The sequence below is a fragment of the Sphaeramia orbicularis genome, chromosome 6, assembly GCF_902148855.1.
Source record: "Sphaeramia orbicularis chromosome 6, fSphaOr1.1, whole genome shotgun sequence".
Taxonomy (NCBI): domain Eukaryota; kingdom Metazoa; phylum Chordata; class Actinopteri; order Kurtiformes; family Apogonidae; genus Sphaeramia; species Sphaeramia orbicularis.
In genome coordinates this window covers 15,388,659-15,532,837 of record NC_043962.1, presented here as the reverse complement: position 1 = coordinate 15,532,837, position 144,179 = coordinate 15,388,659, and the positions used below count along the sequence as shown (strand labels likewise).

Sequence of the window (144,179 nt, the reverse complement as noted above, 5' to 3'; positions counted from 1 at the left end):
TCTTGAAAAATTTCAGTTTTTTCAGGTTATTCACATCTTTTTTATTTGGATAGTTTATAAAAGTAAGTATTTTCACAGTTTAATGAGTTTTTTTCTGCACTAAAACAAAGACAAAAATTTGGATTCGTCATTATTTATAGGTTATTATGCTATTATTATACTGGTGTGGCCCACCGAAGATCAAATCAGGCTGAATGTGGCCCCTGAAAGAAAATGAGTTTGAGACCCCTCGTATAAGGCAACAAAAATATTGATCTCATCACACTAATATTGATCCAATACCGATACGCACCTTAGTATCAATTGTATCAATTTTTAGATCAATTCACGCAGCCCTAGTTGCGACACATTCCCACTACCCATAATTAGGGATGTCCGTTTTTGGCTTTTTTGCCAAAAACCGACATACCGATATTGTCCAACGCTTAATTTCCGATTCCAATATCTACCAACACTGCTGCTGATATTTGTGGGATATTAAACTAATTGTAGGTAACATCACATATCTCCTGTCATGGAATTAACACATCATGCCTAATTGTATTGTGATGCCCCATTGGATGCATTCTCAAATGCAACAAGGCTTTCAAAATGTAAACACTGTCTGTGCAAAGAATACATACTTCAACTTAAGTTGTGGAAAAAATGCCATATTTATCTATTTTCTCTCCCTCCCTCCATGAGTCTATTACAGTGTGGCAACTCTACTGTACAATTTTGAAAACTGCACATTTCTTTCAGCTACAAACAATGCTTCATGTGCGCATCGATAAATGCCGGCAAAATCAAGGCATTATTTTATCGGTTTTAATGATAGGCAGAAAAAACGATAACGATATTCACCGATATTACATTTTTATGCCAATATCGGGCCGATAATATCAGTGGGCCGATATTATCGGACATCCCTACCCATAATGCATTGTGAAGGTCTGCGTTAACATGAGCAGACACTGAACTCACCATGCGCCTTCTGCTCCTTTTTTTCTACCTCTTCTTGTTTCTTCTTTTCCTTCACCTGCATGTCAAGGGCTTCCTTATCAATCTGTAAAACAACCCAACATGGTGTCAGCACATGTTTAAGAGGGTTTCATCCACACAGGATCATTTTCTTTGTACTAATATTAACCCTTTCATGCATACTGGTCACTACAGTGGACAGTTATTCTACATCTGTTCTCTTGTTTATTCATGGGTTTTGTTGTTTTAGTTCTATATCAGCCAACACAGTGGACACTTATGTATCATCTCATACACTGACATTCATACAATTACAGTAACTTTGCTGTTCTTGATAAGGCAAATTTATTCGTATAGTACAATTCATACGCATGCTTTACAAAAATGGAAAAAAGACAGGTTAAAAACACACAATTACAATTAAAATAAAATCAATAAACATAAATAATAATCAATTAAAATAAAAGGGAAGAGTGCAGATAGGACACTTACAGTTGTGATATAAATCTGACCTGCAGTAACATGCTGAGTGTATATCAATTGCAAGTTGTTATTAGACTTTAACTAAACGTTTTCTTAAACAAAAAGTTTTGTTGTTTTTTTTTTGCATATTATTTCCATGAAGTGAGTAATAACTAGTATTAGAGTGTCATCAAATGTGAGCAAACATTAGATTAACTGCATTAAAAACACTTTTTATTTCATAGTTTTCACACAGTTTATCACTTTCTGTTGTTGCATTTTAACCCTTTCACGCATAGTGGTCACTACAGTGGATATCTATTCTACAGCTGTTCTCTTATATATTCATGGATTTTGTCGTTTTAGTTTTACATCAGCCAACACAATACACTGATGACATTACTGTAACTTTACTGTTCTTGATGAACCTGATCTTATTTGTTTGAGTATAAATCAATTCCTTGCCATTGTTATTAAACTGTAATTAACTTTTTTTTTTTTTTTTTTTGGCATGAAGTGAGTAATAACTAGTATTAGAGTACACTACAAACAAAAAGTTAAGAATATTTCTTTTTTTGGTCTTTTTTTTTTTTTTTTGTCATTTTTGCCATTTGTAAATATAACTATGTCTGGTAATTTTAAAAAATGTGTTTCAATTCAATTCACACACAAAAAAGTAAAAAGCATTGTGCAAAAAACTGAAAAAATAGCCCCAAAATTTTAAAATATCCATAACTTTTTGTTTGTAGTATATGTTAAAATGTGAGAAAACATCAAATTAGCAGCATTTAAGGTTTTTATTGCATAGTTTACACACAGTATATCAGTAGATATATGTTTCTTTGCTTCAAAAATTAAACACATGGTGTCCAGCTGAGTAACTCCATGAAAAATAGCTTTGTAAAAAAAATTAAAAAAAATTAAATTAAAACAATCGCATTGTTTTTTTTAATGCCCAAAGAGGAATAAAGAAAAAAATCTTGATTAATGTTCTCATAATTCATACATGAAAGAGTTAAATGCATGTTTCTTTGCTTCAAAAATTACATGTATGATGTCCAGATGAGCGGACATTTTTGTAACTCCATAAAAAATAGGTTCATTAAAAAATTTCAGTCACACTGATTTTTTTTTTTTTTTTTTTTTTTGCATATTATCTCCATGAATTGAGTAATAACTAGCATTAGAGTACACTACAAACAAAAAGTTAAGGATATTTCTTTTTTTGGTCTTTTTTTTTTTTTTTTTTTTGTCATTTTTGCCATTTGATAATAAAACTATGTCTGGTAATAAAAAAAAAAAAAAAGTTTTTCAATTCAATTCACACAAAAAAAGTAAAAAGCATTGTGCAAAAAACTGGAAAAATAGCCCCAAAATTTTAAAATATCCATAACTTTTTGTTTGTAGTGTATGTTAAAATGTGAGAAAACATCAAATTAGCAGCATTTAATGTTTTTATTTCATAGTTTACACACAGTATATCAGTAAATACATGTTTCTTTGCTCCAAAGCTTGGTAAAAATAAATAAATAAAATAAAATAAAACAAAATAAAAATAATCGCATTTTTTTTTAATGCCCAAAGAGGAATAAAGAAAAAAAATCTTGATTAATGTTCTCATAATTCATACATGAAAAGGTTAAATACATGTTTCTTTGCTTCAAAAATTAAATGAATGGTGTCCAGATTAACGGACATTTTTGTAACTCCATAAAAAATAGGTTCATTAAAAAATGTCAATCACACTGTTTTTTTTTTTTGTTTTTTTTTTGCATATTAGCTCCATGAAGTGAGTAATAACTAGTATTAGAGTACACTACAAACAAAAAGTTAAGGATATTTCTTTTTTTGGTCTTTTTTTTTTGTCATTTTTGCCATTTGTAAATAAAACTATGTCTGGTAATTAAAAAAAAAAAAAAAAAAAAAAAAAAAAAAGTGTTAATTCAATTCACACACACACACACACAAAAAAGTAAAAAGCATTGTGCAAAAAACTGAAAAAATAGCCCCAAAATTTTAAAATATCCATAACTTTTTGTTTGTAGTGTATGTTAAAATGTGAGAAAACATCAAATTAGCAGCATTTAATGTTTTTATTTCATAGTTTACACACAGTATATAAGTAAATACATGTTTCTTTGCTTCAAAAATTAAACTCATGGTGTCCAGCTGAGTAACTCCATGAAAAATAGCTTTGTAAAAAAAAAAAAAAAAAAAAAAAAAAAAAATATATATATATAATAATAATAATAATAATAATAATAATAATAATAGTATTGTTTTTTAATGCCCAAAGAGGAAAAAAGAAAAAAAAATCTTGATTAATGTTCTCATAATTCATACATGAAAGAGTTAAATACATGTTTCTTTGCTTCAAAAATTAAATGAATGCTGTCCAGATGAGCGGACATTTTTGTAACTCCATAAAAAATAGGTTCATTTAAAAATTTCAATCACATTGTTTTTGTTTTTTTTGTTTTTTTTAATTTATTATTTATTTATTTATTTATTTATTTATTTATTTATTTATTTATTTTCATGCCTAAAGAGGAATAAAAACACTCAGGAAAAAAAATCTTGACTAAGGTTTACATAATTCATGCATGAAAGGCTTCAACTCTCACCCCAATAGTCCTGTGTTTGTCGTTAAATATCCGCTCCTGTCTCTCCGCCTCTCGGTTCCGGCTTCTCTGTTGTTTGGCAGCAGCTGCCCGGTCCAACAATAATTCACTCTTAAACATTTTCACTTGCTTTAAATGTACTTTTCTAAGTATATTAAAAAGGGCTAAAAGTAAAAGGAGCTCTACTTTCCGACCCACAGGGCACGGTTTATTTACACAGCGGTTGCTAAGAAACCACAGTTTCCGGCAGCCTTCGTATATTCGGATTGGCTGCAGCAAATTGGGTCACAAAAGACACTTGAGTAAAACGAATAAAAGCAGCGATACTTAATTTTAATTTATCCAAAACAAATCGATAAGTTAATTAAAATGATCACATTTGAGATGACATTTGCTTTATGTTTTTTTTTTTTTTCTCGTTGTATTTATTTGTATGAGCAACTGTAACATTAACAACATTTTAATAAGAATATTTTTAAGGAATAAAAAACAATGTGTTAGTGAAATTTGGTTAGATCAGGTAATGTGGGAGTCCTTCAGGTGGATCACTGAGATAACTCGCTAAAATCCCCAAGAAGGCTGTAAGTGTTCTTTTTTTCCCCCTTTATTTTTCTTTTGCAGATGAACAAAGAAATAACATTACCCCAGTGTTGGCAGAAAAATATAAATCCACACATACAGAAAATACATACTTAAAAGTAATTACTATAAAGCTGAAGATTTTCTAGATAAATAGAAATAGCAAATAAAATAAATAAAACTAAATAAATGAAATAAAAGAAAATGACAAAACAATTATAAAATCATAAAATCAGACCACATTATTATTATAACCTTTATTTAAATAGGGGGAAAAAAACTAATTGAGATTTAAATATCTTTTTTAAGAGTGTCCTGGCCAAGACAGCAGCAGCAGAAGTTACACAAAAGGGAAATCCCAACCATACATCCACACTAATATAGATAGATAACAGCAGTAAAAACACACTGCCCATTCCAACAGACAACCAACAATGGAGACACAAGGTAAGTGATAAAAAAAACAATAAAAGATATAGGAAATATATATGTGCAGTAAAAGCAAGGTCAAATAATATGCTACCTTTAGATCAAACTTGTTTTGACATTTTCTGCCACGTTGTCGATCTAAAAGTGGTTAAATGCCTCCCTCTGTTGGCATAAATACAACAGATGAGATCCATCAAAACGGAGCTGAGGTCAATTTGCACCCAGCTCACTAAAACAGTGGCATAAGGGGTTATTCTCAATGAATGTTATTAGGCCCTTCAGCAATAAATGAACAAATGATTATGTGCACCTGATAAAAAGATCAAGAACTACAACTCATAATTCACCTATAGATGTGGATTATTTACAGAGAGGAAGTTTCAGACCTAACAAATATTGCATAAATCTGTTGTTTTCAAGTGAAAGAGGTACATTTCTCAATGACAATGTGCTGTAAAATCCAGTTACTAGCCGTCATAACCCGGCTCTAGGCCATGACAAAAAGATGGGAGAAATACACAGTGCTAACTTGATGCAAAAATATTTATTAAAGCATAACGCAAGATAACCAAAATATACAATACATATGAGGTGTGTAAGTCAGTGACATCAGTGGTGTGCATGTGGATGTGTGGGTAGTATGAGTGTAAGGTTGTGTGGCTGAAAAAAACAAAAGGTAAATCAAACAAAAGGTGCTGGTAGGGAGGAGAGAGAGGAGAACGCGCACCACGTGGCGCCATCTGGCACTTTTATGGTCCTTAGGAACACCGGGCCCAGGTGCTCCAATCACTGTGATGTCTCAGCTGATCACCTCAGGAGAGAACACAGAATGACGTCACAGCCAAGCACATAGACACCTAAGCAGGGGCCGTCACACTGGCCACGTACCAACTTCTGAGTTTTTTCCACTGTGACAAACAGCCGTTTGTCACTTAAGTATGAATACAGGCACCTTTTTTCACTTAAGCACTTCAACTTGCACATGTAGTTTACAGCACAGCACTTTCAACAAACATATTTGCACAAACAAAATAATTGCACGTGATTGGTTTTAAAAGTAGTTTACTGATTTTTGTCTTTCCTTTTCAGTTTTTACATCCAGTGGTATTTGTATTTTAATTGATGATTGCTTGGCCCTGGAGAAAAGGAGACAAATTAGGTCACAAACAGAAGCAGTGCGATGTAAATGCTAGTGATGGGTCCGGCAACACCGATGCGTCGGCACAGGCGTCGAGCTCATGGAGCAAACCCCGTGTCGGTGCGCGTATCGCTTTAAGAAAGTCACGTGACCGATACAGTTGCTGTGTCGCTGTGTCACTGTGTCGCCAAACTGTGTTTAAAGGGAAGCGCATCTGTCACCGGGATGTATCCCAAACGACTGCCAACATTTGTAGTAGCGCTTTTTTCCCCCCCTCTATCTTGTCACTATGGAGCCCAGCAGGAAAAGAAAGGTTTCGGCCAGGTGGGATCACTTTGATCATATTTCGCCAACGAAGGTATTTTTTTCTATTTACTTGTTTCATCCTGATCCTCAGTTTCCACTGGATCTGTCAGAGTTAAAATCCATTTCAAAGTTAACATTAATTCAGTGAATTAAAGTAAGTTTTATTCATTCATTTAATTTTACTGCAGGTTAAATGTCCCATCTGTCAAACAGAACTGTCATACACAAACAAAAGCACATCTTCAATGCTCAGGCACTACAGAGCACTTCATGAAAATGAGGACACAAACCGGCCTGCACCAGGAATGAACACAGGTAGGCCTATACAGGCATTTTACAACTTCTCTGCGGTCGCTGTATTGGTAATTTATGCACAGCACACACTCTTAATTTATTTGTAAAAAAGTCATGTGATCAAATACCAACACTTACAGCAATAAGAAACAAATCCAGGCAAATTGTTTCCTACTTTAGATCAAGCACTACAGCAAAAGAGAAGCTTGCTCAAGTGCAGCAACAGATGGGACGGCCAACCCTAAAACTCATCAATGAGGTACCAACACGCTGGAACAACACATATCAGATGCTATCAAGGCTACATGATGAGAAGGAACCAGTGTGGGTACCTCTTGCCTCGCTCAGCACTAACATTACTCCACTGACGGCAGACGAGTGCACAGTCAGAGCAGAGACACTGCTTGTGCTTGCTCCTTTCTATCAGGCCACAGTGGAGTTGTCAGAAGAGAAGAGAGTTTCTGGGTCCAAGGTCATCCCGATGATGAAAATGCTTTATCATGCAGTTGAGCATAATGCTTCAAATTTGCACACACCTGACGCAATACAACTACATGAACACCTTAGGCGTGGTGTCACTGACACTGCTTCCAATCTGGAGTCACTGACTGTGTTGACACTATCAACACTTCTTGACCCAAGATTTAAATCACTCGGTTTCCGAAGTTCCAACAAATGTAGCGAAGCAATAAGTAGACTGAGAGCTGAATGTGCTGCTTTAATGGGCCACACATCAGCCCAGCCACAGCCTGGACCTTCCTCGGCAACAGCTTCAGGCATGTTATTCAGCCTTATCTGTTTATTTGTGCATTTAATTGTTTGCAAATCATGTACTAAAATACCCATCTGTTGTTTCTTAGACAACCTGTGGCAATATCTGGACAATGAAGTCGGCAGGCAAACCACCAACACTAGAGCAGATACAATAATTGAGGTCCAGAGATACATGTCAGAAGGCAACATCCCCCGTTCCAGTGATCCACTGAAATACTGGGACAGTCAAAGAAGAAATTACCCTCACCTGTTTCAGCTCTCTTTACAGTTTCTTTGCACACCAGCCTCCTCGGTGCCATGTGAACGATTATTTTCTAAAGCCGGAGAAATTGCATCAAAAAAGCGAAATCGGCTGAAGGCCAAAACTTTGGAAAGGCTTATTTTTTTGAATAAAAATTTGTAAAAAAAAAAAAAAAAAAAAAAAAAAAAATCCCAGTCCACAAGCATCCTCATTCACAACACGTTCACTTAGATTTTCATGTTATGATACATGTTCACATTATTTATTAACTGTATCTAAAAATATCAAAGATATTTTAAATTTAAATGAAGATATGAAATAATACAATATAAAATACAATGACTTAAATTATATTATTGTATATACTAGGTCATTAAATCAGTGTCAGTTGAGTCTGTACACTAGGTTGCCTGTAGGGATTTTTAAGGTCCAGCAGGTGTCAGTATTCAGTGACACAGTATCAACACAGTATCAACACAGTGTGTCATTGTGTCGACACGCTTCATGAGGCCTCATCGACCCATCACTAGTAAATGCGCAACATTTAAGTTTAGTTTTGTTTAGTGTCTGTGTGAGTGGATTTTAAAGTGTTTAGTGAATGCTGTTTTAGAGTATTCGTTCTTACCCTGTCCTTCTGTCCAGGTCCATCAACAAAGTGCGTCCCTGCAGGAACAACACCCTTAAGAAGGTTTTGGCCTGGACCAAGGCAGGAAAATGTGGGGGGGAACCAGGAGGTGTATTTTATTGGTTTATGGGTTTTTATTTAACTTGGGTGTTTGGATTTAGAATTTTTAGATATATAGCTTGGGTTTTAGATAGGTTATGGTTGTGGGTTTTAGTTATGGAGGTTTTAGATTAGTTTTAATAATTTATGTAGATTTGTAATGCCCCTGTGGAGCTGTAGTGGTTTTATCCAATTAGTAGAACCGTATAAAAGGCGCCCATTTTCATCACTTGAGGTTCGGCTGCTGGAGAAGACACTGCTGCTGCAATCTCCATTTGCACTTTTTTTTTTGGCGTTTGCACTTTGTCTGGAAAAAGGATTATTGAAAATATATTTTTTTTAAAATTGTGGCCCACGCCATCTCCTGCCTCTGCCTCACCTCCTTCCTAGTTTCACTGACCTCCAACCGCTAAACGGCCAGCCTACGTCACATCCACTTACATTATTTTAAGATGATACAGTGAGTTCATGTCAGTAACAACATTTCACAGCTTTAATTTGCTCGAGTTAACACAGACCAGGATGTGTGCTTTTTGTATGCTTGGAATACATGTGCTGTCTCTGTATGATTGCACTAACATTTCACTGTTCTCTTTTATCATTTTATTTTTATTGATTTATCTTGTCTCTTAGCGGTCTTAACTCTCTTTTTAATTAATGTGCTGTAATATATTATTTTTTTAGGGTGCCTATTGTCACCAGGCTGGGGACTACAGCAGGATACTAACCATGTTAACTAAAGATGGCCCTTTTTACTGTTATTGATATAGTTAATTAATTGGAATTGTCCACAATACAATTAACTACTAAACTAAAAAACTAAACTTTGATGGTTAGTAAAATGGGACAAACTAAATTACATAAGACTTTGGATGTTTACATATCTGTTATGAAATATTTTATTGAACTATTACCAAAGTATACTTTCCAGAAAAGTAAATAGGATGGGTAAAACGCACATCCTGGTCTGTGTTAACGTGAGCAAATTAAAGTTGTGAAATGTTGTTACTGACATGAACTCACTGCATCATCTTAAAATAATAGAAGTGGAAAAACTCAGAGAAGTTGGTACGTGGCTAGTAACTGGATTTTACAGCACTTTGTCATTTAGAAATGTACCTCTTTCACTTGAAAACATCAGATTTATGCAATAATTATGTTACGTCTGAAACTTCCTCTCTGTAAATGATCCACATCTATAGGTGAATTATGAGTTGTAGTTCTTGAGCTTTTTATAAGGTGCACACAATCATTCCTTCATTTATTGCTAAAGGGCCAGGTAGCATATTATTTTTACCTTACTTTTACTGTACATATTATATATTTCCTATATCTTTTATTCTTTTTTATCACTTCTTACCTTGTGTCTCCATTGTTGGTTGTCTGTTGGGATGGGCAGTGTGTTTTTACTGCTGTTATAATCTATCTATCTCTCTCTCTCTCTCTCTATCTATCTAGACACAATAATGATACTCTACTGTTTCGACAATGAGACAAAAACCAGGTTTCATTAAATCATTTTTATTCCTCAACAAATATGAAGCAATGTGAAATATTTGACACCATTCACGCCTCTTCATCCCACACATGCAAAGTCAAGTTTCTCCCCATGACATTACACTGAACTAAAAATACCTGGTCAAACACGTTGACTCCCATTAAATAATTACAAGAGTTTTAGTTATTCTTATCTTGACAATTGTATCTTCATAAGAGTTTAAACAATAGCATGGATGAAAACATAAGGATACTTTACACTCAAATATTAAATTAAAAACAGTATGTCAAGTTCAAAATAAATAAAGCATTGTCTTTAAATTCCCTTAAACCTTGTGCACCCAATTCACCGGTTTAACCCAATAATTGTTTAAATTCTCAATAGATAACACATAAGCCTTTGTAGATACTTCAGAGAATTTTTTGTAAACATAAACTAAAAATTTTCAAGTACACTTTGTTAAAAAAACAAAACAAAAAACAATTGTCAATATTTAAGCTTCATATTTCATGCTAATGTGACTGATCCTCACCGCACCTCAAGGATTCAAGATTTGCTTATGTCTTAAAATCACACTTAGATCTTGAATTGTCACGAACACTTGTACATGCAGGAAGCTTATTGACAGATGACTCATGAAGTAAACACTGTTTTCATCACGTTTTCATCTGATATACCTTTCCATAATTATCCACCCTCAGTTTTAATTGAACACCTTCATCTTGTTTTCTCTGGCGTGAGAATGTTTATGCTGATGACTGTCATGCACAAAGGTAAATGTGAAGCAGATGAAAAGAGCAAATGAGGTTACAGTTTCAACAAAACACATTGATAAAGTCTAGATACTTAAAAAATGTGTTTTGAGTTTAAAGTGTTTGTACAAAAGTCTTATGAAAGGTTGTTTATACTAGTTATACTCATTGGTTTATGACCTTTCTGGCAGGCCTCATTTAACTAAGTGTTAACATTGAAACACGTTGACATTTAAAAAAAAAAAAAAAACAGCAGACAAAGCAGCTCATTGAAAAAACAAGTGGTGTCAGGCACAACAAACCCCGCCCTTTGCACATATTTCACTCATTATGAGTAAATTGGAAAATTTTAAAAATTCATTAAAAATTTAAACGTTGACCTACTTTTCCCAAAATGTAATGAGATCTATTCTGGATCACTGGCAGTCTATAAAGTCCATTTGGTCTGAATTCACCCAACAGTTTTGCTGCTACAGACATTTGAAATTTTGCCCATTATAAGTAAATAGGGAATTTTTTTTATTTTTAATTCATAAAAAATTGAAACTTTGACCTACTTTTCCCAAAATATAATGACATATGTTCTGGTTCACTGGCAAACTATAAACCAAATTTGGTATGAATTCACCCAATAGTTTTGCTGCTGTAGATATTTGAAATTTCGCCCATTATAAGTGAATGGGGAAAAAAAAGATTTAAAAAATTTATAAAAAATTGCAACTTCGACCTACTGTTCCCAAAATATAATGAGATATATTCTGGATCACTGGCAATCTATAAACCAAATCTGATATGAATTCAACCAATGGTTTTGCTGTTAGAATGTTAACAAACAAACAAAGAAACAAACTGAACCAAAAACAATACCCCTTGCCTCCCCTTCGGGGGGTGGGGTACTAACAGATTCATTCTGAGCTAAAATAAATCCTTAACCTCCTAAGAGCCAGGAAATGTCAGAAAAGTACAAGCTTTTTTTTGTTTTTTATTAACTAAGTGCCTAAATTGGAAACATCATAGTGCAACAGTTTTTTCAGATGCAGTTTTTAAATTTTTTATGTTTATGTTTATGCATTTGGCAGATGCTTTTTTCCAAAGCAACTTACAGGGGAAAACCAATCAAATCACTCAATCAATCAAATTTTATTTATATAGCACCAGATCACAACAAAAAAGTTATCTCATGACACTTTATATATAGAGTTGGTCAAAACCAGACTCTAAGCCAATTTACAGAAACCCAACAGAATCCTCCAGGAGCAAACACTTGTGACTGGTGACAGTGGCGAGGAAAAACTTCCCTTTAACAGCAGAAATCTCGAGCAGACCCAGACTCCTGGAGGATGGCCATCTGCCTTGACCAGTTGGGGTTAAAGAGAGAGCGATAGAGATAGAGAATGGGGGAGAGGGGGAGTAGGGGGGAAATTTATGGAATGTCCTTTGTGGTGGACAATTTTCTAATTTTTAAAAAAAAAAAAAATTTATATAAAGTTGTGAAACTCTTGTCCACAAATGTGGACAGAAAACCCATAGCTGGGTCTTAGGAGGTTAAAGCATTGAAGGTGCATCATGTAAGATTTAGTGACATCTAGTGGTGAGGTTACAACTCACTGTATATAAGCCTTCTCATCCACGCATTAAGTTGAAACCAATATCAGTCTTGTGTATTTTCAGGTAATTTTACATTAATCTGGAATTCAGTTTCAGAGTAATAGTTAGATTTTACTGACCTGAAATTTTAAAGGTACATTGGTCATCAATCACAGACCTCTGAGCATTTGTTTGTCTGACACATTCGCATTTTAAAAGTCTTTGATTACATTTTGGATTTCCCATTTTTGACCAGTACATTCCTGTATTAGAAGTTTACTATTGTGGATTTCCAGGCATCGCTTCGTCTGTCTGTTCTTCAGTTCTTTACCCTGGAAAAAAGAACAAAATGTCAAATTGTTAAATTCCTTTTGGCACTGTATATTTTTTCAACTTTTATTCTATTGGACTTGTTTAAGTTTAGAAAGTCTTAAGTCTTACCTGAGTGAAATCCCAGTATATGCCCATCCTTTTCTGCATGGCCTCTTTGCAGTTGAAAAGGCCCGGCTCAGTTTCTTTGTTTCCCATGTCAGTTAAACACCGGTTGTCGTTGTACTTGTGGGACTTAATGCCGCCAACATAGAGCTCACCACTTGAACGATAATATGTGTACTGAGAAGATGAAACATTTTGCAGTTACACTGGGCTCCAAAAGCGGTCAGGTACAGCTTTCCTGGTACTATGTAAACCTTTTCACAGACTATAGTGAGTACATGTTAACTACTGTTTAACTGTTTCATTTACCTGAGGTCCGTAGTAGAAGCACTGGTAGGCAATGGGTGTGTGACCAGGCACAGGGCCTTGATCTATGCACATTTTGGTATCAAGATTCGTCATCTGTAGGGTGGAAAAGTAATCAATCTGTCAAATGCAGTGGAAGAAACAAACACTACCACTGTTGTGTTTCATACAAACACACTCAGCTATAGTAGTGGATAAGATATTTTCTCAAATAAAAACCAGAATACTGTTTTAATTGTTTTAATTGATTATTATTTATGTTTCAGTTGTAATTGTGTGTTTTTAACCTGTCTCTTTTCCATTTTTGTAAACCACTGTGAATTGTCCTGTGTATGAATTGTGCTATACAAATAAACCTGCCTTGCCTTGCCTGGCCTTGCCTACTGGGTAAAAAAAAATGATATGGATAAATTTCTGGTTTGGTGGTGCAGCAGTTCTGAATTTGATTCCTGTTGCATTTGTGTTGAAGTTCCTTGTTCTGTCTGCATTGCATGGGTACTCCAGTTTCCTTCATTATTAAAAACAAGTAGTACCAGGAACAATAAACCCCACCCCTTGCATGTATTGTTTGCTTATTTTGGCATCAGTCCAGCTGATCATCATGTCTGTGCATGTGTTGATATCAGCACATCAACTGCCTCTAAATATGTGCTAAGTTTGAAGTAAATTGAAGCAAAATTTATGTTTTTATAAATATGTGAAATTTCACCCATGATAAGTAAATGGGGAAAAAAAAAGAGATTTTAAAAATTCATAAAAAATTTTAATTTTGACCTACTTTTCCCAAAATGTAATCACATTCTGGGTCACTGGCAATTTATAAACCCAATGTGGTATGAATTCAACCAATAGTTTTGCTGCTAAACAAACAAACAACAAACCAAACCAAAAACTATACCCCTTGCCTCCCCTTCAGAGGGTGGGGTACCAGACCACAACACTGATAATGATCTGGATCCAGAAGCCCCTTCAATCCCCTCAGTAGCAGCTCATTGCTCCTAATGTGCTAATGCTAATGCTATGTGTTAAGTGTGTAGTTGGATAAGTAAAACTGCAAATGTGAGTGGATCAAAACAGGGTTGTGTACTGAATACCAACATTTCTGCTTATTCAACAGAGGTAATTAAAAATAAAGGCGATATCTGTTGTGATAGTGGTGTCTGCAATTCAAGCCTCATTCATATAAAACCCTGGTTCCGTCTGCAAGGCCCCGGCCATTACGTGAGGAAATAAGGTGTTTTCAAAATGCTACAATTCTAACTCTACCATATCCACAAAGCCAAAGAAAAACCTAAACTTACTCCTCCGTAAGCAAGCAGGTTGTCCCAAGGGTCCAGCTTGGGATACACATTTTCAATGTACCATTTAAAAGGTTTGCAGTTCAGCCTCTCTCTGAGCTTCTTCCTCTCGGTCACGTCTCCGATGTCAATTCCATGGTTCTGCAGAATTTGTCATTATCATTAGTTGGTGACCACAAAAATGTACAAGATTTCAATGCATTTAAAAAAATAAAATAAATAAAATAAAATAAAAAAAAATAATAATAATAATAATAGCTTTGTTTATATAGCACCTTTGAAAATGAAGTTTACAAAGTGCTTTGACAGACAAAACAGAAGGGCACAACAGCAGAATACAAGATGCAAGTAAAGACACTAAAACAGAAACAACACAATAAAAGAGATATGTACAGCAAATGCAAAAAACATGACACTCCGAATAAATTAAGTGAATCGGAGTAAAGAGGGCGGAGATAACGTAACATGATGCTGTAAAATCAATGCAAAAATGAAAGAGTGAGATTAAACAACATCATGTATGAGAATATAAATTAATAACCAAACAAGATGACATTAAAAATTTGAAAAAAAGACATCAAATAGAGGCAAGTCTATAGAAATGTGTTTAAAGAAGTGATTTAAAAGATGTCACTGATTCTGCAAGCCTTATCTCCTGGGGCAGGATGTTCCAAAGTCGAGGGGCCCTGATGGAAAAGGTGCGGTCACCTTTAGATTTAAGCCTCGACTTTGGAACAGCCAGGAGCCCTCTGCCCCCCCTGAGGATCTAAGGCTACGTACTGGCTCATAATCAACTAGCATGTCAGCTATAAAGTGATCAGTAAAATCTTAAAATCAATTCTGAAATACACAGGAAGCCAATGGAGGAAAGCCAGGATAGGGGTGATGTGACGTCGTCTGTTAAAACCAGTGAGAAGCCTAGCTGCTGCGTTCTGGACCAGTTGGAGGTGGGACAGTCATTTTTGGCTGATGTCGGACAGGAGTGAGTAACAGTAATCAAGTCTGGTGAATATGAATGAGTGGATAACTGTTTTTTGGATTGTTTTGTGAAATATATTTGACTTTAGATATTGAAGTTTTAGGATGAATTGTTTTAGTATTAAGTAGTTATTGTTTTAACATAGGATTCTTTTGTTTAATCTGTTGTACTTCAGTAATGTTAATAGTGAGTTCTTTGTGACCAGGATTCATGTAGTACTCTGTTGTAGTATGTTATCACGAGGTTAAGCTTAGGATAAGATAGGAAACATTTTTCTGCACAAGAGTTAAGTAGGTTCTGTTCTTCTAGATACACGTCTGAACACACACATTCACACCAAGGTTATAATAGTTTTGAATTTTTCATTATGGTTTAGTTTTATTTCGTTTCGACTTTTTTTTTCTCTAATTCAGTTCATTTTAATTAGTTTTTTAGAGCAGGTTTGCTAGTTTGTATTAGTTTTTCTTATTTTCTAAATGCTTAGTTTTAGTTTAGTTTAGTTTTTTTTTATATCTTTTCTCTTCTTCTCCGTCGTATTCAAATAAATCCCAGACAGGACTCTGCTGCTTTCTCCCAACCTCAGTCTCCATGTTTTGTTTGCAGTGATGGACCATTAAATATCATATGGTGCCATCAGCTAAAATTGCTTGAGGGAAATAAATCGATTTCGTATCAATCCGACATTGACAAAAGATAAAAACGAAGGGAATTTTATCCATAACTTTTCTAAGTTTTAGTTAGTTTTGTAAACACACAATACAGTTTCAGTTTGATACCGTTTTTTTTTCTTTTAATTATAGTTTTTATTTATTTCAGTTAACGAAAATGTTTTTACAATTCTAGTTTTCATCAGCTCGAGGGTTCATGGGAGTTCGCCCAACCAGTCCACATGTGTTTTGTGGATTTGGAGAAGGCGTTCGACCGTGTCCCTCGTGATATCCTGTCGGGGGTGCTTCGGGAGTATGGGGTCCGGGGCCCTTTGCTAAGGGCAGTCTGGTCCTTGTATGACCGAAGCAGGAGCCTGGTTCGCATTGCTGGCAGTAAGTCAGACCTGTTCCAGGTGCATGTTGGACTCCGGCAGGACTGCCCTTTGTCACCGGTTCTGTTCATAATTTTATGGACAGAATTTCTAGGCGCAGCCAGGGGCCGGAGGGGGTCCGGTTTGGGGACCACAGGATTTCGTCTCTGCTTTTTGCAGATGACGTTGTCCTGTTGGCCTCATCGAACCTGGACCTTCAGCGTGCACTGGGGCGGTTTGCAGCCGAGTATGAAGTGAGCGGGATGAGGATCAGCACCTCCAAATCCGAGGCCATGGTTCTCGACCGGAAAAAGGTGGTCTGCCCTCTCCGGGTCGGTGGGGAGTCTTTGCCCCAAGTGGAGGAGTTTAAGTATCTTGGGGTCTTGTTCACGAGTGAGGGAAGAATGGAGCGAGAGATTGACAGACGGATTGGTGCAGCGTCTGCAGTGATGCGGTCGCTGTACCGGTCTGTCGTGGTGAAGAAGGAGCTGAGCCAAGAGGCGAAGCTCTCGATTTACTGGTCAGTCTACATTCCTACCCTCACCTATGGTCATGAGCTTTGGGTCATGACTGAAAGGACAAGATCCCGGATACAAGCGGTCGAAATGAGCTTCCTCCGTCGGGTGGCTGGGCGCACCCTTAGGGATAGGGGGAGGAGCTCAGTCACCAGGGAGGAGCTCGGAGTAGAGCCGCTGCTCCTCCGTGTCGAGAGGGGCCAGCTGAGGTGACTCGGGCATCTGTTTCGGATGCCTCCTGGACGCCTCCCTGGGGAGGTGTTCCAGGCATGTCCCACCGGGAGGAGACCTCGGGGAAGACCCAGGACATGTTGGAGAGACTATGGGAACGCCTCGGGGTCCCCCCGGAAGAGCTGGAGGAGGTGTCTGGGGAGAGGGAAGTCTGGGCATCCCTGCTTAGACTGTTACCCCCGCGACCCGGCCCCGGATAAAGCGGTGGATAATGGATGGATGGGTGGATAGTTTTCATCATTTTGTTATTAAGGATAATAACCTTGATTCACACACATAGTGTTGTCAAATATAGGTGAGAAAGGTAAACTTATTGCTGGCATAAATTTACTCCACATCTGTTTGATCTTTTTAGATAACGCTAAGTTAAAGACCAACCCATTTGTACGAGTGAGCCCTCCCATAGTGTCAATAAATGTAGATTTCATGTAATGTTCGGGGCTCATTGTCTTTGAGTCCTCAGCGCTGAGTGTCCACCTTGTTGAGCCGCATTATGTAATAAATTCTCATTATGTAATAAAAGTTAAAAATGTAATAAGAATGTAATGTCATCTCTTAATAAAGCCGGATTATGTAATGAACTGACACATTTTGTAATAAACTACGTCAACGCCTTATGTAGTACATTTTTTTGTATTATGTAGTAAGTTATTACAATTTGAGAAATTTATTACAAAATGCACTTGACACATTTTTATTTTCAGGAAAATGTAATAACATGGTTCATTTCCAAGATCATAAGATACTGTATCAGACACAACTGACACGGCAATATAATAATAGTGTGCTAAATTATTCTTTAAACTGTGTGGTTAAAGTTCTGATTCCATTACCTGTAGCTCCTGTGACTAATTTCTTCTAAATTGCTCTGAAATTATATTAATTTGGATGGTTATTACACAATGAACCATGTTATTGCTTTTTTTTTTTAATTAATAAAAATGTGTCAAGTGCATTTTGTAATAAATTTTTCAAATTGTAATAACTAACTACATAATGTGAAAAAATTTACTACATAATGCGTTGATGTAGTTTATTACAAAATGCGTCAGTTTATTACATAATGCGGCTTTATTACAACATGACGTGACATTCTTATTACATTTTGAACTTTTATTACATAATGGGAATTTATTACATAATGCGGCTCAACACAACCTTATTTGTGATCTGAATAAATTTGGTCAACTTTGAGACCGATCTGAATCCAGACTCGTCGTTAGAGCTTCCAATAAAAGAACACATTAACATTTGCTAAGGTACTTGTCATATTCTAAAATGCAATGCATGTCCAAGTTCTCTGTGATCATGAATACTCTGGTGTACCTCAAATGGTATGTTCCAAGCCAAGTTGACGTTGTGCTTATATTCATCCATCCACACCTCTGCAACCCTCAGGGCATTTCTCTTCATGGCAGGGCCAAGGTCTGGCATGTAGGGCTTATGATATCTTTCAATGTGGGCGATCTTTGAGCATGGAACTACTTCAATACTTCCTCCGCATGTCCACACCTGTGTTATAATGATAAATTAACCAAAAAAGAAAAAAGAAGTCACACACTTTCTCGCTGACTCTATTTGCATCTACTATAAAAGTTCTCATCATTATCTATGAATATTTTGCATGACATGTGCCATCCATACACAGAGTGCCTTGAAAAAATAGAACATTCTTTCGTTTTGTTCTTTTCATTTCAGGAAGATCACAAAATGGGAACCGCTTTCAACTTTGCAACTATGCATGGAAAGTAACATCTCTATTACTAAATTCCATTTCTGTTTTACACGTTCAACAAGCTTAGCGCCCTCAGCCCTCATTCCACTGGTATGTCCAAGACAATGCTGAGCAATGTCTTGAACTGAACTGACCTTGTGGAATTCTAGTTCCCATCACATAAAAGGAGATGCTACAGTTGAACGAGTATGTTTTGTTTCCTGCTCTTCATCAACAGGTTATGACCCCATCAAAATAAAAGTTCATGTCTAACTGAAACTGGAAAGAGAAGATGGCGTAGCATTGTTCTTGCACAGTTGCAAAATGGAATTCAGTTGAAACAAAATCACCTTAAAGACTTTGGGTCAGATTAGTGGTTTTACTCACTCGTATTCCCAGCTCAACATTTTCTCCCCCGTACACCTTCATTCCTTCATCAAGAACCCCGATTTCTCCAAGAAACTTTCTCTCGGCGACTAGGATCCCCATGACAGACGGACTCCTGAATGAAAGATAAGATCCGTTACTGATTTTCTAACTAAAACTTTAAAGGGGCTATATGTAGGATTTTGTCTTTAAAATGTTCAAATATGACCTGACTGTGTTTAGAATAAAGAGCTCTGAAGTTCTGTTTAAGGTGTCAGTGTATTAATTAGACCAGTGGTTTTCAAATGAGGGTACGCGTACCCCTGGGGGTACGTAAAGGCACTCCAGGGGGTACGAGAGATTTTAAAATATATTTAAAAAGTAGCATCCATGCAAAAATCCTTTAAAAATAAAGAGCTTTGATCACAGCAGTTGCCTCCCTGCCACCAAGAATGACATAGATCTTCAGCAAAGCACAAACCCATGCGTCTCACTAAAATGTCTCACTAAATACAAAAACACTCAGCTCAGTGCAACAATGCAATATTCAGTGTTGACAGTTGGTAATGTCGTCAGTCTTCTTTGAAGTTATTCAATAGATATTTTAATTTATTTTTTTTAGCAGTTTCTGCTTTTATTTAAATTTTTTTTTTTTGTATTTATTTATTTCGAACATGCAAAAATAAATAAATAAATAAATAAATAAATAAATAAATAAATAAATAAATAAATAAACAAAATAAAAACAAAATAAAACATTCAAATGGACAGAATCTATCTCCAAGCACATACAAGTCTGAATTTTGCATGGTCGAAAAGGAGTAGGAAGAAGTATGAACTTATTTAATCCTACCCCTCAGTGCTTTTACACCTTTATCGCTAACTTGATACAAGAGTCAAACAATAATATTTTCCTAATTTTAACATCAAACCACGACAAATACATAATGCAGTAACTGAATTGCACCCAACAATATGATCATGGCAGTCCAGTCATACAAGCAGACTCAACAATTCAACCATTTTCTTCAATAATTACAGCATATTCATCAGTACAACATCATCCATAAACAAACAGTCCTTATTGTCATTATTAAATACTGTACCTCTCAAGAATCTTTTTTTTTTTTAATCATTAAGTTAATGATTTCTTTTTGAGAACAGATCTTTACTATTATCCCAAAGGAGGACACTTTATGTTGATAATTATTTTTATGTGCACTAATCTTTATTTATAATTAAGTTAATTCTTTCTTTCTTTTTTTAGTTATATCTTTTTATTTCCAAATAGTTTAAGAGAGACCACTATAACTGGAGTTCCAAAGTTAAATAAATCAGACACTGATGGCACAGCACGCTGTTTTAAGTCATTTTTTTCAACCAAAAATGCTTTGTGCTGTTTAAGGGGTACTTGGCTGAAAAAATATTTCACAGGGGGTACATCACTGAAAAAAGGTTGAAAACCACTGTATTAGACCATAGACATACGAATTGAATGTAGCTACATAGATGGGCGGGAGGATTTCTGTGACCACTAGAGGGAGTAGTGAGTCACTCTGCCGGTCTCCCATGGTGAGGAAAACAAAGACAGTGGAGCCTTTGACCAAAGTGTTAGTGTACTTTAACACTGCGTACCCAAGTCCGTACTGTACTTGGATATGTTCACACCTTTCATGCCAATGTTACATTCACAAGCACGTACTGCAGCCCGTGCCCGAGTACGAGTGGGTGTCACAGGGCCGAAACAGTAGGTGGCGGTGTGGAAGGAATTCTGTCACTATCCAACAAATGTGGAAGTCAGAAGAAGACAAACCCTTATGTCACCAACTGAGCAACTGTTCTGTTCATTTGTCTACAGTGGCGGCAATACTTGTCTATCTGTTAGCCTGTTTGAGGCAAAGTGAAGAAAAGTGACCTTCATTGTGATATATCACCGAGTGATTTGGTCGGTAAGGCGAGCTCGTGCCGTGCAGATCCAAGGTTTTTTCAGGAGACAACAGGAGCACCATCTATGGTCTTCTGGTGATTAAGTTATTTCCATTGTCGGAGTGGTGATTAGGTCACATCCATTCTCGGGCATGGATCACTTTCACACTGCAACGCACCACACTGGAGTCCACACAGTCTGTACCCTGGACTACCTTCTCAGCTGGACTTGGGTACGGTACTCAAGCACGGAACATTTGCATTCACATTGATAAACTAGAAACACTTGGAGAGCGCAGACCTCCGTCAAGGCAGATCAGTGCCCCGGATTTGGATGAAAATTTCAGGAAATGTTGATACTGGCACAAGGAACAAGTGATTCAATTTTGATGGTGATGGGGGGGGGGGGGGGGGGGGGCACAGATCTGTCTTGGCGGAGGTCTGTGCTGTCTTTTCTAGAAAAGCACTCGTAGAGCACAGACCTCTGCCAAGGCAGATCAGTGGCCCCCCCCACCCCCAATCACCACCAAAATTGAATCATTTGTTCCTTGTGCCAGTATCAACATGTCCTGAAATTTTCGTCCAAATCCGTCCATAACTTTTTGAGTTATCTTGCACACAGACAGACAGACAGACAGACCAACGCCAACAAAAACATAACCTCCTTGGCGGAGGTAATTAAGTGGACTTTAATTGGGGTCAAACGTACTCTGATACAGACTCCGTATGTCATGTGAAAGCGCCTTTAGAAAGTGACAAGATGGGATGAGAACCATCAAGAAACAACTTACAGAGTGATAAAAGCTAGAAGGATTGTTGTTGTTTTCACCACTGGACACAGCTCTAAATGAAAATAATGGAGTTTGATGCAGTAAATGCAGTGTTTCTTCCACATGGGTGAGTTTGATTATGAGGATTATGAAGATGTAAAGTTATTCTGAGATGTTCTTATGTCCACTAACTTCCTGGTTTGTCGGTTGTGACAATTAGAAACAGATCTTCAATTGAAGTTATTAACAACACAAACTGTATGGAAACTGGAGGTGATTTGTGAGTTTACTGTGGCTGTTTTCTGTCTAAAAACAGAGCTATGCTAGTAGAAGTAGGATGTCAAAATATAGGCCAGTGCAGCAACATACATGAAGATAACAAACACAGAGTTATTTTGACTGACTGAGTTATTTCATTTGAAGAAGAGAACTTGATAACACTATAGTACAGATGTGTGCAGTGTTAAACAAAGAGCTTATGATAAATGATACAGTTTGTGGATTCATAGCATTGATCAGTTGGTGGTTTAGGCAGACGGAGGTGCATTCTGGAATGTGCCATCCCTCCACTGTTGATAGTTTGGAGCGTTAATACTACACACTACCCCTTTAACGTTAAACACAATTGAATCATTATCCAAAATGTTTTATAATCTAAAATACAACTGATAACTCTTTAACACCTGATTTTTGTACAATATATAGATAAGTCTGACTTTAACTTACTTTCCAGGCAGTGAGGCATCATTGAGTTTGTAATACTCAGGTGTGAAGCCCTCGTACATGCACCACAATGCCCAGTCAAAGGCATGAGCAGCAGGGAGGTACTGAATAACCTTAAGGTCATCAAAGTTGACTCTGTCAAACACAGGAGACACCACCACAGTTCGATCTTTTTTGATCTGTGTCAGAAGGGGCTCAGCCCTGCATGATGGGAAGGGAAGAAAAAAAGACATCTTTAAAAAGAATTTAACACAGGACGGTTGTTTTGTGTCAGTCACATGCCCTTGAAAAAAAGAAAAACAGGACAGCTCAGACTGCTAGGTTTGCAGAAAAACCTTTACAATTAACATAATCATCCACTATTGCTACTTAATATTTACATTCTCCATTAAAGCTACGATTTATTTGAGTGTTTTTTTGTTGTTGTTTTTTTATTATTAGACCTTTATTTAACAAGATACAGTCCCATTGAGATTGAGATCTTTTTTACAAGGGCGATGTGGCCAAGAGGTTAGCAGCACACGTCATGAAAGAATACAGGTTTTACAGACAGGTAATAACAATAAATTAAAACAAACATTAATATAGTAATAACAGAAAAGTTAGACAGTTTTTTTAAAGTGCAAAATTTAGTTGAGGTCACAGCTATTTAAAACACAGGCACTGTCCAGTTGACCCTCACTGTTTATAATATTATTAGCCTCTATCCTCAGGGTGTTTGCTCTTTATCCAAATAAAAATTCCAGACATTTTCAAAACTGCTATTTTTCCCCCTAGACCTTGACTTTATGTTCTTCTATACTTGTGTGCCTACTTTTTTGGTTGTGATTGTACCTGTTGTGTGTAGTAGAAAGTTCATTTGAATAAACGGAAATCACAAAATTGGATGTCACACAAACACGAGAATGATTTCAGTACCACCCGATGAGTGAAATCATACCAAGTGTTGTATATGCTTTCCTCATGTACTGCTTGTCTTACAAGATTAAGTGCCATTAAGCATACTCTAAAATTTGGCTAAGCAGGCACCCTCTTCCACAAAATACCTTGTGTGGGTGGAATGTCTGCCAGTCCTTTGATGCCTTGACAGTAAGTAGATTTCTAAACAGGCGAGACAGACCACAACAGTCTCAAAATAAATCCACGCCTTTAGTTTCATAAAACACAAGATCATTGTCCATAATACTTCCCATAAAAGGTGGGGGTGAATGTAGGACTGAACTAGAATACTGCCTCTAGGTTGTATCCATCCAACAAACCAAGTTTTCATCTGTGCCAATCCAGACTCATTTAACATAAAAATATGTTATAAAACAGATATTCCATTCACAAAGGCTTTTTTTTTTTTTTTTTTTTTAATTCTTGAACTATCAGTTCTACTCTACGTAAATGTGCTCAAGAATTTACACTAAATAAAACACACTGAAAGGCAGTGAATTAAAGGAGTGATATGTAGCTTTTTTTCTCTTTTTTTTAAAAAATGAAATTATGCATTTTAAAACATTTCCCTGTGGTCTACATAAACTGTAAATGCTCTGCTTGGGTCTGAATTCTTCATTAATTCAACTCCACAGGTCCATCTTCAACCCTATTTCTGAGTAATGACACCAGAAAGGTCGTTTTGAACGCTGGCCCTTTAAATGCACATGAGCCACTTCAGGCCCCGCCCCCTCCAGGTTATTGGCTGTGTCCTGTTCAACCATCAACTGAACATTTTAGGAAATCGGCGCAAAGTTTGGACATATTTTCAGTTTTTACTACAACCGCTGCTGCTGATAAACAATTATGTCGTACTCAGAAATTTTCATTGGAAGTCTTGACCTTATATGTGCAAATGTTGTGTCGTAACTAGTTATAGACGTAACAAATTAAGCAGGAACTGAAACGGGTTGTAGAAATCCACTTGATTTTTGCTAAAATGAATATTAAGATAGCTTTGCAGCACCTGGAGGGTTCAAATTCAAACTTTATGAACTAATTAGGGTCCAAATTCACAAATAAATGAACCAAAGACTAATAAAAGTGGGTTTAGCAAAATATGACCCCTTTAAAATATACTATTTTGATTCACCAATCACATTTAGAGGCAAAGTATGTGACACTGGGTTTAAAAATTCTCCCAAACATGATTTGTGAGCCTCTGTCAGTGTGTCTTGGTGGATTTACTGCAGACACCCTGCCTTCTGCTGATACTTTTCCTGTTTTTCTGTTGTTTCACTGGATTTCTGACATAGTTTGGTGCTAATATTCTCTGTGTTGCCACATAACCCAGACTGGTTCTTCCTTTGTTTTTTTTCCACTCATTTCTTCCTTTTGCACACATTTAACACATACAGTTCCACTCATGCAACACCTCACATTCACACTGATAATACACATGGATCACTCACAACTTTTGTTGATTTGCTGCATTATTTATGATTTTGATTATTTAAAATAAAATGAGGTTAATTATTCTTGGTGTGTTTGGTCCTCTTTTGTTGTGGTCTTGTGACTCTGATTACATGGCTCCCTCTTCTTTTCTACACTTTTTAAGGAATCCAGGAGACCAGCGTTTACACACTAATCTATCTATTTAGTTTTAACTGGTTTTTATCTGCTGAAAACTTGGATTTTATTTTGACTGGCAAAAGCAGTGTAGCATTTTAAGAAAAGCATAATGAAAATGGAAACAGATCGAAATGAGGATTTTTTTTTTCTTTTTTTTTAACGAAACTTATAAATGTCAGCAAAGTACAAGCGTTTTTTGTTTTTTATTAAATAAGAGCCTATATTGGAAACATCATGATGCAACAGTTTTTTCAGATGCAGTTTTTTAAATTTTTATGGAATGTCCTTCATGGTGGACAGTTTTCTTTTCTTTTTTTTTGGGTATAAAGTTGTGAAACTCTTGTCCACAAATGTGGACAGAAAACCCATAGCTGAGTCTTAGAAGGTTAATGTCACGCCTTCATTTCTTATTTCCTTTGATCAAAAAGCAAAAATTACCCTTTTTAGTACTTTTATCATGGTTCTGTTAAGGTTTAAGTGTAGACGAATGATTTTGGAATTTTGAATTTGCATGTATTCTGTAAATGCTCGAAATAAACAAACGAATGAATGAATGAAAGAAATCTCTCAAGAAAGGTTAAAAATACAAATTAAAGTATTTGGGAACTGCTACAAAAGTAACACTGGGTCTTTGTGGGTTAAAGCAAACCTTACCACATCTCATGGACTTCGATATGGGCGTCTAATATGGCCACCACATCAGCTGTAGCAGCCCTCCACCCAGAAGCCCTTGCAAAAGCGAGCCCTCGCTGCTCATTGTGCCGCACTCTGGTAATTTTAAGGGTTGGGTTCTGCTGCTCAAGTGTCTTCAAGTACATTTCAAGGTCCCCCTTCAAATCCTCTGTTTTGACAATAACATATTTTGAATCAGAGAAGAGGTAAAAATCAGTTTCCACACTGACTAAACAGAATGTAACAATAACAGGGGAATTAAACTATGTAGCATGTTATCTAACAGAATAAAACCAAATGAATTTGTGACTTTTCTTGTAATATTAAGATGATTTCAAGTTGAAAATTGGAAAGGTGTTTCATTTTATAAACCAATGTATGCATATTAGATATCACAAATCAAATCACAAACACCTTTTTCCAATCCTCCTGTACACCACACAACTGTGATTGAAGCAGTTTTACAGGTTTATAACCTGGTCAAGGAAAGTTGCCACATCAAACATACCATAGATCATGGCATTCCAGTGCGTATTGTTTTTCCTTCTTGATAAACTGGTTTTTCCATCATGTATTTAGAAGCAAAATATGATTGTTGTTGTGCTGTACAGCTGTCGTAAAACTTAATATGATGAGTGATATTTGAGTGAAATTTATAAAAGCCATACTCTAAGTTCCATTTTGGGCTGACTGTCATAGTTTGTTTAGAAAAGAATCAGATAAACTGGCCACATGATAGGGATGTTATTTCAGCCAGTACTGCTTTTCATCAATCTTTGCTGTCAGTGAATATGAGAAGTGAGTTTGTTAAATATGTTTACACAATTTCCTCCTTTTGTAACCAACCAACCAACCGTTTGAGCTGTTGTCATCCACCATTATTATCTCCTTCAGTAGGTATTTAGGGGTGCGGTCTATGATGCTGCGCAGAGCTCTTTTCAGGACAGATAGGGCTTCGTTCAGGTAGATCAGCACCACTCCAATAGTCGGTAGCTCCTTCGGGTATGTCTTTTTTAAGCACCTGCTCAGAATTATTCTTGTTAAAAACCATTGCCTTTTGCCTCAGAAAGTGGATTAAAAAAATGAATCACAAAGCATATATGCACTTCAGTATATAATTAAGTCAAAAATACCCTTTGTCCCTGGTATCTGGAAGAACTCGATCAAGAGGAAGACGGTCACTGAGGAACACATTGTATCCATATTTTTCAAACAATCCCTGGGCTTCTCTTTGCTCGTCTTCTGACAGATTCGCCCCCCACTCCTTAAACAAAGCTGATGTAGGGAACAATTTTTGCCCTTTTGCTGCTACTTTTCCTTCTCTAGCTTCCCTTCAGGTTGGTTCTTCTTCCCTTCTTCTGCTTTCCTCTGTCTGTCTCTGTTCTCTTCTAGTATTTTATTCATGATATCCTGCTTTTTGTCAAAAGCTATGAGGAAAGTGTCTGGATATAAGTGAGAAAACAGAGAGAAAGAGGAAAATAAAATAGAGGCATCATAAATCAAAATTCTACTTTTCAGTGAAGAACGAAAAAGGCAAACTAAAATGATCTTGAACATCTTCTCTACAGTAAAAGGTTATTTATTGTCTCAACTTACTCAGTCTGTTGATGCTTTCCTCTAGGTCAGAAAAACTCTTGGTGAGACGAGAGGTTGACAGCTCTTTGTTACTGTCCAAGTGTTGCTCATATCCAGGTTTCAGAAACATCCAAGAGCAAAAAAACAGTCCAAAGCCCCCCAATATCAGGGCAGGCTTTTTTAACCCTGCAGCCCTCATGCTGAAAATGGAAAATAAGTGTAGCAGTGTGAAATAAACTGCAGTTCACTTACTTAGCAAGTTTACCCAGATAGATCTGATAATAGCTGTGGGAGGTGTTCAAGCAATGCATGCTCTTCACTCATAAAAAAAAAGAGGGAGAGAGCGAGAGAGACAGAGAGAGAGAGAGAGAAAGAGAGAGAGAGAGAGAGAGAAATAATAATAATAATAATAATAATAATAATAATAATAAATAAAATAAAATGAAATAAAAATTTAAATGACTGAAAGAAAAGGTTTTGGTCTCTATAATTCATAACCATATACCATTGCCCACAAATATGGACTAAAATGTTTTTAGGGAAGGCAAGGCAAGTTTATTTGTATAGCACATTTCAGCAACAAGGCAATTCAAGGTGCTTCACACAGGACATTGAAATAAAAGAAACAAAAAGAAACACATTTAAAACATTATAAAAGAAACATGTAATATAAAATAAAAAAATAAATAAAATAGAATAAAATAAAATAAAAATAAAAACACACACATATTAAAGTAAGAGTTGCAGTGCAGAGTTTCAAAGAGAATATAAAATTTAAAAACTCAAAAGCCTTTTAGTCAAAGGCAGCAGTGAACAGGTGAGTCTTTAACCTGGACTTAAAAGAACTCAGACTCTCAGCAGACCTGATATTTTCTGGTAGTTTGTTCCAGATATATGGAGCATAGAAACTGAACGCTGATTCTCCATGTTTAGTTCTGACTTTGGGAACACAGAGCAGACCTGTACCAGATGACCTGAGTGGTCTGGATGGTTCATACTGGACTAGAAGGTCTCTGATGTATTTTGGGCCTGAACCATTCAATGCTTTATATGCTAGTAAGAGAATTTTGAAGTCTATTCTCTGAGAGACAGGGAGCCAGTGTAGAGACCTCAGAACTGGACTGATGTGGTCCACTCTCTTGGTCTTAGTGAGGACTCGAGCAGCTGCATTCTGGATCAGTTGCAGTCGTCGAATAGACTTTTTAGGCAGACCAGAGAAGATACTGTTACAGTAGTCAACTCGACTAAAGATAAATGCATGGATAAGTTTTTCAAGGTCCTGCTGCGACATCAGTCCTTTAATCCTAGAAATGTTCTTGAGGTGATAGTAAGCTGACTTTGTAATTGTTTGTATGTGGTTTTTAAAATTCAGGTCTGAATCCATGACAACACCCAAATTCCTGGCCTGGTCTGAGGTTTTTAACTGAAGTGACTGGAGCTGCATGCTGATTTTAAGACGCTCCTCCTTGGGTCCAAAAACGACTACCTCGGTTTTTTCTCTGTTTAACTGAAGAAAGTTATGGCCCATCCATTCAGATATTTGTGCCATGCATTTACCCAGTGCTTGTATGGGGCTATGGTCACCGGGGGACATTGAAATGTAGAGCTGTGTGTCATCTGCATAGTTATGATAATCTATTTTGTTTTTTTCTATGATCTGAGCCAGTGGAAGCATGTAGATGTTGAACAGAAGGGGCCCCAGGATGGATCCTTGGGGGACTCCACATGTAATTTTGGTCTGCTCAGATTTAAAGTTACCTATTGACACAAAATAATCCCTGCCCTTTAAGTAGGATGCAAACCAATCAAGAACTGTGCCAGATAGTCCCACCCAATTTTCCAGTCGATCAAGTAATATATCATGGTCGACTGTATCAAATGCAGCACTGAGGTCCAGTAACACTAAAACTGAAGATCTGCCATGATCTGTGTTTAAGCGAATGTCATTAAATACTTTGAGCAGAGCTGTCTCAGTGCTGTGATGTGGTCTAAAACCTGACCGAAAGACGTTAAAGCAGCTGTTGACTGTTAAGAAGTAATTTAGCTGTTGGGACACAGCCTTTTCAATGATTTTACCTAAAAAAGGAAGATTTGATATCGGCCTGTAGTTGTTCATTGAGGTCTTTTCTAGAGTGTTCTTTTTTAAGGAACGGCTTAATAACAGCTGTTTTCAGGGTCTGTGGGAAGACTCCTGAGCTTAGAGACATGTTTGCAATCTCTAACAGGTCAGATGCCATGACGTGTGAAACTTTTTTGAAAAAATCTGTGGGTAAAACATCTAGGCAGCAGTAGGAAGAGCTCAGTTGGTGTAGAATGTCCTCCAGATTTTTGTCATTGATTGGATTAAAGTGCATCAGGGTGTTTAAATGGTTTTCAGACAGCACAGATCCTGAACCTGGTGTTGAGGAGTTCACAGCCTGTCTAATATGCTGAATTTTCTCTGTAAAGAACAAAGCAAAGTCACTGCAGGCCCTGGCAGAGTGAAGTTCAGGTGCTATTAACACAGGGGGGTTTGTTAGTCTGTCAACAGTAGAAAACAGTGCTCGAGCATTATTTTTGTTTCTGGTGATAATGTTTGAGAAGAAAGACTGCCTTGCGTTCCTCAGCTGTTAATTTTAAGTGTGAAGTTTCTCTTTGTAGATGTCAAAATGAATCTGGAGATTTGATTTTCGCCACCTGCGTTCAGCTTTCCGACACTCTCTTTTTTCATTTTTCACTGCCATGGCATTTCTCCATGGAGAACTTTTCTTGCTAGAGACTTAATGGGAGCAATGGCGTCTATCACATTTAACATTTTAGAATTAAAGTTATTCACTAGCTCATTGACTGAACCACAAGGCAGGGTTGCTGTAGAAGAAAAAAGTACATTAAACATTTCACTGGTGTTTTCAGTAATGCATCGCTTCTTGATAACTTCTCTCTGATTACTTGTGTGCACAGAGATAGAGCTCTCAAAGAAAACACAACAGTGATCAGACAGGGCCACATCGCTCACAACAACCTTGTGTATTTTTAAACCCTTGGAGATAAGCAGGTCCAGAGTGTGCCCCCTGTTATGTGTGGGTTTGGACACATGCTGACTTAGCCCACAGCTGTCCAGAGTACAGTACAGTTCTTTCGCCCCTCTGTCCTGGGGGTTGTCAACATGGATGTTAAAAACACCAACAATGATTATACAGTCATATTTAGTACAGATTATGGACAGCAGTTCATTAAAATCATCGAAAAAGTCTGCACAGTATTTAGGTGGCCTGTTAGACATTTACTAATATGACTCGAGGGGAGGATTTCAGCTGAACAGCCACATATTCAAAAGTAGAAAAATTACTGAAAGATAATTTTTTAAATTGGAAAGAGTTTTTGAATAAAACTGCTACTCCCCCTCCTTTTTGATTCACTCTGGCCTCACTAATAAAACTATAGTTGTTGTTTTGATCCAACCAAGTCTCAGTTAAAAACATAAAATCAAGGTTGTGTTCCGTGATAAAATCATTGATTAAAAATGTTTTTCCAGCCAACGATCTGATGTTCAGTAAAGCAAGTCTTAATGTCATAGGAACATCCTCTATAATTGTTGGGACAGACTGTGATTCACAGGGAATGTTTTTTAAGTTTAACAATCTAGTGCCATCACTTTTGTGCCCCCAGTTTCTCAGCACATTCACCTTTGTTCTTCTGTGACCAATCAAAACAGGAATTTTGTAAACTGAAAGCATACAGGGCCCCGGCTTGGCCTGGGATGACTCATGACTGCTGGTAATCCTGCAGCCTGGACCCAGGGCACATCAGTTGGTACGAGTCTTTGGAGTCTGTGTTGGAGGTGGTGGAGGGGCGGGGGGGGGGGCTGGGCGGTGGGTCTTTGGAGCCTGTGTTGGAGGCGGTGGAGGGGCGGGGGGGGCAGGGCGACAAGTCTTTGGAGCCTGTATTGGAGGTGGTGGCGGTCGACGTGGAGTGCTTATAGGGGAGAAGATAGGAGAGGGATGGGGGGTGCATCTTAGTCCAGCATTGACCAGCTCCTTCATCTAGTCAGTGAACTCCAAGTGGGGTGAGGAGGGAGAGAGGGAGGGTAAGGAGGAGAGAGACCTGGTGGGGGTTTCAGGGGGTGAGGCAGGTGGACCATCAAAGGTGCTGTGGTTGTTGAGGGGGATGGAGGCCTGTGGAGACCCCTCCGCTTCTAGACTCTGACACCTCTTTGGCTCAGAGCACTCCTTGGGTGGGGGTGAATGTTGCTCTTCCTCTGGATTTTTAATCAGTCGTGTTTTGTCTTTCCCTCTGGATGGTGCCTGTTGTTTAAAGTCCTTGGCAGAGGCGACTGATTGGTGACGCAGGAAGTAAAATAGATTAGATGCCAACAATTTTACTCCTGGCTTGTTCAGGAAAAGTCTGTTCCCTTTGAAAAGGTGTCTTCGCTCCCAAAAGATATGGAAATGTTCAATAAAATTCACTGGGTAGGCAGTACAAGCAGTGGCAAGCCACTTATTTAGAGCCCACAGCCTGCTGAATCTCTCCCCTGCATATCTGACTGGTGGTGTAGGTCCGCTGATAAACACACCCGCTTTCACAGAGCTCACTGTATTCAGCAACTCGGTGAAGTCCTGTTTTAACACTTCAGACTGTTGTTTAGCAGCATCATTCCACCCTACATGTATTATGATGTTCCTCACAGTTGGGTGTTCAGCCATGATACTCAGAATCTTTTCAGTCATGTTGGAGACCACATCCTTGGGGAAGCAGATCACTTTGGTGTTTTTACTGCACACCCTCTGTACGTCTCTAATAGTATTGTCACCCACAATCAAAGTTTGAGGCCCAGGCTTTAGCTTTCCCTGTAGCCTTTTACTGTTCGACATGCTATCAGTCCTTACCCCGCTGTCTGAGGATGGATGGTCTGACGGAAATTCAGGGTCCTTCATCAGTGGAGAATATCTGTTCTGCAGTTCAATGCTTGATTGTTTTGGAGGTTTGTTGTTCATCCTCCCTTGTACAGTTTTCCATGGCTGTGTCCTTCCAGGTACGGGGGTTGAAGAGGCACTTTGTCTGGGAGGGAGTGCAGGCCAGCCGGTCTCATCTCATTTTACCTCTTCTTGTACAGCAAGTTTACCCAGATAGATCTGACAATAGCTGTGGGTAGTGTTCAAGCAATGCATGCTCTTCACTCATCAAAAAATAAATAAATAAATATATATATATATATATATATATATATATATATATATATATATATATATATATATATATATATATATATATATATGGGATGTCTGATATTGGCTTTTTTGCCAAAAACCGATATGCCGATATTGTCCAACGCTTAATTTCCGATTCCGATATCTACCAATATCGCTGCCGCTATATGTGGGATATTAAACTAATTTTAGGTAACATCACATATCTCCTGTCATGGAATTAACACATCATGCCTAATTTTATTGTGATGCCCCATTGGATGCATTCTCAAATGCAACAAGGCTTTCAAAATGTAAACACTGTCTGTGCAAAGAATACATACTTCAACTTAAGTTGTGGAAAAAATGCCATATTTATTTATTTTCTCTCCCTCCTTCCATGAGTCTATCACAGTGTGGCAACTCTACTGTACAATTTTGAAAACTGCACATTTCTTTCAGGTACAAATAATGCTTCATTTACGCGTCGGTAAATGCCGGTGAAATCAAAGCATTATTTTATCGGTTTTAATGATAGGCAAAAAAACCAATACCGATATTCACCGATATTACATTTTTATGCCAATATCGGGCTGATAATATTGGTGGGCCGATATTATCGGACATCCCTAATATATATATATATATATATGTGTATATATATATATATATATATATATATATATATATATATATATATATATATATATATATATATATATATATATATATACAGAGAGAGAGAGAGAGAGAGAGAGAGAAATAATAATAATAATAATAACAATAATAATAATAATAATAATAATAATAATAATAAATTAAATTAAATTAAATTAAATTAAAAAATTAAAATTACAGAAAGAAAAGGTTTTGGTCTCCATAATTCATAACCATATACTGCTGGCAATAAGTGCTTGTCATAGAGACTTTTGAGCCCTTGGTTGCTGTGTGACCTCTTATCTGTGCATAAATAAAAAGTCCCAAAAGTGACGGCACTAGATTGTTAAACTTAAAAAACATTCCCTAAATGATCTGTGTTGATTTTGGTGTTGCTACAACCTATAAGACTCATTTAAAATTTTCTGTAGTCCCACTTTTTGTAGAATAGAATACAATACCATACAATACAATAGAGTAGAATAGAATAGATCTTTGTTGTCACTGTCACAGGGACAATGAAAATCAGTTCAGCAGCTCGGTTCAATTTATCAGCAAAACACTTCACTTTCATCGTTGCACACACACAGTTTCCCATAAAGTTGGAATAACGCTCCTTTTATTTATAAACATCAGTAACTACCTTTAACCAGGTATTATGATTACATACCGAGTCCTAGTTTCACAGGGTCCACAATTTATCTATCAACAATAAATCACATTTGTCACAATCATTGCATGAGAAGAGGGAAAAAATATTTTAGTCCATATTTATGATGTGCATTGGACACATGCTAATGGTAATAGTTAATACACAGAATAGCATTTAGCATACAGGATGACATTGTAGATAACAATATCATCTTCTTGAAACAAAATACAACTACATTACAAGAGATACAAAGACCATAACAGATTAGGACATTTAATAAAAACTAATCAGTTATAAGAACATAACAGGGGTGCACTGGAATTTTTCTATTACAGTACACAGCTGCCAAATACAAATTTAACATTTGTCATCAACACCAGATATTTTATCAGCTGCAATTAGACCAGACTAACAAGGAAGCAGCATGGGACTGACTTTGTAATTCCTAATTTTTTTTTCATTCCTAAACAGTTAATGTAATATTTTTGTTGACCAGTTCAAGCTGAAAGTTACGGAGCCTGGTAGGGGACATTGAGGAAAAAAAAGTAATAATAAATAAATAAATAAATAAAAATAAAAATCGGGTCAAGTTTTGCGAGATCTCGTGATACTTTTGCGAGATCTCAAAACTTGACCCGATTTTTTTTTTTTTTTGTAATTAATTTTGTTTCTCAATGTCCCCTACCGGACTCCGTAGAAGGTCCACTCTTCAATCACATTATAATTGTTTCCTTTCATATCCGCTGTAGTTATTTATTTATTGTATTATTATTTTTTATATCCATTGTAGTTCTGTACTGACGCAGCTGCTCTGGCTACGTCACCACCCGCAGGGACCGCGCGCACACACACACGCGCGCGCACGTGCAAGACCGTGAACACACGATGACGCACACTTTCACTCACTTTCAGACTTTTGTTGTTGTTGTTGTTGTTGTTTTGTACACCTTTTCCCACCCTTCCGCCGTCACTGTGATTGTGGGTACGTACTCGGTCACAGTTGCCGTCCCCATGCGCATACACACATTCACATTTAGCATTGCTTTCAGTGACAGCAGGTGGACACAGATACCAAAACAGTAGTAATTGGACTTCCGGGTTTAACATTTGTGGCGGTTACATGTGAAGGCAACAGTAAGTTTCAAGAACATTGCAGAGAAGACTGCGACTTTTTTCCCCTTTGTTGATTGTCCTGTAAACAGTGTATATACTTCTAAACAGTGTTGTCCACTTTTTTTTTGGCTAGGTTTTGTTGGACACATGTTTGCACTGGGAGGCCAAATAAATCAACATCACCACAGCTTCACAACTACACCATCATTTTTTCCAGCCATGTTTGGTGAGTTTTTAAAGAACCCCACAACAATAGCCGCAATTACATTTGTTTTTGTTGTCCAAATACTTATAGACCCTACTATAGCCTATGTAGGCTAATCTGCAGCTGAAACATGTCAGTCACTGTAGTAATTATCCAGTGGAAGGACCCATGACAGACAATTAAGTAATCCTTCATATGCATTTTTTTTAATCCTCAGAAGTGCTAGAAGATGAATGCTACCTTAAATACTAGCAGGAAGGCTGTGGAAGTCTTTTCCCACATGTTGATACAGAAAAATGCTCTGTGTGTCCATAACTAAGGCAGGACAAGTTTTCATGTGCATGCGTACATTATATGCCCCATTGTTAATCACTGAATGTCTGCTCCCTGGCCCACCCATGGTAATAAATGGTTGTAGAAGGTAGACTTATTGACTAAACAGGCAGTGTGGGATAATTACTCCTGTGTTGAAGTTCTTTGTGACAGTACCTTTTGCCTGTGGGTGTGCTGTTGATAACAGCTTTGTTTGACACAGTGCTGTCGGCTCATTGTAGGTCTAGTCTATGGTTTATTGCATCAGAGAAGGCAAAGAAATGACATGACACTGTCTGAAAAGCAAGGACATTCATATAGCAACACGTAACCTATAGACTATAGGGGATGTGACATGAAAATATTCCACAAGATATTACAGTGAATACTGTCGAGATTGTAGTATGAACAGTTAGATGCTATTATTAATGTAAATTAATATAAAACAACACTATCCAGACTAGACAGCTGCTTAAAGTAGCTTAAGGCCTCTGACCACAGTGTGCTGAATATGACATAACCTAGTGATTCATGAAGGCATTGCTAAATAACTAAAACCAAAACATTCTCACCACAAAGTACAATCAGGGTGTCATGAATGCAGTTGTGTTACTATATTTTGTTTTGGTAAATCACAAATAGAAATTTATCTTCATCATTATTCCCCATGCATGATCACTCAGCAGCGGCGGATCCATATATATATATATATATATATATATATATATATATATATATATATATATATATATATATATATATACACACATAGACACACACACACACACTACCAGTCAAAAGTTCGGACTGACTTTCTCATTTAAATGACATGAGATGGACCACAGATGGCCAACAAGTGCTCAGCATCACTGGGAACTCCTTCAAGACTTTTGGAAAACATTTCAGGTGACTACCTCATGAAGCCCATCAAGAGAATGCCAAGAATGTGCAAAGCAATAAAAAAAGCAAAATGTGGCTATTTTGAAGAATCTAAAATATAAAACATGCTTTGAGTTATGTCACACTTTTTGAACTACATAATTCCATATGAGTTCATTTATAGTTTTGATGCCTTCAGTGAGAATCTACAATGTAAAGAGTCATGAAAATGAACAAAAAACTGGTGAGTCCAAACTTTTGACTGGTAGTGTGTGTGTATGTGTGTGTGTGTGTGTGTGTGTGTGTGTGTGTGTGTGTGCGTGTGCGTGCGTGCGTGCGTGCGTGTGTGTGTGTATATACAGGGGTTGGACAAAATAATGGAAACACCTAACATTGTGGCATCATAGAAGGTGTTTCCATTATTTTGTCCAACCCCTGTATATATATGCTGCTTGAATAGACAATTGTCTCTTCATGATTATTAGACTTTCGTCCAGTTCAGATTTTCCTCCCTTTACCATATAAACACTAGTTATAAATGGCAAAATACACAGTTGACCCCCCCCCCTTCCAATACAAGAAATAGGAGAGGCTCAGGGTGCAAAAATTTGTGCACAAGCACCACCCACAGGAGTAAAAGTCACATCCTAAAAAGAATGAACAATGAATGAAGGGGGGGCACGGTAGGTAGGGTGCTGGTAGGTAAATCCACTATTGCTCAGGGTTATTGAAGAAAGTCTTTCCAAGTGTTACTTACTTTAACATTATGGGCTTTTAATGCACCGCAAAGTAAACTAAAAAGTTGTGATCACATTGTCAATCTTCCAAGCCTGTCCAGTGCACTTCTGAATGATGAGTTCATAGTAGCCGTTTAGCCCCCAGGCGATTTCTAGACATCTGTTTGTTGCTTTGTTTCTAATTGCTTCACCCTGAAAAGTTTGTGTGAAAGATAATGTGTGAAACAAGCTCAAAATTCTGTATGCAAGAGATTAAAGTATTTCACATTTCAGAGGTCTAAACAAAATATGATGACTGCCCGTCAGGGGTCTTACTTGTCTGAAATCCCAGTGCATGTGCAGTTCCTTTTGCCTTGCCACCTTGCAGTCCTGCAGGGTTGGTGTGCTGCCACTGCCTGAATCTACCAGGCATTGGTTGCTGTTGACTTTGTGTGATCTAAGCCCCCCAATGATGATTTCACTTTCTGTGTTATAGTAGCAAAGCTAATGGAAAAGATGATAGAGAGGTAAAAGATATGCCATTATCACATCAGTATCACAGATTTTTTTCTTTGTTTTGTTTTGCTTGTCTTTATCAGATTACCTGTGGCTGTTGAGAATGACACTCATACAGAATGGGGATATTTCCTGGGACAGCACCTTGGTCCACACAGTACCTGCTATAGATGGTGTTCTTCAGCTGTCGGTCAGTCAATAATGTCAATACTCTTAAATCTATTCAATGGAATGTTTAATTTCAGGAAGTCATACATCTATACTGGTTATGCAGTAGGATGTCTTATTGTCTCTTTAATAGACAGTTCAGTAAGTGAATGTATACTCAAAAATGTCACTTACTGTCCCATAACCCAGAAGGTTATCCCAAGTCTCCAGATTTGTATACACATTCTCCAAGTACCACTTGAAAGGCTTACATTTCAGCTTTTCTCTGAGCTGCTTTCTCTCAGACACATTTCCAATATCAAGCCCATGATTCTGTAAATCAAATGTAATGTCAGAAGGTCTCTAGTGTGTAAAACATCATTCAAAAAAGTATGATGATATCCTCTAAATGCATTGTTTCATTGGGCCTATTTGAATATAAAAGAAGTATGAACAAACATTAGCCCTTACATTTCTTTTTTGTTAAAGACGGAGGCAAAGAGGGACAAAATTCAGTGCTGGCTGTCAAAAACAGCTTACTGTTTCAAAGTTATACTAAAAAAAAATCCATTTTGAAAATAAATGAATGAATTAATATCTGCCTCAAAGATTAAATTTGCTAAATCTTGCATACTTTAATAAGATGAATTGGAAAACAAATGACAAAAGTGCTGGTTAGCTGATGTTTTCAGTGTATATAATAAATAATAGTGTTATTACACACACACACACACACACACACACACACACACACACATATATATATATATATATATATATATATATATATACAATATATTTCTAAATCTTCTATTAGAAAGAACCTGAAAAGTTAATGTGTTGTAATGGCAGTGTTTCGAAATTAATGTGGTAGCTTTGAGACAGACATTCCTTTTAAGTAAAACCCATTCTCATTACTTCTCAGAATTTCACATTTTGACCCAAGACTTTATTTTGGGAACTACAGCCTACCAGTATTTTTCACTTAATTTTTCTTCACTAGTGACTCCATGTTGCTAAAGTGGTAATACACAAACTGTTTTGCACTTGAAGGTATCTTGTCAGCAAAAAAAATTTCTTGGGCAACATAAACTTCTTTTTGCTGCGGTTCCATGTGATGCAACATTGGCCTAGACAACATAGCTAATGGTGTATAGTCAACATTATTCTATATGAATTTAAAAAAAAAAACAGCCATAGCTAGCTTGTTTGCCAGTTTTCCCAGCTTGGTAGTGCATGAGCAGCAATAGAATGCCAAAGTACCTCTCTTTCCGGTCTGGCCCCTTTTTTTCCAGGAAAAACATTGCATTGTCATGGGCTATCATTTACACATATGATGTTTGTCATTTTAAAAGACACTGTACATCATATTGTAATAATACAAAGACGACACACCAGAGAGTCACGACCTGTTCAGAGTCGCTTAAGATGTCTCTGCAGCTTCAGCTTGATCAGAATGTAATGATTTAAAACTTGCTCTTGAAGATGTTTGTAAAATGTACCAAGGCAGCATCTGTTTTGTTGTTCATGACATGTATCACCTGTGATGAATGATGCAGTCCATTTATGCATTTTAACACAAAATTAGATATCTCCTCGATATCTTTGCCACAAACTGTGACTTTTTTGGCTCGTAAAATTATCTTCTAAATTAACAAACATCATATATGTGAATGGGAACATTACTCAAACAGGATAAAGAAGACTGCCATCGAATGTTGTAATGAGTTCTTGGCCACATCTTTTGACAATTAGGACCCCCTGTACCTATACCTTGTTGCTCCCTGCTGTCCTACCAGTATCACTATCCCCTCACCTCATCTGTGTTAGCTTCTCGTATTTGCCCCCATGACCATGCACTGACCCCAAAAGACCTGAAAAATTTTGGTAAGTATCACCATCCAAATTAGATGCACCAACCCCGATTTGACCTTGAAAATCAACGTCAAGATTGACACCCAAAGAAATTGTTCAAGGGCTTCTCAAATTGCACCGAAAGACCTGAACATGAAGAACATTGTGTGATTTGGTGGAGAATAATTACGTTGACCCTGATGGATTTATACACAGATGGAGGATACAACAATAGCTGAGGGGTAAAAATGATTAGCCTCTTGCCATTGAATACCATCCATATTTTACAGAAGCTAGGTCTCATGTATCACACAGAAAGGGACGGGACTCTCCTCTCTTCAGAAAGCTGTGGGACTGTAAAACATTTAGTTATTTCTTGTTAAATGTCACAAACCTGAAGAGGAAGATTCCATGCAATCAGTACATTTTTCTTGAAGTCGTCAAGCCAGACATCGGCAACCCGCAAAGCATTCCTCTTCATGAGAGGGCTGAGATCAAGTGCATATGGTTTGTGCATCCGTTCAATGTGAGCTATCCTGGAGCAAGGTACAACCTCTATACTACCTCCACAAAGCCACACCTGAATGGTAAAACAGGATAGATGACATGAAATAGTTTAGGAACCTGTGTTTGTTTAGTATACTTCTAAGGTAGGAAGGTATAAGGTAGTGAAGGTCCCTGCAAGGACATATCATTTGTAAATAATTACGGCTGCTCACACGAATGCCAAGTTCAACATTTTCTCCCCCATAAATTGTCATTCCACCATCAAGCCCGCCGATTTCTCCAAGAAAGCGTCTGTCTGCTGCAAAGATTCCCATGATAGAGGGACTCCTGTCCAAAACAAACAAGAGAAAATTTGTGTGACTTAACCATGTGCTTGCTTTGCAATATGAAGAACACAGCTAAATAAATGTGGATTGATTTATAGCCTGATGAAATTACTTGTTCATTTTAATGCAGTCATTTGAACTGTAGAAGAAGAGTTATATAGTCTTTTTCTCTAATATGTTTTGTCATTTAAAAAGAAATATGAAAGCAAAAGAATTCATATACAGTAGATAATAGGGGCACACTAAAAATGAACAGCAACCAAAGTTACATGTCCACGTACTTTCCAGGCTGAGACTCATCCCCCTTGTTTATCCAATCCTGGCTAAAGGACTCGTATAAACACCACAGAGCCCAGTCGAAGCCATGTCCAAATGAGAGATATTTTTCCACATGTAGGTCATCAAAGTGGACTTTATCAAACACAGGGGACACCACGACTGTCCTGTCAGCTTTAATCCTGGCCAGCAAAGGCTCAGCCCTGTAGAGGACACCGATAAATGACACTAATCTCAAGATGAGGACGCAGATTGAATCATTAGTCACCAAGTTAGACAGTGGAATTAAGTCAGTTCTTGAGATCACACCCAGATCTTGACAGTTCTTTATTTAAAGATTAATTAACTTTTTTTCCTTTTTTTTTTTTTAATTTTTATTTTTTTTTAAGCATCATGCATTTATTGGATTTATAATGTATACTTACCATCCCTCTATGACTTCAATATGGGCATCCAAGATGGCCACAACATCCGCTGTGGCAACCTGCCAACCTGAGTTCCGGGACTGGGACAAACCCATTTGTCGTTTATGCCGTACTTTCCTTATGAGGCCAGGCCTTTCTGAGTGAATATGATGTATGTAGTCTTGTAACCGTTGTCCAAGGTCATCTGAAAATGTAGTCTACAGTCAAATCTATAAATAAAGGAGTACAGATGACTACAGCATTTATGTGCTGGTTGTCACATTACTTAGATTCCATTGAGGTGCTGTGTAATTATGATATAGATGCTGTGATATACTCACTGTTTTTGCTATAGTCATCCACTAGAATGATTTCTCTCAGTAAGTGCTTTGGAGTGCGGGCAATGATACTTCGTATTGCTCTTTGAATGACAGAAAGAGCCTCGTCTAAGTAGATCAGCACCACACTGATGGTTGGCAGGTCTTCAGGGTAGTAAACATTCCGACATCTAAAGGTTAGTAGTGAGAGATGGAAACATGATGAGTTCACAAACAGTTTAGGATTTTTAAAATTTTTTTAAAGGTACAATGTGAAGAAAGGTACATGTGGTGATGGCTTTTTATTTTCAATGTAAAATGGTCATAACATTGACAACTTTAAATTATAAGCATTTTCACTGACTTCCTCCGCTGCCTACATCCATGACAATACCCCGTGGACAGATTTCTATATAGAGGGTATGCATGTGACGTCACTGCTAGCAGACCCTACTGCTAGCGGAAGTCAAGTCTTGGTCAAAGACAAAGAACAGAGAAGTAGATGGATCCACAAATCCAGGAAACCAAACCTAGATCTGTGGATCCTGTTTCGTGTCAGGTAACATTAATTTATGCTGTATTTTTGGGTCAAATCAGACCTTAAATGATGTATTGTTTTGGCTAACGTTACTTCTCAGTAAAGCTCTTGGTTTCATGATCAGGTCTTTCATGGTTTTTGTCTTCATTTTGTGATTCTGAACCTTGTGCTCCTACATGATTAGTAAACTAACTTAAACTGAGGCTAACCCAGTTTTTCAAATATGGGGGAACTGGAGAATAAAGCTACGATGGAGTATTAGAGCAACATAAGAAAATAAAAACACTTGTCACTACGAGTATAAAGTCATAAAATATTGATATAAAACCTGTAATTTTATGAGAATAAAATCGAATACAAAAAGAATCACAATGCTATGAGAATAAAGACATAGATATAAAAAACCCCTCATAATTCAACAAAAATGTCATGCGTTTATGAGATTAAAGTCATCATATTCTGACAACAAAGCCATAATATTACCAGAATAATGTGGTAATTTAAAAACAGGTGGTACAAATCTCCCAATTTCCCAGAATCCAGTGGTCCCCTGCTGGTCCACAGCAGTAGTATCTGTGTTGTATAAAGTACATATGAACTAGACGTAAATCTCCTCAGTACCAGTAGATCATGCATATATTCACTGGGGTCAGTCCACAGTCTACTGTAAATGCACTTTGGATCAGCTGGTTCTGGGCTCTAGTTTTGGACCCTGGTTGTCAGTGATGATGAAACCATGTATATTTGTTTCAGGTAAAAATAGCGATGATCCCCTCCACCCTGGATGTCAGCATACTCCATTTCTGTCCACATGTCAGTGTTCATGGACCACTTGTTCTTTGGTAGCTCGTACGGATCCATGTCCAGTCCAATTGTCCTTAATTTAATTTCATATTTCACATTTTCCCGCTCTGGCTGTGTTTACTGCTATACTCCGTCATGTTGAGCAGGTTGGTTTTTGCCACTCAGTCTGACTCAGAGGGGTGTGGCCTGGGGGGGGGGAGTGACGTATGTGCATACCCTCTATAGCAGTTAGATCTTTGAAAATCCAAACGTGCCATTTGAGCTTGCTTAAACTTCAACATGGAAACGGTGGCATACTAGCTACTGTGAGCTTAGAAATGGAGTCCAAACAACAGAGTGTAAGGTCACAGGCACATGCAACCATGCGACAGGGTGTTCAATGCAGTTTATTGAATACCTAGTGTTGTTTCTAATAAGAAGGCTCTGTAAATGTTACAAATTGTACCTTTAAATCAGCTGATCCCTTTAAATAGATAGGCTTATATGTTTTGTTCTGAAAGATGCTAAACAAAGGGACAGGTTTTTTCTGTTTTGTTTTGTCATTCTTTCAGTGTGATGAGTGACAACTATAAATAAGGTGTGTTGTTCACTAACATGAAAGCATTAATCACAATTTCAATTGATGACTGAACGCTCATTAATGAATCCACCTTTTCCTCCACTCCCTGATTTGCACATAGCCCATAACCCATCCAGTTTTGTCAGTGTATTCAGTACTAAGAAAACGGTCTGGAATTGGGCCAGTCGCTGTGAAAGATGCATGATCTATTCTATACTGAACCAATAAAAGTCTGGGGGGTGGGTTTTTCACAATGCGTCATACTTGTAAATGGAGAAAAAAAACAAACAAACTGTATCTGAAACAGCTGTTGCATTATGGCGTTTCAAATCAGGACAAGTATTTAATGTAAAAAAGTCAAAACATTTACTTTCCTGAGTCTAAGGAGGATAAAGTTAATAATGCACTAGTATCAGCTGGGGTTCTGAGTAGGATTCGTATAAACAGTGTTACCTGCTGTCTCTTGTGTCTGGAAGTGCTCTGTCTAGTGGCGTCCTGTTACTCAGGAAGGCGTTGTATCCATACATACGAAACAGAGCTTCTGCTTCCTTTTGCTCGTCCTCTGTCAGGTCATCACCCCACTTCGTAAACAGCGCTGAGTTTGGATATAGCTTTGGCTTTGGGATCTTCTTCTTTTGTTGAACCACTTTTGGTAAATGTTTGATGTCGGAGCTCTGGGCAGATGTTTCGATTAACATTGCTTATGGAGGTTAGAGATGAAAATGAGAGAGCTGTGAGGTTTACCTGTCTCAGATGAGTTCAGTAAACAGTACAGAATTAAGAAAATAATGCGTGTGATTAATATAATGTTAATACTGATTTTAATGCTTAATGATGACTATAAGTTTTCTTTTCCTGGCTCCTCACAACTGTTAGTTTGTCAGACACCTGTGTCCTTCAAAACATGAATGTTTCTCTCAGTCAGCTTCTCAATTCTGCATATTGTAAGCTACTTTATCTCTAAAGATAGCACAACTTACAGTTTGACCTTTTAGCCCATAGCAGAGCATGAGCTCTCTCAGTTCTGGAATTCATCAAAGAGTTACTTTCCCTAACTTCCCAGAGTGACTCCAAGGTCTTACATTCTGTCCTGTGTCCATCTGACATTCTTTCTTTTACTTAGCAACAGCATCATACGTCATATTTTATATTAACCAATCCCATGTAAGCTTAGCACAGCCTCTATAAGTTAGACTGATTTTCTGTATTAGGTAGAACTGACTTCTGACAGAGGGCGAAGCTTCTTTTGTGAGTTTCTCACTTGTGCACAATAAAGGAAGGCCTGACTGACAGCCAATCCATTCTCCACAAATTTCTTTGTCGTTTACGCCTCCACGACAATAATTACATCTGAATTTGCATTGAAATTACTGTCGAATATGTCTTTAATTAATCTTGAATTTTCTTCACTTGTATATAACCAGATACTGTATTTATTTATTTGTAATGTATGAAAGTTTTTTGCTTATTTTTTCTCGACATATTGATTTGACAAGCTCTATGCTGCTCTCTTGGCCAGGTTACTCTTGAAAATACTTTTTTTAATGTCAGTGAGGATTTCACCTGGTTAAAGGCTATGCATACAAGTAGAACATGACAGTAGCTATATGCATGTCATCCACAATCTATTCTGTTATTGCTAAGTTTGATGAAAATAAATTTTTTGTCTCAATTTTAAATGACAAAATAAGTTTCATTCTGTTAAATTAACTAGTTTGTTGCATAGAAAAAAATCTGTGCATGCATGTCTCTCAAAAGCTATAAAAGGCAAAGCATTTCCAAACTTTTTATAGGCAGTGTTATCAGTACAGTAAAAGATACATGTATTTATAAAGTCATAAAAATATAAAAATGTGTCTATGCCGTACAGCAGGGGTGTCAAACTCATGTCAGCCCAATCAGCCCAATATGATCTGTCAGACCAGTAAAATAATAACATAATACCCATTAAATAATGGAATCTCCAAACTTTTCTGTATGTTTTAGAGTGAAAAAAGTAAAATAAGATGAAAATGTTTACATCTACAAATTGTCCTTTAAAAAAATGTGAATAGCATGAACAACCATGAAGAACCTGAAATTTCTTGAGGAAAATAAGTGCAATTTTTTTTTACAATATTGTGTCTCAGTTTATCATTTACATAGATGCATTACAACGTATGGAGCGCAGTGGATCTGCAAAGGCACAAAACATTTGGTAACAGACATAATATTTTAAGTTCAAACTGTACTTCTTTTAAGACATTTCACATTGGTCACATTTGTTCAGGTTATTCGCTTTTTTTGGTGAAAAGGCAGTTTGAAAATGAGAACATTTTCTTGCAATTTTACTTTTTTACAGTAATACAAAGAAAAAAGATGGAGTTGTCATTATTTATAGGTTATTATGATCACATGTGGCCCCTGAAGTAAAATGATTTTGACACACTTGACAGTTAGTGTTTTCAGTGTAATTTTTGTAATTTACACATTCATCCCACGGGACGAAGTGGACCCTTTGGTGGGCTACTTTTAGCCCACGGGCTGTATGTTTGACACCCCTGCTCTACAGTGAAGTGAAATTCAAAGTCTCATATTAGATATTTTACAATGTGATTACTTGCAGATATTTCTGATCAGAATAATTAAAACTTAGTGTAAAATCCAGCTGTTGAAGTTCTTGTTAAAGGCAAACTTACTCAGCTTGTTTAGGGTTTCTTCAATCCTGTCCAGTCTCCAGCTCACACGCTGCTCATCTGTGGACCTGACTGGACCAGACTGGCTCCAATTCCCAGACATGTAGTTAATAATATACAACAGTAGTAAAGAAAAAATTCCAATTATTCCAGCTTTTTTCAGATGCGTCCTCATTGTGGTTCCTCTTGGACCAGCTCGACAGATGAGTCGCTCTTCTTCCCATAAACTTTCCTGCTAATAAGTAATATGAATCATGTCTTATCTTACTGATAACATGTTCAACCACACCATCTCAAGCTAAGTCGTTTCAGTCCACTTGCTCAGTTTGTAGTTTTTTAGTTGATATAAGTTACAGAATATAATTTAGAGGCTGATAAGAAGAAACATGGGTTGATATACTGAAATCAAACCTTCAAGTGATAGTAATCAGGGGTTGTAAAGTATATGTGGACAAACCCTGCATTATCAAGGTTGCAGTATAATAAAGGCTTCAAAGTACAGCAAGGCTTTTATTGTGCACACATCACCTCCTAGTTCCCTTTCACATTAATTATTGTCTTCATGAGAACAGTTTTACATGTAGTACTTATAGAAAGGATATTTTACTATTAGTGGCATAGTTGTAAATGGGTCTGTTTCTGCCCTGTGTTTACTTTGAGTGACATTCTCAGGCTTTGTCAACATTTGTGTAACACCTTTACAACCAGATTTAGCCTTGAACTCAACTGCACCACTTTAGAAAATTATCTTCTCAAAAAATTGCGGAGTAACCAAATGTTTTTCCTCCTACCTCACATTGTGCCCGTTTGCACACTCGCTAAAAGTCTGATCATGTAAACAGCAGTAATCTGATAGTGAAAAATCTAATTAACACACCTGGATTTCTGCCCAATACTCCGACGGCATATATGTTTACATGTATAGTTGTCAATTTGACTTGTTTCATTTTTACATCTGAGAATGTGCAAAAACAATTATGTCATTGAAAAGTGACATAGTCAAACGTGAGCAGATGACGGTAACAGGAAGTAAGTCTATCATCACATACTGAAAGAAATTTTATTATGGTCTGAAACAGAGGTCTCAAACTCATTTCCTTTCAGGGGCCACATTCAGCCCCATTTGATCTCAAGTGGGCCAGAGCAGTATAATGATAGCATAATAACCTACTAATAATGACAGCTCAAAATTTTTGTCTTTGTTTTAGTGCAAAAAAACCCCATTAAATTAAGAAAATACTTACTTTTATAAACTATCCAAACAAAAAAGATGTGAATAACCTGAAAAAACTGAAATTTCCTAAGAAAAATAAGTGCAGTTTTAACAATATTCTGCCTCAACTTATCATTTCTAATGTGTATTATGGATCGGATCTACAAAGACACTAACACTTAATAACAGGCAGAAAATTGTTAAAATTAAGCTTCTTTTTCTGTAGACATTTCAGGTTGTTCATATTTGTTCAGGTTATTCACATTTTATTGTTACAGGATACTTTGTAAATGTAAATATTTTCATTATGTTATTTTCTGCACTAAAACAAAGACAAGAATTTGAAGTTGTCAGTATTTATAGGCATAATGTAATATTTTTTTTCACATCAAACCAAGAAGAAAATATGGAGTCATTATTTTTTGTAGGTTATTATGCTATTATTTTACTGCAGATCATATTTGTCTGTATGTGGAACCTGAACTAAAATGAGTTTGACACCCTTGACTGTGGAATTTTTACACTTTGCAAATTTGTCCCTCAGGCTGGATTGGAACCTTTGGCATGTTTGAGATCCCTGGTCTGAAACTTGTAAATCAGAGTTTTTCAGTTTTCACATTTCTGAAGTGCATGTGATCATGTCATATCTGATATTACAGTTATCAGATTACTCGCAGTTATCAGATTTCTATGGTCCTATAAATGGGCTCATTGTTACAGCTCATCATGGTGGCACCAGTACTGAAGTCAAAACAGGTTGAACTTATTTAACAAGGAAAGTTAGTTGAGAACTGACTGTCATTTACAGTGACGACCTGTCAAAATGTGATGTAATAATTATTTCCGCATAGAGGCACTGGAATGTTCATAAAAACAAAGTCAAAACAAGAAACACCTTGGAGATAGTTCTTTATTTATGTACACAATATAGTTAAAGACAAAGCATTCAGATGCACTCCCATCCTCTGGCTGCTCTAATCGGGGTGGTTTAATAGTTGACGGTCTTGGCCGGCTTGGTCTCATCCAGCTGAGTCTCCAGGTAACGGAATCTGCGATGGCGGCGCAGAATCTCAATTGCTCTTTGTTCTATTGTGGAAGGTGTGATACCAAGATCCTCCAGCCCGGGAAGCCCTGGGTACTTCATGTCTGTTATGTGAAACTGAAAAATAAAAGCGAGATATAGAATTATGTGATCAGAGCAGAGTTTACAGTGATACCTGCAGAGTAGTGACATGAGTGAAATTCTTACCCTGTCCACTTTGTCTGGACTCGTCCAGGGATCAAATGGGCTCATGGAGAAAGCCCGAGCTGCGAGACTGAAATGAAAACACCAGAAATGTTACACATCAGCACAGTAAATAAATGTCCTCATGGGTGCATGCTCATTAATACAATGGGTGCCAGCTTCTGTGATGTTTGTTCCACTAATAGCAATACTTAATGCTGTTAGTTTTTACAGGCTTTTATCTTGAAAGGCTCATGTGTATATTCCAGTGAGAAAATTAAACAAAATTAGTCTCATACTAAATGCAATGTGGTACCTGTGAATGAGTAACAGGCAGGGCTCATACACATTTTTCAAGGTCAAAATCAAGCACTTTTAAGGGTCATTTTACCCCCCCCCCCAGCATAGCACCTTAAAATAAAATACATACCTACAGGAATACACACACTCATGATTATTTTTTTCTCTTTTTACCCCAATGATGTACATTGTATTATGCTATAAGCATCTAAAATTACGTTTCATTATAGCAAAAAGTTTAGAAATTAAAGAAGAACACAAAGTTTTATCCAAAAAAAGGGAAGCTACTTGGTGTTCTTCAGACACACTTGCACCAAGACAAAGATTAAGATAAAAATGTACCTGGAGTTGACCTGAGAGCACCCGCTAATTTTCTTTTTTGGCATCAAGTTTTATTTTTCAAACCTCTCTGTAAGAAGCTTTGGTTAAAATTCCAAGCACTTCAACTAAAATTCAAGCACTTTTCAGACCTTGAAAACACAACACTGAAATTTAAGTATTTTCAAGGATTACAAGCACCTGTATGAACCCTGAACAGGATAAAACATGTAACCAGTCCCAGGAAACAAGTTGAACAGACCATGGATATTTTTTCCAGTTTAACAAAGGTTGTCAAACAAAGCAGTGTCATGAGGACTTCTTATTGACACAACAGTATTTCTAACAAGATGAACAAAACATCCATCATGGACAACACCTCTCACCCACTACATCAGACCGTGTAGGCTTTGAGCAGCTCCTTCAGTGGCAGACTGATATGCCCACAGTGTAGGAAAGGGCGCTATCACAGATCATTCATCCCCACCACTGTCAGACTGTACAACACAACAGTATAACCCTGTCCTATCTGTGTTTCATCTGTACTGTCTTACATATTGCAGTTCTACTCTTTTGTAAATATGTATATAGTCTATAGTATGTATTGCTTTTGGTTCATTTTGTTTGTTTAACACTCTAGCAGCAAAACTATTGGTTGAATTCATACCAAATTAGGTTTATAGATTGCCAGTGACCCAGAATAGATGTGATTACATATTGGGAAAAGTAGGTCAAAGTTGAATTTTTTTATGCATTAAAAATTATTTTTTTCTATTTACTTATAATGGGTGAAATTTCAAATGTCTGTAAAAACATCAATTTTGTTTCAATTTACTTCAAACTTGGCACACACACACACACACGATGACATCAGCTGGATCAATGCCAAAATGAGCTACAGAATGGGCAACGGGTGGGGTTTGTTGTGCTTGGCACCACTTCTTATTTTTTACTGTTATTACTATTTTTATATGGGTTGTCTTTTGCACTATGTCCATGCATGCACATTTTTTCTTGCACTTTATTCTGTTGCTGCCTTGACCGGTCAATTTCCTTGTTGTGGGATCAATAAAATCTAATCTAATATAATTCACATACAAAATACTACAAACAACAGCTGCTGCCAGGAAGAAAAGTTGGCTAAAAACTGATCACTGTGAAAAGTCTAATATCGCATAAACAAGGCATAAGCAAATTTATTTACTTTGTTTTGCATCAAATTACTGCGTTGCTTTAAAATATTTTGCGTATGATAATTAGACCCTTGTGTTTTCAGGACAACTGTGAGGTCATGTCTGGGTTTGATTCCAGCCCAAGGTCATTTGTCATTCCCATATACTTTTTCTGTCGTGCTCCACTTCAAAACCCAACACAAGTCCTACAAACATAAAACATTCATGTGTCCTGGATGTGGTTGTCTAATCATATGTCTATAGCCTCGTAGGTTGTTAAAACCACCAGACAAACTAATGTGATGACAGACTTACTGATAGAGTACACGTGGCATTGGATAGGCCACAAAAGGTCTGTGTGCCACACCGTAGATATACTCCACCAGGTCATGAAGGAGGTAACGATTGGGACTAGATAAGTGGAAAAACAGAACAAAAAGCTTACATTATTACAAAGCCAGGATCCGAAACAAAAGCCATCATATCTTTACAAACTTATGATGTATGAGTCGCTGGGTGTGTGTCACCTACCCAACTAGAGCATACGTCTTCCCATTAGCATCAGGATCTCTGATAGCATTAATAATGGCCTTGGCCACATCCACCACCTGAGGAAGAAGACAGTTAAGTGAGGTTTATGTCGATGAGCTGAAAGATACTGGGACCCTGTCAACTTTTTATTTTGGCAGTCCCTTAGATTAAACAATGTTTACTTTTAACAATAACGTAAATGTGGAAATTTATGAGATTGTTGTTTTACCATCTAATTAATCAAAAACTGGTTGCAGATCAAGAGAAGGATGACAGATGTACTTCCTATGTATTTAAAAAAATATATAAACTGCCCCGTTTTAAATAACTTTCCTGGTCATTCCACTATATATTTGTTTGTTTTTTAAGTTGATGCCCCTGAATATGCAATAACGTCACAGCTGCAACAACTACAACTACTACTACTACTACTACTACTACTACTACAACTAATAGATTGCAAACGCTCACATTTGGTGGTTTGAGGCTCTCAGCAGAAACCAAAATGGTCATTGTCATAGGATATAAAATAGTTTTAAGGTAACACATAAAAACTGCCCCAAACATGTACTCACACACACTGATTTTGCTCCAGATCAAATGTAATGCTCAGACTTATGTTAAGGCCTTGAGAATCAAAAACTAAAGAGAGCCATTTTTAATTATCGGCCAGGATCTGCATTTTTTTTTTTTTTTTTAAATACTGTGATAATCTGTCATATACTTTGAGAAATTTCAGACGGTTAGGGTTTTATTCAGAAAGTGATATAGTCTGTGAGTTATAGTATTAAGTCATGGTTTGGTGGTTTTGGTTGACTTCCCCCTATTGTTAGTAGTTTGGAGTATCCGTACTATGTATAACCCCTTTAATGTGTTACCTGTTAGGTTCTTCAATCATATAATTATTAGAATTCTTAAATATGTTGGTCTACATCTTAAGCCAGTTGAAGACACAGTACACATAATCAGAATGGTATCAATGCCATCCTATTTTGAGTCACAAAAAACCCTGACAATTACACGACTACAAAGCTGTTTAAATACTACATCTATGGTTTACACAAACAGCTGCTTTAGGCTGTAGAATATTTCCTTAATGTCAAAAATACTTACATAAACAGGTTGCTTCACTGTGTTTTTCCCCATACCCATGAGTGGAATAGCATTGCCAAACCAGCGCATATCTGAAACACAATTTAAGTCACATTACTCATGCATAGTGAACACACATCAGAAAATGCACCAAAAAACCGCCTTTTTTCTCCTAGTGTAAACCTAAAGTTGATATTTCTCTGGATTCATTTTAAAGCCTGAGCAAAGAAATCCACAAACATGAGGTTATATTTTACATATCACATATCAACACAGTTCTCTTTTACACACAAAAACTATTGTCTTACTTGCGTAATAGTTCAAGAACTTGTCTTCCCTCCCAAAGATCTCAGCAGGTTTCATGATTATGGCATCAGGAAACTCATCCCTCACAGCTGTTTCGCCCACAGCCTGTGGCACAAGAAAATTGTACATAATAATTAACAATATTTGCGCTGATTACCCTGAGCTTTGTTAAAATGTTCAAAACAGTTTACAACATGTATGCACATGAAGCATCATGAATAGGTGGAACAGAGCTGAAGTGTGAGAAAACAGCACTCTACCTTGTTCCTTAGGTACTTGGACTGACTGCGAATATCAGCGTTGAGGTGAGACATGTGCACCAACTTTGTGATCCCAGCCTCTCTTGTGGCCTTGGCGATCTGCTGGGGGATGGTCACAAAGGTATCCTCAAAGGGGTAGTTCCTTTTAATGAAAAGGAGAAAAGATAAATATTTTTGTGCACCTTTAAATTAGACGTGATGAACATTTGTTAACAAACAAGTATACCTTGTCTCCCACTCTCTGCCCACCAGATTGATGACAACATTAGAGTGCTCCAAAGCCCGTTTAATGGAGTCTTTGTTTCTTGGATCCCACTCCTATGACAGCGATCAGAAAGAAAACAGACATCAGCATATTGTGCAATGTATAATCTTACACATGCAGATAACTAAGGATACATCTTCTTGGTAATACAGATGTGCCTGGTCATTTCTAGATATCTTACCATGAATATAATTTGTCCCAGATCACCCATGGGCCTCAAGTACATGACATCATACTGATCACAGCGGTGAGGGACAATAATCTGAGAACCGATCCGACCTGTAAATTATCAGAAAATAAACACATATCATCACCTCTTGGTGTCATCTTTCAAGCCATGCTGGTAAACTGACAGGAATAATTAATAAGAGTATTAACGTTTACCATGGCAAACTTTGGACTAACTCACACTGCAGTATTTGATGCATGTATTGATAAAAATAGATCCCTCACTTAACAACATAAAAACACTGGTGTACATAGAGCAACCATACTTAATGTTTATTTATTAACTCACCCAGCCTGTTGACCACATATCGGCCCACAAAACCCGTGGCGCCAAACACCGTGGCAGCTATCCCACTAGACGAGGAGCGCCCTCCTTTCCCCTTTGGGACGACAGCATGGTGCAGCTTCCTCTGCTGAACTGTGGTGACAGTGGCAGCTGACAGTACAGCAGGGGAACAGCTGCCTGGTAAAAACACAACAAACACGCAATGTTAGGAACAAACGTTTTTCGATTCCAATAACAACAGACAACAACAAATCCTACTGTAATCAATAATAACCTGGTTACGATGGTCAGTTATTATCAGAACACTACTAAGGTGTTTCTGAGCTCAAGGCAAGGCAAGGCAAGTTTATTTGTATAGCACATTTCAGCAACAAGGCAATTCAAGGTGCTTCACACAGGACATTGAAATAAAAGAAACAAAAAGAAACACATTTAAAACATTATAAAAGAAACATATAAAAGGTGATTAAAAACAGCGAGTAAGAAAACAACACATAAAATCAAAATAAAATAAAATAAAATAAAATAAAAATAAAAACACACACATATTAAAGTAAAAGTTGCAGTGCAGAGTTTCAAAGAGAATATAAAATGTAAAAAGTCAAAAGCCTTTTAGTCAAAGGCAGCAGTGAACAGGTGAGTCTTTAACCTGGACTTAAAAGAACTCAGACTCTCAGCAGACCTGATATTTTCTGGTAGTTTGTTCCAGATATACGGAGCATAGAAACTGAACGCTGATTCTCCATGTTTAGTTCTGACTTTGGGAACACAGAGCAGACCTGTACCAGATGACCTGAGTGGTCTGGATGGTTCATACTGGACTAGAAGGTCTCTAATGTATTAGCTAAAGGGATAATACATTTACTTTTAATCCAACAGCACCCACATACAGTACAGTGCAAAAGTCCTTGGTCACCATCAGATTGGTTAGTTTAGTAAAGTTATAATAACCCTGCATGCATTTCTCAGTCTCTGTATTAAGATCCAATCTGGATATATGGGACGTAGGTACAGGAGTAATAACAAAAGTTTCACTGAAATAATAGCCTCTATAAACTAAAGCAGCAGTATTTTCTATGACCTCCCTTTGCACTTAACACGTCTTTAACCCTTTTGTTCAGACAATACATTAATTGCATTCATTTTCCGTTTTACAGCAGGTTTCATTCAACAAATGTCACATTCCTCTAGTTGTTTTTGCTGTTTCTTCTCAAGTCACACTACATAGTGACTTAAACCTTTACAACCTATGTAGCTCAGTTTTTGTATGTCTTTTAAGGCTATGTATATATATTTTTTTCTGTATTTTGATTTATCTGAAGAAAAGAGAATGAGAAACAAATATGTACAGTAAATATGTAAAACCAAAAAGCTGAATGTGACCAAAGACCTATAAACAGTGCTGTACATCTACTCCCTTTACAATAAATAAGATTCTTACAGTGAGGGCTACACGAAATGTTTCCAATCCTTCACAAGTCAGTCTGTTAACTATCAATAAGATACATTAATTGATGCAAAACTAAGCAGATGTAGATCAAAAACACGTCTTTCGCATGTAAGACTGCGTCACACTGCTTATAGACAAATACTGCATGCTTCTGCGACTGTACCACGGCGTAAACATAATTATCAATCACACATAATGTAAGGCAAAGCATGCAAGTAATACTTCCAGTCAATACGTTAATTTAAGTGAATATAGCTCCATAAACACAAAACGTATTGAATTACAGTAATAACATAGCGCTATTCGCTATTGGTGCATATCCCTACGGGTCATTAGAAATAATTATATTCGGTAATGTATAGATTTACACAGTGCTCCGGGGAAGAAATTAGGGATATTTTAGGAGTGCAAAATGAAGTGCTAGCTAAGCCGTGTGCTAGCAGGCAACTAGCTGAAGCTGTTAGCAAGGTCACCGTAGCAGAGTGAGGGGTCAAAATATAAGCTTGAGTTGAGACAACATATATGTAAAGATCTGCAATCAACATGTTACACTCTAAGATGTTCATATTCTTCTTCAATGCCCACTTATTTATGGTACTCACTTGATATTTTTGGAAGGACACTCGCAGGACGGCTAACCAACACTACGGCCGCCATCTTTCAGACTACGGCAAACCGTCTGGGCCAAAATTATTTGACAACGGAGTAGTAGGAAAGCGGTAGAATAACGCACTGGAGAGGAGAAATATACATGGGTTTAAGCAATTTACGCGATTTTATTATTTGTTTTCGTTAATTTAGGCTGTGTCATTGCATAATAGAGAATTTACTGTAGTCTAAAATACTGTGTACAAACAAGTATAAACAAACAAGTCCAATTCAAACCCATTCAAGTCAATATGTAAATAGAAAGCACAGGTTTGAGTGTATTTGACACTGCTCCAAAAATTACAATGCGTAAAAAATGTTCCTGCTAATCACTGACATATAAACAGGCTGTAATATTTCAACACAAAAAACAATTTGTAGAGCTGCAACCGATTAATCGACTCAAAGTGATCCCAAAAAAATCATTCAACCACAATTCTCTTGAATCAAAGCTTTGTTTCCTTCATTTCTCTGCTGTTAAACATCGGTTCCACTGTTGTGTTTCACACAGACGCTTATTGTGGCGCACAAAAAAGCTTCAGTTCAGGAAAACTGCAATAGAATATCTCCCTTCAATCAATTCGAGTCGATTAATCGAATAGGGACTTTTTGCATTGACTTCAAGCACCTAGTCGATTAATCAGTTGCAGCTCTAACAATTTGTATGTAGTATACTGAAAATAATCCATATTAGTGTTTTCACCTAAAACATGGTGGCATCATGATAAAAACCTGGCATTCTTACAATAAAAAAAAAAAAAAATACTGGAATTTGATATCAGTAATTAGGTCAAATATTGGGGGAAAAAATAGACAAATGAAAAAAGAATATAATATTAACATATAATATTTTTCATGTTTTTGTGACTAATATTAGAACAGATAAGGGTTAACAAACACAACCAAGAAGTGTCTGATTTTATAACATAATATCTGACTAATTCAAAAGTAATTATTCAACAGTACCACCAGATTAAGCAAAGATATTTTCAGGATCTGTAATAAATCAAGAAATTGTGTATTGGCTAAGCTTTTAATTTGGTTAGAAACATGAATTAAAATGTATTTACTGTATATATAATGCCTATGAATGAGTGGGATGGATGTGTAACCCTGTCTTTTTTTTTTTCTTACTTCTATACTATTCTTGTACACAGCAGAAGGTGGCAGCACTGGCTCATGAATCTCTGGTCACAGCTCCACTGTGACATATACCACTGTACACAAACTCTATACATAAAATCAAGTGGAAATTTATATATGTTGCATATGATCTCACAGCAGAATATCAAATATGTATAGAAATATACTCAGTATAATTGTGTGTGTTTAATTTAATCTTAGCTTAATTGGTGTCTCAATAAACGAACACATCACTATGAGGATAAAACAGATCAACTCAAAAACACTTTTTTGTTGAAACAAATTTTTATTTCATAAAAGACATAATAAAATTCCTTTTTTTTTTTTTTTTTTTTTAGCTACAATCAATCCTCTCAGGATGTCTGGTTACTTAGCTAATAGGTGGTGAGGGCACAAGTCTATATTTAACAAAGTTGGGTCTGCGTTGGCGACTAAAAACATACTTCAGTTGTAAAAAGATGAATTGTGTCTTAAAGCTCTGTAACATTAGATGAAACAGAATTTTGTCTAAATGAAAGAGAACCTGGCAGTGCAGTCTAATATGATATTGCACAACTCATTTTCGTTTGACAAGAAAATCAAATCCAAAGGTTTCTACACCAGGGTTCACACACAATAATAAAGTGCAAGATTTCTAATACTGCAAGGCACAGACTATCGATATTAGGATTGTCCTCTTTTTCTAATATAAAAAATATTCTGGATAACACAGGCTTACAAAATGTTTTCGTACAGTAACAACACAACAAGTAAAACCTTGTCTAAACTCCTCAACAACTGTCTGTAATATTTTGTAAAATATCTTCTGTGTTACACATACATAGGAAATTACAGCTGATATATATATACAATGGATTCTGTTACAAATACATATTTAATTAGAGTTGAACAGAAAATTTTAAACAAATATGAAACATATGATCAAATATACTCCATAATATGGGAAATAATCTACAATCAACTGCATTCTACATTAAAGGTACACAACATTTATGTGTTTGACATTAAAAAAAAAAAAATTTGGCTCAGCCTTTATTGCACACAATAGTTAAACATTGTGAATTTATGATGAGGCTAAAATGACAAAAAAAAAAAGTAAAAACCAAAAACATTTCTATCCATGCACTTTCTAAGCTCAGCTACTTAGTTTAACATGATGGTGAAAGTTTGAAAATTTATAAAAGATTTCAATGCACAGCAAAGACTGGGTTCAACAAATAATACAGCAGAGAGCAAAAAGTAAATGATGCACTATATTTTAGATTTCCAACCATTAGACAGCCTGATATTTCAACTGCAGTGTGTTTGAATGTGGACTACAACTGCATCTAGACTGTAAAACAAGAACAGCTTGATTCAATGTCATATATCATAAAGTACCACAGAAGGTAATAGCTAAAGCAGTCACTAGAGGGTCTATTTCTTTGCTGATGACTGATATTTCCCACCTCCTCCCTATAAATCTTCCTCAGTATTTAATAACTAAAAAAAGTTCACCATGTAGGAAGTAGTTAGTTTCCTCCTGGTAGTAAAAAAAAACCTCCATTGAAGACATTTCTCTGGCTTTTATTTCTTGTGATTTTATGCGGGTAAGTCTTCAACATAAAATATTTGATAGAAGCTAATAAATAAAGTAAAACGCGACTGTTTTTCTGTGCCCAACTGTCTTTAAAAACACCTAATACAGTGTGTTTGTTGATATTTGTGCTTACTGTTTGTGCCCTTAAGTCCTGGCGTCATTTTAACACATTGGCGAATGTGATGTTTGGTGTTAATAAAGCCCAAAACTGCACCTTTCTCTCAGGCATCATTTTAAATCCACTTCAGCATCTGGATGATCTTAGGTGGGAGGTGGGATGTCTGATTGTCTCCATGAATGCAGCAGGATGTAGACTGTTACATGATAGGGGGTAAACACTGAGACGGTTCCTCACTATCTTTTCTCTCTGTGCCCACTTCTTCTTGAGGCTTGATGATGATGTGAACAGGCCTCTCTCCACCTTCTTCTTGCTGATTCTCACACACTTCCTCTTCCGCTGAGGCTCCGATGGGCCGCAAACGCTCAGCGGGCTCCATCTTTGCTCCTGATGATGAAGTGTCTCTCTTCAGCTTGTCATTAGCATGGCTTTCTGAGGTGACCTTTTCTGCTGTACCATGAAAACAAAGGGTATTAAATGTCAGAAGAAGTAGGTGTCATTACTGATACAGATTGGTCTTAAACAGTGTTGGGAGTAACATGCTACAAAAGTAATGCATTACAGTAACAGATTACTTTTTGCTGTTACGCAGTAGTGTAAGGCATTACTAATCAACTTTCAGTAATATTTTACTCGGTACATGTTCAGTAGCACTTGCGTTACAACACACTTTTTACCCTTAATTGAATTACTCAAATGACCCCCTCCAAAAAAACAAACAAACAAACAAACAAAAAACAGCAGGACTGTGAGACCTTAAGGAATCAAAAATGCATCAGTAAAGTTCTATTTCCTGTTGGTGTTCAGCCAATGGGTGAAGACAGTGGAAGACAGTCCACTGTCCACATGGACGTATGCTCATTACTAACCCTAACCCTGCTTTACAGAAGCTAGTTAGCATTAGCATGATTCCTGTGATCAGCAATGACGAGGTAAGCTAGCGTTTCTATGACTAGTTAGAATTCTTTATCAACTGCAGACTTATTATTATTAGTTAGTCACCATTTATGACGAGAGTCTCTATGTAACTCAAAAGTAACACAGGAGTCATGTAACGCATTACAATTCTAATATTGTAAGGTAAGGAATTACTTTTAAATAACAGTAACAAGTAATCTGTAATGAATTACAGTTAGGAAGTAACTTGCAGAACATTGGTTTTGACTGACAGAAGGTATCGTTTAACAGGTACTAATCCTGCCTTCACGCACCATGGGAGTTATAGTAAATATAAGTTACAAACTGAAAAATTGGACAAGAACGCCCCCTCATGTCGTATTTTCCACTGGAGAACTAGGAAAAAATTTTGATACATGAGCTGCCTTTGAACTTTTCAACATGGCAGAGAGCAACAAGGGATTCATCGTGGGACTCCTATTTTTTGGGGCATTTTGCACGGGAGCAGGGTTACGTCCTGCGTAACTGATGTGTTTGATGTGGGCTCTTGTGTCAACGTGGTGTCACAATCTGGTTATCCTCTAACCCTAACATGTAGAACGCAAATGACAAAAAATGCTTTTAATGTTCTGCTGCTGTTAGCTGACGATTTTGCACATTTTTAGTATACACAAGTTGCAAAAAAATAAAATTAAAAAATGCCGTAGCAGATGAATTAACACGTCCAAAATGTAGCAGGTCACCATAAATAGTGTGTCAGCCATTTCTCATTTCACGACAACAAAAAACACTAGAACACAATGTACTCTTATTTCAAATTCACAAGTGGAAAGGATCATCTTCCCAACAGCAAGTGAAGGCAGCATTGGTCCCAAATTTATAACCAACATATGAACTGCGCTGTGTTGCTTACCAGGCTTATTGTGAACTTGTTTACGGTGATGGTGCTCGTTGCTGTTTTCTGTGTTGGTTGAACTGTCTGAGACCTTCTTCACCGTTGGCTTGGTTTTTGGACGGACTCTGTTGAAATTTCCTTCGAGGATCCAGTCGTGTTGTAAACCTTCATCTGGAGTCATCCGCTTTGTCGGATCCCAACTAAAAATAAGAAATCCACAGGAAAATAAGGTGTCAATTGAGCAATAAAAACAGGTTTACCTTTTACACAAAGGTAAAGAATTACACAGGTATACTGTGAGATATGGCTCTGGTTTTTAAGGGATAGTTTCAGATAACTTAACCGAAAAGTATCTTATTTTTCTACATATTTGGACAATATCCTATAGAACAGATACCCTCTATCTGATCTGTAAAAACAATGGACATGTAACAGATGAAGAAAACTGAATGCTATACTAGTGTATCTTTACCCATAGTCTAGAGACTCCTTTGTTCACTTAGAGTTACAGGCCCTTGTAGTCTAACAAATAAATTATACACTGTGCAATGCAGGGATCTGTGTCGCACCCTATAACCCTTTATAGGGAAAGGCCTGTCAACCCAGTATTACAGACCAGAGAAAATCTGAATTCAGTGTTCTGCTGGACATTTTACAGGCATCACATCTAGATGATAACATGAAGGATCTGTGACGGAGCAGATTTTCTTATATTCTGAAAGTGTGACACATCCATAAACTATTGGATCTTTCTGGATATTGATACGGACTAAGGTTACGTTCAGACAGCAGGTCTTAATGCACAATTTGGATTTCTTTGTGAAACCTGATTTTATGTGTGCTCGTTAATATTACATATTAAATGCGACTTCTATCAGTTTTGAGTATGAACTGAATATGACCCTGAAGTGACCCGCATGCGCAAAAGAGGTCCTGATGTAATACATGACCACGCAGGCACGAACTGTGTTTACAAAAGTAAATATGTTTTTCCCAGCGCTCCTCCTCCTGGAATGCAAAATTGTGACGTTTGTCGCATTTCAGTGACGTATAGGTCAGATAAATGTGACCTGGTCATTCAAACTGAAGTCGCACTGCGAAATATCGGATACATATCCTCCTGAGACCCAGGAAAGTGAAATTTTTTTTACATTAAACAATCGTCTTAATTGGAAACTGCATAATGCAACAGTTTTTTCAGATACATTTTAAAAATTATTCTTATTTGTTTTTTTTGTTTTTTTTAAAATGGAATGTCCTTTGCAATGGACAGGATTTTTTAAGTAAAACTGTCGAACTTTTGTCCCCGACAGAGGACAAAAATGCATTGCTGGGTCTCAGGAGGATATTGGATTTAGGACCACATATGAAAGTGGCCTGGGTTGGATTTGAAAAAATCAGATTTGTGCTGTTCAAACTGTTTTTAACAGGTCGGGTACAGGGCAAAAAAAAATCGGATTTGGGCCACATTTACCTATAGTCTGAACGTAGCCTAAAGGACCAGTCACACACTCAGTACAAAATAAACTATCATCATGTACAAATGCAAGGATGTACTCAATAAGACAGAGTGAACATACGTGAGGCAGCGTTGGATGAAGTCTAAGAACAAAGCATCGTTTGTTTTCAGTGCAAGTGACAGCTCTTTGGAGCTGGGTCTCCGCTTCTTTCCTTTGCTGTTAGTGATGTTCCTGGGGTTCCCCTTTGAGTCTGAAAAGAATTGAAAATACAGCAATGACTTCTCAATTTCTCACATCCTTCAATTCACAATCAAAATAAGAGAAACAGTAAGAGCTGAACTGAGAAAGCCCCACTGACTGAACAACCCCCCATTTCTATTCTATTCTATTCTATTCTATTCTATTCTATTCTATTCTATTCTATTCTATTCTATTCGTATTGTATTATATAGTATTGGTGTGCCTTAGCAGTTTTGATTTATCATTACTACTATTATTAATATTTATTGATTTTTTTGGTAACATTTACAGTGGGAATTTTGTACTTCTATTTTGTATTTATTTACTGTTTATTTTGTCTTTCTTGTAATCTGGAGGGGATGTGTGCTAGGGGAGGGGGATTTGTTCTGCATGTTGTTTGTTTATTTGTTTGACTTTGGGATCAAACGGAATGATATTCTTTGTTTTTATATGTGAAAAAAAAAAAAAACAATAACGAGAAGGTTTAAAAAAAAAAAAAAGAAAAGAAAAAAAGAAACTCACCAAAGAATAATCTCCTTCTTGATGCTGACTGAACAAAATCATTTGGAGGCATTCCAAGAACCTGTTGGTGACAATATCAGGATGATTTAATGAATCGAAACAACTTCCCAACTCAAATGCAGACAGGCAATTTTACATTCACACACAAATGATTCCCAATCCTACCATACCAACTTTATTTATAAAGCACTGTACAAATTTTACAGCTGGCCAAAGTGACGCACATGAATCATAAAACAAGGAAATAAATAAGTAAATGCAAAGTGGGCTAAGGACAACAAAATACAACCATCTTAAAAACAAAGACAAATTAAAATCTGATAAAAACAGCATAGGAATATATATATATATATATATATATATATATATATAAAAAGAAACATCTCATTCATTGATTAAAAGCCAACGAGAAAAAGTGCATTTTTAGACCTGATTTCAATACAGGCAGACTGAGCCTGTCGAACATCTAGTCCTACCTCCATTATGCAGGCTATCTGTTCCACTTCGCTCTCTCCTGGGAAGAGAGGATATCCTGTGTAGAGTTCAGCTAGGATGCAGCCCAGACTCCACATGTCAATGGCCATGCTGTAGGGGTGTCCCAGGATGACCTCAGGAGAGCGGTAGAAGCGGCTCTGGATGTAGGTGTACACTAAAGGATGAGATGATGGGATGTTTGATATGTACTGGACCAAGCTTATTCATAGTTTTGTGACACATATGATAGATGAAGTTATGATCCCACCTCTTTGTTGTTCATAACAGCTTGATCCAAAATCAACCACCTTGATGTTCCCCGGCCCCCTCTGGGACAAAAGGATGTTCTCCTGTTCAGAAAAAAAATTAAAAATCACCAGGGTGCATGGGTGCAGTTTTAAAATATCCCACAAGATGGAGCTCCACACCATCACAGACCTCCTCAGCGATTCAGTTCTGAGCTCCATTCTACATCATATTTTGTAGATTTGACTATTTTTAGGTAGATAATATCAAAAATAGACTCAGATGCTATGGATGTTAGTACCGGTTTGAGATCGCAGTGAATGATCTTCTCTCTGTGCAGCATCTGCAGGCATCTGAGGAGAGCATGGGCGAAGCGACGGATCAGAGCGAGACTGAAGCCCTGGAAGTTGTTTTTTTTGATGAGTTCATACAGGTTCACCCTGTTGAGAGATGGAAAACACAATGCATAGTAAGTTTGTAAAGCAATGAAAAATAGGAAGATGGCAAAAAAAACAAAAAAACCTCAACTTCTTTATTTTTTTGTTTTTATTCTGGACTTAGAAATCAAATACAGGCACGGAAAAAATTATAAGACCACCCCTTGTTTTCTTCAGTTTCTTGTTCATTTTAATGCCTGTATATTTGTTTGGACAAATATAATAATAACAACAAAAATAGCGCATAAGAGTTTAATTTCAGAGCTGATATCTATCCATTTTCCATGGTTTTCTTGATAACAACCAAAATCACTTCAGTTCTTACATCAGTAGCTATAACATTGTACTGCCAAAAACAGTGCTTTTAGACATTCCATGTTTTCTTTTCTGCCTGTTTTAGTCACATGACACACACAGGAGTTAGTACTAGATTGCATAACCATTGTTTTTGATGAGTTTTGATGGTCTAATAATTTTTTCCGCGACTATATGTAACAGGGGCCGCTCAATAAAGACACCAAAAAAAATAAAATAAATAAAGATGAGCCATGTTCCTCAAATAAACGTTCAAAAAAGAAGCATCTTAACATAGACTGCTCTTCATATTTCCGATAATAAAACATCCGCTGCTCATCTCATACTTAGAAAATAGTCTATTATTGTGCTTACCTTCAGAGGAAGACAGACACAGACAATTTTGCCCTGCTATTTCTTGCTACTTGTGATAAGCACTAACTTCTTTAGACTGTGTAACCAGAGCCTTCACACCATGAAGCAAGAAGGGGAAAGAGATAGGGCCCTAATCAAGGCCTTAACTAAAGGATTCGGTGACTGTAATGTAAGACAAGGTAGCGGTCCAAGGTGTCCTCTAAAGGTCATTCAGCCAGGGTGACACACAAAACTATCTATACTCAAATAGATATCATTGGCAATTCATGATGAAACCCAGATGGATTAAGGTACACAGGTAGTCACTTACCCCTGATTGATTGTAACATGTAGTGATAGAAGTAACGACGAGACAAAAGTGAGAAGAAACTATAGAGTGTTGCTTTTGACTTGGTGAAAGGTGACTAACCTTGAATACCTTTGACAAACAGATCAATTATTCAGTATTTTCTTTAAAGTCTCTTGTATTGTTTTGGATGCTTTTGCAAATATTTGTGAGTGTGAGTATCCAGGTGAGTTTTTTTGTTACTTGTGAGCGGAATGTTTGAGTGCGTACACGTAAGGTTATAATAGTTTTTGGATTTTTCATTATAGTTTAGTTTTATTTAGTTTTGACGTTTTTTTTTCTCCAAGTCAGTTAGTTTTATTTAGTTTTTAGTGCAGGTTTGCTAGTTTTTACTAGTTTTTGTTTTGTCTAAATGATTAGTTTGAGTTTAGTTTTTGTTTTTTCATATCTTTTATCTTCCTCGCTGTTGTATTTAAGTAAATCCCATACAGGACTCTGCTGCTTTTTCCAAACTTTAGTCTCCATGTTGCCAGGTAGAGTGGAGATGAGAAGCAACTCTAAACCACAAGTGATGACAAGTGATGGACCGTGAAGTGCCGCCAGCTAAAATTGCTCGAGTGAAATAAATCAATTTCCTATCATTCCGACAAGATGAAAACGAAGGGAATTTTATCCATAATTTTTATACGTTTTAGTTTTGTAAGCACACAATACAGGGTGGGGAAGCAAAATTTACAATATTTTGAGGCAGGGATTGAAAGACAGTGTATGACCAATTAGTTTATTGAAAGTCATGAGAATTTATTTGCCACAAGAAAATTGACAGAATAGAAAATGTTTTTATTCTATGTGTCCTCCTTCTTTCTCAATAACTGCCTTCACACGCTTCCTGAAACTTGCGCAAGTGTTCCTCAAATATTCGGGTGACAACTTCTCCCATTCTTCTCTAATAGTATCTTTAAGAAAGTCGACATTGCTGTGTGATGTTCTATTGGTAGCATGTTCTAAAACGCCCCAAACAGCATAATCCAGAGGGTTTAGATCTGGGCTAGAAGGCGGCCATAAACATGATTCCCAAAAATTGCTAAAGTTGGATTTGTTGCTGTTGTCAATAAATGTTTTGGTGTTCTTGTGCAAGATTTTAACTTCAAATCATATTTTACTGCATTTCTAACGGTCTTGTTGTCTACCTCAAGTTCAATTGCCATTTTTCTCATGGATTTGGTTGGATCCTTTAGGATTTTGGATTTGAGAGCTTTAGTAAAAGCTTTGGTACGTTTTTTTGTTGCTTCCTCCACTTCCAGACTTTCTCATAATAGTTTTGCTCATAGTCATTCTCTTCTTTCCATTATAAACAGTCTTTATGGACACTCCAACTATTTTTGAAATCTCCTTTGGTGTGACGAGCGCATTCAGCAAATCACACACTCTTTGACGTTTGCTTTCCTGATTACTCATATGGGCAAAAGTTTCTGAAAAGGTATGGATAATAGTGTTAGGTATGATTATGACATCAATATATGTTTGGTTTCAAAACAATTGACGTAGTGCCTGCTGAGAAAAAACAACTAAATGTTCATTGTAAATTTTGCTTCCCCACCCTGTACAGTTTTAGTTAGTTGTAGTTTTTTCTTTTAATTATAGTTTTTATTTATTTCAGTTAACAAAAATGTTTTTTCAACTCTAGTTTTCGTCATTTCGTTAGTTTTCATTAACGATAATAACCTTGGTACTTACCCGAGGAGCTCAAAGGAGATGCAAAGGTGATTTCTGAAGTAAAAGTACTCCTTCATGTGGATGACGTTGTGGAGGTTGTCTTTATCTTTTCTCTTGATCACATCCAGGATCTTCAGTTCAACCAGAGCTTGATGATGAAACCTGCAGTCATTAAATACAGGTGGATCAGTTTGATACCTAGGTCTAAATAGTGCATCTGTGTGTTTAGATTTAACTTCTGCTTTCCTTGCAAACTAACAGGTGTTGACTGACATGTATACGCAATGCTATTTTCCGCAAAGTTATTTTCTATTTACACAAAGTATAGCTCCGTCTCTGTCTATATATACACTCTATCACATACAGTTCACCAGAAGAAATCAGATCTTTGGTGTTGTGGCTACGAGGTGGTGAGTTTGCACCCATTTTGTTTTCTACATTATTCAAGTAGCGGTAAGGCCCAGTGTCCCCTACATTTAACCAGCAAGTCTGGGGCAGTCTCAACCACTGTGATACACAGTAAGGAAGGACAGGTAATGTAACACCATGGCTTCCCGACTTTTATCATTCTAAATCAGGATCTCAACGATTTGGCAGACGCCTAAATGTAAGAGGATATCTTGTCTCAAATGAGGGGCAAGAGTTGACTCTTTGAATGTGACAAATAACTCATTCTATTTAGTATCTAAAGTATGGTGAACTTTAACTGTGTAAAGTAGGACCGTTTAAATTAACGATTGTGTTTTTTTAGTTAGGAAAAAAAGAGGTTGAGTAAGGTAATTCAAACATAAACGTACCTTTTCTTGTTGCGAATCATCTTAATGGCTACAAGCTCATTGTTCTTGTGGTCCAGACATTTTAAAACCTGCCCGAAAGAGCCTTTTCCAATGACTTCCAGCACTTCAAACCTGTAGGCAATGTGGTCATGTAGCACCTGTACAAAAAAAAAAAACAAAAAACAAAGATCATATTACTTGTGAGCATCTGAGGAGAATTCACTGACATGCATGATTGTGTGGAAATAAAAACGTCCATCAGCGTAGAGCTCAAATGCAAACATATCAAAACTACTACAGCTTTATGACATTTTTATGTTTCAACTAAACGCGGAATAAGATGAACACTGTTGATGTTTTATCTTAACAGTAAAAAAAAACAAAAAAACTCTACTTCAGCAATCATCCCTAAATCATGGGAGTATATTCCCAGTTTGAGCCTCTTTGGTTTTATATGAGATTTTTCTTGTCCACACACAGAATAGACAATTACCAGGCTGCAGGGAGGTATTTACTGAATCTGGCAAAAAGCAGAATATATTAGAATAGTTTACACTGCCTTTAAGACATAAACACTCACACCCACACAGAGTTTTAACACGTACCACTCCATTTTACTAGAATTAGCAGTAATAACATTCCTTTGGTTAATTTACTTAATTAGCTCCCACTGCATGCTATTAACGGAATAAGTCTTTGATGCTTAATTGTACCCCTCTGTTTATCAAACTGCAGTTACACCATTAAATGCACGATGGCTTTGCTGTAACTGTCAATCAAAGCTGTGACAGTGAGATGAGCCTTTATAAACATATAAAAGTCTAAACAATGGTCAGCTACTCAGCGTTTAACAGCTCATTCATTATAAAATGACACAAGACACCCGTGCCTGCCTGCACTGGTTGATCTTAACAAGACAGTAAACTACACTAAGGCATGGGTGACCTTAGTACAGTGTACCAAACAATGTAGTCAGCAATCAAGTCAGTTAAAGAGAATGGAACTGGCAGGATAAGGTCAAAGGAAGGCATCTGTTCATGCTTAGTTTGGTTTAGACAGCTTAATCGGCTTAATAGGCTCTAGAATATGCTAAATTATAACCAAAGCAATCTACATTCGTGTCCTCCCCCCTTTTCATTTTATGTTAAAAGAATTTATAAATGTAACTTAAACATGAGGCACATTTTCTGCTTGAAGTTGACTTCAGCAGCTGTTGGCAGTTTGTGCTAAACTTTAATCCTTTCATTCATACTGGTCACTACATTTGACAGGTATTCAAAGCTGTTCTCTTATGCATTCATGGATGCTCTCTTATATATTCCCATTGGACACTTATGCATCATCCCATACACTGCAATTCATACCATTACTGTAGCTTTGCTGGTCTTGATAAACCTGATCTAGAGTAACATGTTTGCGTGTTAATCAATTGCTTGTTTTTGTTATTAGTCTGTAATTTACAAATTTTTTTTTCAACAATTTTTTTTTTTTTGCATTTTATCTCCATGAAGTGAGTAATGACTAGTATTAGAGTATGTTAAAATGTGAGAAAACATCAGATAAACAGCATTCAAAATGTTTTTATTTCATAGTTTTCTCACAATATATCAGTAAATAATGTTTCTTTGCTTGAAGAATAAAGTGCATGGTGTCCAGCTGAATGAACATTTTTGCAACTCCATGAAAAATAGATTCATAAAAAAGTTTTCAATCGGAATAAAAGAGGAAGAAAAACACTCAGGAAAAACAAAACTTGATTAAGGTTCTCATAATTCATGCATGGAGGGTTAAGTACTTCTTATTATGCAAGACTTTAATGTTGGCCACTAAATTACCTTTATTTAATACTATTATTGTGTGTTTAATGATTACATGCCAGTTTGTGAATGCAGCACTTTTTTGCAGCAGCACTTCACATAAGTAACACTAATTATTTTCTTATGGCATTTAATAATAACAGCCTAGGAGTGATATAAAAATGAATAATCAATCTCAAACATTTTCCATCTTTGCAAACTGGTTTCACACAAGATCTGTGAACTGAAACTATTAAATTTTCTACAGCAATCGCAAATGTCTTCTCCAACAATAAGTAAAATTCACTTTAAAAAAAACCCTGTCTATAAATTCTAAAATTCAACCTCTGCATTTTTAACCCATCCTTGTTATTGTTGTGCAAGTTACTTCCAAACTGTAATCCATTACAGATTACTTGTTACTCTGATTTAAAAGTAATTCCTTGCCTTACAATATTACTGTCTCAGAACTGTAATGCGTTACATGACTCCTGTATTACTTTTGAGTTACATACAGACTCTAGTCATAAATGGCACATGCGCAGTAGAACCCCCCCACAGTCAAATAATAACCCCACCCCCACCTTAGATTCCTTAAGGTTTTGCTGTTTTTGTTTTTCACTTGAGCAATTAAATTATGGGTGAAAAGTGTGCTGTAATGCAAGCACTACTGAACATGTACCAAGTAAAATATTACTGAAAATTGATTACTAATGGCTTACACTACTGCGTTGCAGCAAAAAGTAATCTATTACTGTAATACATTACTTTTGTTACGCATTACTCCCAACACTGATCCTTGTGTTTTTCCACGGTGTTTTGGTTGAAGGCACTGAGAGGAGGATTAACCCTACATGTCTTTAACACTACTGGGTTGGTCCTTTAGCCTTCCCTCCTACTCCCTCTTACTCCCTCTTACCCTGACGTAGCTCCCATGCTCGTCATCATATCCGGAATTCTGCGGAGAACTTTGGGAGCCCTCAATCTTCTGAGAGCCCAGACCCAGGAACCAGATTTCAGAATAGTCCATGATTTCCTCCTGCTCAAACTCCGTCAGCCGATCTTGGAAGTTCTTCAGCGCCTCTGCAAACAGGGCGGAAGAGGAGGAGGACAGCATGAGTCACTTTTATCACTTTCATATTGTTAGCACCTCTGCCAAGAGCTGGGGATGGTGAACAATCAAATTCAGCGGCAGCATGCTATTTTCAATTCATCAGCAAAGTAAAAATAAATAGTTACATGTTTGTGTTGAATCACTGATAAAAAAGAATAAATATGAAATAAAACATAGGCCGTTGTAATGCTGATGTGTTCAATGCAGTTGAATAACACACCAGTGGGAGTCATGGGTAGCCTTTGTCCCTCGTATGCTTTCTCCTTCTCCAGTTTGTTGCTGAAAATCTTGCTGTTGCGGGAGACAGACACTTTATCCATGGTTGCGCCAAACCGCATGGTGAACTGCTGGGTGGGCTTTGGCCTTTCATCCTGACACATAGACAAACATAGAGAAATTCAAGACTTATTGCAATCTGCACAGTGTGAACTTTATTATGTGCTTGTCATAACAGCCACATTTGAGATACATTCATCTTCTCTTATCGTCTTATTCGTTGTAGACTTGAATGTTTCACACTACAAAACAAAAACATCTCATATAGGCTGTTACAGGACACTAAAAGTTCTAAATTAAAGAGCCTCACCGGGTGTGTCTGATAGTTGTTGTGGCCTCCCTTGTTGGCAATCTGGGGCAGGATGTTCTCCGACTGTTGGTGTTGATTTTTGGCATTGCTGACCACCACCTGGACCACAGGTGGCTCAAGCTGAGGCAAAGTTCCTACACCAGGGCCAAACTTCTGCAAGACAAAAGGATTACTTCAATGACATTACCCTAGAGCCTTTGGGCCCACTGACAGAGATAAGAACGAATTAACAATACAGAACAGATCAATCCTTATATAGACAAAAACAAAGAAAAGAACAAAACAGCCAGAAGCCTTTAACAGTATTTTGTTCTTTAGGGAATAAACTACTTTACATTTCAGAAAAAAACAAAAACAAATATGGAGTCTATGTGTATTCTAATCTTTTTGTATATAATTATATCCTTTTTGTAGCTAACACCTCTCAGGAGTTCTATATATGTTTATATCTGCATGCAGCTCATCAGGTTTGGTTTGTATTCTCAGCTAACTAGCTACAAGTCTTCCATGTCTGTTTGGTCTATGGAGGCTCAGGTGACCAGGACCCCCCACAGGTGGTGGTTGGAATTACTGACCGCGGTGAGAGTGAAATGGGGACAAAGCCCATGAGCCTCGGATTTGACAGAGTCTGTCTCTGGAGGCTCTGTGGGGGAGGTGAAGAGCTGTATCCTGCTTTTCTCTGCCTGCCATTCTACTTGCTCTAAGAGCATGATTACATGTGTCACAACCTTGCAAGGCTCATCCCTGGCAGTGATGGGCAAAATTAGACCTCTGTCCTATGCCAGGCTGCTGGGAAAAAAATAAAATATACTAAAGGAGTAGCCCTTTGTCTCAGTGCTTTATTTAAATGGCACTGTTTCTACACACTGCATGACTTACCCTTTAACAATGTACGATATTGACAAAATAATGAATTCATCACTTATCAGCAGGGTTCCAGGAAAAAAGGCTTTCCCCTCTATACAGTAGAGAATCTTGATATTTCACCTCACGTGTTAAGAGCTACTGCAGGATTTGCCAACTTGGTTAGGATGCATAGAGATAGGGCTAAATATAGTTACAAGCACCTGCCACAACAGGCAAAGGAAGTAAACACAGTTGCGTGCCTGTACATAACTGGGAGACATGCTGCTTTTAGACATGCTTGAATCAGTCGGTCTCATGGTGTGGAAAACTGCATTACAGCACAATACCACATACATGGAGACAGATGTGCATAGTCACGCTGGTGTTTATCAAAGATCTCAGGAGAAAATGTGATAATTGGCTGCACAGAGGAACTGAATCATGACTGACAGCAATAGGCAGAGGGAGGTTTCTCTTTCCAGCATGTACCAAAACTAAAAGCCTTGGGTTTTTAGTTAAATTAGATGCATACTGATAGATACTGAAAACAGATACTAACTGACTAATTAAGTATTAATATAATATAAGTATCTATATTACTATATATAGGGATATATTTTCTTAAGACCTATCTTCAGGGGTTGAAAAAACCACACCTTATGTAATTCATACACTTCCATTCACATTGTTGAAAGAACATTCTGTTACAACATCTTGCAGAGGCGCTAACCTGCGAGCAAGGTCGGTTTGTACTGAGGCGGTTGCCTTCTGTAGCGAGTCTGTGAGGATGAGGGAAAGCCTCTGGTCGTGACGTCTGTGGGTGGAAAGAGATTAATTCAAACAAAATACACAATTGAAAATGGGAAAAAATAGCATCTTTTCACATTTTTTATATCACTCTGTCAACATGCTGAAAATAGGAGATCATATTAATCATATTTGTGGTGGAACAACTTTGTATTGTGCACAGGAATATAAAAATAATGATGACATTTTTGTCTGGTTTTGTTCTGGCTGGATTCTCTTGTCTCCACAGAAACACACATCTATGGACAGTTAAAACAGCCAGAGTTTCCAACATTAGACTCTATGATCTTAAAATAGATTACTCCTGCAAAAACCCAGCAACAGTTATTGTCTCACAGTCCAGTATTCTCTCTCTCTCTCTCAGTATGTGCTGGTTTGAGCAGGTTTATGCACATGTGCACATGTATCTGTCTGTACACTTGCCTCCGACCCTGTACCACTTGCTAAAAATGTATTATAAGACAACAGGGAATTGTTAAAAGCAATAGACATTCATAAAAAAAAGAAAAAAGAAAAAAACTCTGTGGCTCATGCATTTGGGATGATTCTGCACGCCTCTGTCAAACACCAAGCCAGCTTACACGTGCTTTATTAATCAGAGGGTGAGCGTGCAACATATGGGTGAAATAAAGCTTAGCTCCATATGGGGATACAGGCTAAACTCACTCTGCCAGACGGGCAAAGAGGGAAGGAGGAGGAGGGGGGGGGGGGGTTAAACAGGTTGATTTGGGTGTGTCCAATAAGGAGGACGTGGTTCCTTATAATAATCTTAAGATTTACCACAAGTTCAACATCAGATCAGTGTCATAGCAAGATGGGAGGAAGGATAGGAACTGATCCATCCAGGTTGGGCTCAACAGAACTACATGGGAAACAGAGCTGATGCATGAACACTGCGCTTCACAATAAACCTCTATGGAGCATATCTCACTGGGTACGAGTACAAAGTACACAGATCTTATGAACACTCATTAACTTTGCTCTTTACATTGAATTTGAAAGTCAGTCATTCAATAAAACCGGTCTAAGGCAGGAAGAATAAAGATAATGTAGTCATGTTACAATCTCAGGGGGGTGGGAAGGGGAGGCATGTAGGTCACCGTGGCAGGTTGGTTTCTAAATCATCACCTGTAGAAGTCAGCTGTAAGCCTGACTAATGAGCACCGTGCCCGTGGAAACCCGCTGATGACACAACGCAAAACCAAGTGCTGATACAAACAGTGACTGTTTCATTATTGCCTCCGCCATGGAGGTTGTGTTTTTGCTGGTGTTGGTTTGTCTGTCTGTCTGCCCGTGTGCAAGATAACTCAAAAAGTTATGGATGGATTTGGATGAAAATTTCAGGAAATGTTGATACTGACACAAGGAAGAAATGATTAAATTTTGGTGGTGAATGGGGGGGCACTGATCTGCCTTGGGAAAGGTCTGCTTTCCTAGTATTCAGTATAATATAATAATCAAATAAAAATCACACTGCATTAAATGATATGAGGAACTTGAATTTATAGCACTCTACAGTCACGGAAAAAATTATTAGACCATCAAAAGTCATCAAAAACAGTTTTTATGCATTCAAGTACTAACTCCTACGTGTGTCATGTGACTAAAACAGACAGAAAAGAAAACATGGAATGCCTAAAAGCACTGTTTTTGGCAGTACAATGCCATAGATATTGATAAAAGACCTGAAGTGATTTTGGTTATTATCAAGAAAACATGGAAAATGGATAGATATCAGCTCTGAAATTAAACTCTTATGAGCTACTTTTGTTGTTTTGTTGTTTGTTGTTGTCCAAACAAATGTACCTTTAGTTGTACCAGGCATTAAAATGAACAAGAAACTGAAGAAAACAAGGGTGGTCTAATAATTTTTTCCGCAACTATATTTAACAGTTGATTAAAAATTTTAAATTATTATGATGAATAGTTTTGTTGATCTAAACTGTGTTCTTTTTTTGCCAGCATATAAATAATGTGAACACAGTGAAAGACCTACAACTGGAGCATTAGTGACCAGCTCTCTGTCTTTGTAAGTAGGGGTCTTTGCTGGAAAGGAGATCATCCCAGGGTAGCATGTGAGAAAAGCTTTGGCTCATTACAGTCCTCCAGGGTCAGTTGGTCAGAAGGTCATCAAAGCAATAAAACTATAAGTGAGGGTAAACATCAACAAACTGTAAAACTGCCCTCACTGACATAGGTGGCTGTCACATGTCATTTTTCAGCGCAAAATCATGCCACTTCTCAAATCAAACTAAAATGTGGAATTCCCATTTATGATCCAAAAACAGCAAGGGGATAAATTTATATCAGTTTCCATGTAAGGTGTGAAAAATACACCAGAACGCATATAGACTTACAGAATCTGTCAGCGCACAAACAGTGAAGTAAGTAGGCTAAACAACGACTGAAATAGAAATGGATCAGATTTTTCATCAGAACTTGGCATGCGATCAGGAGAAAGGGGGTGGACGACGAAATAAGCATTGAAGTGGGATAACTTGTGGGGGAGAAGTGGAAATACATCCAAAAGCGACTATAACTTTACATTCCTGCCATAGATCAAAACAGGTAGATCATGTGTGTAAAAAGATACCTGTGAAGGGGTTTCTCCCAAAATAGAGTTAACCTGGAAGTAAGCCCTGTATCTGGGCAAAAGAGTCTTACTTTACATGAAATCCAAAGTTATAAAAGGAAATTGTGCTCCAGCTCTGTGGAAGATACAGCAACGTGCAATATGTGCAAGAAAAACAAATCAAAACATCCCTCTAATTCACAGGTGTCAAACATGTGGCCCGGGGGCCAAAACTGGCCCGCCAAAGGTTCCAATCTGGCCCGCAAGATGAATTTACAAAGTGCAAAATGCAAAAATTACCCTGAAGATATTAACAGTCAAGGGCATCAAACTCAAAAATAATAGCATAATAACCTAGAAATAATGACTCCAAATTTTCTTCTTGGTTTAATGTAAGAAAAATAATATGACATTATGCCTATAAGTAATGGCAACACCATTTTTTTCTCTTTGATTTATTGCAAAGAACATTAAATTTTGATATCCTTTAACAATAAAATGTCAAAAACATGAACAAATATGAACAACCTGGAATGTCTAAAGAAAAATAAGTGCAATTTGAACAATATTCTGCCTGTTTTGTGCCTTGGTAGACCTGATCTGTAATGCACATGTATAAATCATAAGTTGAGGCATAATATCGATAAAATTTTACTTATTTTTCTTCTGAAATGTCTTTTTTTTTCAGGGTTTTCACCTCTTTTTTTGTTTTGGATAGAAATAGTTTCATCATTTAATGTTATTTTTTTGCACTAAAAATTTGGAGTTGTCATTATTTATAGGCTATTCTGTTATTATTATACTGGTCCGGCCCACTGGAGATCAAATTGGGCTGAATGTGTTCCCTGAAAGAAAATAAGTTTGACATCCCAAACACATACATTTGAGCAGATAATAAATCAATACATCTTAACTGCCTCACCTTGTTATTTATTTCTGGCAGCATCCTGTGTTATCAATATCAATCTTTACAGTTGCTGGAACATCAAAAAAACAAAAAACAAAAACCAAAACAGAAATCCAAAAATGATGATTATAAAATCCAATAGACAGCCATCACATCCACTCTGACAGTCCAGCCTCAAGACCAAAAATACACTTTCCACCAGTCCAACTTCGTGATGCACAGTGAATCAGTAAAGGGTGATGTAAATTCCGACGGCTGATCAGCTTCACAGACCCAAACCTGGCCAGTGCTGCCGGTTTTACACTGACAGAGTAAATGCGCTGTCGTCAGAGGGAAGATTAGTGAGCGACACAAGCTGTTGAGGGTCTCTGCGCCTTGACGCGTCCTGCTAAGACACCGAGGCAGCCACCTGTTCAGGTTTCTGCTGCTGACAGCTGGGGCTTTCCCGATATAGATTTGTTTTTTTTAATCGTTTTGCTGTCGTCCACCTACAGCTCCTGCTATGACTGATGCGCTCTCCAACACCGACGCCGTGGACAGGGTTTACACCGACGCACGCACGGACGCACGGACGGACGCACGCACTGGCCTCAGCCGAGCGCGCACAAGACACCGACCACACACAGTCCGCACAGTCCATGCCATCGGTGAGAACTACAACAAGTACCTCTGTGGTGCCAAAAAGCGTGGATGTTATTACGCAGTCTCAACACACTTCAGTCCAACAGAATGATTTGAGAGTTCCACTTGTTTCCAGTTGAAGCGTTTGCAGCGCTTTTAACGATTCACTATAAAAAGACTCTGACCTCGGTGCTGATTTTCAAATGATTTATACTGGAAACCAATGAAATTCTAGCAGCGCATGTCAGAGACACCTCTTTAAGTCATGGGAAATAGTAAAGCCTTCCTTGTCAACAGGTTCAACTAATAGTCCCCGAACTAACTAATGTAATAAACATCTACAGCACAGGTGTCAAACATGCGGCCCGGGGGCCAAATCCGGCCCGCCAATGGGTCCAGTCCGGCCCTTGGGATGAATTTGTGAAATGCAAAAATTACACTGAAGATATTAACAGTCCTTTTAGTTCAGGTTCCACATTCAGACCAATTCAATCTCAAGTGGGTCAGAACCAGTCAAATACTATCAGAATAACCTATAAATAATGACAACCCCAAATGTTTCTCTTTGTAAATGTAAATCCAGGAAAAGTTTGTGTGTGTCAGTGTGTGGGGTCAAGCTTTGGAATGGGTTGGGGATAGACCCCAAGCAGTGTCCAAATATTCAAAAATTCAAGAAAATGTACAAAGAAATGTTATTTTCACAATATCTGGCTCAAGGAAGGGTATGATCATTATTTGGATTGTCAGGTTGTTCTATTGTATGGTGTGTGTATATAAACATGGGGGTGCAGACGTGTGTGTACAGCGGTAGACATAAACTGGTGTGTATGTAGATGTGTATGTGTGTATGTAGATGTGTATGTGACTGTATGTGTGTATGTATATGTGTATGTGACTGTATGGGGGTACAGGTTGGTAGGGGTGTGTTTATAGATAATCACAATCTTATGTTGTATATCAAGTGATTAAGCACTAACGGTCTGAGGACTGGAATCAGAAGGTAGGACTGGATAAGCAGTCGCTTCTTTCTACTCCCTTTCAGGCACAACAGTTGTTATTTTTTTTCTATTATTTGATTTTTTGTGTATTGTTTATCATTATTATTATTATTTTTCTATTGTTTGATTTTTTTTATTTGTGTATTGTTTATTGTTATTATTATTATTTTTGTTCCATATGTTTTGTATTATGTCTGTGTCTGAAATAAAGTAACCTAAACCTAAATATTTTCATGTATTTACACTAAAACAAAATATAATTTCACAAAAAATGTTAATAACCAGAAAAAATATGAACAACCTGAAGTGTCTTTGGAGAAGTAAGTGTAATTTTAACAATATTCTGCCTGTTATTAAATGTTTTGTGTGTTTGTAGATCCACTGTGATCTGTAAGTTATAATGAACATGTGTAAATGAGGCATAATATTGTCAAAATTATACTTATTTTTTCAGTTTGTTCATGTTATTCACATCTTTTGAAAAAATAGTTTGCAGATGTAAACCTTTTCCTAATGTAAATCAACTTTTTTCGCTCTAAAACATAGAGAAAAGTTTGGAGTTGACATTATTTATATATAATTATGTTATTATTTTACTGGTTCGGCCCGCTTCAGATCATATTTAGCTGAATGTGGCCCCTGAACTACAATGAGTTTGACACCCCTGATCTACAGCTTTGGAAATCTATCGACCATCTGTGATCAAGGCCATTCAATATTAATTCTATTATGTTCTGCTCTTGTGATATTAATACTTTTCCACCTAAGATGGTCTTCATTCATGTGTAACTTGTTATTGAGAAAATTGTAGCTCTGGTGCCACTCATTTAACCCATAAAGACCCAAATATCCATCACCAACCAAAAGCATCTACTGATCTAAACTGTTTAATACCTGTTGATCTACTAATTCTATCAATACATGTATATAATTGGTGTAAAATGCAGTTTGTCATCTTTTCATGGTCATCAGCTATGACCCATTTGGACGTTCAGATGCTCCCTAGTGAACGTGAAACACCATCATCTTCTACAACATTTATTCACCAGTAAAGTCCATGGAGTTGGATAAATGACAGTGGATGGAGACACTGGGTTTATGTTCAGTTAATGATAGATTTTACAGAAAAAATCACTATTTCTTCATTTTTTTCTGTTTTGATGTAATAACCTTTGAATTTACTGTGAGGTTTTATGAACATCTACATTATCAGTTAATTAAACATAGGAACATAGATGGTTTCCACTGGGAAAAAAATGCTAAATTCAAAGGATAATATTATAATAAATGATGATAAATCACTTTTATGTTCACTTAATGATAGATTTTAGCAAAATGTGAAATTAAAAACAACAATTTCGTCACCTTCCTAAAATAATTGCCTAGGTAATATTTTTTTTTCAGGTTTTTCAGGAAACACAAAAAACAAACCAGGAACTGAGTATCTGATGATTTAGGCAGAAAAAAAGTCATGACTTCGGCAATTATTTTAGGAGGGAGACGATATATAACAGTAAAACCTCAACAGAGCACAATGACTTTAACCCATAGAGACCCAAACATCCATTGGCAACAAAACCATCTACTGATCTAAACTGTTCAATACCTGTTGATTCATTAATCCTATCAATACATGTAAATAATTGGTGTAAAATGCAGTTTTTCATCTTTTCATGGTCATCAGATTTGACCCATTTGGACGTTCAGAGGCTCTGTAGTTAACGTGGAAACACCATTATCTTCTACAACATTGATTCACCAGTAAAGTCCATGGAGTTGGATCAATGACAGTGGATGGAGGTGCTTGTTTTATGTTCAAGTAATGATAGATTTGCTGAAAAAGTTACTTTTTCTTCAGTTTTTTCTGTTTCTGATATAATAACCTTTGAAATGACTGAGTTTTCATGAACATCGAAATGTAATATACATGAAAATACATGATTTACAGTGAAAAATGCAAAAAGCAGAGGATGCTATTATAATTAATGGTGAAACATTACTTTAGAAAGATTAAATAGAGAGAAAAATTTATTTGGGAACTGGCACCAAAGTAGCACTGGTCCTTATGAGTTAATAATTTTCCACATGAGATGGTCTTCATTTATCTGTTACTTGTTATTGAGAAAATTGTAACTTTGGTGCCACTCAATTAAACATGATTTGTTTCTTTATTCAATTTGTAAAGCAGACATTTCATGTGTCTAAAGCCAGATGTTTGACTCACATTTGCACATAAGAAAATCCTGATGACTTCACAAGTCACATTTACAAAATAAGGTGTTTTTTCAGTACTTTGTCTGATAAATATTTCCATAATGTTGCACACAGACCCTAACATTTACTGTTAGAGAGAAAAATGTCAACATCTATATATGTACATATCTGTGTCTAACCAACTACTACATTAACTAACATAGAAGCAGCATTAAGAAGAAATACAAGAAATGGAAATGGAATCCTAGGTTAAATTATCCAAAATGGTTCCATAAAAAAAAAAAATCCCAATTTTGATTCAGTGGTGTTTAAAATAACTTGATAAAACCATGCATGGTGAATATTTCATAGAGCTAAAGAGAAGGAAATATCTTGCAATTTAATTAGAAACATGGTGATGACTTGCAATTGCGAAACTTTCCTATAACCTGAAACGATATGTGAAATCACATCTTATCCACCGCTGTAACAAGAGACCAGACATTACAGCATTAACACCCATGTTGCGGTAATAAGAAGAAGACATTTCTTATCCAGTGACTAATCCCCATTACTGAGAGGTAACAATCAATTTCTGAGGAGGAGACGTAAGAAGAACAGGAGCTGAATATGATTAGACGACAGCTGTTCCGCCACGGTGACGGACACTTCACTAATCAGCAAAAGGCCTCGGGGTGGAAAAATCCACTCGTGTCCACATCAGTACAATCTCTTTCTAGTGTTTTTTCATGACTTAATAATACGATAAAACAATTAATATAATGGAATAATGTAAAACGTGATGTAAAAATGTGAGAGCTGACAAACAGTTTGAGGATTATTGGAGCTGCAGACAGTTTGGCCCCAGCTGGTCGAGTAGCCCTTCATATGAAAAGGGTCCACAGAGGATGAACAACAACACCCAGAAGGAAGCATTGAACACTTGGATCTTCAATCTGGCCTGATTAAAAAATGAGAAGAGCTGCATAAAGATGCTTTCATCTTATACAACCTAGATTTCACTGGGAGTAGAAAGTGCACTGTGCTGTTGTTTGCAACTGCTGATTTGGCAAAATGTTAGAACAACACAATCACATAATATGTATTTTGACTTGTGTTCATTTGGGGAAGCTCAGCTGTCGTACCGTGCGTTACTGAGTATCTAATTTCATCTGCACTGCAGTATAGCTGGAAGTAGAAGCTGTAAAAATAAACAGAATCATAATATTACCAAATGAATTTAGTAAGTTAGAAATTAAATCCTCAATCGCGTCTTATTTTACCTCCAGCTGCTCCTGTTTTTAAGTAGACGTCTTTGTTTTTAGTTCATCTTTATCAGTTTTACTTTTTGATACCTCTAATATGGCATTGTATGTTTCAAATATTTTGGGTTTTAAATCTATAATTTCATCTTATTTTACCTTCAGCTGCTCCTGTTTTTAAGTAGATGTTTTTGTTTTTAGCTCATCTTTATCATTTTTACTTTTTGGCACTTCTAATATGGCATTGTATGTTTTAAACATTTTTTGTTTTAAATCCATAATTCCATCTTATTTTACCTCCAGCTGCTTCTGTTTTTAAGTAAAGTTCTCTGTTTTTAATTCATCCTTGTCACTTTTACTTTTCGGTATTTCTGAAATGTCCATTGGATGTGTCAAATGTCTCGTTTTGTCTCGGCTATATTGTAAATAAGGTCGCATCCTCAGTATATCTCCGAGTTTAAATAAAGGTTATGATGATGATACTGACCAAATGAAATATATAGATTCAAACCGAATGATGTAGACAACAGGAAAAACAGAAGTCATGCTCTAGTGAAAGGTATCTTCCGACTTCATGTTACACAGTCCAACAGCAAGTCAGCCATAGTAAACCTTGTCACAGTTCACCTGGGAGAGTCATTACGCTGTGTGGATTTTGTCACCCAGGTGACAAAGCATTGGCAGAGGAAGGCAGCCGAGGTAAAACATTGCAGAAATAGAATATCTTGCCATGACAACAAAAAACCCACTGAAACAAAGCATCATAGTTTACAAATGTCAGCCAGAATCAAAATGAGCACTGAGCAAAGTGATTCTAAATATAGAATTAAGTGCAGGGAGTAGGAAGTAAAAGACAGAGGACATAGACAGCGAGCAAGTTGAGGCATGTTGGTAAAGTGAAAAAAATGAAATAAGTGTCTGATATCTAGACCCACCTCTGGTTGGACCCTCCTGTTCCTGCCCCAACAGCAGCCCTGGAGGAGGCTAAAGCCACAGCAGGCAGATGAGGTCCTGTCTTCCCACATAGCACATTTCCTCCATACTGCCACAACCACCCACCGAAGCCCACCTCAGCCTCTAGACACCATTCTCAGCCAGAGGAGGGTCAGAGATGATACAAGTAGGATGAAGGTGATTCCAAACGGGCCTACATTTCCTCCACTCCCATTCACTTGTACATGACGCAATTCTTCAGTGAGTTCACACTGAGGCTGATGCTGTGAAGTTCACCTGCTACATCTCCATCGTCTTCCTCTACATGAGTAAATGCAGAACTTCCAGTGGCTCCTCACAACTCTCCTCCACTCTCTGGAGTTTTCTGCATCGTTTATTAGTAAAGAAATCGAGATTCCTGTTGTTTTACGACCTCGGTGCCCCTGCGCTTTTCCTCCTCCTCAAGTTCCTTCAAACAGTTTTTCTCTGCGACAGGACACAGACTATATAGAGAGGCAGGATTACCGACAGACAGAAAAGATGCTGATGCTTTGTGCTCTTGCTATAATCAGTGAGGGAGTGCTCTCGGTCTTCGCTGCTGCCGGTGACGTATGGATGGGGCTCGACAAGGGACCCATCCTGAGCCGGAGACACAGCAGCAGGGGCCTGGCACTTAGCATCCTATAAAAGAGGCCTCTGGGAGTACGGGGGGGAGGAGGAAGGGGGTGCGGGAGTGGGGAGACAGGGTTAGAAAAAGGTAGAGACACTGTGGATGCACCCTCCCAGGTGGGCTCTTCACGGGGCTGAGGAAGTCAGACAAGGAGGAGGTGCAGCTCTAATGGGCCTCCCAGGTGGTTCCATAGATGCCTGCAACTTTCCTCTGCCGTCTCACTTGCCACTGTATCCTGGAGACAAAGCCGGAGGGGCTGTCATATACCCACCCCACCCACATCCCCCACTTCTCCTTATCTCTTCTTCCATCTCTTCTGCCATTCTCCACCTGCTTTGCTGCTGCCACAAACCCCTGCGGGAAGCTACAGTCTTGCTGACAAATAGCACGTAGGTGAAAGCTTATCCCACCACGCCCCGGCTGGCCCTGGCCTTCCGCCTGCTCCGTGCAGCAGCAGGGAACTGCAGAGTCCGCAGCAGGACAGGACACAGAGGCTGACTGTACTGCAGGCAGTGGCGGAGGAAAGGAGTTCCACATTCGAAACCTTAGTTAAGTCAAGAAATATGTGGCGATTTTCAGCAAAATGTACTTAACCCATAAAGACCCAGTCAGTGTTACAGATTTTTTCTCTCTATTTAACCTCTCTTAAGTGATTTATCAGCATTTATTATAATATTGTCCTCTGTATTTTGCATATTTCAAAGAAAATCATATATGTTCCTGTATTTAATTCACTGACTGTGTAGATGTTCATAAAAGCCCAGATTAAAGTTGAAGGTTTTTACATCAGAAACAGAGAAAACTGAAGAAAAATTGATTTTTTTCAGTAAAATAAAAACAAGTGTCTCCATCCACTGTCATTTATCTAAGTGCATTTTTCACTGTAAATAATGTATTTGCCTGTATTTAATTTCCTATACTACATTTCGATGTTTATGAAAACTCAGTCAATTCAAAGGTTATTATATCAGAAACAGAGAAAACTGAAGAAAAAGTAAATTTTTCAGCAAATCTATCGTTAACTGAACATAAAACAAGCACTGCCATCCACTGTCACTGATCCAACTCCGTAGGTTTTACTGGTGAATCAATGTTGTAGAAGATGACGGTGTTTCCACATTCCTACAGAACCTTTGAACGTCCAAATCGGTCATATCTGATGAACATGAGAAGAGGAAAAAATTCTCCATTTCACACCAGTTATTTACATATATTGATAGGATTAGTGGATCAAAAGGTATTAAACAGTTTAGATCAGTAGACGCTTTTGGTCACAAGTGAATGTTTTGGTCTTTATGGGTTAAAGTAGTATGACATTGAGAAGAATGTCGGCTTTTCAGTTAAAAAAAAGTCTGTTTTCAGTTTAGTGACAAATTTTCCAGTAAATACAAGAAGAGTACATTCAGCTTAAGGAGGAGAACTTTTTCAACACATAAAAGAACACTTAAGACTCCTTTAGTTTACTACAAACATCCACACTTTGTCATCAACATCAAGAAGGGAATGAAAAATGATGAGAAGTTCAATATTTCTGTCTGTGATGTGGAAATAAGAGAAAAACCAGAACCTCAAATTTGTACAGAACTGCAGACATTAACTGACTACAGAAAGCCGCTTACTGCCTAAATGTATTTATAATTATAGAGCAAAAATTATTTGTGTTGTTGCTGTGATGCAGATCCCAAATTAAGTGTATATTTGAATACAGCACCTGCAATTACTATGTTGCAAATTAGTGACATTAGGCATAATTGGCATTAGTGTTGTAATAGTAATTAACCCATAAAGACCCAAACAGCCACCAGCGACCAAAACCATCTACTGATCTAAAATGTTTAATAACTTCTGAACCACTAAACCTATTAAAATATTGACATAATTGGTGTAAAATGCAGTTTGTCATCTTTTCATGGTCATCAGATATGACCCATTTGGACGTTCAGACACCGTCATCTTCTACAACATTGATTCACCAGTAAAACCCATGGAGTTGGATCAATGACAGTGGATGGAGATGTTTGGTTTATGATCAGTTAATGATAGATTGTGCTGAAAAAGTCATTTCCTCTTCAATTTTCTGTTTCTCAAATAATAACCCTCAATTTTTCTGTGAGCTTTTATGAATATCTACATGGTCAGTAAATTGAATATAGGAATATACATTATTTTCACTGAAAAAAATGCAAAATACAGAGGATAAAATAAAAATAAATGGTGATAAATCACTTAAGAAAGGTTAAATATAGAGAAAAATTAATTTGGGAACTGCCACAAATGTGGTCTTTATGGGTTAAATACATTTTCCAGCACTCGTATGTAGATTATTTCATTGATGATGATATTGAGCCGTTATTCCAGTCAACAATCCAAACAAAATAAACATTATCCAAAAATCAGTAGAATGACATGAAATTAATTAATAGACTGTTACAGAAACAGGGTGTTGAATTTCGTAGGTAACATATGTACATTCAGAAAGAATGTTGAACAGTATCTCAATATAAAAACAGTGAAATATTGAGTCGAATTTGTGACAGTAGTCTACAAGAGGATAAGAAGGTGTTGTAATTATCTCTTTTTTTATTTGAGTCAATGGAAGTGATCAAATAAGGATGCAACACTCTGTTTGTGACTATACTGCAGATTAAAACATAGGGTACAGTGCGTGGCTGCATTTGAAATTCCGTTCTATTCTAAAAGTTATACCTTCTTACACAAGTCCGCTTCCTCGCATGTGATCTACCCCTTCACCAAAAATAAAATCTGTAAATCACTTTGTTTTGGTGACAGGAAAAATGCAGCTATTTTTGTCCCATGAGGCCCAAGCTACTGTATTTCGTTACTGCACTGTCAGCTGATCTTGATGCTTGTAGCAGAGAGTGATGAGAGCTCTGTGTCTGTTCTTCCTATGTGTCTTAGGTTTGTGGTTTGCAATAACTAACCCACTGCTCTTTATCCAGTTATAACAGAAACATTTAACAGGCAGGTTTCCTTTCCCACATCTCTTTCACACCTGTATGTATATATTTACTTCCATTTCCTGTAGATTGGTACAACTCTTGTATTTTTTCTGCTTTATTAGGTATTCTATTTATATTTTTTAGTGCTTTTATCTCTTCACACTTACTTTCCTTTTTTTTTTGCATTTTTGCTAGTGTTTTTCAAGGGTGCTATTGTATGCAACAAAGCTATTGTAACCAAGTAATTTCCCTTGTGGATCAATAAAGTTTGTCAAAGTCTAAGGTCCAATCCCGATTCACCCCTTGATCCTCCCCCTCCATTTTGCATGTTCACATAAAGGGGTAGGGGTGTCCCAATTCTCAATGAGTCGGAGGGAAAGGGCTAAAGGGGAGGGCTGTTTGGCCCCCGAAACTGAGATTTTTCAGGACCAGGAGGGGTGAAATCTGAGAAATCTCCCATAATTCTGTTCAAATCATCGGCAAGATGGAGATAAACACAGCAAAAAAGTGCAGCAATGTGACGAAAGAAACGCAAATGTATGTAGATATCAACTGAAAGAAAAATCCAAGGTGCTCTCTTTAAACATTAAAATGCCTTTATTGACATGGCATGGTAATATTTAGGGTCTAGATATGACCGTGCCATGTCAATAAAGGCATTTTAATGTTTAAAGAGAGTGCCTTGGATGTTTCTTTCAGTTGATCTCTACTTTTTGAATCCCTTTTTCCAAAGAGCACTTCGAATAAACTCTTTTTTTTGGTCCGAGAAGCATTCCTTCCCATGAATTTTTTGATACAAATGTATGTATTTTCTTCATAACTTAATCATTTGATCGTCCATTTAATGCCATTTCAATGTGTTATAGACATTTCTGCAGTTTATAGTTGATAGCCACACCCAAAGCTCATGCCACAGAGACGGTTACAGCTGCTGGCGGCATGGTGAATTCTTTCAGAAACACAGTTGTCGCATCTGTTTGTAGCGGCATTGATGACTGCTGATGACGTAACAGGTCTCGAAGGGTTGTCTCATTTCATAGGGCAGGGGTGTCAAACTCATTTTCTTCGGGGGGCCACATTCAGTCCAATTTAATCTGAAGTGGGCCGGACCAGTAAAATAATAACATGATAACTAATAAATAATGACAACTTCAAATTGTTTTAATGCAAAAAATAACGTTCAGTTATGCCAATATTTACATTTACGAACTATCCGAACAAAAAGAATGTGAATAACCTGAAAAAAAAAACAGAATTTGTTGGGAAATATAAGAAGTTTTATCAGTATTTTGCCTCAACTTATCATTAATACATATGCACAAAACATTTAGTAACAGGCAGAAAATTTTTTAAATTGCACTTATATTTCTTGACAAATTCCGTTTTCTTCCGATTATTCACATCCTTTTTGTTTGGATAGTTTGTAAATGTATTTTTTGCACTAAAACAATTTGGAGTTGTCATTATTTATAGGTTATTATGATATTATTTTTGACTTTGATGCCCTAACTTGCACTTTGCAAATTCATCCCATGGGCCGGATTGGAACCTTTACGAGCCGGTTTTGGTCCCCGGGCCGCATGTTTGACACAGGGGAATATTTCAACCCTTTCAAGGGGTAGTGCCAAGTGCAAGGGCCAAGGGGTAGGGGTAAGGGTAAAGGGGAGGGCTAAGGGGTGAATTGGGATTGCGCTTAAGTCTCTGAGCCAAGCGGTCAGATCTGGATAGAATGAACAGCAGGTGTTTGGACTGAGCGGACCAGGCCAGATGAGACTCAGTCAAACCAAGGCCAAATGACCTCTTCTTAGTGGACCTGGATCTGGTGCCTTACATTCTGCTAGGCCCTTGGCTAAAAGCTGCCGTGTGCCAGATGAAGAAAACCCAAGCGAGATAAGCTGCCAGCCAAAACAGACAGTATCAGTAACTCGTGCCATTTGGCCGAGAGCAGTGAGGGTAGTTTGACCTGGCTGGCAGGTGGAGTGAAGCATCTGCACTTTTAGACACACAGAAGGCCTCTCAGTGACAGCATGTCACCATGTGGGTCGAGTTCACAAGTTTACACAACAGCCACACGGGCGATAATAGGCTTCATTCTGAGCTACATTTAATATGTTAATGGCACTTGGCAATAAAGAAAGAACGTAAACAATTTATTTCCAACGCTAGCTGTGGTTTCTTGCTACTTTAAATCCAGCTGTTAAAATGAATAAAATCTCAAAGGAACACTGTGAACACTTTGAAAAGTCATGGTTCGCATAGTCTTTGACGCATGTAAAATTAATTATTGACACAGTTATTATTTCTTAAGAATCCAACAGTAAAAACTTTGCTGTAAGTAGGTTTTTGGACGGATCATTTAAAAAAAACAAAACAAAACAAAACTCCTCAAGAAAGATGTATATTTGCACAGATGACGAAAAGTACTGTGATTTGTGGTGGTTCACAAATAAATAAATAAATTGAATTAAATAAATAAATAAATCCCCAGTAAGTCAGTGTATCAAAACCCAGTCTGCAAGCTGTTATTATTGTCAAGTGAGTTTCTGGATGTCGGCCTGATTATTCTGATTCTGAGCGACTGAGTGGGTGACTGTGTGTTTCCTAGTTTCTTTGTGAGTCTTTGTAAGTGTGTGTGACTGTAGAAGTGGATGAGGCTAAAAAACCTAAGCATGGCTCAGGACAAGCCAAATCTCATTAGCCATGTGGAGAGGCTCTTTTCCCATGATGAATGAGGTGAGACAAGAAAAAAACAGGTCCCTAATTCATCTTTTTGTCCAATAACAGAAACATTGGCTTAGATTAGCAAAGGTTACGGTTAGACGCAAGAGTCAAACACAAGAGACAAATTAACCCTTTATCAGGCAAGTGACTATTTTTGGTCATTTCTGCACACATTACGAGACAATGACAGCAACAGTTGTAGTGAGAACAGTGAGTCAACAATCTCAGGTCCAATGTGGTCTACAGGGTCTGTAAGGTCCACCTCTGCATGAACAGTGAGTGGACCTGCTTTGTCAGGTACCATGAAGTAATGGTACTAATGTAAGGAATGATGTTCAAAGGGATAATGTGGATGTGGACAGGGGTCTGGATCAGCACTTATGTTGGTCTAATGTTCTAAAATACATGTTCCTTTCACCTCACATGTGTTTTCTTGTATTTTACATATACACTTTATGGATACATATCTATATATATTTTGCCACTTATGGGCAAGGACCCAAATATGGTAACTTCACTGACCTTGATTTTCTACATGACAATAAAAAAATTTTAAAATTTCACATAAGTAATAAAGTCTTGTTATGTCCTGCAATAACACATTATGGTTAAAATTTTGGATTTCATAGTATTGCTCTACAAAGGGTTAAAGGACAGCGCCCAAATATGACAAATTCATTCAATATCACATACAACTCACTATCAAAACAATTAATTATTTTTATTATTTCAGACTGTACAACAGTCCTCAGTCACCACCCCCCCCCCCCCCCACACACACACACCATGTGCATGTGCAACCTAATTCTACCATTCTAATTCTATAGTTATACAAATATTTATATCAATACCAAATTTCTTATTTTTCTTTTTATATTTAAATTGTTCACATTTCGTTTGTGGTTTTTCTACCTGTCTTTTTCTTTGCACTTGCTTGTTGTATGTTGCTGCTGCTAACTGTGAAATTTCCCCACAGTGGGATAAATAAAGTCTTATCTTATCTTATCTTATCTTATCTTATCTAATCTCGTCTCATCTCGTCTCGTCTCGTCTCATCTTATCTTATTTTTACATAATCTCTACAAGTCCCTATATATAGAATGAAAACCAAAATTACACAAACTTATCTCTTATGCTTTGGTTACTGTTTTCACTGATCTGTTTTTCTGCCAAAAATTTCCACCACTCTTCTGTTATGTACTTACACTAATGTCCGCAGTTTGACCTACTCCGTCATATTTGTGTCACTGGGCCTTCCCCGTTGAGACCACCTACATACAGTGAACACATAATCCTCTCATGCTCTATAATACAATGTGTTATATTTCATGTACTGTACTAAGCACAGACAGACCATACAAAGGCTTACTGTCTGTCCTCTGTGTCAGACAGAGGCCCAGACTATCACAGAATCTGCAGAAATAGGCCATACAGGTCATCTTTCTGGCCTTGTTTGTACATGATTGGACTACACTAATATTATAAACAACAGCCTTTTTCCCCATTTTCTCAACTCTAGAGCTGTAAACTAAATCCCTCACATTTCAGGCTAATCTAAAATACAGACAAAACGTGCCCCCCCCCCCCCCCCCCTTTTTATTTATTTATTTTTGCCTTAATCCTGTGTCCTGAGGCCGAAATCACAACGTGTCAGACAACCATCAGCTGAGTAGCAGAGGGAATCCTCATCACATCTGTTCACGTCCCTACAACTCTTACTGTTGACTTCCTTCAGTTGGTTTCAAATAATGCAGTGGTTCTCAGTCTTTTTCTCTTGGGCCCCCCTTTGGAGGATGAAAAATCTCCAGGCCCCCTCAACCCCAACAACATTCTAGCAGTGGTGCTACTATAACTTTTATTGAAAGAAACATCAGTATTGTAATAATACCTTTTGCCTGTCCTTGAATAATTTGTTGTGCAAATTAAAAATAACTTTTGCTTAAACAATACAAATAAACTCAACAAGACTTAAAAAAAAAAAAATGAAAGTAGGAAATATGCAAATTATCTTAAAACAATGACAATAAAGTTACTTTTTTTTAGAACAACAAACACATTTTGGTAACAAAGATGAACATTTTAACAACATCAGTGGCTGCAGTGAGCCCGTTTCCATTGCACATCTCATAACATTAAAGTACAAACTGTGCAAAAACAGAAACATTGCACATTTTTCTTTTCCAGTCCAGTCCTTGTCCATTCTCCAAACCTAAACTCTTTGTCCAGTCTAGTGACAGATCACCACAGCAGTAGATTTGTTTGTTGTACGTCCCTAAAATGAGTCCAGGGTGCTCCAGCACTAAACCATTACTTCCACCTGCTACATGTTCTAACCTGAAGAAAAAAAACACCCAGGAGTGATCCCATGACCATGACCCCCCTGGCAAGCCTTCATGCCCCCCCTGGGGGGCCCACCCCACAGTTTGAGAAACACTGAAATATTGCAAGGTTTTCCTGAGTGTTATTGATGAGTAATAGTAGTGTGGTGTTCAGCTACTGTCATAAGAATAACTTTGTGTTACAATTAAAGGTCATAAAAAAAAAAAAAAAAAAAAAAAAACAGGTAATATGAGTAATTATCCAGATAAATTGCAAATTATTACTACTTTTAGTCTTTGGTCCTGAGAGAAAATCTAGGAAATGGAATGTTATGAACTGTTCGCTTTGGTCACAACATGATCAACACGTCAAACAGTGGAACGATTAAGAATGATGATCATGTAACACCCAACCCTAATTAGACACAAAGAAAATGACTCTTTTGTCATGATCAAATGTAAAACTCCTGGTCTTAATTATCTTCTTAATGTCTAACAATCAAAATCCCCCAAACACGAGCAGGTTTACTGTGCGTATAGTTCACTGATGTGGCTTCTTTAATTTCCTTCATTCATTCATTTGTTTGTTTATTTCGAGCATTTACAGAATACATGCAAATTCAAAATTCCAAAATCAGTCATCTACATTTGAAAAGGAGTGGGAAGAAGAAAAACTTATTTAATCCCACCCCCATTCTCATCATCAAATAACTTAACATAATAACGTTTTAAATACTCACTCCTGTCCTTTGACTTCAAGACAGAACAATGAACAAAATAGGCCTATACCAAATTAGAATGAACTCATGTGACAGTATTTACATTATATAACCAAAATGTGTGTGGAAAAATAGAAACAAAGTACTATTAAAGTAGTATTAAAGTAAAATTTAATATTTGCTATAAAACTTGAGCTGCTCTATTTTAGCATTTGGATTCTTCCATCCAGTTAATTCAGAGAAAACACAACAGGAAATCTCCATGCCTCCCTCAATCTCCTCTGAAGATGATGTGACCCAGATTTTGCTGAGGAATCACATATCCTTCTTTTCCAAATTGCAAAAGCTCGGGACGTCTTACCTCATTAATCATTCTCTCATCGATAATCTTCTGCTTCATATCTCTAGACTGAGACCTGACCCACGGACCCATGTTTGCCTCTTCTCACACCACAGAACCTCAATGACCAGTTGAAGAAGTTGACCTACTGAGACACTGTGGAAGCAGGTGTGGTGTCAAAACTGCGTATGATCAACTATGCGCCTGTGCTGGAGCCTTTGACTTTATCTCTATAATTAAAATGCATGTGTCATAGGTTTCTGTCCTGAATATGCTTACTGCACTGCAAGCTGTAGCCCCTATCATGTGCAGTGGGAGTGTTGACCTGAATGCCCCAGACTCTGCCCTGCCAGATCTGACAACCTGAGGATGGAGGAGACCTGCTCCTGTAGCCAGGCCTGGGTGAGTGATGATCGGCCGGTATCTCAGGCAGCTCTGGGGCCACACACTGTATTCTCACATGGCTTCTGGTATCGCCCTCCATGAACCAAAAACCTCAAGAGATCACAGCTATATCGCTACATCTCATTTCCATTTTTAACCAGTGGCGACTCGTCAACAGAGGGCGCTAAGGCTCACATAACAGAATTTTACAAAAACATGAATATTTAACCCAAATAGCCACCGTCAACCAAAATCATCTGCTGATCTAGACTGTTTAATACCTGTTGATCCACTAATCCTATCAATCCAAGTAAGTAATTGGTGTAAAATGCAGTTTGTTATCTTTTCATGGTCATCAGATGTGACCCATTTGGATGTTCAGAGGCTCAGCAGTTACCATGGAAACACCATCATCTTCTACAACATTGATTCACCAGTAAAACCCATGACATTTGATCAATGACAGTGGCTGGAGACAGTTGGTTTATGTTCAGTTGATGATAGATTTAGCTGAAAAAGTAACTTTTTCTTCATTTTTCTCTGTTTTGATCTAATAATCTCTCACTTTACTCTGAGTTTTCATGAGCATCTCAAGTAAGTATAGGAAATTAAATGTAGGAAAATACACGGTTTATAGTGAAAAGTGAAAAATATATTGGATAATGTTATAATAAATGGTGATAAATCACTTAAGAAAGGTTAAATAGTGAGAAAAATTCAAAACTAGCACTGGGTCTTTATGGGGTAAATAACCAAGCTACACATTGTACAGCCCATGCACCATGTATAATCTGCATTCAAGTGTAATTTAAAAATGTTTTCAGTCGTTTAGGCCAGTGATTCTCTAACCCCCATCGCAAATTTGTTTTTGGGGGGCAGCAGATAGTCAGTGATAAGGAGTTCACTTTGACTTTCTCACGTCTTCATCTACACATCCTCCACATACAGGTCCATATTGTCTGGCACATTTTATGTATGTGCCCCGCCTGGTCGCAAATTTGTGTTTGGGGGGCAGCCAGTTGTCAATGATAAGGTGGGAGGAACTCACTTCGACTTTCTCACAGCTTTATCTACAGAGCACTATAACAGACCACGTCCTCCACATACAGGTCCATCACTTGTGTACTTGTAGAATTACGTAAACTCCCCCGATTTAGGCCAAGTGAGCAGTCCAGTGACGTGTTTCCTGTTTGGGGCACCCAAGGTCTCTTCTTTTATCATATAGACTTTTGTAATAAATGGCGCCTGTGCAGTAGACACCCCTCAAAACAAGATTTAGGAGAGCCTCAGGGTGTAAAAAATTTGTGCCCAAGCACCACCCACAGGAGAAACAACACATCTGAAAAGAATCAAGACCTTCCTCAGAAATGCAATGTCCCACAAGATCGTCTAAACTTTTTTTAGCTTGTGAGCTACTTTTAAAATGACCAAGATTATTTTCAAATATAAATATAAATATGTATATATATATATCAGTGGATAGCTCAGTAGGTAACACTACTGACACATATACTAGTAACTGGATAGCTCCGTTGGTAACACCTCTGACTTTGATGCAGGAGACCAGCATTTGAATCCTGGCAGGAGCTGTAACAACAATGTCATTGTGATCTACCTGCACTAACTTTGCCCTTTGTCTAAATGCACTGGCCATGTTATCAGTGAAAAAGACACAAAAATAAATGACTGAAAACACATACTGTGTATTTTTATTGTAATCTAAATTATTGTGTTGTAACAGTGGTGCATGTGCTTTAGAGTATCCTAGTGGTAATATGTGGCTGTAGTGCATCCGAAAACTGACTTACATACTACGCCCCACCGAAAAAAAATTTCACCAGACGCCAGTGTTTTTAACAATAGTGATCCACCATTTTTTTCTGCTTTCCTTCCCGCTTAAATCTCCATGGTCCTTCAGGGCTGATGTGCAGCGATAGGCTTTGTCACCCTGGTAAGATGAGCAATGTTAGCCCTTCTTAAACACTAGGTCTCCTGTCACCTTCCAAAACAAACTTTGCAAGGTGATCCCCTTTTGTCACCAGCAGGTCACAAAAGACCCCATGTCCAAGCTGGACGGACACAGACAATACACGGCCTTCAAATTGTAACAATTAGCACAAATTACAGGACTTAATCTGGTGACATGTGTGGCAGATGTGGACAAAGGGAAATGAAACACTTGTTGTCTTTGGGTGCCAAACACTAGAGGATATACAGTTCCACATGGTGTTATAAAAACACAGTGGACAGATAAAGTCCGACCCAGCTCAAGTGTATTGAACTGGTTCCATGGCCTTTGTCAATCAACAGATGCCTCAGGTATATAGTGACACACCCTGGCCTGGAACTGACATGACTAAAAGATTAACCTTCTTCTTGTAATGTTTTCAACAAAACCTGGTAGCCCTTCATAGAGTATTTGTAGATAAAATTACTATTCACCCAACGAGGGACTAGAGGCCCCCCTCCATCCGCGCTCTTGTTTGTTTTAATCACTTATTTAATTACATTTATTTTAATGTAAATCCAGCAGTGGTCATGTGTTTTTTTTTTGTTTTATTTTGCTTTTTTTCTTAATAGTGGGTGGGAAGGGAACAATTATGGTTCATTCATAGAAGACGTTCTGGCTTAGGTTAAAACTGTTGTTCTAAAGATACATTATATAAGACAACTTCCTATTACTTTTCAACTAGAACACCTAGAAACGTTGTACATGTCAGATATTGCTATGTGTGTGCGAAAAATCTAATAAAAGATTTATATATTTAAGAAAAAGATTAACCCTTGTGCCATCCTCAAATTTACTATCCTTTGGACACCTTCATGGCAAAAATGTACATGCACAAAAAAATGCTATAAAATCATCGTACATAAGTATTTTTTTCCCACTTTTGTCATAAATCCCTTAAACAAGAGTTTTGAGCAAGTTTGACATTGAAGTTGTTTAAGAGATTTATGGAAAAAAGATGGAAAAAAACATTGATGTAGCAGTTTTTTGTACATGTACACTTTTGCCATGAAGGTGTCCAGAGGGTGCATCAAATCAAAATAAAGAAAATTTTGGAAAAATGTACAAAAAAGGCTCGAGGAGGACCTAAGGGTTAAAATCGCCTGCTTTAAGACATACCAAGAACCCACCTGAAGACAAAAGGCAACAGAGCCTTTTCTGTAGCAGGTTCAAGGATCTGGAACTCTCTGATCCAACATGTCAATTGGGCACTTAAAATCTCTTTTAAAGACGCACCTATTTGCATTGGCTTTTAATACAAGTGTGTGACTTTTATTTGTTTTATTCTTCTGGTTGTGTTTTTAGATGCTATTTCTGTGTATCTGTTTTTTGTTTTTTTTTGTTAATTTTAGTATATCTTATATTTATTCTTATTTTAGTAGTTTTAAATACATCTTGTATTTGAATCTGCAGATTTGTACAGCAGTTTGGGTACTTTATCATCACTTTATCATATTTTATTATATGTAGGTTAAAGTTGTACGTTAAATTATAATTGCTGTTTTCTTATTTTGAGTAACAGCATTTATTTTCAAAGATAACGTTATTAATTATGGATGAAATAGTAAATCATGATTGCTTATAGCAGCATGTGAACATGTTTGTGAGTCTAAATGAACATGTGTAACGTAAATGTAATTTCGTTATGCAGTTACTATTAATGGCATTTATGACAGACTGGACTGTACGCCTAAGGAGGCAAATGCAGGATGCTCTTATATAAGAACATTTCTCTAGATAGATAAGATCTGACATTATTACACAACAACCGTGAACCTATGGAGATGGAAGGAGAGAGTGTGACGGGGGAGGACGTTGGCATACTCTATTTAGCAGCTCTGTATCGCATGACTCACCGTTAAAGAAAAACAGACACTTCATGCAACCAAGCCAGGCACTCATTAACAAAACTCCCTGGGTGGCTGTTTACCCAGCATTCTTTGTAAAATCACTTAATGTTTATCAGACTTGAGGAGTGTCTCAGTCCAGCTGTCCCGACTGGAACAGCACCACAACACCACCTCACCATGGAAACCTGCAGCTGTGTGGGACCCAAATGTGTACGGCAGTTGTTCCCAACCTTTTTTGGCTCGTGACCCCATTTTACCATCCCAAATTTCTGGCGACCCCAGACATTCAAAACGGAGACATTTTTTTGTTGCTAAAGTTAATTTGTTTTTGATCATGTAATAGTTTGCTATACTATGTTGGAAATAAATGTTAATTTTAGACGACATTTAGTCTATATAATGTATATTATTATGGACGGAGGCAGAAAAGTCAGGTGTAGATTACTGCACAAAGTGAGAATTTTATTTTCCTTGGTCAGGATATGTACAGTCAGTCCAGCTTGGATTTACAAGTCTGACAATTAATACTGAACAAACAAGAACTCAAACTATGAATTATGAAAGAGCTGCAGCATCTGAAACCAACCACAATGAACATTTGAAAGATAAACAGTACCACAGTGCTTCAGTTTCAGCTTCAGAGTTTGTCATGTCTTTTATGGATTGGGATTGTCTCTCTCAACTTCCCATGTATTATTATACTATTAGGAGGTATTGTGATCACTTTGCTTTGTGTTTGTTTGTTTGTTTGTTTGTTTGATTGTTTGTTTGTTTGATTGTTTGCAACTTTACGGGAAAACTATTACAACCATCTTTACCAAATTGTACCCACAGATAGGCCTAGGCCCTGGGACCAACCCATTAAATTTTGGACCAAGTAGGCCAAAGTTTAAGGTCACAGCAAGGTCACAAAATGTCCAATTTTCCTATCTCTCATCATTGAGCAATTTTAGAAAATTCATAAAACATTCAAAACGACTCCGATTAGCCTCCAATTTAATACACCTGTAGCTTATAACAATATCTTGTATCTGGCTCAAAATTGTCCACATCCACAGTGGAATGTGGACTCTGTGGACATTTACATTTAACATTGAAAATCCCATTTACGACACATTTTTCATTAGAAATAAATAAATAAATAAAAACAAACTACAGACCCCCTGTGCTGAAGACCTACAGTTCAAATCTTTTAATTCAGTCAAACTATAACTATAAAAATTTAAAACCTGTAAAAATTTATTACCGTGTTTGACCTCAATTTTTCTGCTGTATGGAACAACCTTGAAACTGTTTAATTTAAAAAGAAATAGTCGATCCACACATGCACACTGTTCGGGGTGCTTGGCGGAGGTTTGCGTTCTCTGAACACTTGTTTATTAGTAAGTTTTTATTTTTTATTTTTATCAATTACTAGAAATTTCAGGTGACCCCACTTGAATTCCAGCCGACCCCTCGTGGAGTCCAGACCCCAAGGTTGAAAAACACTGGTGTACAAGCTCAGCAATGAAGCCAAACTCTACCCGGGCTTTCACAGTCTTGCTCAGACCAGTACGAGGCCTAACAGTCATGTGTGGACGCGATGCTGCTACATGTTACTTAGTTGTGTGAACATAACACAGAGATTCACATGTCTTAAAGCTTAGCCCATGTGATGCCCCTGACAACAAACCACAAACGCTTGCAAGCATAACCAATGTAAGCTACACGCATGGCAACACATTCCTATGTGCGCACACATGCAGAAGTAATAAGCCAGGACATTATTAGAATCAGGGAACTCTTTTATAATCCACGCTTAAATAGGAAAGTCTGATTTCAGTGTGCAGCGGTGGCCAAGCAGTGGCATAGTGAACCCTGTGCTCGGTGACACTGATATCACCCTGTAATTCACTGGATGTGAGCTCTCTTTCTAAATGGCCGGCTTTAATTCAGGGGTCCGGTGTCAACAAGGGACAAAGCTGTGATGAGAAACTCTATCAGGGGCAGGGTTCATCAGAATAATGGGGCGACACACTCCCTGTTCCACAGGGGGTAAAGGCCGAGGTAAGTGCACTGGTCTGCCCTTAGGAATAATCCTCTAGAGCTGGTCATGGAACACAAACTAAATAACCAAAGGTATGATCTAATGTATGGTGAATAAAAAATGCTCTAAGCCTGTTTCATTATATTGCTATACAGGACAGACATATGAGTAGTTGCTTTCCCATTGACCGTCAAATTGCGCAAATATAACTTGCGCATAAAAATTTGCCTAATGGAAAAACAACAATTTCATCAAAACTCGTTTTTTGATGAAAAGTTTTTGGCAAGAGGTGGGTTTTTGGGCATAGCAAAACTGGTATATCGCGCAAAACTGCAATAGAAAGACCTTTCTCCGTAACCAGAGTCGTGAAAAAAAAAAAACCTGGATGTTGACGGATGTTACAACAAGCAAAGAAGAAGAGTTTGAAAAGAAACTGAGAAATTTTTAAATTAAGTACGGGGTAGAGAGGTAATATATAACAATAATAATGAACATATTTGTAAATCAACGTGATATTTATGTTCATCACCATGTTCATGGGATGATTTCTTGTGTCATCTCGTGATAATAAATAAACAAATCATCGCATTTGTGATTTAATGGAAAAACTGGCATTACACACTTCTGTTTTTTCGACATTTACTAAATATCGGTAAAGTTTTGCACAGATCTCCCATGGAAAAGCCAGTAGTGACGCCAAAGCTACAGTAAAGATACAAAAATGATTAGACAAAGAGGTAAAGTTCCAGCTCTGATACACCAGTGTTGCAAATAAGATTAAGATTAGTCTTCAGAATGTGCATGAATGCCTACAAATAACGCCTGACAGCCTTTTGCGTTACAAAAATAAGACCAAAGCTTCACTGCCAAAGTTGGTCTTAAGTTGTGCGTAAAATCCCCCACATATGAAGCTCGCAGCAGAGACTGGAGGCATTCTACATCTTGCAACAGTGCATCTGCTGGGAGCTGTTGCTTACGTCTGTTCTTTGTAATGACGCAAATGCTCTCTATTGATATTCCGACTTATAAAAAGACAAACTCTTATGAATTTAGCCTTTAGATAACACTCCAACAGCTTGAAATGACTTGTCAGATTCTTGCCCTTTTCAATTCCTTGAGTTCAAAGATTTTTTTTGTGCTCTTATCTTTTGACTGTGTCTTTTGACTTAACCCCCACCCCCCTCGGGCAAGTGTAATTGTAAATTAATGAATACATCAATGTGAAGGAGTGGAGATGAAAGCACATAAAAGGGTCATGATGAGATTAAACATTAAAGAGTGCGGTCAAACACCCCTTACAGAACACATAGAGTGCATGAGTTTTTCAGGCTGAGCGTTCTATTTTACCTGACAATGGCCTGGATCCGTAGTGTTGTTGCGACTTATCCTCCTCAGTTGATTAAAATCCCTCCCCCCGTCCCCCGTTGCACGCACGTGTACACACAAAGGGGTATTGCCATTAATTTCCTTCCTTTTATTTAAACCTAACGTCCCTTATTCCCCATATTAATACAGTATGCTGTCTACATTGTTATTCCTCCCTATTCATCTTGTTTCCTCATCAAACCATCTGCACCATGGTGTTAAAAATAGACCCAGACAACAGGTAGTTTTACAGTGGGACAACCGACAGTGCTCTGTACCGTTTCACATCAAAGGGATTTAGTCATTCTGCACCAGTCCAACTACTCCAATAACAAAGAGGTCCAAATTGTATTAAAAGTTTAATCAACAGCGAGTAGAAACGTGTCCTATAGGAGCTCAGAGAGGCTTTGAAAGACTATAATACCTCCACGCAGAGGGGGGGGGGGGGGGGTGTCAATCAGTCCCCTGCTGTATGAACATGACCTTATAGGGCAAATGTGAAAGTTGTAGGACTTTCCAAGAAGAGGATACGATGGGGTCGACACAGGTGGTATCAGGAATGAAGATGTTCGAAACAGAGCCTAAATGTTTGGATCAGGTGGTTCCTCTGTTTTTTCCATGTGTGAATGAGTAAAGGGCACCTCTATGAGATACTTCAGCGGTGCGCGCCAAGACCTTCAAGTCAAGGGAGAGTATGTTCCCTAATAAATCACTTCTGCTGAGTACACACAATCACCTAAATAACATTTATTTAATGGTCTGCATCACAACACAGGGTGTAGCGTTACTCAGAGCATTACGTAAAGGCCACAAAAACATTGGCACCGCTTGAAGTTGAAGGTGTCAGAAGCGTCAGGCCGATGAGAAATAAATCTATTAAAGGCGACGCAAACATGTTCAACAAAGATATATGTTGTCCTACCTTGATCAGCAGAGGAAAAGTGCATTTTCTGTCCTTTAAAAGCCTGTCCAGCTTATTCTTGGTGCTATTTCTGTGTGAAGAAATAACTTAATTTAGACAAAGCTGGGAAAATATTCGGTCATGTTACAATATGGAACACTTGAGGGCTGAAAATAAATAAATAAATAAATGAATAAATAAATAAATAAACTCATGCTGCCCTTGACCTTGACAGATCTAATCCAACTTTATTTGTAAAGCACTTTAACCTCCTCAGATCCAGCTATGGGTTTTCTGTCCATATTTGTGGACAGGAGTTTCACAACTTTATACAAAAAAAAAAAGAAAAGAAAACTGTCCATCACAAAGGACATTCCATAAAAATTTTAAAAACTGCATCTGAAAAAACTGTTGCATCATGATGTTTTCAATATAGGCACTTATTTAATTAAAAAAAAAAAAAAAAAAAAAAAAAAAAGCTTGTCCTTTGCTGACATTTCCTGGGTCTCAGGAGGTTAAAATAACTACAGTGGACCAAAGTGCTGTACAGAAGAATAATTAAAACCAGAATAAAAGATATAGAAATGGATTAAAAGACATGGAACTGTACAAAAAAGAAAACAGTGCTGTACAGAAGAATAAGTAAAACCCGATACGAGAGATATTTTAGAAACACAATATTAAGATGACACGAATTCTTTTGAGCTGATTTCTTTTATTGGCAACTACAGCTGACAAGTGAAATAACCTGTTTGCAAAAACTACACTGACACCTTCTGGGCACAGGGTTGGTCTTATTTAGCGAACATGTAAAACTGTGTGAGTTTAATAATGGTGTTGTACAAGAGCATGTCTGAATTTAAAAAAGGGAAAGAAAGAAAAAGAAAGAAAGAAAGAAAGAAATGTATAAGGCAGCAATTGTGCATTCTGTGATATTTAACTATAAATCTAACCATGATAGATAGATAGATAGATAGATAGATAGATAGATAGATAGATAGATAGATAGATAGATAGATAGATAGATAGATAGATGAAACTTTCTTGATCCCACTATGGGGAAATTCACTGGTGAAAGTAGCAACAGGATAAAGTGCAAGAATATGTGCATGCATAAGGTAGTGCAAAAAACAAACAAAAAAAAAAGAAAAAAGAAAGTAATAATACTAGTAATACGTAATAAAACTCTATAGACTATATATTTGTAGAAGACTCGTCTTATACTTATTATTATAAACTCTTCCGTATAAAAAAAAAACAAAAAAAACAAAAACATGACAAAGGTCTGTTACGTTAATAAAAATGTACCCAAATACAAACTTATAAAACAATATTTTACTAACCTTTTGTCCGACGGTTTGTTTGACGCGCTCATGGTGAAATAAATCAACAAAGCCGGAGTGATGAAGCGGTCACGCGTGACATGCCAGATAGTTAGTAGTCCTCAACCCAGAGATAAGTCCCATCTGACAGTGTGTGTGTGTGTGTGTGTGTGTGTGTGTGTGTGTCGGGTTTATCCAAAACACAATGGCTGTAATATCCGCCACTCTAAGTACTCACAGTCAATTCCATTCTCTCTTTTTTTTTTTTTTTTTTTTTTTGTTCTGACGCAGCTTTTAGGCAGGTGCTTAACGTGCGTGCGTGTTTGCGCGTGCGCGGCGGTGTGAGAGATGGGGAGTGGACGAGGGAGACAAAAGCAGCACGGCACCCACTGGGCTATATGTTTTCCACGTCCTGTCGCTCACAGAACAGTGCCCACGGCCACACAGTAACAGTAACAGTAACACAACACACAAACACAACTCAGTCTGTGCGCAAAAAGTCACAAGCACGTGACAGTCAAAACAATCAGCAGGAGGGATTTGGGGGTCCATGAATTTTTTTTCTTTTTTTTTTTCTTTTTTTTTTATAGTGGGTCACATTTACAACACAAACCCATAATATGCAATAATCTTTCATGAATTATGTACAATAAGAAGAATAACCGTGCAATATTAGAAAGAAAATATTTATTTAGAAGACTAGGATCAACATTGGCAGCTGAGATAAGGATATGATTTACCAGAATTAAAATTAAATATGTATTCTCTTCTGTTGTATATCTTGCAATGATAACATTGAAATTTTGTTTGTTTGTTTGTTTTCATGTAGAAACATTGTGTTAATTGTAAATGGGGTTAGGCAAAATAAATCTGAACTTCAGCCTAAACCCTTTCGGTCACATTGTATATGGAACAATGGATATGTTGTTTTTGTTTGTTGTTTAAAGTAATTAATGACCGAATCAACTACTACTACTACTACTAATACTACGACAATAGCCTAATCTTCTGTCCCTCAATAACAATGCAATATCTATTCAATATTTATAGTAAAATAATAAATGTACTATTTTTATTTGGTTCATAGGTATACATACTGTTTCATAGATATAGGCTACATACTGTTTTTACAGTAAATACACACTGTTAATACTGTTAATAGAGATACATACTGTTTCATAGATATACTGTTATTCATACATACTGTTAATATCCTTCATAGAAATACATACTGTCACATTCTGTTAATACTGTAAATTGCATCTATCAATATTTTTTCCAGTTTTACTGATCTCTGCTCTTATGTTATTTTCTTAAATTGCAAATTTTTATTAGATTTTCTTATCTTATTTTTAGTTTTTGTCATTTTATTTTCGCTCTATTCTTATTTCTGTAGCATTGGTGTTTGTTAATATTGCACTCTTAATTTTATTATACGCACAATGATAACAAAGGTTATTCTATTGGAAAAATAACCTGATCTGAAGTAAATCAGGTATTTTGACCCAAATCTAAGTTCACTATTTCTCCAACAAGTCCAGATTTTGAGACATACAGTTGCAGAAAAAATAAATTAATTAAACCACCCTTGTTTTCTTCAGTTTCTTGTTCATTTTAATGCCTGGTACAACTAAAGGCGCATTTGTTTGGACAAATATAATGATAACAAAAGTAGCTCATAAGAGTTTAATTTCAGAGCTGATATCTAGCCATTTTTCATGGTTTTCTTGATAATAACCAAGATCACTTAAGTACTTACATCAATATCTATGGCATTGTACTGCCAAAAACAGTGCTTTTAGGCATTCCTTGTTTTCTTTTCTGTCTGTTTTAGTCACATGATACACACAGGAGTTAGTACTTGATTGCATAATCAATGTTTCTGATGACTTTTGATGGTCTAATAATTTTTTCCATGACTGTATGAACATATAAAATACACTTATTTTCCATTCTTGCATCAATGCACTTAACGGTGTATTTACAATCTGAAGATAATAAGTGCTAAATTGGTCAAATTTACTTACAGATAGGAGGATCAAGTAAAATGAAGTAGCAGAGGCCATCAGCTTGACTCAGAATTCTTCAGCGGTGTTTAGACAGACTCTTGTGCTTGTGGGTTGTGACAGTTTCCAGCTGCAGGAACCAACACTCATCACCATCGTCTTTAGTTGATGCTCATTTGTACCTGGTTTCCATTTTACAAATATCCCGACAAAATCATTTAAATGTGCCTAACACTTATATCATGCAAACTGGGCGGGTGTGGACGAAATTCATTTTGAGTGACATTTTGCAATTTATTGAACTAAAATGCTAGTGTATGGCGGTGCTGCATATGCTGGATATGCAGGTGCAGGTCATTGCCCCTTGATTCGGATCTGTAGTCTATGCAATGCAATGTGCTTCTTTCTAGAAAAGTAAAAAGGTTATTTTCCTGAAAAAACAAAACACACTTAACCCATACAAGCCCAGTCCTACTTTTGTGGTCATTCCCAAATTTTTCTCTGTATTGAACCTTTCTTAAGTGATTTATCACCATTTATTATAACATTATCTTCTGTACTTTGTTTTTTTCCAGTAAAAATCATGTATTTTTCTGTATCCTCCTGAGACCCAGGAAAGTAAGTTGTTTTTTTTGTTTTTTTTTTAAAGAGTTGCCTTGATTGGACACAGCATAATGTAATGATTTTTTCAGATTGTTTTTTTTTTATTTTTTTTATTTATGGAATGTCTTTTGCATTGGACAGTGTTTTTTTTTTTTTTTTTTTTTGAAGCAACGCTGTGAAATTCTTGTCCCCTACAGAGGACAAAAATGCATCGCTGGGTCTCAGGAGGATATTTAATTTACTGATCATGTCAATGTTCATTAAGGCTTAGATTACCATTGAGGGCTATTATATCAAAACAGACAAAAGTGAAGAAAATGTGACTTTTTCTGTAAAATATATCATTAACTGAATGTAAAATAAGCATCTCCACCCACTGTCATTGATCCAACTCCAAGGGTTTCACTGGTGAATCAATGTTGTAGAAGATGACGGTGTTTCCACGTTCACTACGGAGCCTCAGAACATCTAAATGGGTCATATCTGATGACCATGAAAAGATGACAAACTGCATTTTACACCAATCATTTACATGTTTTGATAGAATTAGTGACTCAACAGGTATTAAATAGTTTACATGACTATAGTTTTGGTCTCCAGTGGATGTTTGGGTCTTTATGGGTTAAAAAACGAATACATGCTGCAGTTTGTATTTGCTAAAGAAACTCAAAATCACAGCCAGATCTCAACAATGAAGTTTATTCAGAATAAACAAGGCAGCATTAAAGCACCAGTCAGAGAAGAACAATTACAACACAGAGATTGGTTACAGCTGTTGTTTCATACCTTCAGCTTATGTGTCTTTGTATTACAGAGCAGCTTATTCTCCTGTAATTATAGGCAGCAATAAAACTGAGCACCATTTGAACCGATAACAAGAAACGGATACACATACCTTTAAGTATTTTGGATAGTTAAGTAAAAAAAAAAAAAAGACTAAAGCAAGTAATGTTTGAGATTAAGATCTGTTGACCAGTTTTAAACATCTGCTCGGTGCAAAACCCCTCGCTATTCATGATTGGTCTGATAAACTTTGGGACCAGATCACTTAAATTCCAACTCCCCTTTAATTATCATCCATTATGTGCACGTATATTATTTAGAAAATACATTTGTTGGAATTGAAAGCAGGATAAAATGAGTGGGTGAATATTTCATTATTTATATTTTATTATTTTCTAATATAGTTTTGTTTTTCATAAAAATATCACAATCATCACAGAGGATTCAATCTCATAATTACTTATTTATCAGAATATTACTTATAGGTGGATTGGACTCAGAGGTATAAAATTTTCCCCCATTTTTTCCAGATTTCCAAACAGATAATCTGAGCAAGGCCCTTGTGAGAATACAAGACAGGATATTTTCTTAGTTCTGCCTTAAAGGAGTGATATTTTTCTTTTTTTTTTTTTTAATGGAATTATACATTTTAAAACATTTCCCTGTGGTCTACATAAACTGTAAATGCTATACTTGGGTCTGAATTCTTCATTAATTCAACTCCACAGGTCCATCTTCAACACTATTTCTGAGTAATGACACCAGAAAGGTGGTTTTGAGCGCTGGCCCTTTAAATGCAAATGAGCCACTTCATACCCCACCCCCTCTCTCCAGGGTGTTGACCGTGCTGCTCTGTCCCATTCAGCTAGTTGTGTTCGTTAATACAACCAACAACTGAACATTTTAGGTAATCGGCTCAAAGTTTGAACACATTTTCAGTTTTTACTACAACCGCTGCTGCTGACAAACAATGATGTCGTACTCGGAGAAATGTTCGTCGGAAGTCTTGACCTTATATGTGCAAATGTTGTGACGTAACTAGTTATAAAACGTAACAAATTAAGAAGGAATTAAAACAGGTTGTAGAAATCCACTCGATTTTTGCCACAATGAATATAAAGATAGCTTTGCAGCACCTGGAGGGTTCAAATTAAAACTTTATGAACTATAAGGGTCCAAATACAAAAGTAAATGAACCAAAGACTAATAAATGTGGGTTTAACAAAATATGACCCCTTTAAGTTTGGGAGGGAAAGAGCTGTGAAGAAATGAAAAATCACACGCTCTGCATATAGAGTTGAAACCTGATCCAGTTTTGGTTGTACTTGGAGTCTAATCAGTTTTTTCAACTTAACAAACACCACTATCAACTGCTATCTCATACACTTATCATAGAAAAAAAGACTTGTTTTGTTGTAGCAGAAAAAAGCAGAAGTTCCTTCAGTTGAATTATAGCTGGAAGAAATAGTCAAACTCTCTAATATGGAGAGAATCTAGTTCTCATTGTTAAATAAACTACACCAGTTTAATAAGGTTTGGCATCCTCCTTCTATAGTATATTGATAACTCAACCGTATTGTGTTACAATTTATGTGGTAAGTCATGGGTTGTTAACCCTTTATCGACCAAGTGACTATTTTTGGTCATTTCAACAATTACAGTGAGGACAGTGAGGCAACAATCTCAGGTCCAATGTGGTCTCCAGGGTATGTAAGGTCCACCTCTGCATGAACAGTGAGTGTACCTGCTTTGTTAGGTACCATGAAGTAATGGTACTAATGTAAGGAATGATGTTCAAAGGGTTAATGTGGATGTGGACAGGGTTCTGGATCAACACTGATGTTGTAATGTTCTAAAATACATGTTCCTTTCACCATACACGTGTTTTTCTTATATTTTTTATATTTACTTCTTGGATTTGCTTTCTGTTTTTTGCCACTTATGGGTAAGGAACCAAATATGGTAACTTCATTGACCTTGATTTTCTACATAACAATAAAAAAATTGAAAATTTATGTCCAATAACACAGTAAGGTTGAAATGTTGAATTTCAGAGTGTTTCTATGAGTGAACTATAAAGGGTATTTAAGTGTGTGTTTGTGGTGTTTGCTTTCTTCTGATATACTTTTGGTTTGTTTACTCCGTGTTTGATTTTCAAAATGAGCACAAATTGTAATGGATGTTTTTGGGATCAATTCTTCAATGAAAAGTTTGACAAAGAAAAATCACATGTGCTCTGTTCTGCTCTGATCCTGTGCTTTCTTTAAAAAAACCTCAATCAGACAGGGGTATAAACTACTTTTTCTTTGGTTATATATTCTAAATACATCAGACCTGCGTCCCAAAAGACATCATGACCAGGGAGAGGCTTTGCACAGAGGAGGTAGCAGCTGTTGGTTTGGAGGCACCATCTGATCTGATCCTGGGTCAGCTTGGATGAGAGTATGAGCGGGTTGAAGTCTGAGGTTGTGATATGGTCACAGCTGAGGCTGAGGTCAGGTCCATCTGAGAGCAGGTAGCACAAAAACAAAAAGCCTTTATGAGATGCTAAACACATATTGTATTGATATTTTTTAGAATGAAATGATAGATCGAGCGGCTGAAAACTTACTTCATCCCAGGTGCTTGTGATGATGTTTTTCGTAGCCTACTGCATTGTTAGAGCTGGTTCCTGTTATAGAAGAACCATCATCACATTAGCCTGATTGGTACTGTTTGGTTCAGGCCTGATACAAGTTTATAAGAAATCTTACCCAAAGGAGGACTGATATGTGTACTTATTTATTTACTTTTTGCTATTTATTACTTATGCTAAGTGTAATGGCGGAGGTTATGTTTTCATCTGGGTTTTTCTGTCTGTCTGTCTGTTAGCAAGATAGCTCAAAAAGTTATGGACGGATTTGGATAAAATTTTCAGGAAATGTTGATACTGGCACAAGGAACAAATTACTAAATTTTGTTGGTGATGGGGCTGATCTGCTTTGGTGGAGGTCTGTGCTCTCCGAGTGCTTTTCTAGTTTTATTCAATATTATTCATTCTTTTTAATTTATATATGTTTGTGTGTATATTCAGGGTGGGGAAGCAAAATTTACAATGAACATTTAGTTGTTTTTTCTCAGCAGGCACTACGTCAATTGTTTTGAAACCAAACATGTATTGATGTCATAATCATACCTAACACTATTATCCATACCTTTTCAGAAACTTTTGCCCATATGAGTAATCAGGAAAGCAAACGTCAAAGAGTGTGTGATTTGCTGAATGCGCTCGTCACACCAAAGGAGATTTCAAAAATAGTTGGAGTGTCCATAAAGACTGTTTATAATGGAAAGAAGAGAATGACTATGAGCAAAACTATTAAAGTAAAGTTAAAGTCTGGAAGTGGAGGAAGCAACAAAAAACGTACCAAAGCTTTTATTAAAGCTCTCAAATCCAAAATCCTAAAGGATCCAACCAAATCCATGAGAAAAATTGCGATTGAACTTGAGGTAGACAACAAGACCGTTAGAAATGCTGTAAAATATGATTTGAAGTTAAAATCTTACACAAGAACACCAAAACACTTGTTGACAACAGCTATGAAGGAAAAGAGATTGGAAAGGTGCAAGAAAATTATTACATGGTTCAAGAAAAAGTCCTCCATTGTAACAATCTTTTCAGATGAAAAGATCTTCACTGTCGATGCTGTTCTGAACCGCAGAATTGACAGATTCATTGCAAAATCTCCTTTGGTGTGACGAGTGCATTCAGCAAATCACACACTCTTTGACGTTTGCTTTCCTGATTACTCATATGGGCAAAAGTTTCTGAAAAGGTATGGATAATAGTGTTAGGTATGATTATGACATCAATATATGTTTGGTTTCAAAACAATTGACGTAGTGCCTGCTGAGAAAAAACAACTAAATGTTCATTGTAAATTTTGCTTCCCCACCCTGTATATACACTACCAGTCAATAGTTTGGACTCATCTCATTTAAATGGCATGAGATGGACCACAGATGGCCAACAAGTGCTCAGCATCACTGGGAATTCCTTCAAGACTTTTGGAAAACATTTCAGGTGACTAACTCATGAAGCTCATCGAGAGAATGCCAAGAATGTGCAAAGCAGTAATAAATCAAAATGTGGCTATTTTGAAGAATCTGAAATATAAAACATGCTTTGAGTTATGTCACACTTTTTTTAACCACATAATTCCATGTGTGTTCATTCATAGTTTTGATGCCTTCAGTGAGAATCTACAAAGTAATCAGTCATGAAAATAAAGAAAAAACAGGTGAGTCCAAACTTTTGACTGGTAGTGTACGTGAGTATTTATGTATATATGTGTGTTTGTGTACATATGCGTATGCGTGTGTGTTTGTGTGTATACATATACACAATTTTTCCTTATTTGTTTTATTTTTCTTTCTTTTTTTTCTTTTTTTAGTTGAATTGTTTTCTTTAACTATTTCTTTGTCCTTTATTTGGGTTTTGATTTGCCCTGGGTGGTGGGCGAGAAGGGAGTTGACATTCAGGTGTGACAATCAATGTTTATTCTGTATTTTTATGCCCTATGCTATGATGTCTAAAATGTTCAAAATTTTCTATTAACCCTTTCATGCATGAATTATGAGAACCTTAATCAAGATTTTTTTCCTGGGTGTTTTTATTCCTCTTTACGCATGAAAAAAATGTGATTGAATTGTTTTATCTATCTATCTATCTATCTATCTATCTATCTATCTATCTATCTATCTATCTATCTATCTATCTATCTATCTATCTATCTATCTATCTATCTATCTATCTATCTATCTATCTATCTATCTATCTATCTATCTATCTATCTATCTATTTATCAACTTATTTTTCATGGAGTTACAAAAATGTCCACTCAGCTGGACACCATGTATTTAATTTTAGAAGCAAAGAAATATGTATTTACTGATGTACTGTGTGAAAACTATTAAATAAAAACATGTTTAATGCTGCTAATCTGATGTTTTCTCATATTTTAACATATTCTAATACTAGTTATTTACTTCATGGAGATAATATGCAAAAAAAAAAGCTAAAAAGAAAAAACAAACAAAAAAAACAACTGTTATTTGCAGTCTAATAACAATTTGCATTTTTTTTGCACTCAAACATGTTAGTGCAGATCAGGATCATCTAGAATAGCAAAGTTACAGTAATGGTATGAATTACAGTGTTTAGGATGATGTATAAACGTCCACTGTGTTGGCTGATATGGAACTAAAACAACAAAATCCATGAATATATAAGAGAACGCCTTTGAACAGCTGTCCACTGTAGTGACCGCTATGCATGAAAGGGTTAATAAAGTCAGGAAAAAAAAGAGAAATCTTACCCAAGTAATCCTTGTAGTCCTTAAAGTATTTGTGCCTCAGACCACGTCCATCTGTGAATTTGATACAAAAAAAGTCACTTCAAAGTAAATACTCATACCTGATCCTCACATAATACACATTTTACTCTGAAGGCCAAATTAAGAGACGAAAAGATACATCAAACACAAAGTCTCTGTTCTTTTCATTAAAATGTGAGTTTGTTCTTACTGCCAAAAGCTTAAACCCCAGATCATCTTGTTCACGTCTACAGAGTTTCCAGGCCTCACCAATTAGTGTATTTTTGGATCTATTCGATAGGAGGATCTTGGCATCTATCTGGATCTAATCTGCCAGGGGATACCAGGCCAGACTCAGGCAGCTGCTGGTTTGACTCAGATCCTTCATCTGTCATTTGGCGCTTATAAAAACACTTATTACGTAGATGACTTTAATTAGATTAAATAAACAGAGGATTAGATCTGATAATACATTAAGGATAAGAGAGTGTATGTGTCATAAGTATGCGTTCCAAGCCACATGTCAATCACACATCAAATGATTCTATTACTATGACATCCTTTTTTTAGTCTTACCAGTGTTGCCACGCTGCTTGATACACTGTCCGCGGTTGGGGATGCCAGCGGCTGGGTTTCCTGGGTTGATGATGTGGCATTCGTAGCCTGTGGGACAGTGCAGAGGTTCGTCTCCATCCTCTGTTGTACTGCAGGCTTCAGCTAACAAGCACAAAAACACACACAGATGAAATGAATATTCACAATAACAGACAGACAGATGTGGCACTTAGTGACATTTAAAGAATCAATTTGTTTGAATTATTGTCAGTTATTATAGTTTATCATTATAATTATCATTGTTGCTATTGCTGATATTTTCTTGTATGAGGGTCTTCTTTTTTTCTTTTTTTTTCACCCCCCTTTGCTCTCTCCTTCTTTCTTCTCCCTTTCTTCTCTTTCCACCTGTTTCTTCCTGTTAGGTCCAGTGTCAAAATGTGGTTCAACACTGTAAAAAAATCTAAATCTTACCAAGTGTATTTTTCTCATTTCTAGTCAAAATATCTCATCACACTTAAAATAAGACATAATCATCTAAAGAGAAACTTTTCAGTGAGATATAAGAACTTATTTTTAGATAATAGATCTTAAAAATCTTATTTCAAGAAATCTTAGCAAGATAATTTTCACTTGTTCCATTGGCAGATTTTTTGCTTGAATTAAGAAAAAAAAAAAAAAATCACAAAAAACACCTTGAATTAAGACAAAAAAAAAAACAAAACAAAACTTGAATTAAAAAAAAAAAAAAATCTGCCAAAAAATCTGAATCTACCTTAATTCAACGGTTTTTTGTTTTTTTTGTTTTTTTTGCTTAATTCAAGCAAAAAATCTGCCAATAGAACAAATGAAAATTATTTTGGTATGATAACATTTTCGTGATCTATTGTCAAAAAATATGTTACTATATCTTACTGAAAAGTTAGTCTTTAGGTGATTATGTCATATTTTAAGTGTGATGCGATATTGTGACTAGAAATGAGAAAAATACACTTGGTAAGATTTAGATTTTTGTAGTGAACAAAAACCAAAAATAAAACAGTGGAATATCAAGGGGAGCCTTATACAGTGTGGGGAAGCAAAATTTACAATATTTTGAGGCAGGGATTGAAAAACAGTGTATGACCAATTAGTTTATTGAAAGTCATGAGAATTTATTTGCCACAAGAAAACTGACAGAATAGAAAATGTTTTTATTCTATGTGTCCTCCTTCTGTCTCAATAACTGCCTTCACACGCTTCCTGAAACTTGCACAAGTGTTCCTCAGATATTCGGGTGACAACTTCTCCCATTCTTCTTTAATAGTATCTTCCAGACTTTCTCGTAATAGTTTTGCTCATAGTCATTCTCTTCTTTACATTATAAACAGTCTTTATGGACACTCCAACTATTTTTGAAATCTCCTTTGGTGTGACGAGTGCATTCAGCAAATCACACACTCTTTGACGTTTGCTTTCCTGATTACTCATATGGGCAAAAGTTTCTGAAAAGGTATGGATAATAGTGTTAGGTATGATTATGACATCAATATATGTTTGGTTTCAAAACAATTGACGTAGTGCCTGCTGAGAAAAAACAACTAAATGTTCATTGTAAATTTTGCTTCCCCACCCTGTATACTTTATGAAGTTCCGCTTGGTAAAGCAAATTTGTTCAGCACAACAAGGCAGCCAAACCACCATTCTGCTGTTACGATGCTGGAAAAAGATTAAAAAAAAAAAAAAAAAAAAAAAAAGAATCAATTTGTTAATTTATTCAGCTCTCCTTTTGTCCACTTTTCTCCAGAATGCTGAAAGTCATTGAGACATACTTCCTGTGTGTCAGTTCCTTTGACAAACCTCCCTGCAGAATTATCTAACACTTTATGAATAAAAGGTGCTTTGTTGAGTACTATCACATTCATCCTCACAGAAGTTAAAGTGCATTAGTCTGATCTGGTTTGTGTCTGTTCTCACCTTGTAAAACCTCCTCAGGACCATCCAGCAGCCAGCCGTTACCCCCCAACCACCGAGGCTTGGGCTGCACCAGCCAGTCCAGCACTGCACACACATACACATATTATTTCACATTTTATCAAAAGGAAATATGGTCATGGATTGGTACAACATTAAATATAACATTTCTAAATACACTGTTTCCCATAAAACTGTAATTATTTTGTTTTCAGACACATTTCACTTTTTATTCCTATTTATACACATCAGTAATCACCTTTGACCCAGTGTAATGATTACATACTGAGTCCCAGTTACACTTTATCTATCAAGAATAAATCACATTGTCCTAATCATTTCATGAGAAGAGCTAAAAATATTTTATTCCAACTTTATTGGCAACGGTGTGTATTGTACAAAAAAACCTAAAAGGTGAACTTCCCTTGCATTTTGACAATAATACGTACATGAACAGAAGTGTTTTCCTGTTGAAAAGTATGCTGCAGCTGACAGGTTCTGCACAATGGTTGGTCATTACAGCTGTCAATCACTTACCTTCACCTCCCTCCATTTCTTTGTAAAGAGATCAGATTTTCCATAATGGCTTAGATCAAGGATGTCAAACAAAAAATAACACTTGTCTACAATTTCTTTTTTAGAAATTATCTGCTTCAGAGATTAAATGTACTAAATGTTATGTGTTTTAATAAGACTAATTGGAAAACAAATGACAAAAGTGTTTTTTTGCTGATGTTTTCAAGGTATATGATAAAGTGTTATTAGACATATATTGATTTATGTACATTTATACAACAGATTTATAAATCTTCCACTAGATAGAACCTGTAAAGTGAATGTATTGTAATGTGCAGACAGTGTTTTGAAGTAGATCTGTCGCTCTGACACAAATTTTCCTTTTGAGTAAAACCCATTCTTTCATTAATTCTCGAATTTCACATTTTGACCCAAAAGTGTATGTTGGAAACTTCAGCCAATCAGCATTTATGACTTGATTTTTCTTTATCAGTGATTGACACATGGTAAAATTTCACTAGTTTTATTCTGGAAGCATTTTACTTGTATACCAGTGTAACCCACCAAAGGGTCCAATCCAGCCAATAGTGTCACTGAATCCTGACAAGTTGTTTCATTCTTAAAGTTAAATAATATGTATTTCAGTTCCAAATGCATATTAGCAAGTGTTTTGAGCCTTTGTATATCTAATACACATGTATAAATGATAAACTGAGGCTTAATATTGTTAAATTCACTTATTTTTCAGGTTGTTCATGGTTGTTTAGGTTATTCCCATTTTTATAATTACATTTTCATTATGTAATTTTACTTTTTCGCACTAAAATAAAAGAAGAAACTGGAGGTGACATTATTTTCAGACTATTCTGCCATTATTTTACTGATATTTTTTGCTTGAAAATAAATTGCTGTATGACACAGATGTTAAACATGTAGCCCGGGGCCAAATCCGGCCTACCAAAGGGTCTAGTCCAGCCCCTGGGATGAATTTATGAAATGCAAAAATTACACTAAGATGTTAACAATCATTTTAGTTCAGGTTCCACATTCAAACCAATCCAGTCTTATAATAACCTATGAATACTCACAACTCCAAATTTTTCTCTTCGTAAATGTAAATGTTTTCATGTATTTAGACTAAAACAAAGTATAATTTCACAAAAAAATCTGAATAACCGGAACAAATATGAACAACCTGAAACGTCTTAAGAGAAGTGCAATTTTAATAATATTCCACCTGTTACTAAATATTTTGTGTATCTGTAGATCCACTGTGATCTGTAAGTTATAATGTACATGTGGAAATGATCAACTAAAGCACAATAGTGTTAAAATTACAATTTATTTTTTTTCAGTTTGTTCATGTTATTCATATTGTTCAAAAGGATAGTTTGTAGATGTAAACATTTTCGTAATGTAATTTTACTTTTTTCAGAGAGAAAAGTTTGGAATTGACATTATTTATACATTATTATTTTACTGATCCGACCCACTTCAGATCAAATTTAGCTGAATGTGGCCCCTGAACTAAAATGAGTTTGACACCCCTGGCTTACATTTTCTGTGTCTAAATTGTGTTAATGTGTTAAATTACAATATTATAGAACGTTAACCAAATGATGCACAAAAAAAAAAAGTCCATTGAGGCTTTGATTTTAGCAGCAGACTGTGTACTTCTGTTGAACCAATGGGTCTGATGGTTCTGCTGACCTGGCGGGGGCTGAACAGACTCTAGACAGGCGTAGATGCAGCCATTGTAGCAGCAGCGCTTATGACGCTCACACTCCGAGTCTGAGCGACAGCCTGGCACCTCACAGGCCCGTTCTGGCAGCATCTGAGGCGGTGGCGGACACCTGTCGTTCTTCTGGTGCTGCGTAGACTGGGAGTGGTTTGGATACTCATAGTCCTGCAAGACAAGAGAGAGGGTGTAGTTTGTTACCACCAGAGGGCAGCACAGCATCTGATAGGTAATGATCCCAATAATGCAAGGCAAAGACACACACACACACACACTCATACACACTAGGCCTGGCTCCAGCGTGCATGCCTGCCTGCAAACGTCTTGACCTGAATCGAGAAGGTGATTCACAGTGGGAGCAAACACTTCCCTGAGAGTCTATGAGGGGAAAAAGTAGGCCACAGAACCTTGAGCCAAGCCCTTTACACACTTCAACAGCTTGGCAACATGAAGTGTACAGTCGCCTACAAGCAAACATGCACGTACACACACTGATATACGCACAATTTTCCACAGTTGCTAAGAAGATATGGTCTTGCATAGCTTTGGAGAGGCTAACACAATGGGATCTGTATCACAGTGGTGTTTTGTTTTTGTTTTTTTTCATTTAGCGGCAGCTCTCTTCAGGGCAGAGCTCGCTGGATTCTTTGGCACTCCTGGTATTAAGTATCACAAGTTTTGCGGTACAATATAATCAGTCATTTATTGTTGGGATTATTGGAACAAAATCCCACAGCTGCACTTGACTAAACATATTTTCTCATACTGTATTTGCGTTTGTGGAACAAGCCAGAGGGAGAGTTCAAGTTACAGTTCAATTTTTCCAGTTGTGTCGCAGAGATTCATCCAGGGCCGGACCCAGCCTATAGGGGGCCCTCAGTACATACACAGCAACTGCAAGTACAGGCTGTCCGCAAAGTCTTTTTACAATTTAAAAAAAATACTACAAAAAGAATTGATGAGATATGCTAATCAGATTTGTTCTATGTACTCAGTGGTTGTCAAAGTTTTTCAGTCACATTGTGGGATTATGTGCAATCGAATCATCAGTCAGACAGAGGAGCATCTTCTCAAAAAGACCGCCTGAGCTCCACTGTTGAACGGACAGGTTCAGTAAATCTTACTTCCCACATTCTATAACACTGTACAATAAACTCACCTCTGTCTGAGGTCTACGGTCATAAATCCATTTGCACTTAAATGTCATTTTGCACATTCCCGGTTGGAATATTTCAACTTGTTTAGCACCTTACAGCATATTACAGTTATTTCTCAACACATTACAATTATTTTCCAGATTCTTCCCAGATCTTTTTATACTTCTAATTTATGGTGTACAGTATTTGTCTTAATTCAATTTTGCTGTGGTTTGATATTATTATTGAATGTGTCATGCTCCTGCTACACTGTAATTTCCCAGTTTGGGATGAATAAAGTCTGTCTGTCTGTCTGTCTGTCTGTCTGTCTATCTATCTATCTATCTATCTATCATTGGTCCATTTTTCTTCAACGAGAGATCAATTACTGTAAATATTTTCCTTGAGCTTTTGACTGAATATGTGACATTACAACTGGATGACCTTCAACCAAACATCATTTTCCAGGAGGATAGTGCACCACCACATTGGGGACTGGATGTTAGTGGAGTCCTAAATCAAACATTTCCAGACCAGTGGATTGGAAGGGGTGGCCTAATTCCACCACCTCGCCACCTCGTTCACCAGATATCACTCCCCTGAATTTCTTTCTAAGGGGTTATGTTTAAAACTATCGTGTATGGAACAAAGATACGGGACATCAACAACCTGAAGCCAGAAATCCCTGTTGCCATTGATATCATTGATGAGTCTATGCAACAGCCAACATGGCAACAAATCCAATACCATCTTGATGTGCTTCGTGCAACTAATGGTTCCATATGGAGACGTATTAAATGAGGCAAAAAACTTCAATGTCTATGTTTCATTTTGGCTTGAGAAGTGGTATGAAAATGATCAGCGGCCACAGAATGAGGTGGTACCAAGGATCCAAGAAAGCTTGCCCAGTGGAACATCCCTCTCCAGGAGGAATTGGGTTACACTGAATAGGGCAAGAGTAAAGGTTGGCCAAACTAATGACAACTGCCACAAGTGGGGATTCACCACCAGCCCTGCATGCCAATCAATGGAACACATTGGATTGGTGCTCACTGCTCTGACCAAGACCTTCAGGAAGCAAATAGCACTGCCCAGGAATGGATTTGGCATTGGATAAGATATAACGATTTTGTAATAATTTCCACAGATTTGTCTATTTATTTGCTTTTGTAATACATTGTAAAGAGACTTTCCGGACACCCTGTATTACTAACTGTTTTTAGGCGGATAGGGATATGACCTGTGCCATATCTGCTTCTTCCACATATGCAGAGGACAGAACTATAACCAACAATGTAGGTTTGTATATGGGTGTTAGGGACATGTCTTTACTCACGTTGCCTTATCATTTAGATAGTGCACATACTCTGGAACTGGAGATACGTCAGAGTTTGAGCATTGTTCTCCACTGCATAGTTTACACTGCACACGTAATGTAAGTCTGTTCATGTCAGCACATTATGAAGAAACGAGAGATGTTTGTAAATTTGTTGTACAATAAAATGGTATGTAAGGCAATTTTTGAAGGATACAATTGTTAAGCTCTAATAAGTAATAGGTAAATTACTTATTTTTGAGTCTACTTTAAATTACCATTAATTTGGTGGTTAAGTTTTCTATTTCTCTGGTTTATTTTCACCTTTTTATGTTTTGCTTGTTTGTTTGCTTGGATACATTGTTTTTTTTTTTGTTTGTTTTTTCTATTTCCTACATTGGATGCTGGGTAGCTGAATTTGTTATGTAGGGCAGGCATTAATATAAGCATTTTGCTTCTTCCTGTGCCTTTTCAGTCATTAACCTGTTGGTAATGTTTGTAATGTTTGAAGTGTTGTTGTTGACACTGGTTATTATGTGATGACTGAATAAAGAATTTCATCATCATCATCAAACATTAGGAGCTTTTTCACCACTCAGAGCAAAAGTGATAAAGAATATTTTTTAATAAACAGGATATAACAGATTGTTGATCTATAAATCCCAAGAAAATGTTACTCTAATGAATGCACAGAAGCAAGTTATAGAGGTATAGTAGGCTGATGGGGAAATTCATGCTTATCCTGCTAAAACCCAGGACTGTATGAGTCTGCTTTTTAGCAAGAAAAAAAAAGTCTTGGGTGAAAACAGCATGATGCAATTTTTTTCCCCCTTAATTTGTATTTTATTTTAGGAATGTTTTTTTTTTTTCAATGGACAGCTTAATTTAATTTAATTTAATTTAAATTTATTTTATTTTATTTTATTTTATTTTATTTTATTTTATTTTATTTTATTTTATTTTATTTTATTTATAATGTCCCTAAAAGTGGACCAAAAAATAAATAAATAAATAATCATAGCTGGGTCTTCAGAGGATATTCAGGGTTTTTAGGTCAAGTCCCATTTTTGTCATAGGTGAGTTTGTGAATTATTATATAGAGAGACATCCCCTTTGACAGTCATGATATAAAACTGAATACATCATTATCAGAGAAGCTAGTTCATAAGTTGGTTTCATATTCACTCTAATTCACTCTCTATTTAATAAGCCTTGGGCCACTTGTTTCCAGTCGGAACCATTTCAACGTAGCACAAACTAATTGAGCACCTGGTAGCATCTCAAATCAAGTTATAATCGGAAAACAGCCACAAAGGTAAGACAGATTTCGTAATTATCGCTTCACAATGCGACCTTTATTCATTTACTTATTTTTACTCTTCTTTGTCTCACTCAGTGAATTTTAGCGCTAGAGAAATAGCTAGTGTGAGTGTTAGTTTCACGCTGCAAAGTTTGTCGCGTCAGTCTATTACTCTATTAAAATATTCATAACATACCCTGGTCTCGGACTGATGTTATTTTAGATCGCGGGTATCAAACATAAGGGCCGCGGGCCAAAAAAGGGCCTCCAAAGAGTCCAATACGGCCAATGGCAAAGTACAAAAATGACACATAAGTTATTAGCAGAAGATATTATTCTGATAATAAAGTTAAATAATATATACGTCAGTTCCAGTTGTCTGTTAGCAAGTGTTTTGTGCCATTGTACATGTGGAAATGATAAAATAGGGCATGATATTGTTAAAATTCACTTATTTTTTTAGGTTGTTTAGGTCATTCACATTTTCATAATTACATTTTCATAATGTAATTTTCCTTTTTGCACTAAAACAAAGACAAAAATGTGGAGTTATTATTATTATTATTATTATTATTATTATTATTATTAGCCCTGGGTTCTGTCATAAACAAGCTGAAAGTCTGTAAAGACCTTGGTTTTGGAACATATTCACAGTTGTATGATGCGTGTGTAAGTCCTGTTCTAAACTATGCTGCAGGTGTGTGGGGGGCCAAACAATGTCCAACTTTAGACGCTGTTGAAAACAGAGCCATCTGCTGCTTTCTTGGGGTTCATAAGTTTGTCCCAGTTTTGGCAGCGCAGGGTGACATGGGTTGGGTTCCTGGTCATTATTAATACGCCAGATAATCGAATAACCAAAAAAGTATTTGGCTGGAGTAAGACTAGGTCCCCTTGGGCGGCAGAGGTCAGATCTGTCTTTGCAGAAGCACAACTTCAATATGTATTTCACAATAACCTTTCATGTAGTATTAATAAGATCAGAGCTAACCTAATGTCTGCGTTTGAAGAAAAATGGATGAGTGGGATCTTGACTAAACCAAAGCAGCGGACATACATTCAACTAAAAAACACATATAAAACAGAATTTTATGTCAGCGCAAATTTGACCAGGAACCAAAGGTCCGCAATTGCTCAGTTGCGAACAGGAATCCTTCCCTTGGCCGTAGAAACTGGGAGATTCACCCAAACCCCAGAAGAAAACAGACTTTGTAGACTGTGTGATTTGGGGGAAGTGGAAAATGAATCACATTTTCTTTTGTATTGTCCTCTATATGATGAACTGAAAGCCCCTTTGTTTGATGATATGTGTATCCGAAATCCTGATATGTTCTGGAGCACTGATGATGACAAAATGAAATGGTTGTTTAGTTCTAATGTATATAAATTAGCATTATTTGTTTGTAAAGCCTGGAAAAAGCGGCAGATATGTTTGTTTAAATAGGTCAGTATTTTGTTTTGTTCATATCTATTGTGCCTATTGTCTGGTGTTTGATTTTTGATTTGTATTTTTGGTGTCTTATAAGCCCATGTAAGGGCTGGGCATGTTTTTTATGCAAGACACAATAATAAAAACATTCATTCATATTATTATTATCATTATTATTATTATTATTATTATTATTATTATTATTATTATTATTATTATTGGACTGTGTGTGGCCCCTAAACTAAAATGAGTTTGCCACTAGTTTAGATATTTGCCTATTTATGTGTTTGTTGTTTGGATTGTGTTCTGTTGTCCGATATTTGGTTTTGTTGAGCTTTCAGTTGACGTTCTTCATGTTACGTGGATGTATGGCATATGCATATTACTACAAGCGTCACATAACATTACCATGGCAACACAGGCTGTAGAAGCTACAATTACTCTCTAAAATAAATTAGGTCATAATAACCATATATGTATGTATGTGTGTATGTGTGTATGTTTGCAACTTACTTATTAAGTATCAAATAAATAAACAGGTTGTGCAGTAGTTCACAGCCAGATGCTCCTGGGGGTTCCCTGAGTGGAGTATGCGTGTTTTCCTCTTGTATTAGTGCATTCTGGTGTCCTCCCACCGTCTAGACACATGCAGATTAATAGGTACTCTGAAGTGCTCACTTTAATCTGGTGTGAATGTGAGAGAGAGAGTGAGTGGTTGTCTGGTTCTACATCAGCCCAGCGTTCACCCACTGTTAACTGGGACATTGCTCTTCTCTGGATTATATAAGATTAAGCAGTTATGGAAAATGAAAGACAGAACAAATACATAATTAGTTTATACTTGCAATAAATGAACAGGTGTCACTTTTATAGCAGCTACTGGTGAACATAACAAGGAGATATTTCATTTATAGGCTGTTGTAGAAGACGCTGGTGTTGTTGTCATTTTGAGGACAATCTTAATAATAGTCATAGAAGTTAATACTTAATAATAGAAGTAACAAGTCCCGCCCCTCACATGTATTGTATCTTATTTTGGCATCTATCCAGCTGATGTCATCATGTCTATGCATGTGCTGATGTCAGCATATCAATTGCCTCTATATATGTGTCAAGTCTGAGGTAAATTGAAACAAAACTGATGTTTTTATAGACATTTGAAATTTCGCCCATTGTAAGTAAATGGGGGGAAAAAAAGATTTAAAAAATTCATAAAAAATTTGAACTTTGACCTACTTCTCCTAAAATATGACCACATCTATTTTGGGTCACTGGCAATCTATAAACCAAATTTGATATGAATTGAAATAATAGTTTTGCTGTTACAGACATGTGAAATTTTGCCCATTATAAGTAAATGGGGAAAAAATGATTTTAAAAATTCCTAAAAAATTTAAACTTTGACCTACTTTTTCCAAAATGTAATGACATGTATTCTGGGTCACTGGCAATATATAAACCCAAATGAATATGAATTTAAGCAATAGTTTTGCTGCTACAGACATTTGAATTTCCACCCATTATAAGTAAATTGGGCAAAAAAAGACTTTAAAAATTCATAAAAAATTTGAACTTTGACCTGCTTTTCATAAAATGTAACAACATCTATTTTGGGTCACTGGGAATCTATAAACCAAATTTGGTATGAATTCAAATAACAGTTTTGCTTCTACAGACATGTGAAATTTCACCCTTTATAAGTAAATGGGAAAGAAATGATCTTAAAAATTCCTAAAAAATTTTAACTTTGACCTACTTTTTCCAAAATGTAATGACATCTATTCTGGGTCACTGGCAATCTGTAAACCCAATTTGGTATAAATACAACCAATAGGTTTGCTGCCACAGACATTTGAATTTTCGCCCATTATAAGTAAATGGGGGAAAAAAAGATTTTAAAAAATTCATAACAAATTTGAACTTTCACCTACTGTTCCCAAAATGTAATCAGATCTACTCTGGGTCACTGGCAATCTATAAACCCAGTTTGGTATGAATTCAACCATTAGTTTTGCTGCTAGAGTGTTAACAAACAATGAAACATGACAGATCTGCCCCCCCAACCCCCCCCCCCGATCACCACCAAAATTGAATCATTACTTCCTTGTGCCAGTATCAACATTTCCTGAAAATTTCCTGAAAATCTGTCCATAACTTTTTGAGTTTTCTTGCTAACAAACAAACAAACACGCATGCACACAAACCAAAGTGATCACAATACCTCCTGGTGGAGGTAACAAACCGAACCAAAAACAGTACCCCTTGCCCCACCCTTAAGGGGGCGGGGTAATAACCTTCTTTTCTCATACCAAGTTAATGTCATGCAGTCATAGTTGTGGTTCCAATTTTACCAACAACGATGCTTGGTATGAGGATGAGAACTCATGCTGAGTCACTGACAGTTTGACTTTTACTGAATTTATGTCTGTTCAAGTTTTTTAGTTACGTGGGTGGATTGGTCTCAATCTCCAGCCTGAGCCATTAATTTGACAAATCAGGGTGCTCCAGAGAGAGTGAGTTAGAGGGGTGTTTTTTTTTTTTTTTTTTAACACCATGTTAGTAATTAGATAATCAGCTTGTGGGCTGCACATGATCATTAAAACAGTGCTGTTTATTTGGCAGACTTACTAAACGCTCTTATAAACTAACAGGAAAAATGAAAGCAAATGTTTGGCGCTGACTGTAGTATTACAACACACTTTGACACACTGTAATTTATTCTGGCAGTTATAATCGTAGTGGGCGGAGGTAATGGGGAGGTGGGAGGGTGGGTGGTTGGAAGCACAAAGAAACAATCTATGGCTCTTATAGTTTCATTTGTGAATGTTACTGTTATTGTGCACTGAATTCTGTGCATATCCATTTCCTGCAGCTGCTGCCTTGTGTTACAGCACACTTCACCACAATGTTTAACTTTTTTTTTTTTTTTTTGTTGCATCATGTAAAATAAATTTTATCCATTAAAAAAGAGTCAGGGTGAACCGAATTATATCAATAACAGTAATAAAACAGTGTGTTGTGTTGATATTGGCATGGAAAACATTGCCAGCCTCCACCATATGGAAGCCATTTTCTTAATTATTCCTTTACACAGCATAGTACGGTTCTTTTACAATATTCATTCATCATCATCAGTTAAGTTGCAGTGGCTCATAATATTGCAGTAATATGGAGCTAATTTCCTGCCTGAAGCTTTTGGCTCATTACTACTCGTTTCTGCATTTAATTCCTCAGGGGATGCATTAAACAGAGCTGATTTTATGGCTGTTTTCAATAGCACCTATGAGTGTTACATGAAATTCACTTTAATAACCGAAAATATAACATGAGTAACATTATCTGATCCTTATAATAATAGAAAATAAACATTCCATGACTATAAATTATCAGGCATAATTTGGCATAAGAGTAGTTCTTTTAAACTGACCTCATAGTGCCACCTGCTGTTGTGGAGGGAAACTACATAGGACATTTTTAAGACATAGAAGCATAATGTATTAGAAATTTGTTGTATGAAAGGGCCTTTTTTTAAACTAATTTTAAGTTAAGTATAGCAGGAAATTAACTCCATCTAATGAGGTCTGTAAATTAGATCTACAAAGCGTTCTGCGATGGGATAATGACATAATGACCAGCGAGTCTCCCCTTGTCTCACATCCGATCTCCTGCTAAAGGTCAAGTGTGGAGGAAGGGTTTAGAGGACATGTTTGTGTAGAGACCTGGAGTCTGCACTGCAGTGTTTTCCAAACTTCTTTTTTTTTTTTTTTGGGACATAGGCTACTATTATCACCCATTTCTTGAATCTTGAGTCATGACAAGATATAGATTTTTGCATAAATTGACATACACTGAGTATTAGCTGCCATTTCATAACATATCAAGGCTTTTTAACATTATTATTATTATTATTATAATTATTACACTGGTCAACAACAAATTTATTGTTTAAGTTTTTTGAGCTGATTTAGGATAATTTTGGTGTGCTGAATCCAAAAATCACATTAATTTTGCTCAATCAGGTCAACTTTCTGAACTATGCTACATATTGGCTTTTTAACATTTTTGCTTACATTTATGGGCATTTTCACATCATATGATACAAAATTCTTTCATATTTCTTGCAATAAACAAGTTCTGAAGATTTTACTTTTGCCAATTTGTGATTGTTTTTTTTAATATTACAGGTGAATGAAATGGCTTTGACTAGAAGATCTTGCAAAAATAAGCCTGACGTATTCTGTTACATCTGTGGTGAATACACCATTGTACCAAACAGGAATCCTGATAGAAAAATTTTTTTTTTTTCTCTTAAAACCTATTTTGGGTGAGAACTATATAAAAAATCAACTGATAAAGTCACAAAAATGTAATCAATTTTGTGAGAAGATCACATTTTTCAAAATCAAATTAGCAAAAAAACCTGACCTGATTGAGGAAAAACAGATGTCATTTTTGGATTTAGCGCTGCAAAATGGTCCTAATTCAGTTGAAAAAACCTAGACAACTTGCAAAAACCATTTTTTTGTAACCCAGTGTTATTATTATTATTATTATGCACAGAAAAACCTGACATTGTGAAGATATGTACACCCTTAGGCCTTTTTACACTTTGCTATTGCTGGGTGTACCTAATAAAGTGGCCTCTGAGTTTATATACAGTCGTGTGAAAAAGTTTTTGGACAGCCTTAAAATTTTACACTCTCTCAAATATTATCATGAAATATTTGTGGAAAAATGCCTTCTACGTTTCAAAACACGTGGCTGCATCAGACAGACACAAAAACGCAAGTGTTTCTTTTGTTGTTGTATATTGTTAACAAGAAAAAAAAAACAAAACTAAACTAAATTCTTAACAGATTCAACATGTCATGCCCAGGATGTGTTGTATTATTTTGCTGAAGTATCTAATTTTGACTTCCTCAGAACAGAGCATGTGCAGAAGGCAGCATGTGGGTTTGTAGAATGGATCAGTACTGTACTTGGCAGAGTTCAGTGACTTAAGTGTAATTCTTAATGCAATATATGGGGTGTCCAGAACCTTTTTCCCTCCACTGTACTGCTGCTGTTGCTCATCTGCTTCAGTGTTTGACGTGTTGCATGTTTGGAGATGCTCTTTCGTATACCTCAGCTGGCCATTCTCCTCTGAACTCTGGCATCAACAAGGTATTTTCACCAAGAGAACTGCCACACACTGGATATTTTCTGTTTTTTTTTTTTTTAGACAATTCTCTTTAAACTGTACTGATGATTGTGCAAGAAAATCACAGTAGATCAGCAAATACTCTGGCACCACCAACCGTGCCTAAATGCAGTGAGCTGCTCTAAAGTGATTTTGGCCTATTAGATTATTTACCCTTAACTTAATAAAGTAGCCAGTGCGTGGATGTTTGCTAAATCACTTCATTTAATGGATGTGCAATTGAAAACCTCTTAATACCAAGTAATTGCATTTAAGATGAGGGGACAGGTTCTGATTTTTCCATTTGATCAGTAAAACCTGCTTTGCTTTGCTCAAGAGTTTTAGGGCAGAGGGTGAATATTGGGGCAGGGCATTAAGGTTGGATGGAGTGGTTTGGCTAATATGGATTTGAATATATTAGAGGTTGACCAGTATGGGTTTTTCTAAGGCCAAAGCTGATTTAAAAAATTTGGTCAGTCGATGGCTGATATCTACAGCTGAATTTTGAGGCCAATATTTAAGGCAGATTTTTTTTTTTTTTTTAGAAGCACATTCACCGTAAAATACTATTGAAACACTCAGATAATTAAGATTTTTATGTAGCAATATAAATGAAATTATTCATACACGTACACATAGTACTCTTTTAACATTTATTGAACTTCAAGTGCTGCCCACACAGGTGCCTGATCAAATATCTTATAACATTTTTACTACCGATCAAATATTGGCTTTCAAAAAAAAAAAGGAATGGGCCCGTATTGGAAAAAAAAAAACAATATATCTGCCTTTTTTTTGGACTGTGCACTATTTTAGAATATATTTAGATATTTATCCTCGTTTATCTTTTATTCAAGGTTTTTTTTTGTTTTTTTTAAATTTTTAAATATGTATATTTTTCCTTTTATATGAAAACTGTCATTGTTCCTTTTGTGCACTGAGCCATTGCATCATAATTTCATTTTGATGCAAATTTGACAAAGTATGTCCAAGTCTGATATATTGGCCGGCTGATATATTTATAGAAAACTGATGTAGTTGTGAATTATATAAAAACATACTTGAGATAATCATATATATGTCGAGGCCCAAAACGGAATCTGGCCCGATTCAGAATCGGGCCAGCCCAGAATGGAATTCTATTCTAGGCTGGCCTAGAATGGAATCCTGCTGCTATAATGTTATTTTTATACCATGTTTAATGCAAATGATCTAAATTATTACAAAAATCAATACATGGAATTTGCAAATATCTGAAAAAAAATGAAACAAACAACATTTTAATTGTAAACTATAATACACTTTATTTACAAATAGAACCTAGTGGTACTCCCCACCAATATATGGTACAGTGAAATCGACTGAAACTGACAATAGTTACTCAAGGTATGTAAGACTGAAAATGTAAAATTATGACAAATTATGGAATTATGGATCATTTGCATTAAACAAGGTATAAAAATAACATTATAGCAGCAGGATTCCATTCTAGCCCGGCCTAGAATAGAATTCCATTCTGGGCCGGCCCGATTCTGAATCGGGCCAGATTCCGTTTTGGGCCTCGACATATAGTATGAATCGTAAGGAAAGTTGTAAATAATGATACATTTTACCCAGTTGTATATTCTATTCATATGGGTTTATGTTTAGCAAGTATGAAGTGGATTATGATGTAGAATTATTTCAGTGACCATTTCAAAAATTGATTGATATAGACATATATACATGTTGCATTAATCTAGATTGATATAGTTTGTGTGTGGTATTGTAATAAAGGGGTGGGATTAAATAAGTATTTATCTTCTCCTCACTCCTTTTTGGATGTGTAGATAACACTAACGTTATATTAAGTATTTTTTTAGTATAATATTATACATTTTTGGGTTTGTTTTATGTAGTTGATTTGCTTGGGGTGTTCACTTCTGTTGATAGTTGTATTGTGTTTATTATATCTGAAATAAAACATTCATTCACACAAAAAATAGAACAGTTTATAAAGCGAAGTTATCCTCCTGAGACCCAGCAATGCATTTTTGTTCTCTGTGGGGGACAAGAGTTTTACAGCTTTACTAAAATAACAAACGAATACTGTCCACTGCAAAGAATATTCCATGAAAAATACAAATAAAAAATGTATCTGAAAAATTTGTTGCATCACGGCATTTTCAATTAAAAAAAAAAAAAAGCCAAAATTTTTATTCTACTGGGTCTCAGGAGGATATTTGACTCCAATAATATCTCCTGACATACTTGTGGATCCTTGCCCAGTGTGGGAATGTTTAATTGAAAACATCACAGCTCCCGCTTAAGAACATATTGTGTTTTTTTTTTTTTCTTCTGCATGTCTATCATTGAGTTCATAACTGTTTCACATTCATGTCTCCTTTCCTTTAGCGTCTGACGGGCCACACACTCAGTCCTAAACCCAACTCTCTGATGTTCCACATTGTTTATTTACACCTGTCTGCCTTGGTGATCTGCTTCACAGACACTGCCAGAGGGCCTGTGTGATGTTACTCTGTTGCTCCTGGTGTCGGTCTATTTTCTATCTAATACTCTCACTATTCCTCTTCATCTCTTTTCTTCTGCCATCTTGATTTTCCCCTTCAGCTCCTGTTTTTTCTCTTGTCAGTGTTGACAAGCAGCGGCATGATGGGTGGCAGTAACCATTGATCTCGCCCGCTCTCCTGCTCTCTCCTTTTTAGTGTTTCTGCCCCTGTGGTTTATGGGGAATTTGTGGGAAGAAGCCACGAGGGACTGAGTTTGGCTCCATAACTGAACTGAGTCCAGCCCAGTTATGGTTCTGCACAAAGATCACAGACAGATATTGTTGTGTGAGTGTTTCTGTTTCCGTTTTTGCACAGATACAATCACATCCAGACATACATATGCACATAGAGCACAGCAGACTGCAGGTCAAGGATTTGCACATTTCTATATAAACAGCCAAAACTGTGTTCTTTTATAGCGTCAACTGTCAGATCTCCCGTGCCTACTAAATGAAGTAGCTCTCGGCTCACATCTGGTTAGCTTTTGGCTTGTCAGGACTCATTTCCTGTCAATACCAGTAGTCGGTTGACAGAAAAATAGACAGACTTTCCGATAAACACAGTGAGCTAAGATGTGAGGCGAGAAAGACAGGTTGTAAACCAGTCGGAGGTGTAATGGGAGGACATGCTGACAGACAAACAGGTACAGTCGCAGCTGGGAAATACAGTCCTTAAAATGCGAAGAGTGGAGCAGAACAGTGGAGTCTAACCCTCAGATACAGCGGGACAGACCGAAGCCACATGAGGTGTGTTTGACAAACAGGACAGGAGTATGCCAACTGTGATTGTAGCCAATTAGTGTTGGGAAAAGAGTCTGTAATAACATATGTTACACAGGTAGGAGGGACGGTCATGAAAGACGGACGCTCACCATGCACTTAACTACTGCACAAAAGCATCAAGATGATTTTAAGAGTTCTACTACTGAAACATGGCTGAGTTATATTACTTGTAGTAATCTGCAGATACTGTACAGCAGTGGTTCCCAAACTTTTTTGGCCCCAGACATTCAAAACGGACTTTTTTTGACAAAATAATTTGTTTTTGATCATGTAATAGTTTGCTATACTATGTTGCAAATAAACATTAATTTTTTGGACTACATTTAATCTATATAATGTATATTATTCTGGATGGAGGCAGAAAAGCCAGGTGTAGATTACTACACAAAGTGAGAATTTTATTTTCCTTGGTCAGGATATGTACAGTCAGTCCAGCTTGGATTTACAAGACTGACAATTATTACTGAACAAACAAGAACTCAGACCATGAATTATGAAAGAGCTGCAGCATCTGAAACCGACCACAATGAACATTTGATAGATAAACAGTACCACAGTGCTTCAGTTTCAGCTTCACAGGTTGTCATGTCTTTTACGTATTGGGATTGTCTCTGTCAACTCACCATATATTGTTTATTAGTAATTTTATTTTATTTTTAATCAATTACTAGAAATTTCAGGTGACCATTTGAATTCCAGGCAACCCCACGTGGTGTCCCGATCCCAAGGTTGAAAAACACTGCACTATACGGACAAAAGTATTGGGATATGTTGAATTCAGGTGTTTCTTTTCTAACAGGGTCTGAACTACAAAACAATAATGACAAATGTCAGAATACAGGGTTTCTGCAGGTATCAGCAAATCTAATTTAATGCTTTTTAATGCCACTTTAAACAAATTTAATGCCCATGTCCAACTGCAGATACAGTTTTATATATAGTTTTACAACGGTTTACCTTCGACAGGCTTTAACTAGGTTCTGAATAGTTCCTTCTCCAATCATTTCTACTGAAACTTGCATTTTCCCATTTTTCCAACATTTGCTAATATTCCCTCCGCTCTTTCGCCACAGCATGAGCATGCTCACAGTATGTTGCGTTCCAAGCATCCAGTGTTGTGACTTCGTGTATCAGCCATAAACAATAGTCAATTAAAAGGTTCTGTATGTCAATCATCGCACTATACTTCCGATCAAAATTATTAAATATTTATAAAATGAAATAAATCATGAATAACAATGTTTTTTTTCCATCAAGTGTATTTAATTTTTTAATGCCTCTGGACATCAAATTTAATGCTTTTTAATGCCATTTACGGCCTTAATTTTCACAAAATCTGTTTAATGAGTTTTAATGCTTTTTAATGACCTGCAGAAACCCTGTAATATAGTTTTATATTGCGGTAAATGTCATTGCATTGTTTCGTTTTACTTAAATTGTTATCTTTGCCTCCTAAATGCCTCTGAGATTTTTTTAATGTATATATCTCAAATCAGTATGAACTGGACATTTTACGAGCTGTAGACATGATGTGTCCCAATATTTTTGTCCATATGATTTATAAGTATCAATCACATCTAAGCAAAATGTGAAGAAAGTAGAGTGCTAGTTGTGGTAGAAAATTATTATTTACAGTCCGATGTTTTAGAAATGTAGCGGTAGAACATTTAAAATCAAAGTCATGGATAAAAAAAATCTGTCAAGAGAAATTGAGTAAAAACCATCTCTGGGGCATTTTGGACACAAAGATAATTTAAACAAAACTAACCAATGCAATGGTATTTATCACAATATAAAACAATATTATGCCATTTGTCGTGATTGTTTTGTAGCTCAGACCCTGTTAGAAAACGAACACCTGGATTCAATGTGTCCCAATACTTTTGTCCATATTGTGTAGCTATGAGAAGCAAGAGAAATGTTTGTAACATCACGTTCTCATGTAATATCATTTTGTGCAGAAATGGGTTCGCTTTTAGGTCTGTGTTGCATCTCCATGGTACTGAACAGTGATCTGCTCCAGTGTAACTAAAGGATTGTGGCATTGACCAGCACAGTAACATCATCTGACTGGGATTAGTCCAGTTTAGAGCCATGCAGCAGCTCACACAACTACTGGCCCACCGCTTAACCAGGAGCACCCACTGATTATTTATTGTGTCATATGTTGTGTTCAAAGCCTGTACGATCTCGCTATAAATTAAGAGTCGTTCACATGCTTTTCCCATCGATTTTATCTGAGCGAGTGTCATGAAAGCATGAGTAACTGCAAACATTTGTGATATGTAAACCCCTCCTGTTGTAAATCTTGCTCTGTATGTTCAGTCTGATACATGCTTGGTAAGGTGGTGATGGCTACACAATAGGCTTTTCTCAATGCGTTTTTTGTCTATTCTGTTCTTGTGACGTACTGTTCCATTTAAAGGCGTGATATTTTTTTACATTTTGTTTATTTTTGTGTAACGTGAATGAAAGGGCGTTCTGTTAACATACACTATATTGCCAAAAGTATTGGCTCACCCATCCAAATAATCAGAATCAGGTGTTCCAATCACTTCCATGGCCACAGGTGTATAAAATCAAGCACCTAGGCATGCAGACTGCTTTTACAAACATTTGTGAAAGAATGGGTCGCTCTCAGGAGCTCAGTGAATTCCAGCGTGGAACTGTGATAGGATGCCACCTGTGCAACAAATCCAGTGGTGAAATTTCCTCGCTCCTAAATATTCCACAGTCAACTGTCAGCTGTATTATAAGAAAGTGGAAGTGTTTGGGAACGACAGCAACTCAGCCACGAAGTGGTAGGCCACGTAAACTGACGGAGCGGGGTCAGCGGATGCTGAGGCGCAGAGTGCGAAGAGGTCACCAACTTTCTGCAGAGTCAATGGCTACAGACCTCCAAACTTCATATGGCCTTCAGATTAGCTCCAGAACAGTGCGCAGAGAGCTTCATGGAATGGGTTTCCATGGCCGAGCAGCTGCATCCAAGCCATACATCACCAAGTGCAATGAAAAGCGCCGGATGCAGTGGTGTAAAGCACGCCGCCACTGGACTCTAGAGCAGTGGAGGTGCCTTCTCTGGAGTGACCAATCGCGCTTCTCCATCTGGCAATCTGATGGACGGGTCTGGGTTTGGCGGTCGCCAGGAGAACGATACTTGTCGGACCGCATTGTGCCAAGTGTAAAGTTTGGTGGAGGGGGGATTATGGTGTGGGGTTGTTTTTCAGGAGCTGGGCTTGGCCCCTCAGTTCCAGTGAAAGGAACTGGGAATGCTTCAGCATACCAAGACATTTTGGACAATTCCATGCTCCCAACTTTGTGGGAACAGTTTGGAGCTGGCCCCTTCCTCTTCCAACATGACTGTGCACCAGTGCACAAAGCAAGGTCCATAAAGACATGGATGACAGAGTCTGGTGTGGATGAACTGGACTGGCCTGCACAGAGTCCTGACCTCAACCCCACAGAACACCTTTGGGATGAATTAGAGCGCAGACTGAGCGCCAGGCCTTCTGTCCAACATCAGTGTGTGACCTCACAAATGCGCTTCTGGAAGAGTGGTCCAAAATTCCCATGAACACACTCCTAAACCTTGTGGACAGCCTTCCCAGAAGAGTTGAAGCTGTTATAGCTGCAAAGGGTGGACCCACGTCATATTGAACCCCATAGACTAGGAATGGGATGTCACTGAAATTCATATGCGAGTCAAGGCAGGTGAGCAAATACTTTTGGCAATATCGTGTACATCATGTTGTCTCAATGAAATATCCCTTGTTGTTTGCACCTCTGTCTTTGTTTTTTGGACCCAGATTTGTTAGTTAGTTGAACTCTTAGGGTAGTTGCTTGAACTTAGAAATTTAATTCAGCTGAATAAAAAATGTAACAACAACGCCAACAGTTATTATTGTCATTGTTGTTACATTTTCAACTAGAAGCACTCAGAGAGCGCAGACCTCTGCCAAGGCAGATCAGTGCCTTGGAATTGTTTTGTGATGTGTGCGATTCCATTGCTTGGCGTTGTCAGCAGTGTCTGGACCAGAACGGACGTCAGTTTGAGAACAGGCGGAACAGACAAAACAATAAAATGATGTTTTTAAATTCTATAACATTTTGAAACATTAAATGAATTTCAACAAACACCTACTTTACAATTATTTAAAGTGTGTATACATTTTTTGGGACACCGTGTATGTTAGCCCGACAAATGGCCCAGTGTAAAAGTCAGCAGAGAAACATAGGATGAGAATTCAAACTAAGAACAAATAACTACCAGTTTTGAGAAGTAAATGCAAACCCAAACATCTGATAAGACTGAACAGTTTCCCCAGAGAATAGGCAGCTCAGACATAGTTGTGGATAAGTAACCCTATATTTTTGTGTTTCTCTTCAGGTTTTATTATTCAGTCAGACTGAATAAATGCTGACTCCATACAGGGTGCCGTAATCTTTCATTACTAAGCATCTCCTCTTACAAATCTACAGGTTTCCCTCGTGTTAAATAAATCTTGGGGTCTGTTTTGTTTTACATAGCAGCCCCAGGCCAAGACTAACAACCAGCGTTCCCAAGAACAGGAAGTAGTGTGTGAGTTTTTTTTAGCAGCTGCACCGGCGTTTACCAGGTGCTGTTGGAATGATCTCCATCACATCAAATAAATGAAACTGTAAAGATTTATGACGGCGGCTTCAGACTCCGCTGTGTTTATGCTTACTGACATGCCTAGGCTGGTTTGTGAGCTACGCCGTGTTATGACGATCTAAGACTAAAATAAATGGTCTGTGAGTGTTTCTAAATGTAATATGAAAAGACGGAGCTGAAACTTTTAGAAATACACCAGCACTTTACTTTACAGTGATATTATTAAGTTACAGCAGGTGTATTTTTTAGGAATTTTTAAGATCCAGTGTATTATTTTCAATTATCTGCATAGGAGCTAATGTTAAATGCCAGGAACAAAACACTATTATTACCATTTCTGTTAACACCCCTTTTTTTTCATTCCCCTTCCTCGGTATGCAGCTTCCCACCTGCTTTCCTGACTCAGGCTTTTCTTGCCTCACTTCAAACCTTTTCTCTAATGCCTATACCGTACATCACTTAGATCCGTGCATGCTCTACATCTGTTCTAAAGCATTTTACCTGTCAAAAGAAGAGAAGAAATAGGAATGTACTGATGGTGACCTTTGAACTCAGAGGGACAAAGAGATAAGAGAGGATGGAAACGACTCCTGTAACAAAGATCAGACCTCAAACAGGGTGTATTCATAGCCTGAACACAAAAAAAGTGCATGAGATTTTGCATTTTAGAGGAGCATTCTGCAGGTTAAGTGTATATTAAATGAGAATCTGAACAATTTAATTAACTTAATACAAATATAAATAGACTTAAACAGACCAGCGGTTTAATTAGGTGTAATTGGACTACTATATAGGAGAATAACCAGAATTAATCAATGCCAATGAGGAGTTTCACAAGTTTAAAGCTGATATGAAGCTTTTCCATCACAACTGCTGAACTTGAAGGACACACTGGGTTACAAAGCCTCTGAGATAAAACATTTCTAATCATGTATTTGCTTACTTTGATGAGATAAATTAGAAAAGAAATGATAAATGTGTGGATTGGTTCATGTTTTCAGTATGTATGATAAAGTGTTATTACCTAGTGTGTGTATGTGTGTATATATATATACAGGGTGGGGAAGCAAAATTTACAATATTTTGAGGCAGGGATTAAAAGACAGTGTATGACCAGTTAGTTTATTGAAAGTCATGAGAATTTATTTGCCACAAGAAAATGTACATAATAGAAAATGTTTTTATTCTATGTGTCCTCCTTCTTTCTCAATAACTGCCTTCACACGCTTCCTGAAACTTGCGCAAGTGTTCCTCAAATATTTGGGTGACAATTTCTCCCATTCTTCTTTAATAGTATCTTCCAGACTTTCTCGTAATAGTTTTGCTCATAGTCATTCTCTTCTTTCCATTATAAACAGTCTTTATGGACACTCCAACTATTTTTGAAATCTCCTTTGGTGTGACGAGTGCATTCAGCAAATCACACACTCCGACGTTTGCTTTCCTGATTACTCATATGGGCAAAAGTTTGTGAAAAGGTATGGATAATAGTGTTAGGTATGATTATGACATCAATATATGTTTGGTTTCAAAACAATTGACGTAGTGCCTGCTGAGAAAAAACAACTAAATGTTCATTGTAAATTTTGCTTCCCCACCCTGTGTGTGTGTGTGTGTGTGTATATATATGTATATATATATATAAAAATAGGTTTATCAAAGTTACAGTTAAGTGAATGTATTATATTGTGTAGACAGTGTTTTAGCTCAGAAACAAAATTTCCATTATTTAATTAAATCAGAAAATTTCACAATTTGACCCAATTCTGCTTCTTGGAAACTACTGCTGAAAAACTACTTGCACTTTTGACTTATTTTTTTCTTTGTTTGTGACCCAAATTTGGTAAATAGTCTGATTAGGTTCATGCTGTGCACTGAACTTATGAAGATTTCTTTTTCTTTTTTGTCCGACAAATGGAAAAAAGTAGATTTTCTTTTTATCCAGGTTTGCAAGGCAACGGAGGACGATTATGCCCCGTGGGATGCTAGGCAGCAGGGGGCATAATTGTCCTCTGTTGCCTGGCAAACCTGGATAAAAATGCTGGCAATGACACATCACAGTAACATTAAGTAACCCTTCTGAGGAAGGCTACAGGTTGTAGCCGAAACATATCAAGGTAAACTAGAAAAAAAAAAATCTACTTGTTTCCATCTTTTTCCATCATTTTCGGACAAACAGACAGGGATAGCTTCATCCCAAAAGCCATCACCACAATAAACAACCAAACAAAATATCATTAAAACACCCGCAAGGACACTGTTAGTCCACTGTAGTAATGTTAACCTCACTATACCCTGTAACATGTGCAATACCTGTGTAATGTTTACAGCCTTCTAAATTATTTTATCCTTTCACTCTGTTTATCCTACAACATTTAAATTCCCATGTCATTTGCACTTTTCCATTTCCATTTGCACTACTGTCAAAATATTTGCGCTACCAAATCTACGTATCTTTTTACTTTATTTTTCCTATTGTAAATAGAGTGCCTTCTATTGTCTTTTGTTGTGCCTTGTAATTTCTGCGCCCAGTAGGAGAGCTCTACTTGTACAATGACAATAAAGAGATTCTGATTCTGATCTGTCTGACAAAAAAGAAAAAGAAATCTTTTCAAATTTGGTAAAGTTTCATATCTTTTATTATGGCAGCATTTTACTTTTACAGCGTAAAAGCTCAGAAAATAAAAAATCAGCCCCGCTTTCAGTACATTCTTCATCATAGGTTCCACAGTTATCCAGTGATTATAAACTTCTGGAAGTTTTTATTCAGGGCAGGTGGAATGGGGGGATATTGGCCTAATTGATGTGCTACCTGCTCCTCATGCTCCATTACCATTATATTATATTAAAAACTCACTTTGACAGACCTTAATACTGTACTAGAAACTAAATAATACCAGTTCATGTGTTAAAAATCTCCTCATCAGAACTGTTTCCTATCGTTTAATCAATCAGTCAGTAGGAGGCAAAATCAATCATGTTTTTATTTGAATATAGCTTGTTTACCTAGAATTCTCAGCAAATTAATTGTACTTCACAGTCAGATATTAAACTTTTTCATCTTTTAAAAACTCGCTTTGGTTGACCTCTATACTGTACTAGAAACTAAATAATACCTGTACATGTGTTAAAAATCTCTTCATCATAACTGTTTCCCATTGTTGTTGAATCAATCAGTCAATAGGGGGCAGAATCAATCATGTTTTTTATTTGCATATAGCTTGTATACACAGAATTCTCTACTTCACATAGTCAGATATTAAACTGAATCATCATCATCATCTATCTTTTTTCAAATCTTTTAGGTCTAAACCACAATGGATCCTCGTGAAACCCTGCTTTACAACAGACTTCATAACTAATTTGAGTCCGTGTATATTTACATGATTTCAATGAATCTGGTGAAATCTAGTACACTCATTTAGAAACCGATAAAAGACCGTAAACGCAAGACATATACTGAGAGCGCTGGTGGCCTCGGGTTTGTTACCGTTTTTACCAATTTTCTTTTCAAGGCCCATTCTTCCATAGTGCAGTGCCTACATGAAAATACAGAGTAAGTGTAATTTGTCTTTCTGCGCAGCCCTGGTGTTATGAATGAGGCCAAGGGTGTGTGAGTGTGTGTATATGTGTGTGTGGGGGCGGTGGTTAAAAAAAAAAAAAAAAAAAAAAAAAAATGAAAGATTGAAAGATGCAGAGATGAAAAGGTTCAGGGGAAAAGAGACAAACTTCATGTGCACAGCCGTCTCAGCATGTTCCAATTACAGCAGCTTTGAAGCGCAGTCCAGCAGGACGGTGCTCTTGGCCCATCCTGAGACCAGGAGGGGAACAGAAAAGAGATTGGAAAGAGGGAAAAGGGGGGTGGGGGGTATACTCACAGAGGCACATGGGAAAGCAGAGAAAGCAACAGAGAAGAAGAGAGAAAGGCTGACTATATGATAGCACTGAAAAGAGAACGGCTCCTAATGAAAGAGAAAAGACAAAACAAAACAAGTCAGAAAGTGAGAACATTGAAGCACACGAGGTCACGACAGAAGAAAAAAAAAGACGAAGAGAGGGAGAGAGACGGCAGCGTGCTACAGTAAACCCTTGTTAGAGATGATCAATCAGCTACACTGAGCCCAGTTAACAAGCCATAGAGGCCCAGGCTGAGAGTTCAGTCAATGCCGTCGTAATAATCCACTAACAGACATAGGTTGGAGATCCAGTGTGTCATTCAATCACCCAGATGGAAACGTGAAAATTCAGACATATTACAACCTGTAGCACGTTTTCTAGTCTTTTTATCAAGACAGAAAAACTCCCTCTTCTTTGTAAAAGCAAAGCGTTATCGTTAAACTCCTGTGTAATTTATTCACAGTTTCAGTCATTAAAGTTCCATTGATGAAACATTTTAATGCAGGGGTGTCAAACATGCGGCCCAAGGGCCAAATGCGGCCCGCCAAAGGTTACAGTTCGGCCCCTGGGATGTTTTTGCCTAGTGCAAAAATTCCACCGTCTTGAATTGAATTAAGCAAAAAAAAAAAAAAAAAAATAGCTTGAATTAAGGAAAAAATCTTGAATTAACCCCCCCAAAAAAATCTTCAATTAAGCCAAAAAAAATCTTCATTTAAGTAAAAAAAAATCTTGAATTAAGCCAAAAAAAAAATCTTCAATTAAGTAAAAAAAATCTTGAATTAAGCCAAAAAAAAAAAATCTTCATTTATGTAAAAAAAATCTTGAATTAAGCAAAAAAAAAATCTCAAATTTAGAAAAAAATCTTGAATTACGCCAAAAAAATCTTCAATTAAGTAAAAAAAAATCTTGAATTAAGTCAAAAAAGAATCTTCAATGAAGTAAAAAAAATCTTAAATTAAGCCAAAAAAAAAAAATCTTCAATTAAGTAAAAAAAAATCTCCAATTAAGCCAAAAAAAATCTAGAATTAACAACTTAAATTTTTGTCTTTGTTTTAGTGCAAAAAATAACATTAAATTATGAAAATATTCACATTTACACACTATCCTGTAACAATAAAATGTGAATAACCTGAACAAATATGAACAACCTGAAACGTCTAAAGCAAATTAAGCACAATTTGAACTATTTTTCTGCCTGTTCCTCAGTGTTTAGTGTCTTTGTAGATCTGATCCATAATGCATATGGACAAATGATAAGTTGAGGACTAATATTGTTAAAATTGCACTAAATTTTCTTACATTTTTTAAATTTAAATTTTAGTTTTTCAGGTTTTTTTTTTTTGATAGTTCATAAAAGTAAGTATTTTCATAGTTTAATGGGGTTTTTTTACCCTAAAACACAGACAAAAATTTGAAGTTGTCATTATTTATAGGTTATTACATTATTATTTTTCTGGTCTGGCCCACTGCAGAGCAAATTTAGCTGAATATGGCCCCTGAACTAAAATGAGTTTGACACCCCTGCTTTAATGTAAGTAGAGAATCTTTAGGCTAATTCTAAAACTATCAGAATTTTCTTCTTTATGTTTTTAAAGCGTGGTCAGTTATATGTTAATGTGCAATTCATTCCACTGAAAATGGATAAATAGATCATAGTTTGGATAGTGTGGATATACAGTGGCAAGAAAAAGTATGTGAACACCTGAAATGTCCTAATTTTCCACATAAATTGGTCTTAAAATGTGATCTGATCTGCATTGAAGTCACATTCATAGGCAAAGACATTGTTCTTAATCTAATACTAAACAAACAATTACAATATTTCATAACTTTATTGAGCATAGTTTGGTTCTTGCCATCGTAATAATCCACTAACAGAGACAGGTTGGATATCCAGTGTGTCATTCACTCACCCAAATGGAAACTTGAAAATTCAGACATATTTCATCCTGTTGCACGCTTTCTAGTCTTTTTATCAAGATAGAAAAACTCCATCTTCTTTGTAAAAGCAAAGCGTTATCATTAAACTATGTAATTTATTCACACTTTCTATTTCTTTTCCTTTTAGATCCTGTCATTAAAGTTCCACTGATGAAACACTTTAATGTAAGTAGAGAATCCTTAATTCCAAAACTATCAGAATTTTCCTCTTTAATTCAGTTCAGTTCAATTCAACTTTATTTATAGAGCACATTTCATGCACAAGGCAGACTCAGTGTGCGTCACAACAGGTATATAACATATGAAAAAAACAATAATAAAAAAGAGAGTGCAATTGCAAGTAAACAATCATATATACACACTTGAACTCGCACATGCACACAAACAACTCAACAGAACACTGTCGAAAAAAGGTACGTTTTTAACCTGTTTTTAAAAATGGCTACTTGTGTGGCAAGTCTAATTGTATGTTTTATGTCTGTATTGATGTTATTAAAGCATGGGCAGTTATTGACATTGTGTTAATGTGCCACTCATATCACTGAAAATGGATAAATAGATAATATTTTGCATAGTGTGGATATAAAATTCAGACATAACCCTAACCCCCTAACCCTAGTTTTCCATATGAAATGGTCATAAAATGTGATCTGATCTGCAACTAAGTCACAATCACAGGCAAAGACATTGTTTTTAATCTAATACTAAGCAAAAATTACAAATTTTTCATATCTTTATTGAACATAGTTTGGTTCATGCCATCGTAATAATTCACTAACAGAGACAAGTTGGATATCCAGTGTGTCATTCAATCACCCAGATGGAAACTTGAAAATTCAGACATATTCCAACCTGTTGCACGCTTTCTAGTCTTTTCATCAAGACTGAAAAACTCCCTCTGCTTTGTAGAACCATCATAGTTCAAAAGCAAAGTGTTATCATTAAACTCCTGTGTAATTTACTCACAGTTTCTGTCTCTTTTTCAGCAGTGGAAGACACTTTAAGATCCTGTCATTAAAGTTCCATTGACGAAACGCTTTAATGTAAGTAGAAAATCCTAAATTCTCTTTTTTTAAAAAACAAAATGAAAGCATAACTATCAGAATTTTCTTTTTTTCATGTGATTAGAGCATGGACAGTTATTGGTAATCTGTTAATGTGCAATTCATTGCGCTGAAGATGGATGGATGGATGGATGGATGGATGGATATATAGGGGTTGGACAAAATAATGGAAACACCTTAAAAAATCAACAAAATATAATTTAATATGGTGTAGGTCCGCCTTTTGCGGCAATTACAGCCTCAGTTCTCCGAGGTATTGATTCATACAACTTGTGAATTGTTTCCAAAGGAATTTTAAGCCATTCTTCAGTTAGAATACCCTCCAACTCTTTTAGAGACGATGGCGGTGGAAATCGACGTCTTACTTGAATCTCTAAAACTGACCAGAAATGCTCAATAATGTTGAGGTCTGGGGACTGTGCCGGCCATACGAGATGCTCAACTTCATTAGAATGTTCCTCATGCCATTCTTTAACAATTCTAGCTGTATGGATTGGGGCATTATCATCTTGAGTTGAAGGTGTTTCCATTATTTTGTCCAACCCCTGTATATTATATAGGATAGTGTTGATATACAGTGGCAAGAAAAAGTATGTGGACACCTGAAATATCCTACTTTTCCACATTAATTGGCCATAAAATGTGATCTGATCTGCATCTAAGTCACAATCATAGGCAAAGACATTGTTCTTAATCTAATACCAAACAAACAATTACCTTATTTCATATCTTTACTGCACACAGCTACTGTATGAAACACTCAGCCTGCTGCTGGAAAAAGTGGACCCGTAGGCTAATGAGGCAAAAAAAAGAACAACCTGGAGTCAGCAGTTAATGAACCTGAAGTTCAATCAATGAAATGAGACTAGACATAAGGTGTGGAGCTATTTTGACTCACCAAAAAAAAAAAAAAAAAAAAAAAGGCTTGAATGTGTTCAGTTTGCTCAAAGGGATCACATAGTTTTCTTGCTACTATATTTAGGTTCATTACAAATTCAACACTATCTGGGAGTCAATCAAGTAATGTCCTAGATGTATTTAAGTAAGTAAGTAATTAAAGTTAAAAATCGCAAAGTGCTGTAAATAAAATGGGTGCAATAAAACAACATAAGAATAATTTAATAAAATAAATAAAAAGGATAAATCCATCAACCAAAAGCTTTCCTAAACAAAAACATCTTGAGTTACTTTGCATTTTAGTAAAACAAGCCCCAAAAAAGGGGTCTCATAAAGTGACTCCTCACATCATTTAGTCTAATTTACACCACGCTGCTTTTCATTTGTGTGTCAAACCGCTCAGATCAGGTCTCAGGTTTCCTCGGCTGCTTCTCACATCAGTTACAAAACTTTCCTCAGTGTGTGAAACTGCAGCCGGTGGCTCTTCTGACAGACCTGGCATTGTACTGTTTCACCCTTTACTTTATAGAGGTTTTAGGACAGAGCAGACACTCATACATCCAAAACATACACAAAAAAAAAAATCAAAGGTGAGGATATGAGTCTCACCTTATGGTTGAGTCCTCTTTTCCTGATCCTCCTGGCATCACTTCCTGTGGACAGGACCAACAGGGACAGCAGCAGCACCACCGCCACAGAGCCCGGCATGGTCTACGTCCTGCAAAGCCAAACTCCAATCTCTTTCTTTGCCTCCCTCCTTCTCCCTCCCTTCTTGTTTCTTTCCTTCCTTTTAATCCAACGTGTGTCCTCTTTGCGCTTGAAAGTCCTCCGTTACGGCGTTTTCCCGGCTGAAGCAGGACTCTCCGGTGCAGAGGATTACACAAGCCCTCTCCCTCCAACAGGACCCGGCTTTATATCCGCCTGAGGAAAAGTGCAGGGCAGAGTGACAGAGTATAGAGGAAAAGACGGGGAAAGTTACAGAGGGGATGAATAAGAGGCAGTGTAAGGGGAGAAGTGAAAGAAGGAGAATAGTTAAAGGGGCGATAGGAGGGGAAGGGAGAAACAGCAGCTGTCTGTGCATCAGTTGTTGAAAGTGGAGAGCTGAAACTGTCTGCTGGCACAGCGTGTGCACATGTCTGTTGGGGAAAGGGGGGGGGGGTGCAGACGTTACAGAGGGCAGTGTGTGTGAGACCTCCCCCTAGCCCTCTTGTTGCATCTCACACAGCACATCTGGTGATCTTTATGTGAATATGACAGAGCTGTGTCAGTGTGAGGTGATTTTTTTTCGATTGTTTTTTTTTTTTTATTCTGCAGCTCCATTGCTTTGCATATTTGACTTGTATGCGGCGTACCACGACGGAAAATAAATGTCTTTGCTAAGTGTGTGGTTTGAAAGTACTTGTTGACTGTTTACAGTGAGATATCAACAAGTCTGAAAGTCAGATGACTGTGTTTATATTAGTGGGTTTACTTAACCCTTTATAGGACACACATAGAAATACTCTGAAAGTCAACTTTTCAACCTTAGTGTGTTATTGGAGGATATAACAAGACTTTATTACCTCTGCCAAGGAGGGTATGTTTTCATTGGAGTTTGTCTTGTTTGTTTGTTTGTCTGTTAGCAAGCTAACTCAAAAAGTTATGGAAGGATTTTGATGAAATTTTCAGGAAATGTTGATACTGGCACAAGGAACAAATGATTCAATTTTGGTGGTGATCGGAAGGGGGGGGGGCGCTGATCTGCCTTGCCGGAGGTCTGCTCTCTGAATGCTTTTCTAGTTACTTTTGTGAAATAAAAAAACAACAACAACATTATGTATATATATATATATATATATATATATATATATATATATATATATATATATATATATATATATATATATATATATACACACATACATACAGGGTGGGGAAGCAAAATTTACCATATTTTGAGGCAGGGATTGAAAGACAGTGTATGACCAATTAGTTTATTGAAAGTCATGAGAATTTATTTGCCACAAAAAAACTGACATAATAGAAAATGTTTTTATTCTATGTGTCCTCCTTCTTTCTCAATAACTGCCTTCACACGCTTCCTGAAACTTGCGCAAGTGTTCCTCAAATATTCAGGTGACAACTTCTCCCATTCTTCTTTAATAGTATCTTCCAGACTTTCTCGTAATAGTTTTGCTCATAGTCATTCTCTTCTTTCCATTATAAACAGTCTTTATGGACACTCCAACTATTTTTGAAATCTCCTTTGGTGTGACGAGTGCATTCAGCAAATCACACACTCTTTGACGTTTGCTTTCCTGATTACTCATATGGGCAAAAGTTTCTGAAAAGGTATGGATAATAGTGTTAGGTATGATTATGACATCAATATATGTTTGGTTTCAAAACAATTGACGTAGTGCCTGCTGAGAAAAAACAACTAAATGTTCATTGTAAATTTTGCTTCCCCACCATGTATGTAGAAGGGCGACACGGTGGTGCAGTGGTTAGCACTCGTGCCTCACAGAAAGAAGGTCCTGGGTTCGATTCCAACACCAGTCGATGGGGGTGGGACCTTTCTGTGTGGAGTTTGCATGTTCTCCCCGTGTCTGCGTGGGTTCTCTCCGGGTACTCCGGCTTCCTCCCATCATCCAAAGACATGCACTAGTAGGTTAATTGGTTAATCTAAATTGCCCATAGGTGTGAATGTGAGAGTGACTGTTTGTCTCTATATGTTCAGCCCTGCGATGAACTGGCGACTTGTCCAGGGTGTACCCCGCCTTCACCCCTATGTAGCTGGGATAGGCTCCAAGTGACCCCCGTGACCCTAGTGAGGATAAAGCGGGTTCAGAAAATGGATGAATGAATGAATGAATGTTATGTAGAAAATCATGGTCAATGAAGTTACCACGTTTGGTTCCTTACCCAGAAGCAAGGTTATTATCGTTAACGAAAACTGACGAAATGACGAAAACTAGAATTGTAAAAACATTTTCGTTAACTGAAATAAATAAAAACTATAATTAAAAGAAAAAAACGATAACTAACTGAAACTGTATTGTGTGTTTACAAAACTAACTAAAACGTATAAAAATTCTGGATAAAATTCTCTTCGTTTTCGTCTTTGTCATTGTCAGATTGATATAAAATCGATTTATTTCCCTCAAGCAATTTTAGCTGCTGGCACCATATGATATTTAACGGTCCGTCACTTCTTGTCACTTGTGGTTTAGAGTCGTCTTCTGGTCCCCACTCTACCTGGAAACATGGAGACTAAAGTTGGGAGAAAGCAGCAGAGTCCTGTCTGGGATTTATTTGAATATGTTGGTGAAGAAGATAAAAGATAGAAAAAAAACTCATACTAAAACTAAGCATTTAGAAAAAAAATAAAACTAATAAAAAGTAGCAAACCTGCTCTAAAAACAAATTAAAACTAACTGAATTAGAGAAAAAAAAAGTCAAAACTAAATAAAACTAAACTATAATGAAAAATCCAAAACTATTATAACCTTGCCCAGAAGTGACCAAAAAAAAAACAAA

At 36.8% G+C, this 144,179-nt stretch overlaps 6 protein-coding genes across 9 annotated transcripts in view; all 6 read right to left on the bottom strand.

The window, feature by feature from the left end:
• Positions 1–4,163, bottom strand: part of ribc2 (RIB43A domain with coiled-coils 2) — a 9,754-nt gene extending 5,591 nt beyond the window's left edge. The window contains exons 1-2 of the mRNA XM_030135975.1: positions 4,047–4,163; positions 964–1,045 (exon numbers count right to left, since the gene is read on the bottom strand). Of these exons, the coding sequence (XP_029991835.1) occupies positions 964–1,045; positions 4,047–4,163 (199 nt within the window). The remainder of the gene's footprint in view (positions 1–963; positions 1,046–4,046) is intronic.
• An 8,089-nt stretch (positions 4,164–12,252) lies between these two features.
• LOC115420424 (probable polypeptide N-acetylgalactosaminyltransferase 8) lies at positions 12,253–27,713 on the bottom strand. The gene is given in 12 exon segments (XM_030135659.1): positions 12,253–12,697; positions 12,807–12,977; positions 13,110–13,202; positions 14,408–14,545; positions 18,474–18,659; positions 19,249–19,363; positions 22,650–22,847; positions 25,851–26,037; positions 26,723–26,889; positions 27,002–27,179; positions 27,182–27,310; positions 27,465–27,713. Coding segments are annotated over 12 exon segments (1,860 nt in total). The 5' UTR covers positions 27,643–27,713; the 3' UTR covers positions 12,253–12,577.
• A 9,496-nt stretch (positions 27,714–37,209) lies between these two features.
• On the bottom strand, positions 37,210–46,240 carry LOC115421413 (probable polypeptide N-acetylgalactosaminyltransferase 8). Its single transcript, XM_030137297.1, has 11 exons — positions 46,069–46,240; positions 43,844–44,090; positions 41,514–41,680; positions 41,194–41,377; positions 40,774–40,971; positions 40,379–40,493; positions 40,054–40,239; positions 38,001–38,138; positions 37,747–37,842; positions 37,479–37,646; positions 37,210–37,355 (listed from the first exon to the last, which is right to left on the bottom strand). The coding sequence occupies exons 1-11, from the start codon at positions 46,238–46,240 to the stop codon at positions 37,221–37,223; spliced, it is 1,806 nt and encodes a 601-aa protein (XP_029993157.1). The 3' UTR covers positions 37,210–37,220.
• Positions 46,241–48,170: 1,930 nt separating this feature from the next.
• ndufa9a (NADH:ubiquinone oxidoreductase subunit A9a) lies at positions 48,171–55,368 on the bottom strand. Its single transcript, XM_030137298.1, has 11 exons — positions 55,314–55,368; positions 53,265–53,438; positions 52,929–53,026; positions 52,709–52,800; positions 52,483–52,624; positions 52,225–52,327; positions 51,938–52,008; positions 50,825–50,901; positions 50,609–50,704; positions 48,528–48,594; positions 48,171–48,437 (listed from the first exon to the last, which is right to left on the bottom strand). Exons 1-11 carry the CDS (start codon positions 55,366–55,368, stop codon positions 48,267–48,269), a joined length of 1,146 nt encoding a protein of 381 aa, XP_029993158.1. The 3' UTR covers positions 48,171–48,266.
• Positions 55,369–56,753: 1,385 nt separating this feature from the next.
• Positions 56,754–101,172, bottom strand: dyrk4 (dual-specificity tyrosine-(Y)-phosphorylation regulated kinase 4). 4 transcript variants are annotated; one of them, XM_030136906.1, is made up of 15 exons: positions 101,058–101,172; positions 99,736–99,805; positions 71,890–71,973; positions 70,314–70,466; positions 69,948–70,098; positions 69,533–69,696; positions 66,839–66,975; positions 66,063–66,203; positions 63,235–63,373; positions 62,956–63,037; positions 62,690–62,862; positions 62,214–62,274; positions 61,572–61,701; positions 60,010–60,191; positions 56,754–58,646 (listed from the first exon to the last, which is right to left on the bottom strand). In XM_030136906.1, the coding sequence occupies exons 1-15, from the start codon at positions 101,087–101,089 to the stop codon at positions 58,399–58,401; spliced, it is 1,947 nt and encodes a 648-aa protein (XP_029992766.1). In that variant the 5' UTR covers positions 101,090–101,172; the 3' UTR covers positions 56,754–58,398. The 4 variants fall into 4 exon arrangements, with proteins under 4 accessions (XP_029992766.1, XP_029992765.1, XP_029992767.1 ...); XM_030136905.1 differs by having other exon boundaries at positions 56,754–58,649; positions 101,058–101,170; XM_030136907.1 differs by lacking the exons at positions 99,736–99,805; positions 101,058–101,172 and adding an exon at positions 75,461–75,585 and having other exon boundaries at positions 56,827–58,649.
• A 5,518-nt stretch (positions 101,173–106,690) lies between these two features.
• On the bottom strand, positions 106,691–141,779 carry wfdc1 (WAP four-disulfide core domain 1). The gene is made up of 7 exons (XM_030137662.1): positions 141,270–141,779; positions 114,514–114,709; positions 112,291–112,374; positions 110,359–110,499; positions 109,786–109,836; positions 107,040–107,099; positions 106,691–106,933 (listed from the first exon to the last, which is right to left on the bottom strand). Exons 1-6 carry the CDS (start codon positions 141,366–141,368, stop codon positions 107,041–107,043), a joined length of 630 nt encoding a protein of 209 aa, XP_029993522.1. The 5' UTR covers positions 141,369–141,779; the 3' UTR covers positions 106,691–106,933; position 107,040.
• Positions 141,780–144,179: the final 2,400 nt, after the last annotated feature.

Coding starts and splice junctions, on each gene's coding strand:
- LOC115421413 (XM_030137297.1), bottom strand. CDS start 46,240: ATGAGGACGCATCTGAAAAAAGCTGGAATAATTGGAATTTTTTCTTTA. Junction 40,972..41,193: donor ATTGAAGTCATAGAGGGATG/GTAAGTATACAT, acceptor TGTCCTCTACAG/GGCTGAGCCTTTGCTGGCCA. Junction 37,843..38,000: donor ACCTTCTGGGTTATGGGACA/GTAAGTGACATT, acceptor ACTGACCGACAG/CTGAAGAACACCATCTATAG.
- ndufa9a (XM_030137298.1), bottom strand. CDS start 55,368: ATGGCGGCCGTAGTGTTGGTTAGCCGTCCTGCGAGTGTCCTTCCAAAA. Junction 52,625..52,708: donor GGCAGAGAGTGGGAGACAAG/GTATACTTGTTT, acceptor TTTCATTAAAAG/GAACTACCCCTTTGAGGATA. Junction 50,705..50,824: donor AAGACGTATGCTCTAGTTGG/GTAGGTGACACA, acceptor CCACTTATCTAG/TCCCAATCGTTACCTCCTTC.
- dyrk4 (XM_030136905.1), bottom strand. CDS start 101,089: ATGAGCGCGTCAAACAAACCGTCGGACAAAAG. Junction 99,806..101,057: donor AACAAACCGTCGGACAAAAG/GTTAGTAAAATA, acceptor TTCTTCACACAG/AAATAGCACCAAGAATAAGC. Junction 66,976..69,532: donor AGCATGGGAGCTACGTCAGG/GTAAGAGGGAGT, acceptor TTTTTTGTACAG/GTGCTACATGACCACATTGC.
- wfdc1 (XM_030137662.1), bottom strand. CDS start 141,368: ATGCCGGGCTCTGTGGCGGTGGTGCTGCTGCTGTCCCTGTTGGTCCTG. Junction 114,710..141,269: donor AAAGAGGACTCAACCATAAG/GTGAGACTCATA, acceptor CTTGTCTTGCAG/GACTATGAGTATCCAAACCA. Junction 110,500..112,290: donor TCCTGAGGAGGTTTTACAAG/GTGAGAACAGAC, acceptor TGTGCTTGTTAG/CTGAAGCCTGCAGTACAACA.